A 133,823-nucleotide genomic window follows, 5' to 3' on the forward strand; every position below is an offset into this window, starting at 1 on the left:
GACACTGGTGTCAAACTGGTTTAACACTGAATTTACACTGGCGTCATAAACTGGTGAATTCACACAGGTGTTGTACGAGCCTGATGTCAAACTGGTTCAACACAGGTTCAAAACTGGTGTTATATTGGTTCAAACAAAGGTGTCATACTGGTGCCAAACTAGTTGAAAGATGCTGTTGCATTGGTTCAACACCAGTCCCACTTGTGCGCCACTTCATATTGGTTCAAAACTAGTGTCAATACTGGTACAGCAATGGATTCACACTGGTGTCAAACTGGTTCGAAACCTGTGTGATATTGGTTCAACGCGGGTGTCACACAGGTGTAAAACAGGTTCCATACTGGTGTCATTGTGGTTCATGTGAGTGATGTCAGAAAGTGGGCGGAGTATCGGCAGGCGCTCACCTCGTTGACGACAGAGGAGGCGGAGTCTTCTGTCCTGCCGCCATTTTGTGTGACGAGTGTTCCCTTTGGAGCTTTTCTCGTCAGTCTCTCCACAAAAGAACAACAACGCAATAAAACAGTTGCATTGAGAGACAGAAAAACGGATTAAGTCATAAAAAAAATCTTCTTCTTCAGACTTTTTTCTCTTTTTTTTTTGCCAGTAAAACAAAAACTTTGGTGTGAAGAAGGAGAAAGTTGTGCCTCAGTGACCCCCAAGCCCCTCACCCCTCACCCTGGTGTTTTACAAACAATATTCATGATGATGATGATGACTACAATAAATATATACACTTTTTAGTACTTTTGAGTTGTAATACTCTTTAGTATTTTGCAAATAAATGTCTGTATTTAAAACAACATCCTGCGAGAAATAAACCAGACACAAGCCCGACAAATCAGCCTCATCGCTGTGTGTGTGCGCGTGTGTGTGTGTGTGTGTGGCACCTGTCTGTCAGTGTGTTCGTGTTATTAAGTGATTTATACTTGATCAGTCTTGTTAAGGGACTTAAAGCGACTACGGCAGCAAAATTTACATTAGCACAATACACGTGCATTTTTTTTGGTATAACATGAAACGCAATATTTAGATTATAAATATCTTTTTTTAAACGTACACTGCACGTACGCTTATGTTTACTGATATGATACCACAGCGCCACCTTGTGGTTTCCTGACGCAGTCGCGTATCGGTTTGAACCAAAATAAAATGTCCAATCTATAGTGTATTACGCATCTCTTAATCAATTAATAATTGTTACATTGAACTTTGAGGGGAGTTAAAGATTGAAATTATGAAATGGATATGTGCTAATAATAATTATTCGAATACTTCACATTGGAACAAATTGAGTGCCAGTTGAGAGCTATGTGTATGGATTGTAATAAACAGTGGACGTCTATGTACAGTATAGATTTTTGTGGCTTTTAAAAGCAGCACATAGTTTGGCAGAAATGCAGACATGAATGAATGTGTTTGCATACAAACTCAAATACTGAAGCACTTTGAAAGGTTCGTGATGTGATTTTTGGGAGAAATCCAGATTATGTTCCGCCTCAGATGGCGTCAACTCCTCTCGTGCCACGTTTTTTTTGTTTAACTATCCAAACAGTGGGAAGTTATCCACGATCATGATTGGCTCAAATCTTTTCGAGCACGCCCTTACTTTCGCCCGTTAGGCTACTCCGTGTCACCGATTGGTTGAGCGCGTGGCCAATCAGAGTGACTCTTGTGCGTAGCGTCGCTGGTCTCCAAGCTAGCTCGCTAGCTAGCTAGCAGCAGCAGCTTCATCTTCATCTTCATCTTCATCCATCGTCGGTCGTCGCCACCAACGAACAAACAAAAATCAACCAAAGTCGCCGTTCGCCGCCGCTCCCTCGATTAAAGCCTTCTGGTGAATTGACGACGCAATGGCTCCGAAGAAAAGTCCTAAAACGCATTCCCCAAAAGGTTTGTGTTGTGTTTTACTCGCGAACGTCAGAAATGTCTTGAGCTCACTCCCGTTGCCATTCCGCCGATGATGTCTCGTCGTTTGAACGTGAAATAAGCCGACTTGAATTCGGCTCACATTTGAAAGTGCAGCCGACGCGTCGCGTCAACCAAGCGCATTAAATCAAGGCGCTCGCCGAATGCAGCGATCTATCGTAGGTGGGGGAGCGTTCGGATGACGCAAGCTCGGGTTCGGGTTCGGGTTCGGATTTGGGTCGGGCGATCTGTTGCTGCGCTCCAGAGCTCGGGGCCGCCCGAAGAGCCACAGCACGGAACGATTCAACGAGTCAACGATTCAACGATTCATCCCGAAAGTCCGAACGGGACGTGACGTCGCGATCGTGTGCTGCTGAAAGGCCACGAGGAAGCCTGCGAGCCGCAGCTAACAATGACGCACTTTTTACATGTGACTTTACATTTCTTGGCTATACCTTTCGTTCGTAGCCTGTCGTCTTACTCATTTCCACGTAACGGCTCACTTTCCCCAAATCTAGGATTACACACGCTTGATTGAAAAAGCCAAATGAATAGTTGAATTTACACCGAGGAAATTCCCCAGAATTGATGCTGAAGCTCTTGATGTCAACTGCAGGGGAGCGCTGGTCCTGCGAAACCTGGACAAATGCACGACTTTTAATGACCTTGAAACTGGGCCCTGATTGGCCGGCCTCTGTTTGTGGACAATGCGTGGTCGCCAGTAGCTTTGCCTTTTTTCACAGTTGTCAGTATGGCTTGAATAGGACGCAAGCAGGTTGACGCAACGCAATGCCGACGTCCGCAATTGCTTGCCCGGGAACAATTCAGGCCATTTTGCCGGTAATGGGGATAGGGGTGAATGAGTTTCTTTTTTTTTCCCCCGCGTAAGTCGGTAGATGGAACCGCGGGACCCGTTCATCGTTCGCGTTCTGACAGAAACCAGCTCAATTTCTCTGGAACCTTGCCATCCGATTTTCCAAAGTTTGAGCGTTTTGTCAGACTGTCATTGTTCGTATGGGTTGCTGCTCCGTCCGTGTCTGTTTAAGTAGCAGTAGTTTAAAGAATTTAGAATTACTCATAACATCTATGCTAATTTCCAGATGTTTCTTAGGCCGAATTGTATACTTTGGTTGAATATTTTAGTCTTCAAATGTACTGGTGATCGGATGAGTTTTTCTAGGGGGGGGGAGGAGGAGGGGGGTTGTGGGTCGCCGTCGCCGTCGTCATAGAATTTCGTACTCGTTGAGCGCTGGCGGCTACAAGCCCAATTCCAATGAAGTTGGGACGTTGTGTTAAACATCAATAGAAACGGAGTACAATGATTTGCATATCATGTTCAACCTATATTTCATTGAATACACTACAAACACAAGATATTGAATGTTCCAACTGATAAACTTAATTGTTTTTAGCCAATAATCATGAAGTTAGAATTTGATGGCTGCAACACGTTCCCAAAAAAGTGACTGCGAAAGTTGAGGAATGCTCATCAAACACGTGTTTGGAACATCCCACAGGTGAACAGGCTCATTGGGAACGGGTGGGTGCCAGGAGTGGGTAGAAAAGTAGACAATGTTCCTCAACGTACAATTGCAAGGAATGGAGGGATTTCATCATCTACGGTCCAGAATATCATCAAAAGGTTCCGAGAAATCACTGCATGTCAGCGGCAAGGCCGAAAAGCAACATTGAATGCCCGTGACCTTCGATCCCTCAGGCGGCATCAAAAACCGACAGCAACACTTCAGAAAACCAATGTCAGTAAATACAGTTTGGCGCTCCATCCGGAAGTGCAGCTTGAAACTCTACTATGCAAAGCAAAAGCCATTCATCAACAACACCCAGAAACGCCGCCGGCTTCTCTGGGCCCGAGCTCATCTAAGATGGACCGCCGCATAGCGGAAAAGTGTTCTGTGGGCCGACGAGTCCACATTTCAAATTGTTTTGGGAAATTGTGGCCGTCGTGTCCTCCGGGCCAAAGAGGAAAAGAACAATCCGGACTGTTATGGATGCAAAGTTCAAAAGCCAGCATCTGTGATGGTATGGGGCTGTGTTAGTGCCAATGCACATCTGTGAAGGCACCATTAATGCTGAAAAGTACATACAGGTTTTGGAGAATCATACGCTGCCATCCAAGCAACTTCTTTTTCATGGACGCCCCTGCTTATTTCAGCAAGACAATGCCAAACCACATTCTGCACGTGTTACAACAGCGTGGCTTCATAAAATTCTAAATTCATGATTATTTGCTAAAAACAATCACGTTTATCAGTTTGAACATGAAATATCTTGTCTTAATGTTAAATGTTTTAAGCGAAGGAGCGATGTTAGGGATTATGTCACAACTCAGAATGAACTAACTTCAAATTTAGCAATGGCCAATTAAAACTGAAAAATATTGTACTTAATATTTTCCTGGAGGATGCTTTTGGGATTAGCCTTGGAAGTTGGTAATAGTGAAAAATGAAGTGAAACGGACAACGATTTTCATCAAATCTTTGCCAGTATGAGCGTGCTTAAAGAGGAGGAGGATGCTATTCACGCGGCACAGCTTGAAGCTGGCATCGGGTGTCGGTGGAGATGGGCCTGGCTCAAGTTGGAGCCCAAAGCGAAATAAATGAGGCAAATTGAATTTCAATCCCAAATTTGGACATCCACATGGACTTGAGCGGTGCAAATAAATGTTTTTCTGCGTGAAGAAAATGTGTTTATTTTGCCTTATTGTCCTCTTCAGAGTCTCCCAGATTGCTTAATTTATGTTAAAATCCAAAACATTCTCTGCGGGAGACAGGAGGGGACCCCCCCCCCCCCCCCCCCCCCCAGACCCTTTCTACAATGTTTATTTTTTTTGTCACCTTTTTCATGCCTTAGTGTTTACATGTGTGTACTTTACACTTTAACTGGAATGACAAAAGCTTGAAGCAAGCATGCGAAGTCTCTCTTTTGGGGGACTGCGAGTGTGAACAGGCGCGACGAAATATTTTCAAAATTGTCTTTGAATAAGTTTCAATGCGTTTAAAAAAATTCAAAGAATGACGTCATCTTTTTTGTATTTCCTGTAATAAACGGGCGTTCACTGTATCCTGTGAACTAACTATGAATTGTTTTCATGATTTTATTGTGTTTCTTGAACATATACAGAAAACAAGACAATCGACACAAAAAGCGTAAAAGTAGAGCGCGTCTGTGCAAAAGGAGAAGGAAGAAGTCGAAACTTCTAACTCTGCGAACATAAACGACTCGTCATGATTTAGGAAGCTGATCGTACAGATTATATTCGAGGACTCTCTTCAACTCGAGTCGTTTATAATGACATCATAAAGTACTAAACCAATAAGTATATTGTAAGTATCCAAAATAAAAAGAATAATGGGTCTCTCTTAGTGTCATGGCGGCCTTGTCGTTCTATAAATGGGCCGCCAACGAACAGCGGCCGTCGAGGTCGTTCGCTTGACTTTTGTCCTCTGCGGCATCTCACGCACACGCAAACACGCAGCGCCGCGAGCTTCGCGGGCTCTAAGAATAGCGGGCATCGGGTTCCGGACCTCCCGATTGGTCCGGGACGGCGGGGAGGCGCGGAGCTCGTCGTCCGCTGCGCAACCGGCGAAGGTGCCGCTCGGGATCGGACGCGTTAGTTTGACCGCCGGCGCCGAACGTTTGCCCCATGCAGCGCCACCGCCACTACGGCGTCTCCGACGCCCCGGAGGAGCGGGCGGAGCCGATCGTAAGCGAGGAGGCCCGGGACGGCCTGCGGGAGACGGGTAGGATCTGCGTGACCTTTGAACTGGACTTTGGTTTTGCCGCTTCCAGTGCGGCTCAAGCGATTTTCTTCTTCTAGGAGGAGACGGCGCGGAGGAGGCCGCGGCTCCTGCGCTCTCCGGTGGGTGGCGACGCGGCTTTGCCAGGTCGGACTCGCGCGTCGGAAGCTCTCAGCTGCTCGCGACGAACAGCTGCGGCGGGACCCGCCCCCCGTCGGCCCGGTCGCTTCGACCTCTGCCGTTTGGGACGCTCGCAAAGGGCGCCGACGGCCTCCACCCGCGACCGCTGTGTGTGTGTGTATGCGTGTGCGACGTGTTATGTAATTAACTTGGGCCCGGACTTCAATTTGTCGATTGGGATGAATTGGTCGACATTTGTGGGCGGCACGTCGGCCAAGTGGTTCGCACTTGTGGGGTTCCAATCTGGGCTTCAGCGTTTGCATGTTCGTGTGAGGTTTTCTTTCCCACCTTCCCAAAACTTGCACGCTAGCTTATTCGAAGACTCCAAAATTGTTCAAGTCATCGGACGACTCGTTAGTCCAGCTGCGCCCGCGATCGGCTGGCGAGCGGTCCGGGGCGCGCCCCGCTTCTCGCCCAACGTCGGCCGCCGTACGTTCGAGCCGGCATTAGCGTCAACCGAACCAGCGCGCGCCAGGCGAGGAGCCGGAATTTCTCATCTGGCACGCCGGAAGCCAAGGCGGCGCCGGATTTGCCAGGGAAAAGCGGCTCGGACTCATTTCACTAACTTGTCATCCCGTCCGACCGACTTGTTTTGAAGTCAAATTGAGTTCTGCTTCGGACTGAATCTCAGATTTTGTGTTATTTTGCAAAAATAGGATTTCTGATTTGAATTGTTATTGTTCTCCTTCACATATAGTAAAGCAAGTGACAATGATACCATTCTAAATAAGTTTACGATTTGTCTTTGTTTGTTTGTTTTTTTTAACCCCTTGTTGAGTAATTTCTCTTGATACCGAACAAGCTTTGAAACTGTTTTTCCCCTCACATGACCTTGCATCAACTTCCGCAGGAAAAAAAAGTTCTTGACAGGTAACGGAAGAAAAATAAGTGACACAAATTCCCTTTTTTCATTTAACATCATAAAATGACCCCGCAAACTGCAAGGACACGCGACCTCGGCCCAAATGAAATCAAAATTCCAAATTCTGTTTTGCGCATGGAAAGTTTGCAACGCGGATAAACGCTTGCTTTTGCGCGAGCTCGGATTTTGCTCGCTTTGCGCCGCGGTGGCGCCTTCATCGTCCTCTGCAAAACAAAAGGGAAACGATTCCGCCGTCGTCCGGAATCAAATTGCTGACTGTCAACTCGTTCCTCTGCGTTGTTCGTGTAAGCAGCGCAGGTCAGCCATTTTGCGCTTTGTAGCACGGATTGCGGAAGAAGAATTGAATTTGTTTGAAGCCCACTCCTCAATGTGACCTGATTGTTCAGGATGAGTTTTGTGTTGAGGCCCAAGCGTAGCGTGTTTCACCTTTTTGCGTGTTTGTCGCGTTTGCATCTTCAGAGGCAAAGCCGCCGCCGTCGTCGGGAAGCAAGAAGGCGGCCGGAGGCGACGCTGGCGCGGGCACGGGCGGCAAGTATTCTGCGTTCACCTGGTTGGCCGTGCTGGCGCTGTTGGGCGTCTGGAGCTCGGTGGCCGTCGTCTACTTCGACATCGTCGACTACGACAGCGTCATCGGTAAGCGGGACGAGACAATCGTTGCTATTTCATAAGACGCGCAACAATACTTGATGATCAAATGAAAGTATTTGAACGGAACATTTCCCAATCGTCTGATTTCGGCCCGTCAACGGTTTGCGTCGTCCTCCGTGAAAGCAGACTGCTTATCTTTGCGTTGTTTTTCCAAAGAATACATTTGCAAACATCTGCTCTGACTTTGGAAAACAGCGATCAATATTTTCAGACGCACGTTAGCGACCGAACCAGGAACTCCATCGTCATCGGTTTCTTGGTGCGTTTTTGAATGAAGACATTGAAAAATGCTTTTTATCCAATTCATGAAACAAGCGACAGATACATCGATTATTGAAATAATCGTTCGTTGCAGCTCTGTAAATAGAGAATATATCCAAATGTACAAAAAGATGAAGGATAATCCTAATGCAGGTTTATCTCAAAAGTTTGAACATTGTTGGAAAGTTTATTTCAGGAGTTGAATGCAAAAGTGAAAGTCGTGTATGGCACACAGAGTGAAATATCTTTCACAGTTTTGCTTCAATTTCACCCAAAACAACTTCATTAGCACAAGAAAAGAAAATACTACATGAAAAACAATCCAAGTTTCTGAATGTAGAAATCATTTTTCTTTTTCTTTCCAACGTGTGTAATGAATGTGTGATGGATGGATGGATGATGGATGGATGATGGATGGATGATGGATGGATGCATGCATGCGCGGGTGGCTTGCTGGATGGAAATCAACTGAACAGGAATGTTGTGACTGAAATGAACTTTGTCAAGTTGTTGAGATGCGCCCGGCCGGTGGCTCGTCATTGAAGTCAGGACCACATTCAACTTTGTTTCCTTCCTTCTTCTTCTTCTTCTTCTTCTTCTTCTTGTATTTTGTGTGTTGTCTGCACGCAGCCAGAGCTCAGGAGTTTCGTAGCAACTTTTCCCAAGTTTTACAAGGTACACGTTCGACATGTCAAAAGACAAAGCGTGCCGTCTACTTCCTTGCATGACTTTTTCTCCTTCCTGTCCCCTCGGTTACTTGCCAGCTCGAAGGCTGCGTGGACGTCGCCGTCTTTTTTCTTTTCTTTTTTCCTTTCCCCCCGCCCCCCCCCCTTCACTTCATCCAACATTCGCTCGTGTGTCTCGGAGCGAGGTCGTCGCGGCACTTGTTCCCACACGTCGCGTGTAAGACGCTCGCTATAGGCCGCCCAGCTGGCGCGAACGCGAGTCCCATACGCCGCATTTTGTGGTGTTCGTCGGTGGCCGTTCGCGTTCTCCTGGTCGCACAGTTCTCCAAATAAGAAACTGAAAACGTCGTATGTTTCGACACCAACATATTCTACCGAAGCGCGTAATTTCGTCTAGTGAAAGTCCTCTAGCTTAATGCCAACTTGTAGTGCGAAATGCCATAGACAGGCTAACAGAAATGAGCATGTTTTGTGAACGTAATTGAAAGGACTGCGGCGAACGAACCGTGATCACGAGTTCAAATGTCACATATTGTCTTTGGGGGTTGGAGTTTCCGGCGTATTTCAGCGAATAACGTAAGCCATTCTAAACATCTTTAGTAGGCATGTTTAGTAGGCATTTATGATTATTATTATTATGATTATGATTGGAAAGCACGTGAAACCGCCGCCACGGCTCATTTCTCTTTTTCTTCCTGTCGTCCTCGCGCTGCAGGGAAGCTGAGGGCCTACGACGCAGACGGCGACGGCGACTTTGACGCGGAGGATGCCAAAGTCCTGCTCGGCAAGTCCCCGCCAACGTTTTGGTCTTTCTGTCGACTGAGGCGCTTTACAGTAACGCGCTAACGCTTTCCGAGGCGTTGGGCCCCCAAAAAATGACAAAAGGAGCGCTCGTCCATCGCACCCGCGCTGTGTCGCTCATTTTTAAAAGCACTCACGATCATTTCAGACAAACTCCCGCCTTAGGTGAAAGATTGTTTTGAGCACTTGCGTGAGTCCGAATTGACAGTAGTAGTTGTCCGTCTGTACGAGGGCGATGTTTGTGTTTTGGAGGTTTACAAGTGCTGAAGTGAGAAGAAAGCGCAGTTCAACAAAAGTCTCTCCGGTTTCTCGACCGCGACGACAGGCGCTCAGGATACTTTGAATCAGTCTAGCTGGCTTTTAATGAGTGGGAATATGTGGAAAGCATGTAGGAGGAGTTCCCATTTAGCGGGGGAGGGACGCTCCCGCAAAGTCCAAAGGGGTTAGGGTCATTCTTGGGTCCGTCCATTTTCTCCTCGCTGGCGTGGCGCGTCCCAGCTGAAATTTGGGAACCGAGAACTGCGAGGCAGATGAGCTGACCGCTCCTCCCGCGCGCCGCCTCGGAAATGTTCGGCGGGAAGCCGGACGACAACAGGAAGTCCAGCTCGTCGGCTGCCGGCCGTGTGAACGCCGACTTTAATGCCCCTTCCTTCTCTCCTCTCCGTCATCCTCCTCCTTTATTTGATGCCACGCTTCATCCCTCACGCCTTCCTTGTTTCATGTCTTCTTCTTCTTTTTAAGTTGCGTTCCATCCCGCCCTCGCCATCGCCCCCTATCTGCTTTTCTCTTCTCTTTTCTCGTCAGGCCTGACCAAAGATGGCGACGGTAGTGCGCCGGGCGAGTCTCTTGAGGAGGTTGTAAATATTTTGGCAGAGGAGGGCTCTGATTGGATGTACGGCTTCTTCGCCTTCCTCTACGACGTGGTCAGCGCGCCAGTAGAGCGGAGCGAGGAGGAGGAGGAGGAGGAGGAGGAGGAAGATGGCGAGGAAGAGGCAGAGGCGAAGGCGGCCGGGATGCGCCGGCGGGGCGGCTCTTCTTACCTTGATGACGTGGAAGTCAAAGGGGTCATACTGGACCTTCAGAACCAATAGGAGAACAGGAAGCAGAACTGAGAACCTGATGGAGGGCGCGGCGCGCTTGTCGAGCTGGATGGACAGAAAAAGAAAAAGAAAAAGAACATTTGCGGGGAAATACAAGCCCAATTCCAATGAAGTTGGGACGTTGTGTTAAACGTCAATCAAAACAGAATAGAAGGATTTGCAAATCATGTTCCACCTAGATTTCATTGAATACACGACAAAGACAAAGAAGATATGCCATGTTCCAACTGATCAACTTGATTGTTTTGAGCAAATAATCATGAACTTGGAATTTGATGGCTGCAACACGTTCCCAAAAAGCTGCGACAGGTGGGCAAAAATGTTGAGGAATGCTCATGAAACACATCCCACAGGTGAACAGGCGGGGGCCGTGATTGGCTCGAAAAGGAGCTTCCCTGAATTCACAAGTCATTCACAAGCAAAGATGGGGCGAGCTTCGCTTCTTTGTGAGAAAATAGTCCAACACTTTAGGGACAATGTTCCTCAACGTACAAATGCAAGGAATTGAGGGATTTCATCATCTACGGTCCAGAATTTCATCCAAAGGTTCCAAGAATTTGGAGAAAACACTGCACATGCAAGGCCGAAAACCAACATTGAATGCCCGTGACCTTCGATCCCTCAGGCGGCGCTGCAATAAAAACCGACATCAATGTGTGAAGGATTTCACCGCATGGGCTCAAGAACACTTCAGAAAACCAATGTCGGTAAATACAGTTCGGCGCTGCATCCGGAAGTGCAACTTGAAACTCTACTATGCAAAGCAAAAGCCATTCATCAACAACACCCAGAAACGCCGCCGGCTTCTCCGGGCCCGAGCTCATCTAAGATGGACCGCTGCATAGTGGAAAAGTGATCTGTGGTCCGACAAGTCCACATTTCAAATTGTTTTTGGAAATTGTGGACGTCGTGTCCTCCGGGCCAAAGAGGAAAAGAACCATCCGGACTGTTATGGAGGCAAAGTTCAAAAGCCAGCATCTGGGATGGTACGGGGCTGTGTTAGTGCCAATGGCATGGGTCACTTGCACATCTGTGAAGTCACCATTAATGCTGAAAGGTACATACAGGTTTTGGAGAAACATACGCTGCCATCCAAGCAATGTCTTTTTCACGGACACCCCTGCTTATTTCAGCAAGACAATGCCAATCCACATTCTGCACGTGTTACAACAGCGTGGCTTCGTAGTAAAAGAGGGCGGTTTTTCAATGAGTGTCCTCAGTTGATGGAATGTTGTTCAAAGAAAAGGTAAACATGAGCCTGTCCCGGCTTTTTGGGAACGTGTTGCAGCCATCAAATTCTAAATGAAGGATTATTTGCTCAAAACAATCAAGTTGATCAGTTGGAACATGAAATATCTTCTTTGTCTTTGTCGTGTATTCAATGAAATCTAGGTGGAACATGATTTGCAAGTCATTCTATTCTGTTTTGATTTGTGTTTAACACAACGTCCCAACTTCAGTGGAATTGCGCTTGTAACACAGCAGGGATCCAAATGAATCGTTTCATGAACAAAGTATCTCAGTCTTTTTTTCTTCTCGGGCCAGATGAATTGGCGCCATCTTTGAGTTTTTGTAAGTGAACCCGTGCGTGTTTTAAATTTCTACCTTGAAAGAACTCGACGAGCCGCCTCATTCGCTGACGTATTAACTGCCGGCGGCTCGCTCGAGGGCGCTTTGACGTGCTCGCACAGGCTTAGGATTGAACCCACGACCTTCGGGTTTGGGAGACGAGCGCTCTACCGCCCCCAAATGTGTGTGTGTGAATTACACTAGCCACAAAAAGGTTTCGCTTGCCCCTAAAACGCACACTCGCTTTGCTCTTCGCTTAACTTTTGAGCGCACACGCCCAAACTGTTGAATGTTCCAGTTGAGAGAGAGAACAGCACATCGTCCAAAAAAGCCAGCGAAACATTGAAGAGTTGGAAAATGTCAAGTTTAGAGAAGGTCACCTGAAGTGAAGTCCACCTGCAAAGGTGGAAGTGTGTTGTAGGGTTCATCTTGGAATTTCCCCGCAGAGCCTCACGTTTCGTTTTTGAACCCCGAGAAAGGGCGGCGGTGTGCCGGCGATTCCCGATGGGAAGGCGCCTTGCCGGCTTTGGCGTCGCTGATGAACGCTCTCTGCTGTTTGTGGCTTCAGATGACAGGAAGTTCAAAGGTTCCCGCAGGAAGCAGGCGCCCAGGAGAGGTACGCGCGTCGGTGCGTGTCGGCCGCTCGGCTCGCGTCCGGACCCGACGGGCCGACGCGGGCCTCCGTTGTGCCGCTCGCACTTTTGCTTGCGCTGTCCGATCCAGAAGTGCTAACGCAAAAGCGAAGCATGTTTGTTGCCATGGTAACCTGGCCGCCAGAAGCGGGGACTCGCATGTCTCGACTGCGCTTGACTTTGACTTTGGCTCGAGAAGTGTCGCATGCTCCTATTTGAACTTTTTGGATGCAATCATGAAAAAGACAACAACGACACGCAGAAATTCGCAGCTACGACATCTAACTTCCTCCATCACTGTAAAACCCACAATGACGGACGGCTAAGCTATGTTAACTTCGCTAGTTGTCAAACTTGAACTCATCTTAATAATAATAAAGTAACAAAGAATAGAATTAGCTGTAGACTTGAAGATTAAGACTTCATTCTGGCTCGTGACTTAGCTTGACGTCCGCTGATCTCTGACATCCGCTCAGTTTCTAAACACGTGTGCGTGTGTGCGTGCGTGCGTGCGTGCGAAGCGCTCCGAGACGCGGACGAGGATCCCGACGAGACGGAAGTGAACGAAGGTAGTGTTGGGATGCACGCGTGACGTGTGATGTTGGCATCTTAGCGGCAGCTCCGCGTCTTTTTTCTTTCCCGTTCGCCGTCTCAGACGAGATCCCCGAAGAAAGAACTTTGAGGAAGAACGGGAGCCGAGGTACAAAACCTGCGCCTGCATCCTGTGTGGGAACTTTGCTGTTGGTGAACGCTAACCCGTTTAGCATCCATTTGCACCCCGAACCCAACCCCCCCCCCCAGCCCCCCACTCACTGACCGTACGTTTGGCCGCTCGTCTAACTCTTCCCCGGTTGCCGTGTCCCTAACCAGTCGCGATACGTCACCTCGTTGCCGACTATGTTCCGACTTTAGAACTTCCGGGGCGAGACGACGCGTTGCGCGCCGCCCTACGAGAAGAAGTGAACGCCGTCAACGAGAAGACGGAGGCCAGAAGGGTCGCTCGCGTCGCCCTCTCCGAGATCAAAACGCTCCTCGCCGAGGACGACCCGGGCGAGGAGACGGCCTGGCGGCTGAAGATGAAGACGCTGGAGGTCACCCGGGAAACGCTCAAGCTGGAGAAGGAGAGGATCGGGCTGGAAAGGGAGAGGATGGAGGTGGAGACCAGGAGGATGGAAGTGGAGAGGGAAAAGATGGAGTGGGAAAAAGAAAGGAGGGCGCGGGAAAAAGCAGAAAAGGAAAGCGTGGAGCGGGAAGAGGCTGAGCGACAGAAGGCGGACGAAGGGAGACTCGCTTTGGACGAAGCCACGGAAGAGCGGGAACGGCTCGAAAAGCTCGAGGGGGAGCGCTCGGCCGGAGAGGAAGGAAAAGAAAGGGAGAGGCTCGCCGGAGACGGGGAGCACGCGGCCGAAGGGCGAGAAAAAGAGGCGGCCGAGAAAGAGCGCCTCGTTCCAGAGAGCGATCGACCGGCTCAGGGCGAGGAGAAGGAGCGAGCGCCGCGTCTCTCCCGCGACGAGGCCGCTCGGAACCGGACGCAAGCGGAGCGTCCCGACGCCAGGAAGGCGAACGCCACTCAGGCTCCGGAGGAGAAAAGTCGGCGCGCCGGCGGCGTGACGGCCGGCAGGAGGGAGAAGGTCGCGGTCGCCGACAAGATGGCTGCCGGCGGCAAGAAGAAGTAAATGCTTCCTGTGCTCCTGTTTGGTTTTTTTGGTTTTTTTTCTGTCTCCAGGGAGACGGTGGCCATGTTTGGAATCATTCCCGACTCCCACGTTACTCTGTGGGAATTTGAAAATAGTCGACAAAATACACTCGGTGACCGCAAATGCTTTGGTCTCGGACAGCCGCACGCGCGTCAACGATGTTCCTTTTCAACGTGCAACTCGCCGCAGGACGCTCGGAATGTTCATTTGCAAAAGTATATTTCGCAAATTGCTCCGCAGCGGCTCGAGAGTGATTCCCAACACAGCCAATGAGAAACTATTGATTGATTTGTGTTGTTGTTGTTGTTGTTGTTGTAAGCTCCGCACATATTCAAACTCCGCCTCCATCCACGTTAATGCAACGTTTCCCTCCAATGTGACAAGTGTCAAATAAAACATCAAATGGCGCCATCTTCTTCTTCTTCCTTTTGTGCTGTCGTCTTACGTTTGTTTTGTTTCGAGGTGCATCAATTCATCAATCACTCATTCATGATCAATTGAACTGGTTTGATCATCGCTAAATCCTTCAGAGACCAAATGCTCAGAATTTGAAATCTTTTGTGAAGGCAGACTGATTAGCTTTGTGTTTTCTTTTCCAAAATGACATTTGCAAAGAGAGCTTTTATTTTGGAAAACTGATCAACATCTTTGCATACCAAACCAGTAACTCATTCATAATCTTAATAACCTTAAGACATTTGTTCGTCGTTTTAGTTTTTTTGTCTGATTCATCGAAAAAGTCTACCGACTCTCCGTTAGTTGCAGCTCTAATTTAGTTTCTTTTTTTTTAGGAGAATGAATGGATGTTATGTTACTGTAACCTATTACAGTTTAATATTTAATATTACAGTTTCATTATGACTGCACTAGTAGACAACGTAAAAGGGAAAAAGTTTGGCGTTCTGGTTTAAAAAAAAAAAAAGAAAGAAAATGAGTGGAATGATTGTCGTTCGCGTGGGCGCCCACAGTTACTGTCAACCGCCTCAGGTGGGCGTCGCCTCGCACGCTCCTTCAGATCGAAGTTAGACGACACGAGTCCCGTTGCCGCGCGTGTGACTTTTGCGATGGCGACCGCGTGAAGATGATGTGAGCGTTTTGTGTTTGTCACGTTGTCGCCTCCAAACAGGCCTGAAAGAAAGGACGAGCCGGGGGCGGGGCCGGGGGCGGGGCCAGCCGCCTGAAGACGGACCGGCTGAGTTGGCACGCTCACAAGGTGACGAGTCGCAAAAAAGTCAAACTGCAGCGCCTTGAGATGCGAGCGGCCCGACCGCCGAGATTTTGACATGAGCGCTCGTTTGACAGATGTTTGGACTTTTCCCTTTTCAAATCAGCTGATTTTTGTAAAAAAAAAAATTTGCCATTTTATTTATACATGAACACGTTACAACATGAGAGAAAGATAATCACATTTATACAAACCCCCCAAAAATCCACCGATTTTTCTCTCTGTTGTAAAGTTAGCGAAGCCAAAGAAATAGTAAAGGACAAAGTATCGTAAAACAGTCAAATGTTCGGCCTGTAAGTTCTTCCTTCGTTGTTGTGAGCATGACGAGAACATTTGAAAATGGCCTAAAAACAAGTTCCATTATCATCTGATTTGTTTGGACGAGAAGAGAAATATTCTTAAGATTTTGAGCTCGCTCGCTCGCCCGCCCGCCGTCGACGCTCTCGTGTTTCGCACATACGCGAGGACACACGACGGCAAAGAAGGCCGCCCGTCCGCGGCGTCGTGTACTTTACCGACGTACGAGTATCAAACGCCATCCAGTATATTTCCAGATGGATTTTCCGTTTTTCACGAGCTAGAACCCGCCGAAGAGGAGTCGGCCTATCGACGAGCTGCACAGCCGCCGGAGGAGGAGTCGGCGGAGGAGCGTCCGGCGGCGAGCGCGGCGGAGAACTCGCCGGCAAGTGTGTGTTCCGACAGTTTGTTTGCCAACTTGTTGAAGTGCGTGCGTGCGCGCGCGTCGTGACACGCTTGCTGTGCGTTTGTGCGTGTGCGTCAGCGTCCGAAGCCGACGACGTGGACTCTGAAATCCAAGGTGTGTCCCGCGCTCTTCGACCCTCCGACCTCTCGGCCCTCGAAGCATTTGGCGCGGTGCGACTCGCTCGCTCGCTCGTGCGTGTGTGTGTGTGTGTCCTCCAGCTGCCGTGCCGCTGCCTGCGTTCGTAGAAGACGACTTTGTAGCAGGTGAGTCCCGCACAAACGCTCGGGATATTCTTCGACGTGAAAAGCGACGACCCGTGTTCTTGCGCTGATTACAAAAGAAGGGCAAAACCTTTGTTCCTGCTCTCGCGCTCGACAATATTCTCCAAACGGGCAACTCGGTCGTCAAATTTCCCAAACGTCTCGACGGATGTTGACGTGAGACGTCTTGAAATCATTCTGTAGAGAATTTGAACCATTTGAATCCGATTTTCACTTTCTGCCGCGAAGACAAAGGCTCCGGGGCGCGCTTTGTCCTACGACAGACGTGATCTTCCCTCAGCGCGTCCCTGGTTTGTGTTGCAGATGATCCTGGCGGCGACACGGAGCATCTCGGCGGTGTGTAAAACGTTTTCTGTTGTGTCGTCTTTGCCATCCTCCATCGTGAAGTCTCAGCTCGCTGTCTCTCAGGGGAGGACGCGGACGCCATCGACACGAGCGGAGGTGAGGACGGCGGCGGCGGGCCGCGCGCTAAAGGCCGCGTTGTCGTGCTTTCGACTGTTGACGTTTTGTGCTTGTAGTCTTAGTGGTGGAGGCTTCGTCTCAGGAGACCGTCGGTGAGCCGCCGCCGCCGCCGCCACCTCGAGCGCGCGCCGCTTTCGCCCTTGGCGCAGGATGGATGCCTTGCGTCGGCGCTGAAGGGAATCCCACTGGACCGATCGAACCGTTCCAACGGCCGCATTTTTACAACTTTTTAACTTCTCTATTGTTCTTTGTCCATATGAATCGATTCCCCGCATTTCAGCCCGCCGTCGTTTCTCCAGCATTCGCACGCGATTTCTCCATAAATTGCGTTGTCTAATTATTCGTATCATTAATGAGGCTTTCTGAACCGCTCCTCGATGGATGTTTGACAACTTCAAAGCTAATTTAGGAAAAAAACAAAAAACAATTAATTGTACAGCTGGGCGAAAGTTGATTGCTGGCGAATTTGAAACTGTTGCGTTTGTTTGCGGTGAAGTGGAATCTGCAAAAGACTTGACGAGCTCCAAGCTCACACAAGAAGAAGGTCATTTATTTTAATTTTAATTATTATTTTTTTACTGATCCAGATTGGCGACGTTTGTGTTTTTACGACAGCACTTTTTTGTGCGCCAGAGCCGTCGGCGGAGCCGTCGGCGGAGGCGGAGCCGCAGTCCGGGCCGGTCGAAGCGCAGAGCGACACCGCCGGCCCCCCCGCGGGTGAGCGCGCCCGCACCACAACCGCCGCCAACACCGTTCCATGACTAATTCATTCATCAGTTGATCTTTTGATCACTTAAAGGCTCGTTTCAGCGAAGCTGGAGCGATGTTGATTCCTTGTTGAACTTTTTTGTTTGTGTGTGGCGAAGTGGACTCTGCCAAAGATGATGTGACCCACTCCAAGTCGACACGAGAACAAGGTATCTTCCTTTATGAACTGATGTCGATTCAACTTTTTTTTTTACCGCGAGGGGTTACCTCGCAAAGCCACCGGCGATAGTTGAGCTTGACAGTTTGGTCGTCTTTGTCGCAGAAGCGGCGAAGCGCACGGCCGCCGACAAGACCAAAGACAAAGGTACAGAAGGTGGATGAGACGCAGCTCTGCCGAGTCGCTGCGAATGTTTCTCTCGCGCTCCCCTTTGTCCTCCAGCCAAGAAGAAGAAAGCCAAACTGCTCAACAAGTCGGACAAAAGCATCAAAGCGGAACTGGACGCTGCCGAGAAGCTCCGCAAGAAAGTTCGTGACGGGAAGGGTTAGGGTTCGCGCTGCCTTCGAACGCATTGAACGTGTGTTTGTTGTGCGGCAGGGGAAAGCGGAGGCGGCGCTGCGAGCCTTCGAGGCCTTGGTCCGGCGGCACCCGGAGAGCCCCCGCGCTCACTACGGGAAGGCGCAGGTGCGCGGTTCAAGGACGTACGCGCTCGCCATCCGGATCGACTTGATTGTCGCCGCACCGAAATTTGTCGAAAACATCACGATCGGTAGCGACGTCCCATCCAAATGGACTCGTACAGAGGCTACGTTGGGAAATTCAATCTGACGCTCTGCGGCGGTCAGAGAGCCGGCGCGCGCGCGGCCTACGTCGCTGCGTCCGCCATATCGAATGCGTCCCTTCTGCCCGCGAACATCTCGTCCCGCTTGACGCTCGGAATAACCCGACGGCGCTCGCAGTGATTTATGAACGTAGCGTCCTTGCTCCAAGCGCTTTATGGCAAAGATTTGTCATTTACGTGGTGGACGTGAAGGCCAAAAACAAATATTACAAAAAGGGAGCGAAGGCACATGGAAGAATCAAAGTCCTCAATCAAGTATGAAGCCACACAAACCGAAAGAAAACGGGGGACAAAGTCCAAATACTGTCGCGTAACTGTAAAACCGAGGGTTCATTGTAAAGTTCAACACCAAAATGTCCGACCAAACAAACGTCAGCTAGCCATAGATGAGCTAGCTGAAATTAGCATAGACGCTTGGGTTATGGCAAACCTTCAATCGCCTGCTACTTGAATACACACGGAGCAGGAATATATTCTCTCGGCTCTGTGGGAGTATACGTCGGCTTTGGTTGCGGACCTTCTCTGCCTCTTCTCGATCTCAATCGCGGAGCGCAGTGCTTCCTGGGACGTTGCGCCGCAACGTGATGTACCGAAGACGCGGAACTCTGAATGCAAACTTGCTTGTATACTGTCAAAAAAAAAAAAAAAAACGCGTCAAAACAATATAGTGAGCTGGTGAATGACGGATGTGTGTGTGCGCGTGTGTGCGCGCGCGCAGGCAGAGGACGACCTGGCCGAGAAGCAGCGCAGCAACGACATGCTGCAGAAGGCCATCGGCAGCTACGGAGACGCGGCGGAGCTTCCGGACGCCACGCCCGACCTGGTCAGGGCGGCCCTCAAGAGACGAGCCGAGCGCCAACAGTTCCTGGGTAACCGCGCGAGTTTCCACGGCAACACTGCCGCATGCTCATTTACACGGGGATGATGTCGCCACCATATTGGATGTGGCTTAGCCCCATCCAATATGGCGGACTGGCTGATGCGTCACGGCAGCGGCGCGACCCGCTCGAGGAGGCGTCTGTCTTGATATGTCGCCTGTAAACGTAAACGTGTGTCAGGCCGCATGCGGGGCGCCGTGGCCACGCTGGAGAGGCTGGCGCAGGTCTTTCCCGAAGACGTCGGCCTGAAGAACGACCTGGGCGTGGCCTACCTGTTGCTCGGCGACAACAAAGGTGCCAAGAAGGTCTACGAGGAGGTGAGCGACGTCGCCCGCGTCGTCTTCTGTTCTTCTTCTTCGGTCTCACTGGCGCCGTCTCTAGGTTCTGGCGGTCGCCCCCGGCGACGGCTTTGCCAAAGTTCACTACGGCTTCATCTTGAAGTCGGAGAACAAGATCGCCGAGAGCATTCCGTTCCTGAAGGTAAGCGAACGCATTTGGTTTCCGTGACAACCTCCACCCTTCGAACGCACCTGGGTCCACCAGGAGGGCCTGGAGTCCGGAGAGCCCGGCACCGATGACGGACGTTTCTACTTCCACCTGGGCGACGCGCTGCAGAGAGTCGGAGACCAGAGCGTGAGTGCGACGTGGCCGGCCGGGCCCCGGTCTCCCGACCGAACGCGACACGACGGCTTGAAACAATCAAGAAAACAAAATTGCAAGCATCAAATTTTGCAGTTTTGGGGTTGCGAGCTTCAAATGCGCCGTCGCAAGCGTGACGTGACGAAAAAGGAGAGCCCGAAGCGCTCTCTGCCGTTTATTCCAACAAAATGAAAACACGGAGAAGACGCTAACACTGAGTGACCCCAAGCTCTTGATGTCACTCACGAGGCCACACCCCTTAAAGAGTAATGTACTCAAATAACAAATTCAACTCGTTAGTCAAGGTACTAATGTATAAGGACAAATAAGCTATTTGTGGTTCATTATTGAAATGAAGTACAATATGTAAACATACAAATGTGTTTTCTTCAACCTGCCACAAGCTTTTCCGCTAGCTTGTTAGCATTTTAACGCTTGACTGCAAAGTGTCACGTGACGTTTGGCTTAGCGGTATGGCGTCCCCCTGCCCCTCAGGCGTACCACTGGTACCAGGTGGGCCACGAGCGAGGGCACTTTGCGTCCGTGTGGCAGAGGTCGCTCTACAACGTGGACGGGCTCAAGGCGCAGCCCTGGTGGACTCCGAACGAGACGGGATACACCGAACTGGTCAAGGTAGGACAGCGGGCCAGATTTACAAGGATGCGGTTCCGGTCCGGGACCGAACGGCAGCGTTTGCGTTCAGGCGCTGGAGAAGAACTGGAAGACGATCCGGGACGAGGCCCTGGCCGTGATGGACCGAAACACGGGCCAGTTTGTGCCCGAGGAGGAGAACCTGAGGGAGAAAGGAGAGTGGGGCCAGTACACGCTCTGGCAGCAAGGTTCTTGACTTCTTGAAGCTTCTCTTCCGCATTCGCTCACAGCTGACAGACTCGTTTGTGTTCAGGGAAGAAGTCCGCCGCTTCCTGTCAGGCTGCCCCGAAGACCTGCTCGCTGCTGGAGAGATTTCCTGAAGCCACCGGCTGCAAGCGAGGACAGGTACGCACTTTGGACACGCGTCGTGAATACGTATCTCGTTCTCGTTCCGGACTCGCGTGACAGGTCGGCGACGTTGCCTTAACGAGGCTCGTTTGCGCGCGCGCAGATTAAGTTGTCGGCGATGCAGCCGGGCACGCACGTGTGGCCGCACACGGGCCCCACCAACTGCCGACTGAGGATGCACCTCGGCCTCGTCGTTCCCAAACGCGGATGCCGCATCAGGTGCACGGACCGGACCAGGTACCCTTCACTCCCCTCCTCATCCTCTTTGTCCGCCGTGGAAGTCCACGCGTTCGCTTTAGCAGATGTTGCCGGCTAAAATCGGGGGCTCCTCGTTTCTCTAAACCGAGCGATATTGACTCCGGATTCGCCCGTCTCCATTTGTTTAACGAACATAAGAAAAGAAATCATATAATTAAGGTACGGCAAAGGTTCAAAAGTGACGGCGTCTGCAGTTTGTTGTTACGCGATGACGCCTACGTTCAGTGTAATTGGATTAGTTACGGAGTTTGTGCAGCGTAAGACCCGGGTCAATCTTCCCAGCGCAGCGAGACGTTCGTTGATCGATAATACCGCGGCTGCCCAAATCTTCAAATCAAATCTTCGTGAGCAAATGCAGTACGTTGATGGCAAAATCCAGTTGAGAGGCCGAAAAGACCGCGCGTGTGTGTGTGTCCTTGGTGTCGGTGGTCCCGCCAGGGAGTGGGAGGAGGGCAAAGTGTTGATCTTCGACGACTCTTTCGAGCACGAAGTTTGGCAGGACGCCGCCACGTTGCGCCTCATCTTCATCGTGGACGTGTGGCACCCGCAGCTGACGGCGTACCAGAGGCAGACGCTCAGCGCCATCTAGAGCGCGACCTCCCGAGCGCCTGCCGACCTCTACTACTGACTTGACCCCGCGCGCGTTGGACTGACTGTGCTGTTCAATGTTTGCGGAGTTTGTTTGAGCAAAACCTCAAGTTGGACGCGACTTTTTCCTCCGCTGTTTTCCCACTAGCTGACTTTTTTTTCCTCTTCTCTTTTGTACAATTGCTGCCAACGTCAGATGTTGTAAGAGATTCTATTTTTATTAAAAATAACCCCAGAAAATAGTGGTGCATGTTTGTTGTTGTTGCTTTATTTTGTCGTAACTGTTTTATCTTTGCGGTTGACGCTCCAGCCAAGGGGTGGGCAAAGTCTGGCCCGGGGGGCCCCAGGGGCCCATTCCCTTCTTTATATTCGGCCCACCGAGCATTTACATTCTCAAGAGTCCTATCATATTTTTTGTGTCCATTGAGCAGTTTTTTTTTTTTTATCTGAAATTTGTCCATTAAAATGTAAAAAAATACATTTTAATTAACGAATTTTTTTATTTTTTTTTATTTATGGATGTCTTTTAAGTCATTGTTAAATGTATTTATTTTAAATATGAAATGGAAAAATGTCATGTTTGAGACTACAGAAGAATGGCACATGACCAGAGAGAGCCAATCACATGCATCAGCTTGAGAAGGAGGAAGTGAGATGGGGAGAAGAAAAAAAAAACAAAACCTGAGCTTTTGCAGCAGCTATTTTTCAAATGTAACTAAAATTGTCATCATGGAAATGTCCCAAAGCAACACAATTCAATGACACATTTTCTCCCAGTCATGTCGTGGATTCCGAGGACAAAACATTCGGTTCATAAATTGTCATCTCGTTGCATGTAATTGTAAATTGATGACCCCCCCCCCCCCCCCCCCCCAGTTGAAAGCGGCACACGTGGAGGTGTAAATGTTTACTAGTTTACATTCTGCAGTAAATACATGACAAGAGATGGGTGTAGCCCCGATGTCCCCCGAGCGCCCTGCGGGAGGCCACGACAACATTTTTTCCGTCTTCACATCTGCGACAAAAAAAGTCGTCCGCCGTTTTTGCAGCGCACGATGACATCCACTGTACAATCTTGTAGCAAGTTCAATCAAAAGAGTTTTTCTCTTCAGTGACACTTTGGCATTTGGTGTGTGTTGACAGCACAATACTGACGCCCGTCTGCAGGTGGACCTTTCGTCATAAATATTGAACAAATAAGTCCGTGGCGATAAGCTTGGATCATTTTGGGCTTCTTGCGAACGTGTCAGCTTTGTGTTGAACTAAAAAGATTTCAGAGATCAAGAAAAGACCGAAAGAAATGATCCCAATTTTACGTAATTGCGCCGAAAACTATGATTTTTTTTTTTACAGTTGGACCCCATGAGTCAAATAGCAAAAAAATCCACAATTGACGCCCTGCTAAAAAGGTTGCTAATCGCTGACCAATAATTCCACAAGATTGCAGCATTGCACTACTTTTGTCTCAATGAAGCTCCTTAACACACTTCAATATAGTCAAGATGGCTATTCGTGGGGGAAAAAAAGCAAATAGGCAGGGGATTGCATTTCAAAAATAATAACAGTAATAACGCATGAATAACAGGGGAGAGGTTCCAAAAAAATACAAAAGAATAATCTGTTGAATGGCTGAATTGATGAAGTACTACAAATAATGCATCTCTGTTCTTCTATCGATGCCAGCGACATTTGCCAACAGGCCGAGCAATGAAACGCCTGTCCACTAGATGGCAGAAGGTCGCCGATGCGAAAAGAGGAGAAAATTCAAGAGGCCGAAGAACAACATTGGAACGCCTTTGCCGGGGAAATCAAAGTCAGATTTGGGCCTCGGTTGCGAAACGCTCAACGAGAATCGCCCCAAAATAAACGAAGAAAGAAAGGGATGAAGATGATGGTGGTGATGGTGAGCAAACATTCACTAAAGTCGTGAGAACCTTTTCTACATTCCTGCGCAGGGACACACAAACACGGTCGAGGGTCACGTGTGTGTGTGTGCGCGCGCGCGCGCTGCTGAGGCTGCACACACACACACAAACACACGCACACTCGGGCTCAGAAACAGGAAGTACGAGTCAAAGTTCAGCGGGACGGGACGAAACAGCACGAGTGAAAATCCAGCAAGTGTGTGTGTTGTGTGTGTTGCGTGTGTGTGTGTTCAGTCCAGGGTCAGGAGCGGGGCGCTGCTCTCGCGGTCCGTCTGTCGCAGCGTGGCAGGGTTGGCGACCGACTGAGACCTGAAAGCCAAAAACCAAAACAAGAATGGCCGATGATTTCGGGCGGAACCCGTCCTGACAAACACACACACACACTTGTTTGCTGTCTGGGTGCTCCGGCCACAGCCGTGTCGAAAAGTGTCGCTTTGGCACCATCTTGTGGTGTCTCCGTGCCAAGCGGCCGTCAGAGCTGCCGCCCCGTAGAAATTCACTTCCGGAACAACGTGTCCAAATTTGTCCCAATTTCCATATTTGCAACGTTTTGTCAAGAACAGTTATTGAAGTATATTATGTCATCGGAATATGTAAAGGAATTCTGCATGCTGTTTAATTGCACAACATAATTATGACTCGAATGGTAATCGTTTTCGATATTTGAAGCCATATTTGAATATTTCCGGTCATGTCGGACGCTGGATTTTTTTCTCAACCGATTTCCAGAACAATCGGTGTTACGGCCGTAATGAGTCGGCGTAACAAAATACGGACGTTCCGTAACATTGGGCGGCTCTGGACTACGTGGAAGTGAGGGGAGGAGGTTTTTCTCTTCAACTTCAACATAGTTCCTTCACTACTTTTGTCTGAATGAAGCTCCTCAACTCACTTCAACATAGTCCGTTGACAAGATGGCAGCCAAGTGATACTTTTCTCGCTTTGGCCTGAGCACAAGTTGATGGAATCCTGGAGGTCGGGTTCCCGAAACAAAGCGCCAGTTTGCAAATATGCGAGTGTTCACTGTACCGATGTTTTTTGGGGGGGGGCGTTAATTGCTCGCACATTTGCGCTCTTCACCGCAAAGTCAATCAACTCCAATATCATTTCGAGATTCAGCTAAAAAAAAAAAAGCAATAAGGCTTCATTGCTTTTTATGGATGAATTTGGGTTTGTTTGTCAGGAGGAGGGATTTTGAACGCGCACGACAAGCCAAAACTTGTTTGGCAAAAAGTCGTTCTCGTTTCTTTCTTCTCTTGGATTCAAATCGGAAATGAAAAATCAGAGTTTGAGTTGAAGGCCCGACCTTTTCATGAGCTCCTGGCCGCCGCCGCCGCCGCCGTTCTGTTGGACGCGCAGCGCGTCGTAAGTGAGGGTGTACTCGGTCTCGTCCGTGTAGTCGGGGCCCAGCAGGGTGCGCGCCCACGTGCCCGTGTCGTACGGCGGCAGCGTGCCGCCGAACTCGGACGGCAGACAGTCGGGCCGGATGAGCTGGTGGAGCGAGTTCAGGTTGTTGCCGTGCAGAAAGATCTGCGGCCGACGGACCGATGCGTTACGATAGGCACGTCGATCAAATATCATATTGACGCGATCGATACGACGGGTACGAACAAAAACACAACTGCGGCATGCGGGGGGAACTGATCCAGACAAGATGAAGATGTTGCATGTTGCTATGTTTCAAGTCTTAATTCTCCAAGCCTAACGACGCTACAAGAATATTTGGACATTGAGTGCAAAGTGGAAAGAGAATGTCGTTGACATTAATGACGGATGAGAGGTGTGATGTCTGCGGGCGGGCGGGCGGGGAGGAGGAGGAGCTCGCGCACTCACCCGCTTCCTGGTCTTGTCCTTGAGGAAGGGCTTGATGATGGTGAACATGGCGCGGATGTACCACGGCTGGTTGACGAAGTGGATGCCGCCGAAGCGCGCTGGGAAGCTGTCCTGAGGGGGAAACAAAAACAAACGCTCGGTCCACTCACTTCAACTTAGTTCTTGGGCAGCGAGATGACTCATTACTAAGACTTCATTTTGTCGAAATGAAGCGCCTCAACTCACTTCCTCAGCATCAAGATGGGGGCTAAGGACGACTGTTGTCTAAGCCGGCGATTTCCCCCGCCAGTGCGCCGTGGGTAATGTTTGATTTTGTGTCTTTCTTCACAGGCATAGCGACAGACACACCAAAAGAAATGCTCTTCTACTAGAAGGCAGGGACTAGCAAGAAAGTCCTGACCGTATCCGCCGTGAGATTTTCCATTTGTCAAATATGGGCCTTGGCTCCGTAAAGGTTGGAAATCACCGGTCTAACCAAAGCTCCTCAACTCACTTCCACATAGTTGACCGGCACCAAAATGCCATAACGTGACGACGAAAGACTACTTTTGTCCGAGGGAAGCTCCTCAAATCGATCGCTCGGCACCGCGGGACTACTTTTGTCTCACTAAAGTTCCTCAGTTCAGTTGGCACCGAGATGCCACAAGGTGGTGGCCGAGGACCACCTTTACTTTTATCTGAAGTTCCTCGACTCGTTTCATCCTATTTTCTCGGCTCCGAGATGTCCCGCGGTGGCACCGAAGCACTACTTTTGTCCGAACGAAGCTCGTCTCCTCACTTCGACCTAGTTCACCGGCACCGAGACGGAGTCAAAGTCACGCGCGTGACGCTTTGAACGGGGCGTGCGACCTGCAGGCCCTCGATGGCCAGCTTGAGGACGTTGGGCGTGAGCTTGGAGGCCTGCTTGAAGGAGAAGTCGCTCCAGTCGACGATGAGCACGAAGCCGTTGATCTGCAGCTCGGGCTTCTCGATCAGAACCTCCAGCGACAGCAAGATGGCCCGCAGGATGTCCGTGAACGAGTTCCTGCACGCACGCCGAGTCCACATGCGTCAGCGACCGTCCGTGCGCTAGTACCGCACTAGTACAGTCAAAGCATTCAGTGTACAACGCGTTGCTGGGTCTTATGATTCATAATCCATTTCATGGGAAATGGACTGCGCTGTGAATGTCAAATATGTACGTTTGTATATTTTAAGATTATTCATGATCAAATAATCATTCATTCTCAGTTCAAATCGATGAGAATGATCTTGTTTTGAAAGGTTAAAACTCTTTCTTTTAATAATAAATCAGTCTTTTATTCACAAATTATTGACCATTTTGATTTGATTTCACACATAATTACACAGTAACTTGATCGAGTGGATTACCGAAGATTTTTATGGAACCTAGTAATACATTTGTATTTCGAATGTCATTGTTTTTACTTCATTCAAATGGTTAAACTCATTATTTGATGAAATCCATTTCGAAAGGTTTGAAAACAATCCAAATGGGGACATCAAATATTTAAATTCATAACATTTTGAAACTAAAAATAAGATTACGTTACATTGTTTTTGATTTCCAGGAAATATTTCCGAGGTGTGCAAGTGTGCGGGTCGCCGTGACGACGGCGCGCGGACCTGTTCTGATCCCAGTTGGAGGCGAACAGGATGAGGATCTTGCGACCGTGTTGGTCCGGAGTCTCCAGAACGCCCGGGAAGCCGTCCGTCAACGCCCGCTTGATGCCCGGCTCGTCCACCTGGCGCACACGCGTCCTGTTAACGAGCGCCCGCGCGATCGGCGTGCGTGTCCGCACCTTAAAGCTGTGGAACATGTGCAGGTTCTGCTGGCGAAAGTGGAAGTACTGCGCCAGCAGGCGGAAGGTTTCCACCGGGTCGAACTTGCGCGCCCGCAGGAAGCGCAGGACGAAGTCGTCGTCCGTTCGCAGGAAGCCCACGTCCGGTCGCGTCACGATCATGTCTCGCACCTGCCGGACAGACGCGGCGCCGTCAACCTCGCGCGGACGAACGCGCGGCGGGTCGCCGTACCCGCTGGATGTCGCGGTGCAGCGTGTCGGGGTTTTCGTTGAGCTCCGCCCGGGCCTTCTCGGCGGCCGCCGGCTGCGACATCCCGTTAGCGATTTGAAGTCGGCGACAGCGCCACCGCTCACGTCATGGCGCCGAGCGTTTGGGCGCCGGGTGATGGGAAGGTCAAAGGTCAGCAAAGGTCAAGGCGGTTTCGCTGGAAAAGAGAGCAACGGACAAACGGGTTTGGGGCGCATATGGGCAAACAATGGAATGGTCGCCATCTGGTCTCAGCGCACGTGGACAAACGCTTGACTGGTCGCCGATCCATATCGGGGCTTGGCATTACGCGGGCCCGTTTCCACAATGGCCGCTCCCGCCTTTCATTTTGCCCGCTTCGCTTAAAGCCGCAAACGTTAGATTGCATCAACTACTGTAGAGATTTGCCTCACTAGTAACCTGGTTGTTCTACTAGTGCGCCCTTGTCATTCTTCTAGTGCACCTTCATCTACTTTGTCCTAGTTGCCCTTCTAATGCGCAGAGATGGTGGATTAAACAGTCATTTGGCTAGTGCACTGAATGATCTCACAAGTGAGGACAAAGAGCATACTAGTATGGACAATTCAGTGCACTAGTAGGATATGGAATAAATGCTCCAAGTGTTTTCCACAGCTCGGAGTCAACTGTGCTCCAGATAAGCGTTAGAGAAAATGGATGGATGGATGGATGGGAAATATGTGTGCAATAAACGTCAATGATGTCCTGCAATCATGCTAATCATTTTCCTAATAATAACGAAGGCAAATATTACTGATGCGGTTAGGTGTGCGGCTGGAGTGTCGCTCGTCCGAGCGGTTCCGGCCCTCCCGAGCTGGTCCTGATGCTGAGGACGCCGTCGGCCATCACACAAAACAACAACAAGGACAAAAGAGCAAATATGAAAAGCTATATATATATATATATATAAATAAATACACCCCAAAAAATTCAAGAAGACAAAAACGAAAACTAGAAAAATCAAACGTCGTCTTTTTGCGTCCCCGCTGACATTTGAACGCTCGATGAGGGGAAAATGTGCGGCGAAGATGTTCAGCGTCGGGATTCTCCCATTTGGCCTCCTCTTTTTTCTGCTTTCGCTACATAACACTTCCGGCCAACACTTTCACAATAAAGGTCTATGCCGCCAACGGGAAATGCTAATGTTCACTCAAATCTCACACCAATAAGGACCCCGATGCTTTTATACTTCATTAACTATACATCATTATATATTATTAGATATCACTAGGTCTATCTTTTGTCTTTGGTTTGGCCCTCTAAATGGTTTAAATATATTTAGAAAGTCCTGTTTAACGGGGGGCTCATATACAGCTGTACGCGAATTTATGATAATTGATACTTTTACACACGCGGTGATATACTCTATTGTTTTTTATTTTATTTTATAAAAGTAAATCAAACTGGGCTATGACGTCATCGTACTGCATTTTATTGTGTAGGTGTGTGAGCGGACGGTGATGCACTTCCGGTTGGTCCGAGCTTCTTGTCTTACGCCGAACACGTTCGCCTCACTTGCCCATTTGCGACACATTTCGTCCGTGTAAGCTCGTCTAAATCGTCTTTTAAGTGTCGCCGGCGCAGTTCCAACATTTGACTTTGCTTGTCACGTGCCGCTCCAGTCGTTTGTCGTCTTTTTAGTTCCACTTTTCGTCGGCCCACTTAGCTTGGCGATTAGCCACTTCGCTTCGTTAGCCGCCTTCCGGTCCAATCTCGCATCAAATCCAAAAATGGATCCAAGTGGAGTCACTGCTCACACGCCCAAGGTAAGACTGCCCCACTTTGGAATTTGTAGTTTTAAACTTACATTTTTGTCTAACAAGACGTTTGAAGCCTGGAAGCTTAAAAGAAAACAATTTGAACAGTTTATAAAACGAGAGCCAATATGGCCTCCGTCGTTGACGTCACCGCTCCACTTTAAATAAGTTAATGTTTGTGTTGAAGAGAGTATGTCTAGCTTAAAGTGTGGCAATGGACGTGTTCGTCATTGTTTATACAATATTGTTTTTCACGACGTTAGCATACGTCACTGAAGGGCGGGGCTAAGGCCGAACCCCCCGAACTTGTTTGTGACTGGAGATGAACGCACAACCCTGTCAATTATTGATTTGTATGACAAAAGCTGTTAGCACGGTGTCCTAGTGGTTAGCACGCCGGGCTCACAATTCTCAACGTCGGCCTTCCTGTGTGGAGTTTAAACAGTCTTGCCACATTCTAAAAGCATCCATGTTAGCGCCATTTCAATGTAATGAAGTTGAGTGCGATTGTTCCAAGAGTTGTCCTTTCAAAGTCAAAGTATGACTGCGCGGTGGCGTGTTCCCTTCAGAGCCCGTGGGGCGTGACGGCGGCGGCGGCGGTGTCGGCGTGCTCGCTGGCGGACGTGATGAGCGAGCAGCTGGCCAGGCAGCTGCACGAAGACGATCGCGGCTGCGGCGGCCTCGCGCAGTGAGTCGGCCGCCGTGCACGAAACGCTAAACAGTCAGCATAACACAAATGGCATCATCGAGATCAAAACCCGGCTTGTCCGCGTTATTCGTAGTAATAAGAATATTATTAAATGGGGCCAAAATCATATTTTGCCAGGAACGTCATTCATAATGTTGCTTATGTCCTGCAGACATTTATGGCCTCCATCTAAAGATACAACCAGCCGTCAAATCTCATATTTGCGTGTTTAAAGTTAGCGGAACAAACAGTAAAGGCCAAAGTAAATCTTTGTTGTTGCGAGCGTTAAGGGACCAAAATGATTGATGGCAAATCCAATTTTCGATGAACCTGCCGATTAATTGGTTTTCAGAAAGCTTTTCTGCCAAATATCAGAATCGGCCTCAAAGAATTCCATGGAGTTAAGCCCGAGTTTGAACTCGGTTGGCTAATAAGGTGATCGCGATGTCATACACGTCAAACGTGGCGAGGAGCGTCCTACGCTGTCAGCCGCCACCGCTGCCTTCTTCCAATGTCCTGTTTTCATCCTGACGTCGGATGCCGCTAATAACAATAATGTCATCGTTCAGCCCGTCGTCCGTGTCGTCGAGCGGCGACGCGGCGGACACGACCAGCGACTTGATGCTGGCGCAGATGCTTCAGATGCAGTTTGACCGAGAGTTCGATGATCAGCTGCGGCGAGAGGAGAAGAAGTTCAACGGAGACAGCAAAGGTAGCGGCAGCGGCCGCCGCGAGCGACGAACAAACGCGCTTCGTATTCATAGTCGCGTTCGGATTAAGGCGACTTTATTGCTCGCCGTGCGCGCCAATTCAGTTGCGAGTCCATATTCGGCCTCATCGAACACAAATCATAAAAGCGGACCAAAGTGTGTGTTGGACTGTTTGTGTAGTGTCCATCTCCTTCGAGAACTACCGCAAGGTTCACCCTTACGAGGACAGCGACGGCTCCGAGGACGAGGTGGACTGGCAGGACACCAGGCACGACCCCTACAGGGCGGGTAACGCCACCGCAACGGCGCGAGTACCTCTGCGGCGTACTGCGCGCTCGCAATCTGCACTTTTTTTGTTTTGTTCCCCTCCAGCCAAGGCTCAGACCGCGCCCAGAAGAGGTTTTGCTGGGAAAGGCAAAAACATCACAACCAAGCATGACGCCGTCACATGTGGCAGGAAGAACACGGCGCGCATGGACAACGTATGGCACTTTTCATCGTGGGGGGGCGGGCGGGCGGGCGGGCAACAGTTTACAGACATAAGCAGCTGACGGACAAACGGACAAAACAAAACTCTACACACTGCGCGCGCACAGAAAGTTGTTGCCGTTTGTATTTGTTCAAAGAGCGCTTACATGCTGCTCTCTGGCTGAGTGTGTGTGTGTGTGTGTTTATTGTTATTGTCGTGTGTGTTGAGTTTGCTCCTGAGGTGCACGTGGGCGACGGTCTGGGCATGGACCTGAAGCTGTCCAATCAGGTCTTCAACTCTCTCAAGCAGCACTGCGCCAGCGAGCAGCGGCGAAGCGCCCGGCTGCACGAAAAGAAGGAACACTCCACCGCCGTGAGTTACACAAGTGCCTCCCAATTCCTTTCGAAATAAACACAAAGAAGAGACTTTAGTCTGCCGTTGATGTCTCCACTCGTCAACCGGATTCCGACGTATTGAGCCGACGGGAGCTTGTCCGGGCCATTTCGGCTTCTGCTTCGCCGCGATGACAAACACATCCCCGTAGATGGCGGCATTGCGTCGCTTTGAGAGGAGAAGAGAAAGATTAGGCGAGGAATCGCTGCTTCTCACGCCGATGATGAAGGGAGAGACGAGACGGATGAGAGCGTGTGCGATAAAGATGCTGAGAAAGATGACGCAATTCGCAAAGTCAACGGTGATCGCCGCGATTATGTATCGGAATGTAAACGATGGTTTTGCCATCAGGAGCCCTTTCTCACTATTGCTTTTGTTGGCCCCTCCCACATACCCAAAATGCACTTTGTCCGGATGTGCGCCTGACTGGCCGCTCCTCTTCCTCGGTCTGTTTTTTCCCCGTCAGGAGCAAGCGGTGGACCCCCGCACTCGTCTTCTGATGTACAAGATGGTCAACGCCGGCGTGCTGGACAGCATCAACGGATGCATCAGCACCGGAAAAGAGTCGGTGGTCTTCCACGCCAACGGAGGAAGGTCGGACACCTTCGCTCGCTCGCTCGCTCGCGCGTGTCGTGTCATGTATGTGCTCAACGCGTGCGTGCGTGTGTTCGCGCGCAGCCTGGACGAGCGGCCCGTCCCGGACGAGGTGGTCCTGAAGGTGTTCAAGACCACCCTGAACGAGTTCAGGAACCGAGACCGCTACATCAAGGACGACTACCGCTTCATCGACCGCTTCGCCAAACTCAACCCGCGCAAGATCATCCGCTTGTGGGCCGAGAAGGAGATGCACAACCTCAGCAGGTCGCTCGCCGGCGCGCGGCATCGGCATCGTGTCAAATAGCCAACCGTTATATTGCACGTTATTTATTACAATAACCGACGAATTGCGTACAAAAATCCTTCAAAAACAGAACATTGTTTCAAATGTCATTATTTAACACAAATTGATTCGGTTGCTGCTTTGGTTTGGGACATCCGTCAGAAAATCTGCCAAAGTAAAAGCGGAGGATGATCAAAGATAAGCGGTCAGGCGGAAATGGAACAATATTGACTGTGGCGAGCCTGAAATGTCGAGTATTTGGACAATTGGATGTCGAACGATCAATTATCAAAATAGTTGATTTATCGGATAATCGATTCGTTGGGCCTCTCAAAATAATGTCATTTCTAATTGTAATAGATTTATAATTCAGAAATGTTGCCCAACGTTTGAATTTTGTTGCCATCAAAATATTCCTTTTTTTTCCAAAACTGGACATGTAAAAAAATCCAACATGTCAAAAATGAGTTGAATTGAAACGCGGAGGGCAGAAAACTTCCATAGGAGGTCACGACCTCCGCATCACCTTTTTGAATCAATGTGACGTCCGGCCAATGGAGTGCCGCTCCACTGGTCATGTGACACGGACACAGGAAGAGACATTGTTTTGTCTTTAAAATAAAATCGCCATTAGAAATTGAAATTCCAACTCAGGTGGTGCAAATATACTTGCTTGTTTTGCGTGCGCGACCTTTTGACTCCGGCGGGCTCCTTTGTTGTTTTTCTAAGATACTTTAAGCGCTTACAAAAAACAAAACGATACAAAAATGGAGCCGCTGGCGTCGTCTGTTGCTACTTTGTTGAAAAATACTCACTAGCGGGGTCGGAAAGTCCCTAAATTTGGTAAACTGCAAATTGCAGACTTGGCAACGGTGACTTTCACGGCCATGTTGTTAGTGCAAGCAGTGCACATCAGCACGCGACAAATAAAAAGTTGTGTGTAAAATGGACGTAATATGTCGTGCGCGTGTGCGTGCGCTTTTAGGATGAAGGCGGCGGCGATCGCGTGCCCGGACGTGGTCCTGCTGCGGAAGCACATCCTGGTCATGTCGTTCATCGGGCGAGACCACGTCCCCGCGCCCAAACTCAAGGACGTCGTGCTGAGCTGCGACGACATGAAGAACGCCTTCTACCAGGTCTTGCACGTACGTACGCACGCACGCACGCGCCCGCGCGGGCACACGCTCACGCGAGGACGCGCGCTGATGTCGATGTGCGCGTGTAGTTGATGCAGACGCTGTACGCCGAGTGTCATTTGGTCCACGCTGACCTCAGCGAGTACAACATGTTGTGGCATCAAGGAAAGGTAACGACACACACACGCTACGTTTTTTTGTTTTTTTTTTACTTTTCCTACTTGTCTACTTTATGTCCTTTTCTCCTGTCTTTCTGTCGTCTTCTTTTTCTATTTTTTCTTTCACTTTTTCTCCTTGTTTTTCATTTTTTAATTAATTTTTTCATTCTTTTGCTCCCTTTGCTCTTTGTCTTCTTTTTTCTTTTTCCTGTTTCCCTTTCCTCATGTGTCTGTCTTTTCTTTTTCTTCTTTGTACTATTTTCCTGTCAGTCCATGTTTTTCTATTTGTCTTTCCTGGCTATTTTTTTTAGCAATGTCTCTCTTTTTGGGATTTTTTATTTTAGTTTTTCTAAAAGTTGAAAGTCTTTCTCTTTCCCTCCCTTTTTTCCTTTCTTGTTCTCTTTCATCGCACGATTGCATGATTACAGATCATCTCGCTGCTTCCTGTGTGTGTGCGTCGCAGGTGTGGTTGATCGACGTCAGTCAGTCGGTGGAGCCGACTCACCCCCACGGCCTGGAGTTCCTCTTCCGAGACTGCAGGAACGTTTCCACGGTAACAAGCACGCACGCACGCACGCAAACACTATTATCTTTGTGTGACGCGCACACAAGTTTGTGTGTGTGTAGTTCTTCCAGAAGCGAGGAGTGAGCGAGGCGTTGGGCATCTTCGAGCTTTTCAACGCCGTGTCGGGACTCAACATTCCCATTGGTGCAGAAAACGAGGCGGAGTTTTTTGCCGAGGTAACGCACGCACGCACGCGAGCGAGCGAGGGCTGGCCAATATGGCCTCCAACTAAAATGGCCAATGTCATGTGAAAAAGCACATCCAAAAGTCAGGTGTCATTGTTCCGTTATTTATTGATTATTATGAGTGCATTTTTTTGTTCGTCAGTTGTCGTAATTGGAAAAGCTGCGGTAAGACGCTAGTTTGATAGCTTCAAAGCAAACGCCAGCTTGCTCTTCAACAACAGCGAGCGACTTCCTTTTCTTCCTGGAAGGGTTAGGAAGAAAAGGAACAACTTGCAGAAAAGTACAGAAATGTTTTTTTGTTTTTAATTACGATTTGCCAACAGACACGATTGAGGGACCGAACCCTGCGATTTATTTATTTGTATTTTTTTTGGGGGGGGGGGGGGGGGGTCAAAACAGTGTGAAGGTTTCAAATTGAGGTTTCCCAACCCTGTGTTGCAGCTCACCTCCAATGAGTTTGATGAGTACTTTTGTGTTTTTCAGATCGTGGCGTTGGAGAAGCGCAACGAGGACCACGTACAGCGGCGAGGAAAGAAAACGTTCGCCGTGGTGTCGGAGGAGGAAGAGGAAGATGAGGAGGGGGCGGACCCTCCGTTAGAGGCGGACGCCGACGACTAGCCCGCCGTCGGCCCGTTCGCTCGCCCTCGCTTTGTCTCTCCGGCTCGTTCGACGCCGCGGCCTCCGAACGGCCCCGCCCGCCCCTCGCTCCCACGGCGGCCACATTTGACGCTCGTCTTGTTTTCGTCACGCTTGGAGGTGGGGGGGCGGTGTGTACCTTGTGTGTACTTTGTGATGATGATGATGATGAAGAAGACTGACAGACGTGACGACTTCGTTTGTCCTTTTAAATGAAAATAAAAGATGAACACACAACTGAAACATGCGTCCTTTGATTTGTTTTCAACCCAAATTTGAACGTCGGCGTTTACGTCGCTTGCGTTACGTGATGATCGGAGGTCCAACAATTCATCGATGAACCAGCCGCTCATCTTTTCCTTTCCGCACGTCAAATCAATTATTGTTTTGAGACCTTGTTTAAAGTTGTCTATAGCAACACATCATCATCATGTATGGACAAAAAAAAAAAACATTTTGTAAAAATAAACTTTGTTCACATTGTCAGTTGGGGGAGGGGGGAAGTGTAGAATTTTGAGACAAAATATGAACTGAAGCCATTTTGGAAAAAGTGAAGTGCTATACTTTACTTACGCATGTTACTGTGTTCTTACAGAAAACCTTTTTGGACTTTTCAAAAAACATTTAACACTCAAACAAATGTTTTCAAACTCAACAAGAAACACTTAAAAACAAGCTGAAGACTAAAATGCTGTTAGCCAGCTAGCCTCAATATTAGCACACGAATAATATTAACCGACGAGCTGTGGCCGAAGCTGTTTGTGTGTGTGTGCACCCGAACCCTTGGGTGTCGGACAGCTGATGTTTGCTGCCATCGCGACAGTTCTTTTCCTTCTAGTTGTCGAAGGCGGGACTGTTCGGCATATCGGCGCAGCCTTCATCCTCCTCCTCCTCCTCCTCCACTCTGGTACCCGAAATGTCCGCCGTCGTCCTCGCTCGGCCCCGCGTCGTACGCGTCGTTCTGGTAGCGGAAGTCGCTTTCCGGGGGGGCCGGCGGCCGGTAGAGTCGGTCGTCCCGCTCTCGGGGGTCGTCGTAGGGGTCGTCGAAGCGTCGGTAGGAGCTGGCGTGGGCTTCCTCCTGGCGAGCGTTCACCTCCAGGGAGCTGTGCCACACGCCGTAGAAGACGTAGATCAGCAGGCCTGATGACAGGAAAACAAAAAAACACGTTTGGTGGAGAAAAACAGAAGCCGAGAACCGTCCAACTCGTCGAGGTTCGCGCGTTCGTGTTTGCGGACTGACCGACGGCGCACCAGACGGAGAAGCGCGCCCACGTGAGCGCCGACAACTTGAGCATCAGGTAGCTGTTGACCAAGATGGCCGCCGCGGGAACAAAGGGCACGCAGGGCGCCGCGTAGTCCAGGCGCCGCCCGCTCTGCGGCTGCCGCGCCACGGCGAGCAAGAGCGCGGCCATGGCGGCGGCCGTCAGCGCCGCCGTCAGGCCCCAGACGGCGGCGGCGCCCGTCCCGGCGCCCCGCTCGGCGCCGAAGATGACGGCGGTCCACAGCAGGAAGGACAGCGCGAAGAAGGCCAGCGTGCAGCGTGTCACCGTGCGCCCGCTCGACGCCGTGGGCCGCGCCGCCGCCGCCGGAACGTCCGGAAGCCTTTGCGGCCGTGACTCGCAGGATTCGCCGTCGTGGTCGCTGGAGGAAACTGAACACAAATGGAGTTCAAGCGTGCGGCGATTCAAGACAATTTCTGTTGAGTCGGATAAAAAGCAAAATCACTTCCAGATGAGCCGCTCGCGTCCGACTCGAGTTTTCGAAATTCCCACATTTTCAGCTCTTCCCAAAAACAACATTTGACGGTTTGTACCTTGCGACGTGACGCTATGTTGCCCACTTTGGGCCGACTGAAACGCAAAAGGAAGATGGATGGCTCAAATTTTGCTAATACACCGAAATTCTTTGAACCCTGCTTTAAAACCCTAAGCCTGTTAAAACCCTACCTTGAAACCCTAATTTCAAACGCTAACTCCGTTTTGCAACCCTAACCTTACATCGAATCCCTAACCCTGTTAACCACTGAATCCCGTCGTCTATGTAACGCGGCTTCACAACTGCGTACATGCTGGAGGCGTGGCCTTGACGCTATACGAGCCTCTCCGTTTCAAGTGCTTTTGCGCCACCCTGTGGCATATATACGCAATTACAAATCGTTTTTTCGGGAATTTGTTTGCTATTTGTAGCGGGGTTGCCTAACGCCCGCGAATGGCGAGGTTTACTATCCGAACTGTGAAAAAACAAAAGGAGCACGTGAAGTGTTTGTTTGTGTGACGACGAGCGCCAAGCTACGGTGTCTCGCCATGAGAAGGTACCGTCAAGCTCCGGGCCGTCTTCCGGCTCGCCGTCGGGCTGGTAGCGCAGCAGCAGCACGCACACGCTAACCAGCGTGTACGCCAGCAGCGTGCCGATGGACATCATCTCGATCAGGTCGCGCAGACTCACCAGCAGCGCCACGAGCGACGCCAAAGTCCCCGAAAGCACGCACGCCGCCGCCGGCGTGCGCGTCCGCGGCGACACGTGAGACAGCGACCTGCGCGAGAGCATTGCTGTGTTGTGTTCGTCGTCGCGTGTCGCGTGTGCCATTTGTGCGGCGGCGACCTGAAGAGCAGCCCGTCGGCAGCCATGGCGTAGATGATGCGCGGCATGGGGAACAGCGAGCCCAGCAGCGAGGCGCCGAGGCCGGCGACGGATCCCGCCGCCGCGACGTACTTCCCCCACAGGAAGCCGCGCGCCGCGAACATTTCCACGAGCGGCGCCGAGCCATCGATGCGGTCGTACGGGACCATCAGGGTCAGGATCACGCTCACCTGCGACACGAAGGGGGAGCGCGGTCAGGTCCGCTTTCCGGGTTTCTGTCCTTTACTCGAGTATTTCTTTTTCTCGTACTCGCTACATTTGAAAACAGAAACTCGTTTGCGTTCTTCTCGGGTTTTGCTTTCGGCGGCCGCGTTACTGACCGACACGTAAGCGCAGAGACACGTGAGCAGCGAGGCGGTGATGGCGCGGGGAATGGCGCCGTTGGGGTCGTGGGCCTCTTCTCCCGCGGTGGCGATGATGTCAAAGCCGATGAAGGCGTAGAAGCAGGTGGCCGCGCCCCGCATCACCTGAACGCACACCCGCAAGCGGCTCGTGGCTACAAGGGGATTTTGACACCGAGAGCGTCCCGAAAATCGCTTTGCGGCGACGAGGGAGTCGGGAACGGCGAACGATTGCCGAGCGTTCGCCGTTCCCGACTCCCCGGACCCGGCGGCCGACGACTCACCCCCGACCAGCCGTAGGGCAGAAACTCTCCGCCCTCCCAGTTCTCGGCAGACAGGAAGAACAGTCCGGCCGTGACGACGAAGACCCAGACCAGCGCGTTGATCCCGTTCAGGACGTTGTTGAGACCCACCGAGTTGCGCGCGCCCAGCGCCACGATCAGCGTGACCAGCAGCGCGATGAACATGGCCAGCGGGTCGGGAAACGTCTCCTCGCCTTTGCCTGCCGCCGACACACACACACACACGTCACTCACGCGCAGGGAACGTCCCGTATGTGCGAAGGAGTAGCGCGCGCTGACCGAGTCCTCTGAGCGCGCCCAGGTGCGCCATCGCGTAGCGGGAGACGCCGCGGTCGGCCAGCGAGTCGAACGCGGCGCCGAGGGCCGACGCCCCCGCGGCCGTGCCGATCAGGTACTCCAGGATCAGGTTCCAGCCGATCAGGAAGGCCACCGACTCTCCGACCGTCACGTAGCTGTACGTGTACGCCGAGCCCGTCGTCTTGGGCACGCGCACGCCGAGCTCCGCGTAGCACACGCCTGCCGATCAGAGGCCGAGCAAAGTCACAACGGTTGAATTGCACTCCAAAAAAAGTTTTCCATCCACTGTATTCGTGTAACTCCAACTCAAACTTAGCAGTGACATCGCCGAGTGGGCCGAACCCGTTTTCACCAAAGTCAAAGAAGTGCACCAAGTGGCCTCCGCTAGGCGGTGGCACAACGCGGTACTACACCTCGACTCACCGGACAAAACGGACGCGGCGGCGGCGACGACGAAGGACAGGACGACGCCCGGCCCGGCCACGGACTTGGCGACCAGCCCGGCGACCACGTACATGCCGGTGCCCGCGCAGCTGCCCACTCCCAGCGACACCAGGTCCAGGGCGGTCAGCACCTTGGCCAGCTCCGACGGGTCCCCGCCCCCGTGCGCCATGGCCCCCACGGGCTTGGTGCGCAGAAGCCGCCAGCGCGTGCGGCGCCAGGCGTCCGCCCAGGACGACATGGCCAGCTGTGCTCGCGGGGCAAGTGGGGGCAAGGGGGGGCAAGGGGGCTCACTTCCTCGACGACGCCATCCTTGGGACAAAAAAAGTACACAATAATTCATTCGGTGAAAGCGCAGGTACTCCGTCAACTCCTGGACTTCACGTTCAAAAGCGGTATAATAATAATAATAATAATAATAATAATAACCAGAATCGTGACTTGTATTTTGGGCAAAAAGGGCCGATCAAGACAAAAGAAGAAAAACACAAATAAGAACATAAAGAAATTGAACTTTGTATTTTATGCTTTGTCATTTACTCAAAAATCAACAGTTCTATAAAAATACAAGAAAATTAAGACAAATAAAAAGAAGAGAAGAAGAAGCCTCAAATGGTGAAAAAAAATGTGTATTTACAAGTCTGATGCAGCTATCTAAAGTCTACACACCCCTGTTCAAATGCCTGGTTTTTGAAAAATGAGTCCAAGATAAATCATTACAAATCTTTTACCACCATTGATGTGACCTGTACAATTGAATTGAAAATAATGTGGTTGCACAAGTGTACACACCCTCTTGTAACCAGGGACGTGACTGTGTTCAGAATTAACCAATCACATTCAAGCACGTTAAATGGGAGCCAGCAAACACTTCTCACCGTTTAAAGTAACTCCGGTTAACCCCAAGCAATGTTCCAGTGTTCTAGTAGGCTTTTCCTGTCATTTTACTGAGTGCTTTTTGGAACTGTTTGTAATTCCCTCCACCTTGATGAAGGGCCCCAGTTCCAGCTGAAGAAAAGCAGACCCAAAGCAAGATGTAGTGGGAAAAGTTTGGAAGCCATTTATCTTTATCTCGGTTTTTTTCCTCTCCGTCACAAAAACCCACATTTGGACACGGGTGTGTGGACTTTTGATATGCACTCTGTCTGTCTATTCATCCGTCAAGCTACACAGCAGCACAAACAGTCACAAATTGCAGCAATAAAATAAAAGTCCCGGCTAATAATTGGAAAAAAGGCAGACAGGGCGAGCGTAGCGGTTTTTACCTGTTGATGCGTGGTGGAAGGATGGCAGGATGAATGGATGAGTGGAAAGAGGTCAAGAAGCATCGTGTGTTCGCCTCAGCCGGCCGAGCGAGACGCCTCCCTGAAATATTGATGGAGCGCGCCGATCAACTTGCACGTCACAAAAGGAGGAAAACAACAACAGCGAGTCACACCATCTCAAATGTGACCCGTGAAAAACTTCGGAAGATAAAATGCCTCACCTGATGTTGTCATGACGACAACACCCGAAAGCTGGTGATCGCACACAAAGAGTCCGACGAGCGGCATCGCCACGCGACAGCACATATTTCTTCTCACTCCGACCGACAACTTTGAATGCTTCAAATCAACACCGCTGCCCCAAGTTGGGGCGATGACGTCATCAGCAAGCCCAAGTGTATCTTGGAACACTTTTAAAGGCACAATTGAAAACGCATCCCCCCATCTTTGGAAGTTTCCTGTGGAGCTGCTGAAACATTCCCGCAGCAGAAAACAGCAGGCCGTCAAGACGACACACACGCTTTTCTCTTTTTCGCGCTGTAAATAATCATCATCCAAAATAACGACCGTCTGTTCAAAGATGTCAAAATGTCTTTTCTTAGAAACACAAAAACTGCGAGTGAGATGATTCACTATTTCTCCTCTGTACTTCCTTGGGACTGCTTATGAGTTACTCGCTGTTGGGAAGCAACATGTCATTTGAAGTTGACCTTTGCCATGTTCCATAAATAGCTCTTATCCTCATGAGGGTCGCGCGTGAGGCCGGATTCCAACCCACAACCCACAACCTCACGTCTTCCGAGCACTCCTCCGATGTGCTGCCCTGTTTCAAAGAATTCAACTTAAACGCTCACACTGACTGTGGTGGTCAAAACAGGGGACCACCGCCGAGCTTGGTGATTGTCTCCATCTAGTGGCGGTTGAGTGCACTGCCGGAAAACAATCACTTAGGGTTAAGGAAATTCAAGTCGCAGCAGCAACATTCACACACAAACACTCGAGAACAACAAAGTACGAACAAATACGAAAACAAGCATTACATTTGGCGCTTGTGTAAGCGGATAATTCACTAGTACGAGATGAGTACAGATTGATACTTTTGCATTCATTGGTGCCGTTTTTTGTGTTTTTTCTACCTGTCGCCGAAAACCCCCAGGGCTGAATGTACTTCAAACGGTTTCATTTTTATTCATTTGATTGTCATACAAATAAAAACTAAATAGTACATATTAATATGCTTAAAATTGATTGTATCGACAGGATGCGTTTATTATTGCAGTGTTTACCGGACACACAACGGAGGGTTGTTATTCAAATGAGTGCAAGGGACGGAAGATGATCCAAAACGTTTCTGGCACCAAAGGCCAATAAGAAAAAAATATTGCACAAAATGAATAAAAACACTGACGACAAATGTGTTGCGTTTATTTCCGAATTTATTGGCATACGAAAAAGTAAGCGTCGTGGCGGTCTAGTCTTCCGCCTCGGACTGGTCGTCATCCTGGCTAATCTGGAAGTAGCGCAACTGGTACGTTTCCTTGTCGGAGGCCACCACTCGCAACCAATCGCGCAGGTTGTTCTTCTTCAAGTACTTCTTGGTCAGGTACTTCAAATACCTGCGGGGGCGACACACGCAGCTTTCAGCACGAGAATACTCGCGACGGCGTTTTCTCCCTTGCCACCTTTTGGAGAACCGCTTCTCAGACGTGACGTCGATTTTGTTCTTCACGCGGCCGACGGACACCACGTTGCCCGGATTCCCGGTCTTGCCGTTCACCTTGATCCTCTCCTTCAGGAAGCTTTCCTATTGGACACAGTGCAGTGACACGCTAGGGAAGAGAACCCTAGCGCAAGGGGAGCTAGGGAAGGGCGCCCTAGTCCGCCAACCCCGTTAGCAGCCCGCTAACCAAACGGGCCCCGACCCTTTCCGACAACCATATTTGTCTTCTTTTTCCCTTTGAAGCTGCTTACAAAGTTGGCAGAGTCCAGGATGCCATCCTCGACGGGGTGGGTGAGGTCCAGGCTGAACTTCCAGCCGGGCCCCATCTTGCTCTTCTTGCCGCCGATCCGCTGCTTCTGCCGAATCTGTCGCAACCACCGCACACGTCAAGACATCCGCCCGCTCCAAACGCAATCACCGCATGCTAACTAACGTTAGCACGATGTTGTGTGCCTTTACATAAACCTTCATGAGCCGTGCCTCACAAATATCATGAATAAAAGTAGAACAAAACATCACATCACGGATGGACATAGTGTTAAATGCTTATTTGGATTCATTTGGAAAAACACAGTACCCTCTGCCCAGATTCACAGACTTAAAAAATGTTTTTTTTTTTGTACGACTGCACAGAACTGATCTGACTTGAAGCGTTTTTCAATGCCACGAGTCTGCTTTGACTCTGTAATACCAATATGCAATATGAACGTAAAGCAAAGGTAACTTAGTCTAGCAACTTGTACTTTATTTAAAGAAGCAAATGATGCGTTTTCAATGTTTGTAGTCTGTATAAGGAACACGTGTCGGCACACGCTGTTAGCTAGCGCCTTGGGAAGATTCAAATGAGCTCGAGTTCGCACAAAAATAAACCTGGAGCTTTTTATTGAGTTAATAGCGCAGGGAGTTGGTTGCTTTACGTATGAAACAAAGTGCAAAGATGAAAATCAACTACAATGCAGCGGCGCAGTCGATACTTACCGGCGCCATGTTGGAAGGAAGAATCGGAAAGAAAGAACCCGGAAATGACGCAATGAAATGACGCCTTCAATCGTCTTACCAAATATGGGCAACGCAACAAAAACAATCCTTAAACAATAATTAGCAACTTATTTTATTGTTCCGTCATATTGGTTTTGTTTCCTGTTTTTGTCAGGAAAAAATATCATTTGAGAGCAAAGTGATGTTTGTGTCATCCAACGACACACACGCGACAGCGAGCATGTCAATCATTAACCGCCCCGCCCCGTGTGACGCACATGCAAGACTTGATCTAACATTTATTATTCATGTGTGACTCAAAAGAGCCAACGCTCGCTTTGGGAAGTGAAATGATTCATGAAAAGATTCCATTGCAGACTGCTTGCGTCATATTTATTCTTTCGGAATGTTCTCGCGTTGATTGGAAGGGTTCGTAAAATCCCCTCTTCAAAGTCATGGAGGGGAATTAGTAAAATGACAGAAAATGGATGGATGGACAATGTAACCATGCAGGAACTCAGCCACTGGAAATACCCCCCCCCCCCCCAAAAAAAACCCAATAAAACTCATTTGAGCTAGCTAACGGACACAGCACATTGACTAGTCGTTAGCACATCGATAGTTGTTTTGCCTCACTAGTAACGTCCTACTAGTACATAACCTCCTACTAGTATGACAATGAGCAGATAACATGACCATTATTAGTCCCAAAATGAGGACATTTGAATCGTTTCTGCAGCAATAGTGGGTAAAAAAAAAAAAAAAGGCCTTATGATGCATATTCAATAAATGCTAAGACATTTCACAGAAAGCTGCATTTATGCCATTATCCTTCATAAGGCTACTAGTGTGTGAAACACGCCTATGTATTATTATTTTAATTATCATGCTTTATGTAAAGCAAAAAAAGTGCTATATAAAATATATAAGTTGAGTATCAATTGTGATTAAGTATTATTAGTGCAGCAGTGTTTGACTTGCAAGGTTTGATTGTGTACTAGTCAAAAATCATGACTAGTAAGTAGAGATGTGCAAGAATGATCAAATTGACAACTACTTTGATCAGTGATGAATCCTTTACAGACATGAACTTAAAAGTGTCCAACTGAACTGTCCGCTCAGCAGTAAATCTTGTCCAACTTTTGTCACCGTCCATGAAAGCCGACCAATGATCTTTGTGTTCAATCAAACCGAGACATTTGCAAACATCAACATTCTTGCTAATTTTCTGACTGATGTTACGGAGCAAACCAGGAACTGAACCGTCAGCAATTTATGCACCGTCAATTTGAACTACTGTCCTGTTTTGAACTAGAGGGATGGAAAGTGATCAATGCTATTTGAATCAGATGAAGGAAAAATAACCGGCAGACTAATCAACGACAATAATTGTTAGTCGGTTGTTGTGAACGTGCTTTATAGAGTAGCAGCTGGGACTACAAAATAGCTTAAGGTTTAATTGTGCACTAGTTAAACAAAAATAAAACTACTACTACTCGTAAGACAGCACCAGAGTTCCGAATTGTACTAGTAAGGACAGACTGTACTAGTAGATGGACCTTAAGCTAGATAGGAAAAGGCAAAGCCACTGGCGGTGTAGTGGCGCATTGGTTCCCACTCAGTGACGATGGGAACGCGAGCGCGAGCGCTTGTCCGTGTCTATAGGCGAGTGACCGGCGACCAGTTGAGGGTGTAGTCCGCCGATCGCTGCGTTCTGGCCTTTGTTGAGGGCTCAAGTGGGCTCACCAGTCATTCCAACAACAAGACAGAAAAGCAGAGCTTGTCCATTTGTTTCAACGATTTATTTTCAGCCATCTCCAGTCAGGTGACAAAGGCCTCGAGTGAACAAAAAGTTTGCGGCCGCCACCCTCCTCAAACCCGATTTGAGTTCCTCAAACAGAAAGCTCACTGCAAAGCGCCTCCCACATGTCTGAAGCTCACACTGCATTCCACTTGCGCCTCTTGGGCAATTAAAAAAAAACAACAACAAAACAAAAAACACTCGTTTAGTATAGGGAGGATGGCCGAGGGCGACTGACAGACGGATTGGTTTGAAGGCGCGAGTGCACGTCTGCCTCACAGCAGCCGGAGGGAACAAAATCACTCACGTGTCTTAAGAAGAATTTTTTTTTTTTGGGGGGGGGGGGGGGGGGACTTCCTGGTTTTGGAATTTGGGGTGAAGCTTAAGCGCCCGCAAGCACTCGCTGCCGTCGCCGACATCCCGTCAACGGACAAGCTTGCCGCAAGAGGGGCGCCCCCAAGCGGATCTACTATCTATAGAGGCCCCTCGCCTCGCTCTAAAAGATGTCAATCGATAGAATATTAACAAAAAAAGATACAAAAGCTGAATCCCATTGTTGTTATTTCAACAGTCAGGAATGTGAGCAACACTGTGAAGGCCAAAAGAAGCGGAAGCGATGAGCAGCTCTTTTTTTTTTCAGTCGTTTTCTAGAAAGTCGGCGCGTTACCGTAAAATGTGAGCCATCAGGCAGCGAGCTGCACCCGAATATTCCCCACGGCGATGACAGAAAGCAAAATGGGAGGAAGAAAGGAAAAGAAAAAATAATCGAGAAATGACAAAAAGGATGATTTGAGGTTGTCAGTGAAGGCCGACGCTTTGGTGACAGAAGAACCAATGAGAATGCAAGACTGGTTGTGGGCGGTGCTTGTTGCCGGGGCTGCAAAGTCCGTCCGCTTATTTGTTGGTCAGGACCTTGGTCGCCACGGCGCACTCCTCCCCCATGGCGGACATCACGGTGACCTGCGAAGCCAGCGACACGTGAGGGGTCGTGTGACGACGCGGGCGGGCGGACGGACGGACGTACGACGGCGCGCGCGACTCACCAGAAACTCGTCACCGGCCTCAAACTTCGTCTCGATTTCCTTGCCGACTTCGTTATCGGGAACGCGCAGGTCCTCGCGGATGTCGCCGTTGTCGGCCATCAAGCACATGAAGTTCTCGGTGATGTTGAGCAGCTGCCAAGGGAAGGTTTTGAGTCACGATCACGGCAACGGAAACTTTACTTGACAACTTCATTGGGAGCTAAAACAACAATGGTGCCAAGGGGCCATCTTGAGCTTCATTTCATTCATTTGCTACCCTCTTCCTCTTGTGGATCGTTTTGGCTCATCAATTACTCGCAGATTTCCACTACCTGCAGTCGAGGCTGACCTTTTCTTCGGGATTCCCGCTCGGTCCTGCGGCTCCCGCAGTGAACAGGGACAAGCCCATTATTTTCTGCGTCATGTTTTACTGAAATATTGTGCTATTTTTTAAATGCTTTACAGTTTAATTTGAATTCCAATCAAAATAAAATTGATGTTTTCTTTCTAAAACGGTACACATCTTAAATTCTGTCAAAGTGTTAAAACTTATTTGCGCGACTGTAAATATAATGACCCCGTGTATATTCATTCATTGTTTTATATATTTTGAAAAATTGATTTTGAAATTAGAAGTCAAGGAAAATACATAAGTATATAACTTGTTCAATTTATGTTAAGGGAATTGGGTGGGGTGGTTCTAATGCACACACAAATTTTTGTCTTGAGTTCGTTGTCACATTTCTGTGGGGCCAATTCTATATTACTCGTGCACTCACTGTAGTCGTCTCGCCACGCTGCACTATTTGCATATCTGTTGTTGACCAATACTGGCCACTCATGCCAGAGGAGCATCTGCCCCACTTGCACACTGACCGAGGAGTCTCTGCAACATTTGCACAATCGACATTGTCCCAGATTATCGCACTACTAGTCACTTTAAACTGCATACACTCAAAGTTTTGCACAACGGTCATTGCACCGGACTATTGCAATGTTAGTCATTCGAACTGCTCTAAGTGCGAGAGGACTCTGCATCTTTTTGCACAATTGTCCCAAAAAATAATTGTACCGGCATTACCAGATAACTAGCAACCCTTTATTGCTCAGTGACTGTTTTTTGGCAATGTCTTGATGTCGCAAAAGTATTCTCTGTCTATTGTCGTACTCGAGCGGCTCCAACTACCGGAGACAAATTCCTTGTGTGTTTTTTGGACATACTTGGCAAATAAAGAGGATTCTGATTCTGATTCTGAACCCCGCATATTTGGTTCGGAATTTGGTCATTTTTCTCTTAGCGGATTTCAGGGGGAACCTATTCTCCATTGTTTGATGAAAATCAGCAATAAAAGTATTACTTTGGTGTCATCTTGGCATCAGGGAACAATATTTAAGTAGGAACTATGTTCAAGTGAGTTGGTAAGTTTCATTAAGACAAAAACTGCTTTGTCGGCATCTATAGGGCAATGACAAATCTGTTTATGGGGGTCAGTTGTGGGTTTTTGCTATTCGCAGCCAAGAACTGGGGAACACTGCTAGAAAAATCGGAATTTTGCTCCACCGAAATGAAAAATGATCCATTTCACAGTAAACATGAAAACGCATCATTTGCTCAGTCTGACAACCCGTGTTCTACGAATATTGTGGCAGAGTTCCCAGCTCAGGCGGTACGATACTTTTTTTTTTTTTTTTAAGGTTTTTAAAATAAAAAAAAAATAAAAAATAAAAAAAGTGGTAACATACCTGATAGTCTAGCCTCTTGATGGAGGGCACATCCATGTTGTGGGTGGAGGGGCACATGTCTTCATACTTCTTCTGGGTAAAGATGTCGATGCCAGTCAGGTTAACCTGCGCCAAACCGGAAACAAAAGAATCGTTAGTCAACAAATGAGATCGCGGACGCACACATCGGAAAGGAAAGGCCGCGGGCGTCACCTTGGCGTGGCCGTGCTTGCCGGTCTTGGAGGTGGACATCTCCACGATCTTGCAGGGGCGCCCCCTGAGCACCACGAAGCCGTTCTTGCGCAGGGCCGAGCACTGCATCGGGTACGTGGCCGAGGCGCCGGACTCCACTTTGGCGAATTCCAGATCGGGTTCTGACATGGTGCGATGCTTCTGGGCTGCTGAAACGCAAACACCAACTGGCCTGTGAGCCACGGCGCTAAAATTCTAAAACTTTAACCAGTAACAACACACGACTTTTATTTTAGGGCTGAAAGTGCGAAATATTTGAATAATCGATTCATCGGTCGATTATTTTTTGATTAATCGGATGATTTTTTTACTTCACTATCGTCCCTTATTTGGTCCGTAACATCCATCAGAAAATCGTCAAAAATATGGATCGTTTTGTTTTCCGAACGGACGGCTACAGAAATGGGAGACGATTTACTGTTGACAGGCTGAAATTCCGACTAACTTCAACAAGGTCTCGCTACCCGGCTCGTGAGGGAAATTAGCCTCATCTATAAACTTGTATCAATACAAACAAATACACAGCATTGAGGAGGAATTTCAATCTTACCAAAAATAAACAACGTTTTTAATCAAAGCATTTGCTCAGCATTTCATGGTGTCACATTCATTTAACTTCAATGCAAAATTTCAGATGAGACGTGCGCAATATTTCCTTCTCTCGATAAATTTAGGAAGCTTATGATTTTTACAATTTCTTGGGAAAATGTCCCACAAAGTAATGCAGCTCGTTACCCGGACTGCATACAAGATTTGCGCGAACATTAGCCAACTATTAAGAAGAATTCACCTGTTTATAATGTTTTCTTTCTTCAAGTTTTCACAAGACAATTGAGCACAATAGCTGATCGAAGCTACACCGGTTGTGACTAAAACGTCCACGGCATGACGCTGACGTTAATGACAAGCATCGACTAAAGCGCCGGAGAGAAGTAAAAAAGTGAAAAAAAGACTTTTGGCGACAGTGAAACGTGGACGCGATGACGACGAGAACGCGTCAACACGAGGCTGCACTTCGTTTTTTGAAACATTTTTAATTTAGCACCAAACGCGAACGAAGTCCAATATTAGATTCACTCACCTAAAATCAATAATTAAAAAAAAAAGCCCCAAGATAAGTTTCAGCTGGATTAAGTTAGCATATGCTAACTAGTGCTAGCCGGCCCGTGTTTTTCTCCGTCTTTTCAACGCCCAACTCGATCGTGGCCACATTCGAGCGGGCCCATTTTGGGCCGTCAAGCCTCGCCGGTGTATCCGGGCGGCGCCGCGGAACCGAGCCAAGTGCGGAATCGGTGCGGTGGAAAAGCCAAACGTTGGCGTCCCGTTCTGCGCGCTCGCGCCGCCATGCTAACGGCGGCTAGCCGCCTTAGCCGTCCATTCAATGAAGTCGCCATTAAAAGCGCAACGGCGGCCGAGCTCAAGTGCTCCGCCGCCAGTCCGACACGTCGCGACGCCGAGCCGAGCCCAGCCGCTCCGGGCAGCTTTGAGTCGGCGAAGGCCGACGCGAGCGCCCCGCGAGACGGAAGGCTTGTCCGTTAGCCGAGAGGATGACAAGCGACTTCTTGTGGCCGAGCGACAAGGCCTCTTTGCCGCTCGGCTTCCACTGAGCCCCCCGCTGCCCTTCGACCCGAACGCCCGCCAAAGCGACGGCTCAGCCCGCCCGGGTCCGTTCGGTCGCTCCCCGCCCGCCGGCACCTGCGCCGCGGACCGTTATTCGCCTTCTTTTCGCCCCCGAGGCACAAACACGCGCCATGCCGCACTTACCTTCCGAGGAAAAGGGGAGCGAGAGTGCGCATGCGCGTCCAACTTACTGCACCACTCGTACACGGACGCTAGGGGGAGGGGCCCTTTATGTGCCCACAAGCATCGACGGCGTCAAGCTCACTTTGGCCGCGGGCCGCGTCGTTGGCAGTTGGCGCCGCTTGCCTCCAATCTGGGCGAGAGGCGGGCACACCCCGGACTGGTCGCCAGCCGACACACGAACAAGCCTTCGCAGCTACGGACGATTTACACGATCTTCAATTTGAAATCGAAAAATGTTCTTTCTTTTGGTATTTTGAATTTTGGATTTGTTTCCCTGGGTACTCCCACATTCCCAAAACAGGTTGTGTAGGTTAATTTCAGATTGCAAATTGTCCGGACTTGTGAATGTTTGCTTCTCTGTATGTGCCCTGCGATCGGCTGGCGCACCGGTTGAGGGTGTGCCCCGCCTCTCGCTCCAACTTAGCTGGGATCGACGCCAGCACGCCCGCGACCCGCGTGAGGAGACGCCCCACACACAATGGATGGATCTGCATTCATCCATTTTCCGAACCGCTTCTCCTCACGCGGGTCGCGGGCGTGCTGGAGCCTATCCCGGCTATCTTCGGGCGAGCGGGAGGCGGGGTACACCCTCAACCGGTGGCCAGCCAATCGCAGTGGCAATAATAATAATATTATTATTATTATCTCTGCGCTTGCTAAGATATTCAGGTTACAATTGGGAAATTTGCATATTGAATATATTGTATTGTCATTATTATTCATAGTATAATATCGACAAGTTGACAATCTTCCCCTCTCAAAGACTTGGAGGGCAATTTCAAGCGTTCACGAGTCCCAGCAGGTGTACACGGGCTCCCCCTAGTGGCCTGTCAAACAATCACTGCCTGCGTGCAGTTGTTGCGTTTTCCAACATGCTAACATAATTGCAATAGGAAATCCGGTGTATAAAACAAATCCAAACGATCCTGCATCATGTAGGTCACCCTCTCTTACTTTGGTGACACGAATTATTATTATTTACCGAATTGTTGATTATTGTCGAGCATTTCTGGGTCCTTTTGACGAGTGTGAGGACAAAGAAAGAGAGGCTGTTGGTGTGCAACAAGAGGACGTTTATTGTCGAATTCCAACATTACAGATGCGTGTCCTCAGATTGAGGTCGTCGTTGGATTGCCGTGAACCAGATGAGGTGAAAACACGCTCACGTGCACGTCGCTCATCTGCGCACGCGCAATGGGACAGCGTACAAAAATGGAAATACAAAGATCACAATAAAAACTGTCGATTTGTTGTTGTTGTTGTTAAGAAAGTGTTATAGCTATGTTTTCTCATCTGTAGAAAGACACCTAAGCTTTAATCCACATTATTTTCTGTCTTTCTCTACAACCCAAGAGTAAGATGTACACTGTCAATAAAGGTCGTAAAAACGCATCCGGTTGGAGCTCGGGCAAGAGAGCGCTCCACCTCCTCGCAAGCGAAATACACAAATTCGGCGGAACAACAAAGAAGTCAGGAGATGTGCATGACTAATTCCATTGTTTCAATGTTCACAGCTACATTTTGTCTGGAAAGTCCTGATCCTTGAGTTCCAGCTTACTAGTACCGTCCTCGTCCTCACTAGTGAGACGATTCACTTCTTCCAGTCTTACAAGTCATGTTTTCGGTTTCCGCTTGGCGCGATATGTGCGGCCTCACATGGCGTCATGACATCGGCGAGAAATCGTTGGCGTTTGGATGCTGAATATGCGCCCCCCCCTGTGGGGATGTCAAGTATCTTGCGAAGAAATGGCGACGCCGCGAGGAAGTGGGACATCTTCCGTCCTCAAATGTCTGTTTTGACAGGGAGTTATGAGGTCTCGTTATTTCTTGACGATCGACGATTGCACGTCGCGATCGTGTCTACGTGTTCGCTGGAATTGAATTGACATTCCATTCTTAGAAAAATATTGGCGGTAGTCCGTAGGTCTGGAAGGGTCCAAGTACTCAAGGTGCAACGCAAAAGTGCCTCACGGTGGACATCTAGTCAACTGTTAGTTTTACCTTGTCACTAATAGTACTCTTGTAAACTGGTGCAGTTCTGCCTCACTAGTAACGTGTAGTTGTTCTACTAGTATGCCAAAGTTGTCTTCTGGTAGTGCGGACAGAGTGTACTAGTACATGGACCTTTGGAATAAATGCCCAAACCGTGGACGCATTCCTACGCCGTTTGTGACCTCGGAATGTCATGTCGCTCCTGCCCTTAGCTGAGAAGAAGGCGTCGTTTCCGACCGCGATGGCTCCGTGACCCGCTTTTGGGTCCCGACCCGGCCGTCGAGAACCACGGAAAAGTGGCTCCGGAGCGACTCCCGACACAGCTCGCCAGATGGAAAATGTCGAGCAAAAGTGCGGCGTGAGCGGGCTAGCGCGGGCGTCCGAAACGGCGGGAGGATTGACACAGGCGCGGCAACTCCTCCCTTTTCTTCGTGACAAAGGAGGGCAAAGAAAACAAACAAACGTTCAACGTTCAACAAGCCATCCGCGTCGGCCGCACGACGCCATCTTAAGCGCCCGCTACAAGAATTGCTGCCGAGCGGGAAACATTTGCGGCAGGTTTCGTGGGAAGAAGCTCGGAGGAGAAGTCTGCTACGCTCGGAAGGAAAAAGAGAGGAAACAAGTTGGGAGTGGTCGCAAGCGAAAAGTCAAACGGGGATTTGACTGCGGGAACAAAAGTCGGAGACGACTCACGGCGAGCGTTGCGACATTCCGGGAAGTTTTAAAATGAGACATTTTCCGTGGAATTAACGCGGATTTATTGCAATTGAGCAAACTCAAAGTTGGATTTGTGGAAAATACGTGTGAGCATAAGCCCGACTGAAACAAGAAGATCTAAAGCGAGTGCAGGAAGTCCTCCAGTTACGACGCAGTCGACCTACGACGTTTCGACTTGATGCCTCGGCCGCCATTTTGTCTCTGCTTAGCTAGCGCATAGCGCTTGTCTGTGTTTGCGCGCCGGGAGTATCTTTGCCCTTTTTTTCACACTCTCAGCAGTAATGGGAAGTACGGCATCTTATTTTTGGGATTTGAATGTATTTGAGTTTCTTCATACGAAGTGTTAACCTTTCCCGCTACGGTCACCTGACCTGGCTTAAATCCCTCCTCTGGTTGCACGGGCGAGCCGGGCGGCGGCAACAAGAAAGGCACGAAGCGCCCATTTGCTGCTTTAAGGGCTTTATTAGCGCCTCTGCAACAGAAGTATTTCGCCGTCAATTTCGACTTGAACGGTGAAATCCGACTTACGCGGAAAATCGTGTGACGAACGGAACTCGTTGGTAAATGGAGGACTTCCTGTACAGTTAAAGTGGCGGGTGCCCCAATTTACGAGTTTTTTGTCACTGACCAATTTTTTGTCTTGACATAAGGGAACAAGCCTACCGCTAGATGGCGCCGGCGCACTAAACATCCGGCCGCCATCGATTGACATTGATTTCCGTGCAGTGGAAGGACAATTCCAGTTGGTGGCGCCAACGTGCCACCGAGCCGGTTTTGCATTTCCATTCATGGTAATGGAACAAATTCAACTTGTATCTCAAGGCAGCACTTGAATTAAAAGACTGGCAAGATTTATTTTGCATTTTTGCATGGATGTCTGCTTATGACACAAAAAAAAGTGTTTATCATTTCCTGTCAATTCACCAGAATCTGTAAATCTGTAAATTGACTGCAACTTTTCCTCCCCTTTGCAAGCCGACTCCTAACGAATACTCGCTCATTGAACCAGTCCAGTTGTTTTTCCTCTTTTCCCCTTCTACAACAGTTTTTTTTTTTTTTTTTTTTTTAAAAACACAGTGCTCACGTTTATGAGCCATTATTGGAAAGAAAAAAAAAAAGTCTTTTGAAAACCAACAGGCGAGCGACGCGCCCGTTTGGGAGGAAAAATGTTCAGTCCGCTTCCTGGCGGCATTAAAAGACGTCGCCGGATTGGAGCGGATCCAGGAAGTGTCCCGCAAAGAAGAAGTCATGCGCTACAAGTCGTCCGTACGAGCGGCCGCCGGCCGGGCCGCGCGGCGAGATCCCGGGCGACCCGGCGTCACGCGGGCGACCTCGCGGAGATGCGAGCGTCGGCGACAAAGGCGCCGCGGAGCTCGTCCGTCCTCGACCCCCCCCCCGCCCGGGGCGCGGCGGTCGGGTTGCTAGCGCGGCCGGGTTACCAGTTCATCATGGAGCTTCTGTTGAGGGTCATGAAGAACACTTGGCTGCTGCCTCCCGAGCGCACCGACGCAAAGAAAACCTGCACGGGACAAAGTGCACGAGAGGGCGCCGTCAATTCGGAAGCCAAACATTGAATTTTTGCATTTGTAAAACAAAGAGAATTACAGGTTGTCGATTTAACTTTGCCTGACGTAAGTCGGCCAGCTTAATGCTAACGTACGCGGGCGTTTGGAAAGCGGAGTAGCCGGAGAAAAGCCACGCAGGCACGGGGAGAACATGCAAACTCCGCACAGGCGGGGCCGGATTTGAACCCGCGACCTCGCAATTGTGAGGCAGATGCGCTAACCAGTATTTTCTGTCTGCTGCAAATTAAACGTGAATGAGACATTCAACAAAATCCCAAAATGTTCAAATTGAAATTGTTGAGCTCATTCAGAAGATTTTTCACATTGCAATAATTCCCGCTTTGCCCAAATTCCCAAATTTAAGAGAGAATTTACAAAATTCCAATTCAAATTCAAACCATCCCGACTTCAAGTCTCTCGTTCTCCACTTCAGCAGCTCACATGCGATTTCTTCACAAATTGCATGCTCTCGTGACCTTCGACCTTGCACCCACGACACCACGCAGCGGGCGTCGAGAGGAACGCGGCAGTTTCCGGATGACGAGCGAGTCGAGGCGCTCACCTTGTCGTTCCTCTCCGATAAGAACTTCAAGCGCTGAGCTCGCTTGTGCATGAAGACGCCGTCCAGGTGGCCCGTCTCCACCGAGCGGATCTCGATGGCCTTCTCGCCCCAGCCCATGATCTGGTTGGAGTGGATGTAGGCTGGCGCACGCACACACACACATTTCGCATTTAGGTAGTCCAACGCCCTGGCAGTCGCCGTTCATCGAACGGGACAAAACGGTCAAACACGCAAATGCGCTCAAGGAGCTGCCGTAGCCCACGACTCACAGCCAGACGCTCACGCGCGCGCTAACCGGCCAACCTGACTCCAGCTCAGCTCAAGAAGAAGAAAAAGAGGGAGCAGCAGACGGGGCGTTGCGTGGCACGTACCGACGGAGGTGGGCATCTCGCCCCACTGCAGCACGACGTCTTTGGTGATGCGTCCGTACGTGTTGACGTAGACGCCCTCGTCCTCGTAGCACAGCAGCATCTCCATGCCGTCCGTCTTGGGCAGCACCACGATGGCGTGCGGCGTCACCTGACCTTGGATCTGCCGGGGACGCGCAAAAAAAAACGCTCATCGCCACGGAAAGGCCACGCCGTCGCCCGGGAGTTTGCATTTGTTTCGTGTTGAATACATACATTTGTATTCAAAATGAAGATTTGGGCAATGTTTTCAGTTTTCCTACCTAATATCGTGATCATTCTGGTCTTGATAATCGTGAAATGAAATGTTGACATTGTTCCATTTTCCCTTACATGCGAGGGTATGTAGATGTCGTAGGGGTTTCCGGAGTCCACATCCACGACGTGGAAGCCGGCGTTGGAGCCGTAGATGACCTTTAGCCTCTGGCCCTCCTCCACGGTCAGGTCGACCAGCAGGGGGCGGTGCTGCAGCTCCGCGAAAGACTGAAAGCGCACGCGCACCAGCGAGAAATACGCACACGGTGCAATTTGTGTTCTGGATGGGTCACACGAACACGGACGCACCTTGAAGGCCATGAACTTGTGGTAAGGTTTGGGAGCCCAGGCGTAGATCTCCACGGCATTCTTCAAGGCGATCACCAAGAACTTGATCCTCTCGTACTTCACTGCGGAAGGGTCGAGAGGTCCGAGTTCAGAAACGTTGGAAAGATCGGCCGAGTCTCCGCCCGCGGCCGAACCGGACCTCCGTACCGACTTTGTAGTGCACGCATCCCTCCAGGTCGCCCACGGTGATCCAGCCCTGCTTCTTCTCCACCTCGGGGTCGTTGTGGAGTATTCGATTCCTCAACCAGGACAGGTAGTAAACGCGCAGCTTGTTCTTCTTGCCTGGAAACAGGTGACACGACATCACACCGGCAGGAAATCCCAGCCGTCTAAATTTGTTGGGTGAGTTGAACTTCTGACTGTCAAAGTGATTTTTGGCAGTTATGCTTCCGCTCGGAGGGCCGTTCTGGCTGCACACCCCGATGATTGCCTCATATTTACTCCATATACACAAATTCATGGACCATTACTTTTGAAATCGGAAGCCAGTAAAAACTGTTTGCTCAACGACAGTATGAATCCATTGCATTTTAAAAGGGAAGCCAATTTGCAATTTGGGCATTTTGGCAAGAAACAGACATTTGCACCCAAAAGCCGGAGAGTCCACCTGAGATGGTGACCAGGACGTTGAGACCTTCCAGGACGTCCATCTGCTGGAAGCGTCTGCGGTTGATCAGGTTGTAAACTTTGCCCTGCCCGCTGCGGTCCAGAAGCATCAGCCCGTTCTCCGTTCCCACCAGCAGGTTCACCCCTGCAAACGCACGCACGCGCGGCGTCAGCTTCGTCGCGTGGGAGTACGGATTTGCCGGAATACAATTCTGATAACCTGATAATCGACCGATTCGCAATACAAAAACAAGAACACAAAATACAAACTGCTTTTTTTTTTTTTGCTCCCTTAACACGGGCACAAGTAAAGATGTCAATTACGGGCACAACATGTGATTGTTTTACAATACTTTTGATTCACTTTCCAACAAAGAGAGAAATCAAGCAAAAATGTGTTTCATTGTCGTTATCTTTGCGTTATGTTCTAATGTGCGATTTGGAAAGGGCTAACGGCGGCTGATGATCGTTGTTGCGCTCACCCCAGAGAGCGGCGCACAGGATCTCGGAGTTGAAGCGCTTCTTGTACTTGCGGATCTCGGGCGTGTCGCTGTGCGGTCGGATGTTGGTGGGGTTGACGTTGACCACCGAGATCTTGCGCGCCTCGTTGAGCCGCGCCTGCTCCTGCTTCAGCAGCTCGTCGGTGAACGGCGCTGCGGCACAACACGCACGTGCGGATTCACGTTGAGAAAACCTGAGCTTCGATGCGCCGCCACGGCCGTTCGTTCGACGCGCGGCTGAGGCGCAGGTGAAACAGTGGAACGAGACTCCGACAAACGCATTCAGCGGCGTCACGTGACACGGTGGACAAAAATAACACCGGCACCACATGTGCATATTTCCTATTGGGGAAACCAGTTCATACAATGACATGAATAATCGATAGGACGAATGGGAGAGAAATGGATTCTAAAGCTATTCAATAGCCCCGGCGCTAGTATCCTTTTTTGGTCGCCAGCCAATCGCAGGGCACATACAAACAACCAACCATTCGCACTCACATTCACACCTACGGGCAATTTAGAGTCGTCAATGAACCTGGCATGCATGTTTTTGGGATGTGGGAGGAAAGCGGAGAACCCGGAGAAAAGCCACGCAGGCACGCAAACTCCACACGGGCGGGGATTGAACCCCGGTCCTCAGAACTGTGAGGCAGACGCTCTAACCGGTCGTCCACCGTGCCGCCTAACTCAGTTGGAATACTTAAAATGGTTTATTTTGTTTTTTAAATCTATCAGTCAAAATGTTACAGTTGAAGGGTTTCTATGCCTCACAATTCTGAAGACTCCGAGTTTTCAATTGAAAAGACGAAAAACTCGCAAGTTGGGGCACTCGCAAGTCAAGGTACGACTGCTCAGAGTTTGAATCCGACGCACCCGAAGCAGAGACGTCGTCGTCGTCGTCGTCGTCGTCGTCGTCCGTCGGGGAAGTCCCGTACACCCTGGGGTCCACAAACGGAGTGAAGGAGGCCTTGGAGCCGCCGCCCCCTCCTCCTCCCATCCCGTACTGCGGGGATACAAAAAACAAAAACCAAAAACACAGCACTGAAGCGTTTCCAGGCAAAACCGTCAACTAAAAGCGCAGATGGGTTGCTATGGCAACAACAGAGCTACAGGACGTCTGGGAGCAACTTTGCGGGTCACACGCGGGTTCAGGTGTGGGGTCACGTGTTCGCGTCTGGATTCATCGTGTGCGGATTTACGTCAAACCGATACATATAGCAATATAGTAACACTCCGTTACGAAAAGTGGTGCTATCAACGTAGCAGCCGTGGCTAACGTCGGCTTGTTTACAGTCCGTGTTGGGAAGATAACTTTGGAAATGTAATGAGGATATCATTTACTTCCATTTTAGGGTTCAATTACGTGATCTTGTGACATCTAATTAGCTACTCGCACATGTCGAGGGGCGTGGCTTTGGTCAGAGACTCGGGAGGCGGCGGGGGATTCGCGAAGCGAGGCTACTTTGAAATCTCGCCTGCCGTTTTCATACTGCAAACTTCCCTTTAAAAGTGAGGATTGACGGGTGCAGAGTCATGATCCTAACAATCGCGCATTACACTTAAATCGTGCTTTTCCCGAGCACTCAAAAGACGCTTTACAATTTTAGGCGTTTTTCATCGACTCCACAGTCACACCCGGTGCTGCTAAGGTACTCGTGTAGCCGCAGCTGCCCTGCAGGGGGCAGTCTGCCATTCCGCGCCTACGGCACCAAACATCCGACCGCATGTAACCCGGAGGCAACGTGGGTTAAGCGTCTTGCCCAGGGACACGACGCCGACGTGGATAGGAAGCGGCGACCCTCCGGTTGGCCTGTGCCGCGCCGCGCCACCCACACAGAACACAGTGCCAACACGAGAGGGCGCTCACCTCGCGCATCATCAGTGTGCCGCCTTGAGTTCCGTAGGCGTCGCCGTGCGAGTTGTGGCGGCCACCCGTCATGCCCGGGGACTCGTCGGCACCTTGGCCGGCGGCAGGCCTGAAACACATTTTGGGTACGACTCAGTTCTTTCTTTGCAACCTCCTCGGCCTTCGGAAGAGAAAATGTTTCTCTCCGCCGTGTGGAGGTCGTGCCACGAATAAGCGAATCATTTCCGTGTCTGAATGTTCACAATTCGCAACACGTCCGTTTCAAGTGGAATTCAATTCAACTCAAACTTTTACGTTATATATTGTGTGCATGTGCGATGCTGCCGTGGAACATTACTTATTGTCTTATAATTAATTACATGACATCGATGCTAATTTCCGTAAGCCTGTCTATGGCATTTCACATTGTATGTTAGCATTAAGCTAGCTGAGGTTTTTTTGTTCTCATTTGTATATCAACCTATCCTTCCGATGGCACGCACACGGCGACGTGAAATGCTCACATGATTCGCGGGATGTCGCTGACGGCGACGGTTCCGTCGTTGGCTCCGCCCTCTCCGTCTCCTTCCTCATCCTCGCTGCTGTGCGACTCCTCGCTGGACGAAGAGTAGTCGGTGACCTTGACGGGCGGCCGGCTGGTTTCTTCGCCCTGGCGCAGCTCTCGCAACTCTTTGGCCAACGCCGTCAGGTCCTGGCGGATGCATAAAGCGCTTTGTTAATTGACAACCGCGTGTTGTCGTCCGACGGTACAGCGAACCCCTCCACGTGTGTCGTTCTGCATTTGTAAATTCAAATGTTGCAGTTGTTTTTTTTCAGGACCCATTTTCTGTTATTTGCTGGGGGGGGTGTAACAAGAAAACAATAATAACAAAAATATCCCATTTGCTGTTTTGACGCCAAAGCAATAAAGCATTATTTTGGTGCCAAGGAAATATGTCGAAGTCAATTGAGTAGCTTCATTTAGACAAAAGTGGTGCTCGGGCACAATCGTGTGAGATTTCTAGGCAACCATTTTTTTGGGGAGGTGGGAATTGCTCAGCAGGGTTTGATCCCGAGCGGCCGCGAATAATGGGGGAACACCCAATCGAGGTAGAACTGAGTCATAAAATGGCTACCGGGAAAGTAGTAATTGGTACTTGTGACGCGTAGCCAAGTGGTGAACAGAACGCCAGCGTCCTTACACTTCCATTGCATTTTTTCTCAATCGAATCATCTGTAAGGTATTTCTTTTCATGGTTAACGCTGCAAGATGAGTTTCAAATGTTGTGACAGGGTTTTGGAATCACGGTTAGGAATCTTTGTGGTTTCGACCTTGATGAATATCTCCAACGTGAGGTTGCAACACTGTTCATTGGGATTGGGCTTGTAGTAAGTTTACAACACAGTTGTCTTCCTTTTATGGTCATTGTCATGCCTCCATTGTGTTTTGTTTATCATTTCATGTGTTTTACAGCTTTATGTTGGCATCCATGAGGACGGCAAAGAACATTTTCCCCCCCGACTGTTCGTATGATAATGAACACTTCCAATTATGACTTATTATTATTATTATTTTTATTTTTTTGGGGGGGGGGTCGTCAATCAGTCACAGGTTTTTCACTGTTAAAGCAAAGGCTGTGCAGTTGAAAAGCCAAAGAAGAAGCGCACAGAGCGCGGTAGCCTTGCTGATTGGACGCTTGTGAGGGGGCGTGGCCGTGCTGCATGCTGGGGAAAGGTCAAAGGTCAGGGAATTTGCGCATCCCCAAAACGTTAACTACCAAACTGGGAGGGGCGGCGAACATAGACATACATGCATAGACGCCCCATCGCGGGGGTTGAGCGGTTGCTGTGATACGTCGGCGTGTCCGCCATATTGGATGTGACAGATCTGCCGGTAAATTAACGCAAGTGGTTTTAGTGCCCATCGGACACACCGGGATTGGATGAATTGTTTTTACATTCGGTGAGTTCGACCATTTTAGCTTCTAATGATGGCAAACTTTGGAGACCGCTAGCACTGCAGCCTTCCCCTTTTTCTGTGTGAAACCCGCATAATATGAGAAAAGCTAGCAAAGCAACGAACATCAATCACACAAGGATGTTGGGGGAAATTTTGTTCACTAGGAAAGGCTTCTCTCGTTGTTATGAGGCTGATTTTGCTCCGGGAATTAGCAGGATTATGCGCATACGGGACTTCAGTATATTAGCCACAAAGTTGGCTAATTCTGTTTTCAAAATGATAGAAGAATGGCCGAATCCAATCAAAAGTCGTTGTTCAGTCTTCATGTCAGGAGCTCTGGCTGTCTTTGAGTGCACACGAAGGTGTCTACAAATAAAGTGAATGATGATGATGATTATTAACAGTTGCTACTTGTGCAAGCAGCCAATGAACGAGGCATCGTCTCATTTTCTCCCATTGCCACATCCAATATGGCGTGAACGTCGACGTACGGTTCAGCGTCCACGGTGGCGTCTGCGCCGGGCTGTCGTCGGAAGCGCAGGCTCACGTCGGACACACCGGGAAATGATTTCCTCCTCTCAAAAACGGACTCAAACGTAAAGGTCACATTTCCCCGTGCCGGAGTGGGGACTCCGACCTGGACCCCGCTGGTTAAGAAAGCATGCTAACGTGCTAGCGAGGGGGAGGAGCCACGTACACTGACCTCGTCGAGAGCTTTCTTATAGCTCTGATGGATGGAGGAGAGCAGAAGAAGAGGAGCGACAGTGAGCAGGAAAATGTGGACAGCGTGTGCGCGCGCGCGCACGCGCATTCTCACCGCAGGCCGAGCGGGTCTGGACGCGTCCCTGCTGTCGTCTTTTGCCTCGTCAGACGCCATCGCGGAGCCTTCGGGCTTGGTGGCCGCGTTTGCTGAGCACGACAACGAACGACACTTGACGCACAATCTGATCCACGGTGGAACAGTCACGAAAAGAACCGTATGCTGCACCTCGCTCGCTGGACCCCGCCTGCGAGCTGGGGGTGCTGGAGCTGGACGAGCTTCCGCTGCTCATCCTCTTCATGGGCGTATCCATGGAAATGTCAGCCCGCCGCAGATCAGGGTTGCTATGACGACACAGACGCTCGTTCGTAAAAGAGAACAGTGTGTTGCGTGCACGTGCGTGCGTGTACCTGGCGCGTATGAGGTGAGCCCCGGCGCGCGGCCCCAGGCCCGGCCCGTTTCCCGGGGAGTTCTTCCTCACCAAGGCCGGGGAGATGGACGTGGTCCTCTGAGGAACCTGAAGGTCACACGTCGACAAGGTCACACGTGCGCCTCAATGCACAACTACAGTGAACCCGCGCCTAAGATGGAAAATTCTAACGATATTGCAAGTTTTGGGTTTGCAGATTGAGTTAAGTTTAGCGTATCCAGCAAAACACGGCCCAGGGGCCAAATACGGACTCGCTCCGTTCTTTAATCTAATAGTTCTTAATCCCATTGAGCATTTACATTATCAAGAATCCTTTAATCTTTAGTGCACTCAGATTGTTTCCCCCTAAAACGAGTTATTCTTTTATGTTCTAATCTTTTTTATTTTTTGTGAATAATAAAATAGAAAATGCATCAAGTAAACAATTTGACACGTAGTGCCAATGTATTTTTATTGAATTCAATACAGCGGCGCCTTGACTCACGAGCCGTCACTTGACCTCATTTTACAGAGCCCCGCCGCTAGATGGCGCCAGCGAAGTTCACAACATCCGGCCACTGTCAAGTCACATTGGTTTCCTTGCAGTGGAAGGTCAATTCCAGTTGGCGGCGCTAATGCTACATTAAACTGCTTTGCCAGCCATCAATGAAGAACAAGGAAGGACAATAGATTAGGGACAGTCGTGTTTTGTGTTGACATTTCCCGCGTTTCCATGTCGTGTGGCGATCAGATGTCATGAGCGCCACACAGTCCAATACTGTCGAGGGCAATGTTGCTTCAAGAAAAACTCTTTTTGAATTGCATTGGCATTCATTTGAACGGGGAACGATGACTTGACATCTGAGCGTGGTCACGGAACAAATGCAACTCGTATCTCAAGGCACCGCTGTGATGACTTCATTAAATGACTGATAAATCATAGAAATCAAACCCGCCGACAAATGGGTTCACTGTACACGAGACGACAGACACAAAGGAGGAGGAGGAGGGGGTGGGCATGCTGACACCTTGGGGGGCACGTCGTCGTCCTGCCGCAGCCACGAGCTGCGCTCCAGCTTGTCCAGAGGGGGCGCCAGACGTGCCAGAGGCAGGGGGGGAGGGGTGTCGGAGGTGGGGTCCGAGTTCTGCCGGGGCACGGGGGGGCGCGAGGGGGAGGGCGACGGGGCGCACGACGACGACGACGACGCCCCGTGCGGCTCGTACAGAGACTGAGAGCCCGACAGGCCCGGCGGACTCTTCACCTGCACCGGGTGTGCCATCTGCGCCCGCGCCGGCGGGGGGCGAGGGGAGGGCGAAGAGGAGGAGGGGGATGAAGGAGAAAAAGAGAGGTCGTCATGCACGACGCACTTTTGTCTTTTTTTTTCTTCTTTCACACTTCCGGACGGACAAATAAATTGCAGTTTATTTGTCAGGACACGTTTGGACCAGTGACTTGAATTTGTACGAACAAACGCACAATGAGAAAAAAATCCTTTCACGCAAAATCTCAATCGAACTTTGACCTCATTTGTACAAGTCGATGAGAGACACGAAGAGTTCGTGAACTTTTCCGTCCGAGCGCTTTGACGGCTCATTTGAAAATTGTTCCTCACTTTCATGTTCCTTTATTAAAGATCATGTTTACATATGTGACAACAAGAGGAAGCACATATGTTGTGATTTTTTTTCCCATGAGTTTTGTGAGTTTAACTTCCCAGAAAAAAAAAAAAAAAAGAAAAGCAAATCTTATTTTGAACGTCAAGTGAAAATTGGCTAAAATTGGAAATGGGATTTTTGTTCAAGCGAAACCAAAGGCAACATGTTTATGTTATATGTGCCCCCATTAGTCTAAACTCCATATTCTGATTCGACTTTACACCGATTTTATCGGCCTTATCGGTATCGGCCCATAATTAGCATTTTATGCCGATCGGCTTTTATGTCATAAATTCGCCGAGCCGATCAATGCCAATGACGTCATTGATCGGCTGCGCAAAAGACATTTACTCGGCGTCGCCGTCGTGCACGGTACATTTGAATCCAAAAGCTAGTTTATTTTTAGCCTTGTCGCGAAGACTTGTCAATATCTGACGGCCAATAAAGTTATTTAAAAAACAAAAAAAAACATGTCAGCAGTGTGGAACAGACAACAAGTCGGAGACAGGCAACACTTGATGCCCGGATCAGACGACAAGACAAATTTGCTCTTTTCACGATTGCACTCTGTCAGACGACTGCAATCAAATCTTGTATTCCGATACCACCGCATCCTGTTTTTTTACGATCATTGGGCTTTATCTCGTCCACTCAAATGCGACCGGATACACTCGTTACCGTGCCGACGACAACAACAGTGGCGTGCGTCGACTTTGTATTCTAAGGACAAAATGGGGGAAAACGTGTGCTGGTGGCCACCGGTGCTCAGGACAGCGGAGGGCGTTCGTTTAAGGCTCGCTTGACGTACGTTTCACGTACTTTGAATACGATACGGCTCGCAAGCGGGCAACAAAACGTTATGTAGCCTAGCAAGCTAGTGCTAGCGCTAACGGTTGTACGTAAACATGCCGCCGTTCTGTCGAATCCTGCTCTAAACTTTCGGTGTGGGTGAAGTCATTTAGTTAAAAATCAAGTCGTTTAATTCCAGGAAGTTAGCAGCCGTGATTTCTGTCACGTTGTCACGACCGATTAGAATCCACGATGTGACTCCAGCGGTGATTTCCGACCTTTCTGGAGCCAAGGAAGTTATTTTACATTTGAAAAATCTCACGGCACACCAACAAACAAAAAAGTGGATCCATTCATGACTGCGTTGACTTCCTGCCATCTAATCGAAGACCATTCATTGGTTCTGTCTGTCACTTTGTCTCACGGGCATAAATTGAGGAACAAAGATACATTATTTCTTGTAAATGTCATTTTTGGAGCAATGTACAGTAAATGAACACGTCACTACATCGTTTTTTTTTAAACTCGGTGATCGGCCCCAAAAATCCCGCTCGTGTAAAGCCTACTTTTGATTCATATTAATATTGGCGCCTCCTTTCAAGCATCTTGCTTTTTTTTTTTTTCAGGATCACATTCAAACGTTCCGCAAATCCCGTTCGATCGACGGCGGCTATCGAGGCGTAGAGGCAGCGATTGTGCGCGCACCCACCTGCGGCTCGACGGCGCGGTGCGTGGGCGGCGTCCGCGCCTGCTGGATGGCGCAGCTGCCGAAGGACTCGGATCGGGGGGGCAGCGACGGGTCCGAGATCCGGTTGGACGCTTTGTGCTGCAACGCAGGAGAAGTCTGGCGGTTGGCGGCAAAACGCTCGTCCACCTGAGGCGCACACACACACACACACACACGTGCGCAACTCAGTCACTCCCGACAAGCAGCGAGGCCCCTGACGGCCGTATGAACTTTGACCCTGGTGACCTTAGACGTGTCTTTTTCCAAAGCTGAACTTGAAGTTCGTTCACTAAAATGCGCGTACAAAAAGTCAACACGCTGAAATCCAGATCGACAGTCGCCTGCCAATCAAAATCTGCGCGTGTGAGAGCGTGCGGAAGTCGGTCGGCTTCTGTCTGCCGTCGCCCGACACGCGCCGCCGCCAGGGGGCCGGCGTGAGTGTCGGGGCAACTTCGGCGGCTTGAGACGTTTTCGTAGCGCATACAGAGCTGCGCTGCTCATGTACAAGTCTCACGCAAATAAAAACAAAAAACAAAGAACAACAACAAGCCTGCAGGAGAACAAGTGCTGGTTAGTTACAAGTAGTTAGTTGGTTGAGTTAGTTACAATTGGACCCCGTGAGCCTTTTTTTTTTGGCCGACGTGAATCAAAACAGCAGCTGTCAATCTTCCGTCTTGGAGCCGCGAAGTGAACCGACGGAACGCCGGGAGAATCTTTGCGCCGACGGTGACGACCGGCAGCCGCTGTCGCAAACGAGAGGACGACCGCTTCGACTTTGCGCTGATTTCAGGGTTAAAGGTTGCCTTGGTTTAGAACCAAACCCCAAAAATGAGGAATGCCGAAACAATGATGAAACGATCTCGTCTCAAACGTGCGAAATGTGCGCCCGTTTAATCGAAGAGAACGTGCGTCTTCTGTTGCGCTATCAATAGAATCAATTATTTGAGCAATTATACCGCGGATTATTTGAGCATTGACACGAAAAGGATTTTTTTTCACGATTGAACAAAATGTGCATGTGAGCTGGAGGTCCACACTGTAGTATGTGTGACTTTGAATGTGTGTGGACTTTTTTGTAATCAAATTACAATTCAATTCTCTTCGGCTGGAAGAAAATTGTTGCTGAATTGTTGTCTTTATTTCCTGAATGTATATTGCGTAACTGTGTTTATTTTAGTAAGCCACTCGCGTTTTAACACACTTGGCCAGGACAGACGATTCTGAATCTGAAATTGGATCGTTGGTTGGGAATCACTCGTTCGGAAGAAGCAGCTGAAAAAAAGGAAGAACGTGATGAAGAAATGACGACGACGACGACGACGACGACACTTTGCAAAAGTTTGGGAGAGCGAGAGGAAGCGAAGCCACCTGCTTAAGACGGAGAAGCGTTAGCGGGCTTGGAAAAAAGAAGCGGTTAGTAACGCCCGCCCGTGCTCCGACTGACCCGGCGGCTGGGACTCCGGCCTCGAGGGTCGCGCCCGGGCTCGGGGACGCAGGTGATCCGGTCGCGCGGCAGGCGGTCCCGGGAGGGGCTGACGTGGGCGGGGTAGGAGGGGGGGCGGCGCCGCCGGGGCTTGTAGCCAGGAAGTAGGAGCAGCGGGTCCAGGTGGGCGTCGCGCACGTGCCTAAAGGAGTGGTACTTCTTGGGGGGGATGCGAGGGGAGTTGCTCTGAGCTCGACGCATCACCTGCAGGGGGCGACGCCAGCGTTTACCGGACCACCAGAAACCTACGTACACACGCACGCAAATACAGCGTTCCCGCGCCGCTTCGCGTTTTGCGGCTTCAGTGCTTCGCGGGTTTTTTCCAAAATATACAAAAATACAAAAATGCCATATCGGCAGCCATATTGCGGAAAGTCGCGTTGTCTCATGTTGATGCTTTAAAGCCCTGAGTTGACTCCGAGGCTTTGTACACGGCCGTCCCGTACGCGCACTCACGCATTGGTTCCCGGCGCGACATCGACCAATGAGAGCACGAGTGGATTTATCCCGTGAGCCGATTGGCCGCGCGCCATCGCAGCCTCGCCCGGCCGGCATCCTACTTTGCGGTTTTTCACCTGTCGCGGGGGTTCTGGTCCCCGTTAACCGCAAAAAAACGAGGGAACACCGTACTCGCACATTCAGCGGAAACTCGGTTTACCAACAATTTGCTTTACGATGAAGAATATTTGAAAAGAAAAATGACTTCGGGTAGCGCATTATTTTTCAGTCTCGGCCGCCGCATCCCACAATGCAAAGCAAATGCCGACTCCAACCTGTTAAAGCGGAAGGTTATTCTCCCCCGGTCGTTTTGTCAATTGTTGAAAAGGCGGACAATCACGCAGACGGGACGGACACGGCGCACGTGTTGAAGCAGGACGGCGTGTCCTCCCGTTTAGAGATTTTCACCTCAAAACCGACGTTTGACAGCAGAAAAGGCGCAGAACCTGCGCGGAACCTCCGAAACTACGGAATAAAAGGGAACAGCAGCAAAATATGCGGTTACTCCCATTCACAGTATCATTACATTGGATTATTATTCAGTATGCCACATTTCCCCAAATTTGACATAGTGACGTCTCTTTACTCATTCAAACCATTCCAGCTCATTCGGGACATATGGGGAACTCTTACTATCCCAATCGGAAAGTTCGGACGTGTTCCCAATAAAATTCCCCAATTAAGAGACATTTTGAACATTTTGAACATTTTGAACATGCAACTCCTCCTTCCACATTTCTTGAGCAACTTTGGACGTTTTCCTGGCGTCAACGTTTTCCTTGTCAACATTTGGAAGCATCGCAGTTCAGCTTCAGAAGTTAAGTGATTTTGCGTGAAGCCCCGAGTGTGGCTTTCGGGCGCTCTCCTACCTCCTTGGCCCAGGCGGGCTTGTCGCTGGCGGCGCCGGGCGCCTGGTCCTTGTAGTGGTACAGCTGCTTCTTGTCCTGCGGGGGGCGCTGCTGCTGCTGCTGCTGCTGCGGGTCCTGCTGCTGCTGCTGCTGCTGCTGCAGAGACACCAGGTACGCTCGCTCCTGCTGCAGCTGCCTCTGCAGACGCTCCGCCTGCCGCTGCTCCTCGATCTGCTTCCGCTTGTACTCCTAAAGCACCAAAGAAGACGACGGCCCGTCGTCGGCTGAAGTTGCGTCGCACACTTGACAACATTTCAGACACACAAAAATGTCCTTTTTTTGAAATGAAGATTTTTTTTGCAATACGTCAAGTCTGAATTTACACTTGTGCGCCTTCTGTGTTTGTGCCACAACACGGCGGGTGGCAGCACTGCGCTCTACTGGAAGACACGCAAGCGAGACTTCAAGCAAGAAGAAGAGGCAGAACAGGTCCCAAACAAGTCAGAGTTTTTGTTCCCACAGACCAGAGAGAAGATTTGCCTGAGTATTGTAGCACTTGTGCCAAGGTTTACGCTTCTTTGCAATATGTATTCTTCATTTACTCATCGAAAGTAGCTGTTGTGTGTACTTGTACCAAATGTACGTGCGCTTTCGTTTTCTGAGCACCGTTTAGATTATTCGCATGCATTTATTTCCGTTGACATGTTACACATCACGCAACAGTTCTTCCAACTGTACTAAATGACCACAACAGCTTATTGTAAATATTCCTATCAAATATTTGTTTATGATTTAGCGGTGACCGACCGGTTAGCACATCTGCCTCGCAGTTCTGAGGACCGGGGTTCAAATCCCGCCCCCGCCCGTGTGGAGTTGGCGTGTCCTTCGCGCGCCTGCGTGGCTTTTCTCCGGGAACTCCGCTTTCCTCCCACATCCCAAAAACATGCGCGTTGACATCGCTTGATTGAAGACTCGAAATTGCCCGTAGGTGTGAACGTGAGTGCCGACGGTTGTTTGTTTATGTGTGCCCTGCGATTGGCTGGCGACCGGTTCAGGGCGTCCCCCCGCCTTTCGCCCCAAGATAGCCGTCCGGGAGAGGCGCCGGCACGCCCGCGACCCTCGTGAGGAGAAGCGCTGCACAAACGGGATGGATTTAGCATCAGCCGCGAAATTCCTATTGAGTGTGTAATGTGCGCATCTCTTCTGGCGCTGCCACATGGGGTCCACCCGCACGGGCGTGCCAATGCCCACACAAACGCCAACGCTGAACACACGATGCAATAGAAAAGGCCCCGCAGCTCTGCCGACCCGTGCGGCCCGACGTCTCGCACGTGCCAGAATTCGCCGCTGACCGCAAGCGACAAACAAACTTTCTTGCTTGTTTTTGCGTCGTACGGAATTTTTTGGACTGTACGTGTTTGATGTATTTTGCGTCCAATTTGCCGTTGCGTCATCGTCGGATGTAACGCTCCCTGTTGCAGCTGCGGTTGTTTTTTAAAGTGCTAAATAAATCAAATGGAGTTGAGCTTATTTGGAGAATGACGCGGTCTTCTTTTCGTCACCCCAAACGTCTTGAAAACAAGAGAAACGAAGGAATACTTGAAAAAGGGGCTTTTAACAAGTTGAAGTGCATTTCATTAAAATCCATTTTTCAAAAAGAATATATTTTCTACGCGCGCTCCACGTCGCTGACTTTGCCCGATCGCGGCCACGACGTTACTGTACCAGCAGCAAGGCCTGTTCCTGGAGGAGCTGCTGCTGCAGGATCTCCAGCTGCCGCTGTTCCTCCTCCAGCTGCCTACGGATGAACTCCTGACGCAGGCGCCGAGACAGACGGCGGCGGGAGCCCGTCGCAGGAGGAGGGGGAAAGGAAGAGGAGGAGGAAGAGGAGGAAGAGGGCAAAGGGGTTAGAAAGCCAAAAGCTGAAGCGCGCGTCGTCGGCTCTTCAAAGGCCGGAAGACGGCAGAAAACGTCCAGGGAACAGAAAAGTGGCGCCGCCCCCTTTCATGGCAACTTGGGAACTATTGTGCTTCGAATCGATTTGAATGTCTTTCGACTTGTTTGTACTTTTGTAACGTTCTTGGTGGCGCAGGTGCGAATATCGGCGCTGCGAGCGGGCGCAGTACGGGCGGCGTCCGTGCCGTACCTGCTCCCTCTCGGCGTGGCGCCTCTCCTCGTCGCGGCGAATCTGCTCCATCTCCTCGAACCTCCTCCTCTGCTCGCGCTCCTGCTGCTTGCGCATCTCGCGCTCGTGACGTTGTTGCTGCGGGCGGCAAAACGCAAGCGGCAAGGTGAGAGAAATTTGGAGGCAGCCTCATTTCGGGCCCGTTTGGATTATTTGGGGATTTCTAACGGCGATTGCGCAATGGCACAGAAGAAGAAGAAGAGCGGGAAATGGCCAACATTTTCCCGACGGGTTCCCTTCTCCACTGCAATTGAAGGACAGCGTCATTGTTGTGTATTTTTAAAACATGCAAAGTGAGAACTACTCTCACTTCGAAATGTGTTTCAACTCAGTTGTGACTTGAAACGATGAATTGCTCCCAAGAGGTTTAGAAAGGCCTTCCAAAGAGAAATCATTTTTCTTTTGTATGGTATTTTCTTTCTTTTTGTTGTTGTTTTTGTCTTTTTCACATCGAAAAATAAGCCTGTGCTTATTTTCGGGCAATAATTGATCCACTTTTGTATGTTCACGCAAGTGCTTCGGTTGTGTTTTATTGTAAGAATGAGCGAAAATCAACCATCCATTCCAAATTTTCAAGGAGGTGAATATTATTGGATGGATGTCGAGCGAGTGCATTTAATTCGTTAGATGACGGCTCACTTTTTTTTTTTGAATCATCTTCCCAGATTTTGTCGGGAACATCCATTTTTGAACCTAGCGCTCATCCCGTTTGGCTCACGGCTGATTTTGGGCGAGAGGCCGGGTACGCCCCGGACCGGTCGCCGGGCAACGGCGGGGCGCATATCGACACGTCCGATGGCACATTGGGACGATTTCCAATCTTCAATGGCGCAAAACATGCTAACGCTCGTCGTCGTCTGGAAACGGCGGCGGAACGACTCTGAAAGCGGGAGAAAGTCGTGCAACGATTTCATTGACTTTCACATAAAATGTGTTCAAAAGTGGAGCTGAGCGGAAGCTTTTCAAAATCTCGGAGAAACTACGAGGTGGCGCTTGGAGGTCGTTTGGGGGAAAACGGGAGCAGAATGGCACACGACCGGAGAGAGCCAATCGCAAGCGTCGGCTTCACAAGGAGAAAGCGAGATGAAAAGGGGCGGCGACCTCCTCCAGGCGTCGCCTCTGCTCCTTCTGCTCCTCGATGCGCTTCTGCCTCTCGGCCAGCAGTTGGCGCTTGTGCTCCTCGTTCTGCTGCTGCTCCAGCTGCTGGCGGCGAATCAGCTCCGAGCGCTCCTTATTGGCCAGCTGCAGGCGCAGGAAGTCCCGCCTCAGAGTCGACTCGCCGGGAATGTTGATGATGGAGCTGCGGGAAGAGGAAGAGGAGGAGTCGAAGGCGTCGAAGGAGGCGGGCGGGCGCCGCTCGTACCTGGGCTCGCCGATGTCCCGCTCTTCATCCTCTTCCTCGCTGCCGCTGTACTCGTACTCCGTCTCGTCTGCGGTCGTGGGAAAAATGTCACGTGTCACACGTATGACTTCTTTCAAGGTCACACGACCGATGAACGTTTGGCGTTTGCGTTAGATTACGATGAATAGCCGCTACATCGCGGTTTGGTGCCGCACGCCCGCCTTCTTCGCTGTTTTGATGGGTTTTGAAAGGAGACAGGCACAAACAAACAAAAAAATGTCAAATAAAAATCGGCTAACTCAGCTAAGTCGGTCGACGCAAACATTTCTGCCAAGGATTTGAACCCACTCGATGTGTAATGTCCGCTTAACGTGACGTCACGTATGAGTGAGCTGAACGGGGATTAGCGTCGGCAATGGTCCTCGTTAGCACGCTAATGCTAACGTGAATGCTTTCTCAAATTCTTTCCAGTTTATACCGTACACTCAGGAGCAACATGAGCGGTTTAAGGGCTTCTACAGTCCAGCCCTCACAAATGGCAAGAAATCAAATGCACTACTAAATCAATACAAAAGAATGATATTGATATATATGTATCTATTTTTGTCGAGAAATATCTAAAGGATAATGGATTGTAAAAAGATTGGATCGCGACAGCCGGAGTCCAAATTGAGAGCGGCGCGGCTGTCGCGCGGTACCACGCCGCGCGGCTACATGGCGGGCGGCGCTCAGGCCTCCCGGAAGACATGCGCGTCGGAGGCTGGATCGAGGTTTAAAATGACACCGACATTGATGCTCATTTCTATTCGCCCATCTATGGCGTTTCGCATTCCAGCATATGTAGTTTTGTTGTTGGCGCTGCTGTTGGGATATAAAGATGAACTTCCATTTTCCCATGTCCTAAATCACGTGCTTCAATACATTCGGAACGGGAATGTGGCTTTTATCGGCGACCGTGCCTTGAACGCCTCGAGTCGTGACTTTTTGTGCCCCGCCCGCGTGTAGTCTCTCTCTACGTATATTGTGGATTTTCCTCCTCGCTCACTGGAAACGTGCGCAGACTTTTCCCGCCTTCCCCTTACTTCTCGAATGAAGCCAACGAAGTGAAATAAGTCCCCCGTGATGACAGACATCTGCATTTGCATTGTTTCAGGAGTTGAAAGAAGGTTTTTTTGGGGGGGGGGGGGGAACTCACCCCTCTCCCCGCGCCTCTTCTTGGTGCGGTCGATGTGGTCCTTGAGCTGGATGCGCACCTGCCGCTCGTTGGCGAGCTCGCGGATGAAGGGATGCTTGAGCAGCTGCTCCGTGCTCGGCCGCTGGCCGTGACTCTTCGCCAGGCAGCTCTCGATGAACGACTGGAACTTCTTGGACCTTCGCCGCAACGACGAGGACGACGACGACAATGAAGCCTCCCGAGCGCCTCGGCCGGAAGCCGTCGTCGACCGCACGTGAGTGTTTCCCAACGAGGCGCGAAGTCATAGCCGCACGAAGATGTCGGAAAAAGTACATACGGTAGATTGGAATAATGGTGATTTCTTGCGCCGCGGCTAGGAGATTCGACTCGCAGATTCACCTGTTCGCTGATTTTTCTTTTTGATCACCTCGCATGAAATGTGTTTACTTGTAGTAGTCGTCAACGCGGTTGGGAAACACTGACCCAAGTTGTTCTCCCGTGCGCGCTGCGTCACGTGACTCACCACTTCTTGGACTTGAGTCGGGGGGCGGGATTTCTGGGGATGAGGAAGAGCGCTCTCATGGGATGCATGTCGCACAGCGCTGAGGACGACGCCAGAGAAAGGACGAGAAAAGGAGAAAAAGCAGAATCGAAAAAAAAAAAAGAGGGGAAATGGACGGGAAGAACAAAGAAGAAGAATTAAAGGACGTTGACGGGAGCGCTCGGTGCTGAACTTTGTTGAAGTTGGCAACTTACGCGGCGCTCCCTCGGCCATCTCGATGGCCGTGATGCCCAGCGACCACAGATCGCTCTGCACAGAAAAAACAAACAACTTCACTTCCTGCTCACGTGCTAGCGTAGCGCGCTAGCTGCTCCGTGTGTACGTGTTAAGTCGTAAAAACATCGCCATCTGTCCTCGCACACGAACACACTTTCGCCTCTCACTTGGCTTGTTCCGGACCGTTCCGCAGGGAGACAAGCAAACAACACGTCGCCGCCTCAAAAAAACACTTTCAAGGTCGTCTTGAGTTTGCTCGTATGAAAGCGCATCAGCTCCACAGCGAGCACACGCCAAAGCGTTTCTTCCAAGTTTATTTAGGAGGGAAAAAAAACTAAACATTTTTGGGGCCTAAAAACATTTTTTTTTTCTTTTGAAAAAGTCACAGTAGTATTTTTTGATAATAATAAAGCACATTTAAAAAAAAAAAAAATCTGAAATTTTTTTTTTGGAACAAAATTTTGGGAAGAATAAAGTCATTTGTTGAAGAATGTAGCATTTTTCGAAGACTAAAGTATATTCGAAACATTCTGGAAAAAAAAAATCTCATTCTTTTTAGAAGAAAGTTTTTTTTGTTGAACATAGTATTGTTTATAAAAGGATATATTAAAAAAAAAAAGACAATTCAGAAAAAAAGAACAAAACTGTTGTTTTAGAGGAGTAATTTGTTTTGGAGGATAATAAAGTCATTTGTTGGCCAACACAGGATTGCTTGTTTTATATTTTAAGTTACAAAAAACATTTTTTTGGAATAATCTCAAATTGAGTGTTTTCGGGGATGGGGGGAGAAATCAAATTTGCGTTTTTTGTAATTGTATCAAACTGTACAGAAGGCTTTGGCTTCACGACGGTTCGAATTAGTTTGCCGAGCGGCGGAAGAATACGTGGTCACGCGGCATTAGCTTGCACGCACACTTAGCATTCGCCCGATTAGCATCATACTTCCTGTTTTTCATTGGACTGTTTCGTATTCACGGCCTAAAAGTGTTTTTGGCATAACTACTTTCGCGACCGTAAGTTAGTGGTGGACTACGGCGCGTTTCTGACTTACAGTTGGCACAAATTTACGTTACGTCAGCGCCAAATGAATGCAGCTCCGTCTTGATTTTCACGACGAGTGTTTAGCGTTGGCGCGACTAGCGTCGGGCGGCGCACCTTGAAGTCGTACGTGGCGTCCGGGTTCTCGTCGCAGGCGATCACCTCCGGCGCCATCCAGTATGGCGTCCCGATGAAGGTGTTCCGGCGGCCCACCGTGCGGTCCAGCTGGGCGCTCACACCAAAGTCCACTATACACACACACACACACACAGACACGTTAATCCCGATCTCGAAGCCCGACCGTCCGGCCTGACGCGTCATTATATTTTTTTCTTTTCTTTTTCTTTTTTTCCAGTAACGTGATGGGCCTGGTGGGAGGGTTAAACAGTAAAACCCGTTTAAGGGTTGGTTACCAGGGCAACAGGGTTTGCATTTCACGAGGGCCGACTGCACGTCGAACGAGAGCCAATAGGAAAACGTCGACGCGCCCTCAACCGGATGTTGCGTCATAAAAGCAGGCAAACAATTTCACTCGTTATTGTGTCCTATTTATCCTACTTGTATAAAAACAGATAGGATAGACATATTTCGATGGTAATATTTTCACTTTCCTTATTTCACCGTTGCACTTTTCAAGGTGCGTCGGCGGCGGCGCCCGCGCGCCCTCGACCGACCGGCCGCCATTGAATACTTTGATGAGGCGATGAAACGTTAAAATGGTTTCACAGTCATAACCGTCGCAACAAAAATGAGTGAAAAACCGCCGCTACGTACGCTACGATGCGTCGTTCGCATGCGTTGCCGCGCCGTGCGGGCCTGACTCGTTTGTGCCTCCGACATTTGCGTTTTTTTCAACGAGTTGATACGTTGAAGTGTGTTCAGAGGGGTTGAAAGCGCGCGGGAGGGCTCAAACGACGTGCAAAAATCTTTCCATACACCTTTTCGCCGATTACGCCGCACACGGAGGCGAGGCCGACTGCGCTCACCTAGCTTGACTTCGGCGTTCTCCGTCAGAAGCACGTTTTGACCTTTGATGTCGCGGTGGATGACCTTGTGCTGGTGGAGGTGAGTGAGACCCTGCGGGAGGACAGCGGCGCCGTTTCACGGGCGGATTCGACTTCTCGTCGCGTTGCTCACGCGCTGCTCACCCTGAGGATCTCCCGGCACACGTAAGCGATCCACTCCTCCTTCAGAGAGTTGCCTTTGGTGTTCTTGATGAGATCCGTCACCGAGCCGGCGCCGCAGAACTCCATCACCAGCTGTGACAAGAAATGTATGTATAGTATTTTCATATTCACTGTCAACCAAAACAACGTTTTTCAATGATTTCTCTGGAAGTTGAATGAAGTATGTATGAAACGAAGTATGTTTTTGTTATCAGGAGAAATCAAACAAATCCCAGAAGGGGGAAAAAAAGTGCAAAGAGCTTCTCTCGCCAAATGAACTTCAAAAGGAAAAAACCTTCCGACCAAACACGAAGTGACCAAGCCCCACATACGACCTCACCGCTACGTTTTACTTCTTTTACTAGATCTTATTTTAGTTTATTTATTTTTGTACTCTATCTTACCTCTGCTTTTAATGTGCGCGATGAGGTTTGATGTATGACAATCATTTTATTTCAGTGCCGTCTGTCTCCTGTGCTGGTGAGACAAAGACAATTTTCTATCTTGGTGACCAATAAACAATTATTCTTTTCTATTTTATTCTATACATTTTTTTTTATTTTTTAAAAAGCCTGAATTTGAATGTCATTGTCTAAGACAATGAAAACGGGCTTTTTGTGGCAAGCAACGCGGGCTGCGATGTTCACGTGGCGACGGAACCGGGAAGCCGCGCGCCGCTGTCTTTTGTTTTTGCGTACGGCGCGCGCGTGTTCCACGTACGCACCCACAGCTGGTCGTCCACGCCCGGAGGATTCTTCTTGATGAAGGCGCCGTAGTAGGTGGCGATGTTCCGGTGGTGGCTGTACTTCTTCAGCATGTTGATCTCCGCTTTAATCTCCTCCTCCTCATCCTAATTTTGTCAATAGTGCGCATTATACATAGGTACAGGGGAAAATGAAAAAGCTTCCACATTTTATAAATGTATGCCGCCATCTGGAGGTTATGAAAAAGATTCCATTCCAATGTAGCAGGGGTACGTATGACTGCATATACTGTATGTACAGTTGTCCTCGTAAGTTTACATAACCTGGCAGAATTTGTGAAATATTATTATTAATATATATATATATATTTTTTTTTTTTTATTTTTTTTTTTAAATATGACTGAACAACAACCGTCATTCATTTGTTCATGGTTTTGTTTTGTTTAATGATAATGTTTTTCTGAAATGCTTCATTTGAATCCCATTAAAATCAAATGAAATGTGTTTTCTTGAAAGAATTGTACCCATCTTACAAATTCTGCCTGGGTCATTAAACATATGAGCACAAGTGTGTGTTTTCTCATTTACTAAATAAAGGTAAGGCTGTGAATTTCAAATTAAGAGCAAGTAAATACAAAAGTATCACATGTTCAAATAAAGTGCTTAACTTCAGAATAATTCTTTGAAAAAATACTTCATGTTTTGATCATATGGGTAGAAGCAAAAGCATGTATTGTAAAAATGCCTTATACATAGGTAGAAGGCTTTTCCAGAATTATGGGGTCAACTTTGGGGGTGCGCATTATACACGAGAAATTACAGTAGTGGTGCATTTCATCGCAGTGCCAATTTGTGCCACAACATGCTGGGCAGCACTGAGCTCTCCTGGAAGACATGCAGCGTAATAAACAGCAAGAAGAAGAGACAGAGAAGGTCTCCTACTCGAATTATTCCTTTTCCCCACAGAGCAGAGAGAATATACGCCTGTGACTATTGTTGTGTGCTCTGTTTGTAAGTTAGTGTGTCCTCAAGTAGCAGTTGTTTGGAGGTTGAATTGCTAATTTGGGTTAGCCCCTCTGTGGTGCAAACTTCAACTGTGAGTGACACGCAAACCGACTTTGGAAAAGTTTCCTTTCCTCAAAGTGATCTTCTATGATCATCTTCCATTTGTTGCCAGTGAGAGCGTGAGAACAGGTTCTAAGGGAAACTTCCAAAGCATATATTGCGCAAGTTGCAGGAGTAAAACTTCAGAAAAGAGAGGCCACATTGTCATCTATCGCCAATGCGGCTGGAACTTGTGAGAAGTGTGTGCGTGCGTGCGTGCGTGCGTGCGTTACGTACTCCCGTGACATCCATGACCTTGATCGCCGCCAGCTGGCCAGTCTTGACATGACGACCCTGGTTCACGGAGACAAGTTTGAATCATAGCAAAAGTCAAACTCCTGCGCACACACACACACACACACACGCAAATTTTCAAATTTGTCCTTGCCCGCTTTGCGGATATCGGAAGGGCAATTGTAGTCGTGGATATTCCGACTCTGGTTTCGACCGGCTACGTGGATGTGACGGGTTCCTCGGAACTATTCAAAATGCCGTGATTGACATCGACGTTAATTCCGGATCATCGAATTGATCTTTGCAACGCTGAATCCGCTCGCCATGTTTCCCAAAATGTATTCAGCCGAGGCATCTTTCGGATCTCGGAAAAAAAGTCGCAAAAAGTCGACATCCTGCAATAGTGACGATCTGGTCAGCACGTATTTCTTAAGCGTGACATTTGTGCGCTTCCAGCGGAAGAACATTTCATCGTTCTGCTGGCCACTATACAGCGCTGGCATCGATGGGCGAACGGGGAAATCGGGGGCTCCGCAGAGGTCGGGAATCACCGGCCCAGTTCTACCATCGCGCGTGTGAGCGCTGAAGCTGGATGGAGAACAAAACGAAACCCGGTGACACGCGGCAGCGGCGGCGGCGGAGCCGCTCGACCCGCCGCCGCCGCCGCCGCCGGGCAATAAAAGTCAAGCGAGAGGAAGAGATCGCGTCTCAGTTTTCTTATCTCGCTTCCTGCAACAAAGACGGCCGCCGCACCGGCGCTCCCGATAGCCGCTGCGCACACGCGCAGCCCCGCAGGGGGGGAGGAGGCGGCCGTCTTGGGCCGCCGCAACGACGTGTTGGGGCCGGCCTCGCATTCCTCACGCCGTTGCCGTGGAAGCGACTTCAGTCCCTTCGAGGGCTCGTGGAAATAAGCGTCGACATTCTCACAAGAAGGAACAAGAAGCATTCGGCCAAAGCAACTCGCTGCCTCGGACGAGACTTCTTCTTCTTCTTCTTCTTCTTCTTCTTCTCCTCGTGTGCATATTTGGGATCTCTACTAGAGTACAAATGAAAACATTTCTGGATTTAAAAAAAGAATTATTATTTCACACACCGCGGCGGCACCGTGGACGACCGGTTAGCACATCCGCCTCACTGTTGTGCGGTCGCGGGTTCAAATCCGGCCTCGCCTGTGTGGAGTTTGCGTGTTCTCCCCGTGCCCGCGTGGCTTTTCTCCGGGCGCTGCGCTTTCCTCCCACATCCCAAAACACGCGTGCTCGCCTCACCGAAAGCTCTCACTTGCCCGTAAGTGGGAACCTGAGTGCCAACGGTTGTTTGTTTATGTGTGCCCTGCGATTGGCTGGCGACCGCTTCGAGGCGTACCCCGCCCGCCTCTCGTCCGAAGACAGCCGGGTTAGGCGCCAGCATCAACATCAAGTCTCCTCACGAAAGCGCTCGCCGTTTTCTCTTATCCGAGAAGGATGTTCTGGAAAAGTGTTTGACGCGTCAAATAATTGCTCGGAGATGGGCGCTGTAGCGCCGCCGTTCGGTCTCGTGTTGGCGTTGCCCCTGAAAAGGTTCTGAGCGAGGTTCTCGGTCGCCGCTCGGTTCTCCAAGAGCTTCTGGGACGAGAAGTTGATTGGACATCGGGTGCTTCTGAGTCACATTCTCCTGACTTAACCGAAGCAGGAACTATTAAGCCAACCACAAGCGTCGGCGACAGTCTCGAGCGAGTCACATCGTGTCTGCGAGAATTACGCAAGAACGGACAGAAATCGCGTCGACATTCTCCGTCACAAACGCTCGCAACGATGCCAGGTTTCCACGGTAACGTGCGCGCCTCGCTTGGCGGGCGACTTCCGAACATTTTCCAGCTCCAGACGAGTTGCTAGTGGTTAGCGCCCGCGTGTTAGCGACTTCCAACCGCGTTTATCGGCGCCGACGGAAGCTTCGCTTCTGTCGAGTTGCGCGTCTGTGTTGCGTTTCAGTAGCTTCGATGTCATCCGCATGCGTCGACCCGATGAGAAATTCAGCTTGAAACCCAAAATCGGAACACGTGAGCCACACTCGGGAACGCGCCGGAATCGGAAACCATCAGGCGCGCAAAATCCGAAGGCTGAGCGCGCAGCGACGGGCCTTACCTTGTAAACTTGGCCGTAGGTGCCGTTGCCGACCAGTTCGACCAGTTCAAAGATGCCCGCCGGGTCCTGGGAGAGACACGCGCAACCAGTTAGTCAGCGGGAAATACAAAGTACAGCGCCACCTAGTGTGCGAGCGTTCGTCCGGCTACGAGCTGTCACTTGCTCTTGTTTTGCTTTGCCGGGAAAATTTGGAGACAAACGCCGCCGCTGTGCCGGAGATTCGGAAAACCCTTCGGGCCTAAATTAGAGGCACGCCCCGCCCCCACGTTTGCAAAGCCAAAGTCGTTCAGGTGGGCCGGGTCTCATTGTCAGTCGTTCCGGGCCAAACGAGCGCATCTCCGCGTCACGCGAGGGAGTGCGGCGGCGGCGACCCCGACGACCTCTCGCGCTTTCCGACTCCCCCGACCGCAATTTTGTCACCGCGCGAGCTAACCCGAGCTAAGACGCACACGCGTGGAACGAGGGGAGCGAGGAAGGTGACCAAAATGAGGACGCCAATGTGTGCGCGTCATCGCGGTCCTGTGTGACGTCATTTCTGCTCACTGATGAAGACGCTTGAGGCCTCCAAATGCGACTCGTGCGCGCGCGCGTCGCACCCTCCGTCACGTCCAGACTCGTTTGTGCGCGCGCGAGAAGGTGCGAGTTGGCGCGTGAATTCTCTCACCGGGCACAAGCACGCGCTTGCTCGCCCACACATTCCTCAGCTGTGGCGTACGGGAGTGCGCGTGCGTGCGTGCGTGCGCGCGCGTGCCCGCCCGCCGAGCGAGCGCGTCCACGCTCCCGCAACATCGCGAAATGGCGGCACAGGCTGGTGCGTGCACGCGCGCGTTGGGATTTACGCCGAGCGCGTGCACCCGTCCCCCGCACACATGTGCACTCGCCCAGGTACGAGGACGCGCGCGGCCTCGATTCTCAAAAAAACACATTTTCGCACGCGCACGACATATGCAGCACGCGCATCACCGGTAGCATGAGAGGGGGGGGGTGGGGGGGGCAGAACCAGCAGGTGGTGAAGGATGACGAGGATATTGGGGGGGGGGAGGGGGTTCTGTCAGGACAGGACGGGACAGGTAGGTGCCGGCCGTGCGCGCGCGCGCGTGTGCACGCTTACCCTGAGAGCAGACAGGTCGATCTCGTCCAGACTCCTCGCGGGGGAGTCGCTCGCCATGGCGGCGGATGCTCAAGATGGAAGGCAGCGTCCTCCTCCTCTTCCTCTTCCTCTTCCTCTTCTTCCTCCGTCAGGAGGACGACGACGACGACGACGACGACGCGACGTACGACGTGCACGCAAGCTTCCTTCAGGTGCTGCTACATGCCTCCAGCTGCGCGGACGCGCGCACGAGAGTGCACGGCGGCGGCGAGCGAGCGAGCGCGCGCGCGCTTCCCGGGCGTGGCCAACAAGTCACGCGGACACGCCCACCGTGACGCGCACGCCGGCGTCCTCCAGCCCGCCGGTGCACAATGGAAGCTTGCGCTCGTTTTTGCCGCTTTTAACTTTGTATTCTATAAAATGGCGAGTTGTCATTGATTGACTTTGGATTATTTTGAGTGTTTCGGTTGTTTGTTCGTGACGAGGTCAGGTGCGAGATTCGAAAAGGTCACCGTACACCGTTGTGGGGGGACACTCAACAAAGATGCCGTTTAGAAAACGGTGAAAAACGATATCAATCAAACAACGGAACTCAATAATAAACAAATACATTGAGACAAATGTTCAGTTAGGACAGCAGAACAAGCATCCGCAGAGCCAAAACATTTGAAATCAATTGATGACTGAGGAAGGACAGTTTGTTTGAAAAGTTTGGGGAACAAACAGTGATCTTTTGCAACCCTCGTTTGGCTCTGGCGCCACCCAGTGGCCGGAGCGTTTCTGAGGCCCCCACGACGAATTCCGAAGGTCGTTCGCGCGTGCAGTTGTCGTCGCTCCAAGCTGAGAAGAAAGCGGACGGAATCCTGCTGCTCTCGGCTCGGGCCGCCTTCCTTTTTCTCCCCCTGTGAACGCGAGCAGTTTCTTCCCTTTTTCTTGTCACTTTGGTGGAAAACCGCTTTTACGGTGTTCTTTGGCATGACGAACACGGAATGAACGGCCTTCTGTTCCCATTTTGAAGCGACGTTTGTCCTTTCGTTTTATTAGCTGTCGTGATGTTTTGTGACGTGAAGAAAACCAAAAAGAAAACTTCCGCCTACCCTACTTTTTGCGGGTTCATTCTTTCCCTAATATTCCCCCGCTTACGTACATAAACGGGGTTAACCGGGCCCCGCTTCTCGGAACGCGCGAAGACGTACGACGGCGCTCTTACGGCGTCCTCGACCTCCGAGCGCCGCGCCAACGCCACCTCGGTCCTTCTCCGCTTCCCGGGGTGACCTTAGTTAAGCGTGTGACAACCCGTTTACTTCACGGTTGCTTTATTTGTTGGAGGACAAACAGAAAACATGGAGAACAACAACGCGCACTTCCTTTCCACATTTCGAGGCAGCCTGAAGATGGCGAAGAAGGACACCGCGAATGAGGAGGAGGAGGAGGAGGAGAAAGGACGGCGAGGAAAAAAGAGGGAGGAGGAGGAGGACAAGGAAGAGGACAAGAGAAGATTCGTTGCGTGGGTAACGTGAGCATGCCGCGTGCAAACAAGATGGAGGACGGCGAGGCAGACACACGCTCCCGCGGGAAGGCGACTTTGTCGCGCTCCGACGACGTCCCACGCGCGCCGATGACGTCCGAGGAGCTGCGAGCGTCTTCTCGGCGTTCCGACGACGTCGCGTCGGTCACGGACGGAGGAGCGCGCGAGCTCGCTACGAGAACAACGTCCGCCCGGGAGACGTTTCGTTCGCCACGTGAGCCGTTGCCGTCGGTCTTTCGCTTTACGATGAGGTTTGGTAGGAGAAAGAAAAAAGAGTTTCTGGGTGAAGTTCCGCAGAACCTGCGCGGCGCCGACGAGCCGTTAGCTTCCCGCGAGTCCTGCCGAGAGGCCTCAGGTCCAAACCTCCATGGGCACCATGGCCTCCTTGGAGCCGATGGGCGGGAGAAGGTTCTGCTCGGCGAGGAACTGCAGCGGAAACTGCACCGCGAATCCGCGGATCTTGCGGAGCTCCTCGTGAGCCCGGGCCGGGTCGTCCCGGTCCAGGCCCGGCTTGCCCAGGTAGCCGTCCAGCTCCAGGATGTTGCGCACGTCGCTGGACGGGAGGCAGCGGAAAACCTGGAGGGAGCGAGAAGACTTTTGGCAGCGCCGCAAAGAGGTGCACCGTTCCCCAAGCGTTAGCGGGCCGCTACGGCGCGTCGCCGTATCGCATCGGTGCTCGCGCTTCGCTCCTCGGGCGAGACTCGTCGACTGACGCTCGAGCCAATTGTTACAGGGAAGGCGTGCTAACGACGTTCGCTAAACGATGCTAAGTTAGCACAAGCGGTGCGGAGGAGACGTCAACCTTTGTTACCTTCTGGTAGATGGTGGCGTTGCGAGCGCACGTGCTCATCCAGACCTCCTTGTAGAACTGATCGCTGATCGGGTCCGACACGTCGATGCTCGGGTCGCCGTGAGCGCCCAAAATGGTCCTGAAAGAAACATGGGTGCCGACGGTGACATCGCAACTACACGGCAAATGGTCAGAAGTTTTGGGACACGTCCGTCCATCCGCTCTGTAGAGTGCGGCTCGTCGTCGGGGGCCTATCGCGGCTGACTTTGAGCGTGGGAAGCGGGTTGCGCCCGGGACCGGTCACACCGGACGTGCCCCGCGGTCGGCCGGGGGCCGGTCCCGGGCGTACCCCGCCTCTCGCCCGAAGTCATCTGGGATAGACTCCGTGTCCCAATACTTGTGAGCAGCTGCGCGATTCGGCGCCGTCCGGCGTACTTGAAGCACTCGACGCGAAGCCGCAGGGCGAAACGTCCCGCCCGGTACGCCCGCCCGTCCATGACCGACGCCACCGTCTCCGAGTCCTCCACGAGCACGGCCACCTCGCTGTCGCGCTTTCCCAGCATGCTGCGGTCGTTGATGTTGGCCGAGCCTGCGGGCGGGGGAGGGCGCGCCGCGGTTACTCGGGCCGGCCCGCGGGGGGCGCCGCCGCGCGTCGGGGAATTCACCGATGATGACGGCGTTGTCGTCGGCGATGAGCATCTTGCTGTGCACGTAGATGAGCTCGGTCACCAGCTTCCCCTCCAGCTCGGCGTGCGTCCGCAGGCCGGCGATGGAGATGTAGTTGATCCACTGGTCGTCCACTAGACGGCGCAATTTCACCGGCGGTCAATTGTGAATTTGGTGACGGTTGTTTGGTCGTCACGTGACTCACTTTCTCTCTTCAGCTGCGAGATGATGGAGTGGTCGCCTCTGTTCATGGTCCTGCACAGGAGAAACATTTTGGACGGACGGAGGGACTATCACGCAGGCGGTCACGTGCGCGCCCACCTGTAGTTAAAGTGCATGATGGCCTGGATGGCGCTGCCCCCCCCGGTGCTGATGTCGCCTTCGAAGCCCGGCAGCAGCGGCGTCACCACGTACACGCGGTACTTTTCGCCCTCCCTGGAACGACACGAACAACCCTCCTGACGAATCCAAGAAACCCGCGAAATCCCCGCAGCTGCAAAACCTCAAGACGCCTCTGCGCCATTTGCACAATGGTCCGTGTGCCAGACTATTTCAAACTGCTCGAAATGGCGAGCGTCCCCCCAAAAAGAAAGAGCGCCGGCATGAGCACATGGGCAGCCGTGGCCCAATGGTTAAGATCATCGCCTGCCACCGTGGGGGACCTAGGTTCAAAACCCCGACTGGACCATCCGCCAACATCCCCCGGACTCACGGCTGTGGTGTCCTTGAGCAAGACACCGATACCCCGAAATGCTCCCCGGGCGCTTCAGCTGCCCCCTGCTCCAGTGTGTTCCGCTAACGTGTGTATGTGTTGACTGTGATGGGTTCAATGCAGAGAACACATTTTGTGTGCATGCATGCATGTTCATGACAATAAAAGAGGATTCTTCTTCTTCTTCTTCTTCTTCTTCTTCTTCTTCCTGGCAACCTCTTTTTTGCTCGGTGACTGCGCTTTGATGTTTTTTTTACGCCTCAAAAGTATTCGCGGTCAAGCGGAGACAAATTTCCGGAGACAAATTCCTCGTCGTGTTTTTCACGTACTCGGCAAATGAAGATGATTCTGGTCCAGCGCTAACTTTATGATGTTGCGGCGCTTTTCCTCGATTCGTTCAGTGATTTCTTTTCCCCAACATCCTCCGTCCGTAAACGTGAAGCACTGGAAACCTTCCCCGGACGCACTCCAACATTCACGGCGCTCCCCCTTTTCCCGCATTTGACGTTTGCTCTGACATCTGTCGTTCAGAAGATGAAGGAAATCGCGTCACCTGTGCGCTTTGATGATGCGCTCGGCGATGGCGTCGCCGATCTTGTTGAAGACGTGCCTGTTGTCCGCGCAGCTGATGAAGAACTGATTCTGGAAGCAAACGTCCGCATGTCAGCAAGCACAAAGCGACTTGCCGATTCCTCGCCCCGCGGCGCCGCTCTCGGAGCAAACTGAGCTGATGCGCGAAATGCGCAAAACGACGGCGACATCCGCGGCTTTTGTCAATTTTTGAAAATCTCTTTCTGTTGTTCCCTTTCGCCCGTAAGCGCTTATTGGCAGTTCATCCTGGCTTATTCGATCATTTTCAATTTTAACGGCCGTCAATCATCCGCAGATTGGCAACAAAAGTGAGTACATCCCTCAGTGAAACTGTTGACATCGGCAAGGATGGACGTTAGCGAGGTTACGCTTCCGCGCACGCACCTCAATGTAGATGAAATGGCGGCTGTTCTCGATGACGTGCACGTAGGCGTTGTGGATGGACTCTTCGTGGTACTTGATGCCGGCCGACCAGTCGGACGCCGAGCGGAGGATCTGCGCGGGCGGCGAGCGTCACGTCAGTCAAACGTTTCACAATGTTTAGCGACAGACGTCCGGGCGGCCGAACTCGAGGAAACCTCGACCGAAACGCCGCCGCCAGAGCTCCTCCGAAAGGAACTACGGCGGGAGAGACGTATCTCGTCGGCGCCTCCGCGTCGTTTACCGACGGTGCCATCCGAGGAGGCGTCGGCCACCCGGAAGAAGGCGCCACGTCGCGGCGCGGCGCGGCGCCCTATTAAGGAGGGAAGGTCAAATGTCGGCCGACCTGAACGTTGGCGTTGACGCATCCCGGGACTCGGTAGCGCTGATGCCCGGCGGTGGTGTGCGACTTGGGCAGAAGGTACGGGAAGGACAGCAGACGATATTTCGGCTTCACGATCTGACCAGAAAAAAAAAACAAATCCCCGTCAGTCAGTTTTGCGGGCACTTTAGCGGCAAGCGCGTCGCGCCGAGACGGCCGACCTTGGTGAAGTTCCAGCGCTGGATGAAGTGTCTGGCCACGTCGCGCGCCGCTTTGCCGTGAACCACCGACGAGATGTCGTGCCAGGGCATCCTGGGCGTCACGTGGCGGTCGATGAAATCTGAGCGGGAAAAGATCGCGAGGGCGCGGCGGATGAGCGGATCCGTCCAACGGCGACGGCGTCGCCGGGCTTACCGTCGAAAGGTTTGTCCAGTTCGATCCAGTCTTTGTGCACAAAGTTGCAGTAATCTTTGCCGTGCCAGAAGCGCGTGTCGCCGCACAGGTCGCCGTCGTCACCGCCCGACCGCGCCAGCCGCTCCGCGTCGCTTTCTGAAACGTGCCGCCGAACATAGTAGGGAAGCGATGACAAGAGGTACTTCCGTGTTTTACAGGCGCCTTTGAAAATATCAAATCGTGTCCGGACGGGATGTTTTTGGAGCGACGAACACAAATCATCGTTCTTAACTTCTGAAAATGGGTCGCGACCTCGCAACAATAGAAAAACACGGTTGAGAACCGGCGACCTATACGGCGCCTCGCCTGCGCAGTCGGGGTCGGGGTCGAGGTCGTCGTCGCTGTCGGCGTGGGCGAGTCCGTGTTTCCGCAGGTGCCGCTTGATGCTCATCTTGGCCCGCCTCATCCTGCCCTGACCTTTGATCTTGGGCTGCACCGCCGCATCGTCGGCCGAGAAGGCGGGGTTGCCGTAGCCGCCGCCGCCGTCGGCCGGGGCCGCCGCGCCGCCCGAGGACGCCTCGGCCTGGCGTAGCGACGGCCGCACATGTAATAACCACGTCGTAACAATGTAATGACAATGTCAGACAACTGTTTAATAATGGAATCGATGTTAATAAAAATGGAACAAAAATGAACAAAACTACTAAAAACACAGTCTAACTAGTAAGACAATAATTAACATAATATAATGTAGGAATTATAACAATGTAATACAAATGTATTACAAATGTGAATATGCAACGTTACTTGCAATACAATACAAATAAGAAATGTAAAAAAAAGAAAGCTGTAATATAATCATTGACACGTTCTGATTTCCCGCGCGCGTCGGGCACGCACCTGCTGGCTTGGCGAGAAGGTCACGCTGCCCACGTCGGCGAGCCTGTGCTCGCGGTCGTCCCAGCGACCGTACGCCAGGTCGATCCCGCCCACGAAGGCCACCGATTGGTCGATGACCACGATCTTCTCGTGATGCGCCCACAAGTACACGGCCGACGACACGTGGTCCGGGTGGCGCATCACCTGGCGGGCGGACGGACGGACGCGACGACGGGCGTCAGCGGAGACGCATCTGGCGCACGCGCTCGCGCGCGGGCGCTCACTCGCACGCTCACCTTGATGTTGGGGTGCAGGTGGCGCAGCGTGAGTTTGCTGTAGCCCGAGTTGATGCCCAGCGCCAGCTCCACTTCCTTGTAGAGCATCACGTAGACGTGGACGCCTTGTTGCTGTCGACGAACCGTAGACCGGGTCACGGCCGGAGTTGGCGCCCGCGCCCGCGCGAATTCCGGCCACACTCACCGCTTTGCGCCGCAGCACGTGGTCCAAACGCCAGCGGTTGCCCTCCACGATGGGCCTCTTCAGGAAGATCTCGGGACTCAACCTGACAACGAACGAACGAACGAACGAACGCGCAGTGAGGCGTGCGTCGCAGCCTCAGCGGCTAACTGAGCCGCTCAAGCGCAAAATGTTGTGCCGCCCGCACTTGAACTCACCACCAGTCTGTGATGAAGATTTCTTCTTTGGCCTCCTCCAGAGCGTCGGCCACATCTTCCATGTAAGTCTTCCCGTTCACGTACCTGCGCGCGCGCACGCGCACAAAGCTAAGTATGACTTCATTTTTCAAAATGTCTGCGACACGTCATGTTGGACTATATGCACGCACGCACGCACGCTAAGGCTGGATTGAATTTTGCAGATGGAAGCCGCGGCTGGCTTCGACGCTTTGCCGCTGAGAGTAAAAAGTGAGCGAGGCGAAGGGCGGGCGGTCGGCGCGGTTACCATTTGGCCGGGACGTCCTCCTCTCGCCTGGCGAAGGATCCGAAGCGATGGTCGGTCAGGAAGGCGGCGCCGCGCTCCTGCACGAAGCCCTCGATGGCCTGCCCCCACCAGCGCGCGTGCCGGTAGCTGCTGCACTTCAGCACTAGGCACCTGAACCACACGGGCGCACGTACTAGTACCCTCTTCGGCCCCAGCGGTACGACAACTACGGCGCAAACCTGGACAGGCTGTCGACGCGCACGCCGTGCTGCGTCTCCGTGTCCTTGGAGTCCATCTTGACGGCGAACTCTTTGTCGAACAGCATGACGAAGGAGATGGCGCCCGAGTCGGGTTTCACGTACAGCAGGAACGAGTCCTTCACCACCAGCCACCTGCGCGCAACAACACACACACACACACACTTTTGGAAAATGATTTCCTCTCTGTTCGCAGTCGTGTAAGAAGTGCACATCAGCGGGATGCGCTTTTGAAATCTCGTCTGAAACAAAAGTGATCCAATTGATCGACGAACTCGATGAAACCTCGGCGGATGCGCAGATTTGATTTGCTTTGCACCGCTTGAGAGATTTCGTCTTTCGCGACGAGGATTTCAGTGCAGTGCAGTCGTGGAGTATTTGTGCGTACTGACCGTTTGGACCAGCGGTAACACATCTTGCTCTGACCGCAGCAGTTGAGTCCGGGGATCCGATGGCCGCCGGAGCGCTTCAGAACCATCCCTTCTCTAGCGGCGCACACGCGCCAAACGTTGATTTAGCGCGTTTTAAAGACACACGGAGTCATCGACGAGGCGCGGGCCGGCAAACGTGGGAAGCGACTTACAAGCCTTTCGGACCCAGATCGTGGATGAACGACAGCTGGCTGACGTCGATGAACTCCATCTGACGGGAACGCCGAGTCCGATAATTCCACGTCGACGTCAAAGCAAAGCAAAAGAGAGAGAGAGAGAGAGACGGAGCTTTACACGGGCTTCACGCCGCCCCCCCCGCTGGTAAGACGTCAGAGTTCATTGGCCAAGTCGAGAGCGAGTGTCCCGCACGAGCTTCTACTTCGACCTGAGCACAACGCGAGGTTCTCCACTCGCACAAAGGTCTGCTTAAGCCCTGCCCGTGTTGGACGAAGCTTGCTTACCATGCCGTGGTAGTTGCGGTACGTGGGCATCTCCAGGAGCTTGTTGAGGTAATCTTCTAGTTGTTTCTGGGGAAACGCAGCAGACGATCGGCCGCATCGGTGAGTTTGCCACGAGTTCACAAACCGACCGACGACGTAAGAAAAGCCCACGAGGCTCGTCGTACGAGTGGGAAATTTGCGGAGGAAGGACTTAGTAGGACAAGTCCAGTTGCCGTGGAAAGCGTGCCTGACGAGTAGGAAAAGAAGAGTCCGCAAGGTTGAGGGCTCGCGACAGCTTTTAGAGCCGTCGTTTGGAATCTGAAAACGCTACGAGACTTCAAATCCGAATTGCTCTCGGCGTCTACGAAAGCGAGCGGAGATGTGCAACAATAGCGTTTGGGAGCGTTTGTCCCCGGCGGCGGACGGACGGACCTTGCGGCTGGACACTTGCTCCTCGCGGACCAGCTCGTCTCCGCCTCCTCTGGGCAGGTTGGGGATGTCCCTGCCCCCCCCGCCGGCCGTCTGCCTCCTGATGGTGTGACTGCGCACGGACAGCAGACGCAAACACACGCGGCGTCGCTTTTACTCTCCGCAAAGTCGCCGGCGGTTTGAAGAGCGCGAACTCGCCAGACCTGCGGGTGGGCAGCGACAGGTGGAGGACGGCCTTGTACGTCTTCAGGTCTCTGTGGAGATCGTGGAAGTGTTTCTCCTTCTTCTTCACCAACCACGTGAACTCGCCGTGCTTCATCTCGATCTTGTACACCGCCCCCGTGGACTGAAAGAACACACGGAGACTCAGACGCCAGCCGGCCCGGTCGGGCTCCGCTCGGACTCGGCCGGACCTTGCTGACGCTCCTCTCCCGGCCGACGTTGAAGCGGTCCTGGGACGGCGTGAAGCGCTCCACCTCCAGGATCTTGGCGGTGACGGGACGCGACAGGAAGGCCGACTTGCTGTCCTTGAAGCCCGCCGTCTTGTACACCGCCAGGAAGGGCAGCCCGTCCCCTGCGGGGGGGGAAAAGTCATTTCAAACCCTCACCCTCCAAAAATGTTGGTGTTGAATCAAAATCAGCTTTATTTTGCCAAGTATTCCAATTCCAATTCCAATTCAATTCAATTCCAAAACTAATTTGAACGCCATTCAAATTCAAATTTCAATCATTTCCATCCGGCGACACTTGGAATCGGTCTAAAGGAAGCGGGACCCACCCACCTGGCGGTCCGCCGCCGGCGCTCGCGTCGCCCGCGTCGCCCGTGTCGAGCTCGCGGGCGTCCAGGGTCTCCATGATGCCGCTCACGTCGCTGGCGACCAGTTGCAGCGTGCTGGAAGCGGGCTGGCTTTGAGCCAACATGGCCGCCGGCGATCAGCCGAGAGGCCCGGGCTCACCTGGGGGGGGGGAGTTGGAGTTTATACCCCGGATCGGTCGCCGGCCAAGTGCAGGACAGACGGACGCAAGTCGGAAAGGACAAAATCGCTCGCAAAGAAGGCAAAGTTTTCAGCAGCAGTTTTGCGCAGCGCTGAGAAAAGCGAGAAAAGAATGCCGACGTCGCGAAAGAATCGTCTTCGTCGAAGGCCTGAAACCAAACGCAAGATGGAATGCGTCATTGTTTCACTTCGAGTGACATCGTTGGGCAAAATCGGGATTTGCACTTTCCCATTTGATATTTTGGACATTCATGCTTGGACTGACAAAAATTGACTCAGCGGCCACTCGCTACTTTTTATTGGAATACTTTCTTTGGAGGGCTTCTTCGACTCGAGTCGTTTTGTTCGAAAGTAACAGTACTCCTACTCGAGTACAATTTGTGGCCACTCGTGCCAATTCGGTTTGAGGCATTCCATTAGATTTGGACATTGCCAACATTTGCATCAAAGCGGCAAAGACGCTGGAAAACGAGGCAGGGGGACACGGACGCTCGGTGACCTTTGCCCTCGAAAATCCGATATGGGCCACGCACACGCACACGCACACGCAAGCACAAAAAAGGTGGCGCGTGTTGCTCGTACAAATAGTCGTCAACTCTTACCGCGCATAACGCGAAACTATTTCTCGCATAGACGACGTGCTCGCTGTCACAAACGTGCACGTGTGCGCACACGCGCACAAAATGCCCGTCGGCACGGATTGTTCCAAAAAAAGGAAATTCAATCCCCAACAATGAAGGCATTCGCGGACAAACGTGTTTGCTTTGGGCCAGGAAATATTCAAAACAGGAGCAACGCGCCTGCGTCAAAGCGCGGCAGAGGCGACAGCCAGCACGTCGGCTCGTCGGCGTGAGATAACGACACGCGTCGTGAACAAAAGAAGACACACAATTAGTTTCGGGTGACGCGCACGCGCGCAAACGGGAAGAACGAGAAGTGGCCTCGGTCGACCGGCCGCGGGCTCGTCGTCGACGAGCGGCTCGTGCGTGCACACGTGACGATGAGGACGGAGTCCACCTTCATCCACCCGATTTTTTTTTTTTTTTTTTAGCTTGCTTCATTTTTTTAGTCATCAGAGAAGCGTTGACCCCTGACCTCTTCTCAAGGTCCAAAAAGTTGGCGGATCAGCCGGGTACGGGGGAGGGGTCGCGGTCGTCCCGACAAAGCGACGCTCGACTTCTCGAGATGAAGTCAATCAATCAATCAATCAATCAATCAAGACCACAGACAGCATTTATTCCACCTCCTTCATGTACAGCATAAGGTCTATGTAGGCTACTAGTATGTTCTTGTCCTGACTAGTAAGATGATTCGGCACACTAGTAGAATGAATGTCTTACTGTGTGACATTTCTGGACACTAGTAGGAATGTTTTGGCATACTAGTAGCACAACTAGCTGTTACTAGAGAGGCAAAACTACTTGACATCTGCATGCTACAATGCAGCACAATTTTAAAATGTCACTCGTAGTATTTGTAGCACACGGTTTTCACCTAGTGCACAGGTTGGCCACACTAGTAACAGGTAGAGAGGGAAAAAAAAGTGTACTAGTACATGGAAGCTCAAGCTCGATGTCAACTGATAAGGAGACTGCGAGTGTGGGGAATTTGGGCCTCGTAGCGTGACGGATGACGGGGAACGAGTTGAAACTTCTTCCGACTGTTGAGACGATTGCAAGCTGCACAATGAGGCCACTTTGCAACACACTTCCTGCGCGCGTGCGCGGCGCCGTCTATTAGCGAGGTGAAGGGTGCGCTTGTTGTCCGAGGAGGTCGTCTCGTCTTCCTCGCCGACGGCTGATGCCGATCTGGCGCCGCGCGAAGCGGTCGCACAAGCGCAACATTGACGAACGTCAGGAATTCCGCGGCCGCAAAACAAAAACATCTCCCGTGACTGTTTAACGATTACAATAGGGCCGCAACTACGATTACTTTGACAATCGATGAATCTGTTGATTATTTTTCGACGAATCAAATGAAAAAATAAGCACATTTCCATCTATTTGTTTGAAAACGGGATATTTTTACCCAATCGAGCGTGCAGAAAATGCACAAAGGTCAAGTGACGACGATTCACTTCCCGGTTTGGGCCGTCGCCATCGGTCAGAAAATCGGCAAACGCGTCGATCTCAGTTTTGCGAAGTCAAAGCGGATACTTCCAAATGTCTCGTTTTTTTTGAAAAAAGCCAAAAGGTGATCGGGCTGCTTTGATGGCCGACGACAGAAACGCGAGGATATTGCCGCTGCGCTTTCTTCGTATTTTATTGAGAATCGGAGCAACAGAGCGAAGTTTCTCCAAGGGGGGGGGGAGAAGACAACAAAAGACAAAACAGGCGCCGTCAGCAAGATGAGGAAAGTCAATCCTGCTGTCTCGAGAACGACGGCGAGCGGGAGACACGAGCGTTGGAAGGGGCGGGACAAGGAGCGCGCGGGGCAAGGGTCGCGAACCCGGCCGTGCAACTGAACTTGCTAGAAAAGTCGACCGGACGACAGCGTGAGTGAGGGGACCCGCTCGGGGAGTTATTTGTCGCGGGAAGCGAGCGGGCCGCCATTTCTCCTTCAACACGAACGTAAAGACCTTCTTTGTTCTTCAGCGAGTAGAAAGTCGCTTCCGCTTCTGCTTCGACGCCGTTCGACACCTCGGCGACATTTGCGGCCTCCGCTCGCGCCCGTCTTCGCCTTCGGACGAGGAGCAACTTAACACGCGACGAAAATGTGGAGAAGATGGAGGCGCAAATGGACGCCATTAATGATTCAAACGCTGACGTTGGCGACTTCCTGTCCATTACAATAGCAGCTGATAATGATTATTGATCAAAGGAGGCAAAACACACACACACACACACACACACACCTTGAGCACAGAGTCCATATTGGCCACTTTCAAATGCACACATACACACCCACAAAGCCAATCAAGTGCTTACACACACACAGTGACATACATGCACACGCGCACACTTTCCTCACACTTCCTGCGGGCTTCCTTTCAACACAAACCGAGCGGGAGGAAGCCGTCAGACGCCGAGCGAGACGATGTCGTCATTTGGAAGACGCGAGTCACGAACGAAAAGTCCAAAATAAAACCCGACCCAGAAACGTTTTGAGGAAAGAAAGAAAGAAACTGCTTTCATAAAGCGGAATGTTCACCTACGCGCCAGCCAGTCCGCTGTCGTCACGGGCTCATTTTTTAGCCCCGCCCCAAAAACTGAGATGGCGAAAAAAAAAACAAGAGCGAGATTTTTAAGCGAGATCGCAACAATTCAGTCCTCGAATGTTCTCGGCCTTTCCGCACATTTTCAGCACTCGGAACATATCTCGTGTTCGGAAACGGAACACCCCCGAGTGGCGAAATATATGAAGCGAGCTCGTAAGTCAAAGCCCGCCGCTGGAGAAACTCCTAAGTCGAGGCACCGCAATTCGGCGCCTCGCCTCGCTTTGTTCCCCGCTGATGCGGCGGGGTTACCGCGGTAACCATGGTCGGTCTCCGTGGCGACGGCATCCGTCAAATGCGGTCGCCCTGACCTTGATTTAAAACCCTCGGTCTGAAACTAGAACTCTGGTTTCAAAACCCAAACTTTGTCCAGACCGATGAATCGGCTGATATTCGTCCTTTTCAAACGGGCACAAATCGGACGATTATCTATTTATTTTTACACATCAACACGTGACAATGTAAGACAAACGTAATGCTAGTCAGAAACATTCCCCCAAAATTAAAGCGGATTTTGACCGATTTTTGTTTTCTCTCTGTTCTAAAGTTAAAAAAAAAACTCCTGACGGAAAAAGTCAAATGTTTGCCTGTAATTCCTATCTTTCTTGTTGTGAGCATTAAGGGATAAAAAAAAAGTGATATTCTTAGACTCAATCGGCCGATGACTGAATTTTACTCTGCCAAACATCGGAACCTCCAAAACGTCTCCCGGTCGGGCCCGACTTGGAAGCTTCCTTTCAAACCCCGAGCCAGGTTCCAAACCGCAACTGAAACCCTAAACCCGGTTTAAAACCCTCATTTGAAAGCCGAACTTGGTTTAAAAGCCTGAGCCAACACTCCCTACACGGCGGGTGTCAAAGTCACGGCCCGGGGGCCGGATATGGCCCCCCGCATCATTTTAAGTGGCCCACGGAAGCAAAGGGCATGCGCCTTTTTTGTTCCTTGCTAAAAACATTCACCGAAATTGCAAACTGCCTTCACTGTTAATAATGTTGAGATATTGCAAGCTTTTTGCAATGAGTTGAGCAATAATATTTGACGTGATTTCGGATTTGATAACCACTTACCCAACAATTTGTTACGGACGTGCGACGATACACGGGTATGATTTCAAAAATGCCCGAAGTGCAATGTGGCCCGAGAGAAAAATGGGTTTGACAGCCTCCGCGCGAAATCTGCCCCAACGACAACAAAATGCGGGTTTCCATTTCCAGTCAAGTGCGGCGCGGAAAAACAAGGCAAGAGGATGTCTCCTCACCCAAACGATGCCCCCGCACCGGAAGAGCAGGTTCACGTCGGTCTGATCACGTGACCACCGCGCTGATGCTCGTGCACGTTGATTGATTGACGCACGAGCACAAAAGCAAACTTGGGCAAAATCAGACACACACAAATACTTACGCGCGCACACACGTTGGAGCACCTGAAAACGTACCGGAAAGAAGGAAGCAGGAGCTTTCGGTGCGGCTTCTTCCCTCCTCCAGATGACAAGAAAGTGCCGGAGACCGAGAGTGAGACGCGAGGGCAAGACCACGCCTACTCGCCAGATTCAACGCGCCAGCACTTCCTGTCGCTTCAAAATAAAAGCCAGAAAGATGCACCATCACGCCATTGCACACTGCGGCTTTTATTTTGAAAGCACCGGAGGTTATCATGAATCATCACTTGCAATCAGGACAGCTTTTTCGACATTTCCTATATATATATATATATATATATATATATATATATATCTCTATGGGCAAGTTCATTAGTAGATGGCAAAATGTATGTAAAACGTCATAAAGTAATTCATTTTTATTTTTGATGTTGATAATTTAATAGTTAGGTGACTATTTTATAAGAAATGAATAAAATCTTACATTTATATTTAAGTGATTTATTTTATGAATGTTATCCATCCGTTTTCTGTCGCGCTTCTCCTCACGCGGGTCGCGGGCGTGCCGGAGCCCATCCCAGCCGTCATCGGGGACATTCACACCTACGGGCAATTTAGAGTTGTCAATGAACCTAGCAGGCATGTTTTTGGCATGTGGGAGGAAAGCGGAGCGCCCGGAGAAAACCCATGCAAACTCCACACAGGCGGGGCCGGGGATTGAACCCCGGTCCTCGGAACTGTGAGAGGGCCGTATGGGACCCGCAGGCCATACTTTGCCCACTGCCGAACAATACAAATGAGCATGATGCGAATTTCTGCTTTCATTTGAGGCACAAACTTTTAGTTTTAGTACAGGAAGGAAGTTATTGAGTTGAGGAATCATTCCCAATCCAACCAATTGTCACGTTATGTGCCTGAAACAAGGCCGCCTGGAACTCATCTTCCATATGCTCCTTATCGCGACACTGTATCTTCTAACAGCGAGTTTCACCAGTAAACGTGCATCGGTGATAAACCAGATTGTCAAATGGAAATGTCGAAATACCTCGAAGAAGTCATCGGCGGCGCGGCGCGGCGTGCGCTGAAGCTTTCGGAATCCGTCGAGCTGCTTTGCGTCGCACCTCCCGGAAAGCAAACAGGTGTCGCGGACGTGGCGTGTGCGCGCGTGTGTGTGTGTTCCGCAACGCGACACGCATAAAAGTGCACACAGGCGGGAGAACCGGAACCGTCCGCATTCCAAAGCAGCTCGACATTCCGGATTCCGACGGACAGGAAATGAGAAGGCCGCGACGTCGCGTTACGCTTTCGTCGGCTGAAAAGAATTTCAGATGCCATAAGCATACCCGCGACATCGTGGTTGACCTTTCGCGACCCCGATACAGTATGCAGGGAAGCCCCACTTTTGAGCTGTGAGCCTTCCGTCCGTGCCAGGCAAGACTTTGGCGTCTTGGTATCCCTCCATCCATTTTCCGCACCGCTTCTCCTCACACGAGAGGCGGGGTACACCCTGAACCGGTCGCCAGCCAATCGCAGGGCACATAGAAACAAACCACTCGCACTCGCATTCAAACCTACGGGCAATTTAGCGTCTTCAATGAAGCATGTTGAAGCAATGCATGTTTTGGGGATGTGGGAGGAAACCAGAGTACCCGGAGGAAAGCCACACAGGCACGGGGAGAACGCAGGTGAGGTCAGATTTGAACCCGGGTCCTCGGAACTGTGAGGCAGATGTGCTAACCGGTCACCCACCGTGTTTAGATATACAATGTTTAATTGTCTTTTTTGCTTTACTTGTCAGTTGCACTGTCAACGTCAAGTGGGAGTGACCAATAAACAGCTTGAAGCAAGCACGCACGACCTCTTATTTGGAAACCTGTGTGAGTCTTCTATTTCCTCAAAGTGATGTTATACGATTCCTTAACGACAAACGAGTGAGAGCTGGTGCTAAGGAACACAAAACGTGTCTTTTAATAACTTCCAATGTGTTTAAAGTCTGCAGGAAAGCTCAAACTATTTTAAAAATGCTTTTTTTTAAAATGATATCGCAGGAACATAAGCTAACCCCCAAACGAATGGAGGTTCACTCGACGTATTTTCATGTGTGGAAAGATGCGAAAAAAAAAAGCACACTTGAACAAAAGTCCATTGAAATAAAAATGTATTTATTGCGTCAAAAGGCCAAGGGAGAAAAAAACAGCAGTGACGCTCATAACTGAGTAAAGTAAAAGGAGTAACGAGATTCGATATACTGTAGTATCGTACAAGATGCGCGAAATCACTCGGGATATGATAAGATGTTGCAACGGACCCCGATGTGACAGACTCCGGATTTCGGTGGGCACTCGCCATCGCGCCTTTCTTTCATTCAGCAGTCAGATAAGTTGGGAGCAACTTTCAAACTTTCCAAACGTTTTTCAACATTCATTTTGTTGTGTACTGTTTTTTTTGGGGACACTTCGACTTAACGGCCAATCGGATTGAACACATGACCCCTCCCCTCCTATTCGTCTGTTGGATTTCGCTTCCGCTGTACTTCATTTCCGTGACGGGATGATGAATAAAAGTAACAACGATCTTTATTGGCGTGTATGAGGTGTGTGACATCCTCACACAGGACACAGTAACACAACTTGGATGTCGAACATGTTTCCGTTGAGACACACTCGTGAACATCACACACACACACATGACCTTGTGCGTGTCTTGGATCATACACACACAAAGACGTTTTGGTGCGGTCGCCGTCAGTACTCCACCGTGTGGTTAAAGTGGCGTTTCCCATCCAGATACAACATGGACTCTGTGACACACACACACACACACACACACACACACAGTGAGGGGGCGGGCAGGGGGGGAATGTGTGCATGTCGGTAAATTTCAATATGGTAGAAAAATGGCAACAAAAAAAAAATGGCAGAAATGTCTATGACACAGATTCATGAAACACTGTCAGACCGAATTTCGCAACCCAAAATTAATTGTAATGCATTGACAAAAGTTCAAAGTACTTTATATGTAAAATTGTTTTCACTAATAATCTGTTATGTGGATTTAATGAGATAAATAAAACAAATGAAAATGAATACGTACATTGTTATGAACCAATTTTAGGGAAAATGGGTTTATTACGTTTACTACAATTCAGAACAAAATGAATAAAATATAGCTAAAAATGAATACATACGTAGAGAATTTTAGGAAAAGGGTTAAATTACTATTCAAGGACTCAACAACAAATCTCATTGTGTTTAGTGAAGTTTTAAAATATGACTTTCACTTCTGAATCGGAACTAGCGACATAAAGGAACGTTTGCACGATGTCGTCACGTCTTCGGTTTGCGCGCGCGCACGCACTCACCTCCGTACGTCCGCGGGACGACGTTGGGGACGTGGCGGTCGGACGCGAAGGTGAAGTGGAAGACGTTGGTGGTGTTGTGCTGGCGGGTCAGCGGGTCAAAGACCTCGCTGTGAACTCTGACCTGGATGTGCTTGCCCTCCGTGTAACACACCTGGAAGGACAAAGACGCACGCCGTGGGTCGCCGCGGCACGCGCTCGCGGATTGGAATCATTTACCATGTTTAGTGGACTTTTTAGGCAACTCCAAAAAAAGTGTGTGACGGTTTCTCAAACCTTTTCACACCTGAAAAAAAAATATGGAAGGGTCTCCAAGTACCACCGAGATGGCCGACATTCAAATACACCGGCATGGTGGGTCTTCACCCAAAAGGAGTTTTTTTTTGTCGTAAACCGCTGTAACATTGCGCACGCTTTCAACATCAACACTGCGCTTCAAAAGAGGCCAAGAAAATAGGATATTATGATTATTACATATATATAGATTCCATTCTAAAGATATTGCAGTTAGATCAAAAGTGCACTTCAGTCAAATTTGAAAAGGAAATGCAGATGTATTGTATTTAAAAGTGATATGTTGTTAAAAACACTTGACGACAAATGTATTATTATTATTACTGTATTTCAAATGTTCGTGTGTTTTGTGTTGCGTCGCTTCTCGCTGACCTGCGACGAGAGCAGCAACAAGGATCCGATCTCCACGGGTTTCTGGAAGAGAATGTCGTCCACGGCCACCAGGCCGGGCCGACCGCCCCTGCGACGCAGCGGCGAGCGCGCTCGTTAGTCAGCTCGTGTGTGTGCGTGCGCGTGCGCGTTCTTGATAGCGTTTTGACGTCACACTGACCCGAAAGCGCAGGCGTTGGCCCAGCCCAGCTCGTACGCCTTCCTCATCAGGAAGCCTCCAAAGATCCTGTTGAAGATGTTCCTCTCCTGGAACACACACACACACACACACACAGTGTCGACGTGCTGGGGTCGAAGGGTTCCATCCCAACGGCTCCCCTGATGTGTTGACCTGCGGGTGGCAGATCTCCAACCCTTTCAGTTTGGCGTCTTCCATCCAAACGGAGTCGGGAGGCAACAGTCGACCGCGGAAGCTCACCGTCCTGCACCGCACACACAAACCACGACGACAGCGTAGACAACGCGCAGAGCGAGCGAGTCGCGTGGCGGAGGTCCACGCGAGCGAGCGACCTCTTACTTGGCGTCGAGCGTGTTGAGGAAGAGGCCGTGGACGATGTTCCTCTCCTCGGCCGTGGGCGCCACCTTCAGGAGGGACGCGGTGCTGAGCTCCACCCGACGGGACTTGTTCACTGCACAGCGCGCACACGCACGATAGAGGTGACGGGTCGCGACCCGCGTCTCGTGCGACGCGTCCTCGCCTACCTTCTCCCTGCCTGAAGAGTTCCTCCTCCTCTGGACCTTCCGGACTCAGGGGATTCACAAAAGCCGCTCTGGAAACGAGACCGCAACAACAAAGACCACAAAGTCACCGCGGTCGTCCTGTCGAAAAAGTCACCCAAGAGCCAAACGTGCGACAGCGTGCCACCTCTTGTTTTCCGGATCACGAGCCACCATGACAAACGTGGCGTCCAGAACCGGAGAATAAGCTCCATTGCGATACTAAAACCACAACAACAAACGAGTCAGAATTTGGGCGACGGCTTTCACCCTCCAATCGCAACAGCGGGAAGGAGGAAAAACATCTTGCTTGAATGCTGGGTTTTTTTTTTTAAAACAGGACTTTTGTCCTTAATGTGCAAACAAAAACACACAACACAGTACGACAGCAACGACGGCGAAAGGACACTGATAACTTTGTATTTCTCACAACTCTGGCTGACTATATTAACGAAATAAGGAAGAAGGAAGAGACCGCATGGCCAAAATGGCCAAAATGGCCAAAATGGCAGAAGCACTGCTGACCAAATAGAACGTAAAGGCCGGTCCGACTTGTGGAGAAACACAAAACATCTGAATGATTCCCAAGACTTTTGGGAGAATATTCTACGGACTGACGAGATGAAGGTTGATCTTTTTGGAAGGCGTGCGTCTCGTTACATCCGGCGTAAACATGGTAGTGGTCGTGTGATGGTCTTGGGCTGCTTTGCTCCTTCAGGACCTGGACAACTTGCTGTACTTGCGGGTACCTTGCAATAGTTTGTTTTCCTTCCTTCCTTCCTTCCTTACTGCATTTTAAGTTCACTTGGGTTATATTTGTCTGATATTTACATTTGGTTGATGATCTTGAACAAAGTGGGGAAACTAGGCGAAAATATAAGAATTGGAGAAGGTGGCCAATACTTGTGCTATTATGACACTGATGTCCCACCCGTCAATCAAAGCATCCCACCTGCGTCATGTGCATCTTGGCTTCGATGGAGGTCTTGCCCACCCAGGTCACGTGACCCGTGAACTTGATGTCGCAGCCGGGATAGATCGCCTGCTGCCTCATGTCTGCGGACATCAGCGATGGACCGTCGCCGCGACAACCAGTCAGCCCGAACGTGCGACGCAAGGACGGATTATTTAACATCGTGCGTGTGCGTGTGTGTGTGTCACCTATTTTGTCCACCAGGGCGGTGACAATAGACAACGGCGACCTCTTCAGGGCGGGATTGTAAGTGTGTGCGTATGAGATGAGCACTGAGGAAGAAGAGGACACGTCATGATCATCTTCGTCATCGTCACCAATGCTTTATGGAGCACCTTTCACAGAATTGATCATGACAAGGGGAACATGGATTCTAAATGTCAATCAACCAGATACGACTTTTAACAGCAAATGCATCGAGTTTTTCTTCCTAGTAGTAGACCGACATCAGTTATCGAAAAGTGCAGTACTACTGGAACAGCACTAGTGGTACACAGCTGGCACTAGTGGCATGCAAAAGAAGCACCACCTCAGTACAGTTCAATTGGATTTGACTTTTTAGTGCAATACATTTGCATTGGATCTTTAGGAACTGATTGTTTTCGAACTTATTTTGGAAACATTTTCATTTGACTTTTATGTGCTATACATTTTCTTTTTTTACTTAGGTATTTTTGTTTTTCTATCTTTAAGTGCAACGTTAATGTTGATACGGCGCATCATTTTACAGTGCATTACAATTACAATGACATTAAAAATAGGAATAAGTCTCCCGCGATTGGCCGACGACCAGTCCGGGGCGCGGCCCGCCTCTTGCCCGAAGTCCGCCGGGACGGGCGCCAGCACGCCCGCGACCCGCGTGAGGAAAATGGACGGACGGCTGGAGGAAGAAGTCGCTTTTTGACGACGCTGCTGTTTTTTAATGTCGGTCGGAGCGGTGGCACGTGGAGAGCAAAGTGTTTTTGCAACGTCAAAATTACTGACAGAAATCGAGGACCCCAAGATCGAGTTTTTGGAGACCGGGTGCCGATACCTGCTAAACTGTCCAAGTCCTCCAGGATGCGCCCAAACCTGATGAGGACAAAAGCCAGCGGTGCGTCAGCGGTGCGTCAGCGGGGCGTGCGCGGGGCGTGCGCGGGGCGTGCGCGGGGCGTGCGCGGGGCTACCTGACGGTGTTGTGGAAGGTGAGGTACTTCTCTCGCAGCTGCGGCTGGGAGCCCAGAGGGAGGTGGACCTCCACGAGGCTGTCCTTCATGCTCCTGGCCGGGAGCTCGCTCTGCGACCGGGCCAACGTGGACGATAGCGACACGCGTTCCGACATGGCCTGCCGGTGGTCGCTGGGCAGAAAGGAAAAACGATTCCTTCATTCATTCGATGACCGGTCAACCCGTGCCTGCGTGTTTGCTGTTCACTATTTACAAAATCAGCGATTGTTTGTTTGTTTGTTTGTTTTCCCCCTTGTGGAAACTCTCCTCTGCTTTTTGCTGAAAATCTCACATACGTGTGTTTTTTGGGTGTGCTACCTCTCTGCACTGAAAAACAAGCTTTTTTTATGTCAGGGAAGAGCCAAGTTTAGCCTGGGTTGCTAGTGGAAGTTGCAGAGAGTCTTTGTAACACGTGCATGCACGCGCGAATGCCCCCATGCTGCATTATTTGGGTGTAATTCGTGTATTTTTGGGCGAGTAATGTTGTAAAATACCCAACTGTTTTGGGATGATCCTTTTGCGCTACATCTCGATATTTATTCGGGAGGGCGTCAAGTCGTTGCATTTTTCCCGATCGGTGGCAGGCGGGTCTCGGTTTCTGCCCTCCGTGAATTGGGAAGCAATTCAGGTTTGACACCGACAGTGAGCGCCGTCGTCCAATCGAAAGACTCCAACTTAAAGGAATCCAATATCAATATTAAAGAGTCAAGTGGAAAAAAACACTAAGTGCGGCGTGAAGTGAGCATGCCTTCTGCTCTTCTTACGCCACCCAGAAAAAATACTTTGAGTTCCCTGGACGTCGTTCATCACCTCCAAAACTCATACGTCGGGACCGTTGTTATTGTACGACATTTTCTGGATACATTACAACTATCAACTCGTTTTCTTTTTTTTTTTTTCTAAAAAAAGAAAATACATCTGTTGAGTTTTGGAAACATTTCCTCAACGACAACAAAAAGGTTTTCTGGGAATTAACAAAAAGCAAAACAAAAGCAAAAAACTACTCCAAGTGACTTGGAAAAAAAAGTACTTTTTTTCCCCCCCTGACCTTTTCTAAAAAAAATATTTGATCTTCTCAAAACTACATTTAAAGAAAACTTTTCAAAAATATATTTCCTAATATATTAAAACGATGTTTAAAAGGACTACAGGCCGTAAATCTAAAAACAAACAAATGAAAATCAACGAATACGTGAATACGCGAGCGCGCGCCGTCCCGAGCCGCGTACTCGGCAAACGAGTTCATTGCAACAAACGTCACGTGTCGGGACTGCTGCAAACAGGGGAGCAAATATACGGGCAAAATGCACGTAAACACAAAGTAGGAGCTGTTATTTCGTGCGTACGCACGAAAGCGGACTCTTCAATATTCCTTTTCTTTGGATTGTGCTGATGTTTGCGTACCTCCAGTTGGTGGAAGCGCCCACAATCTCTCTCAGCCTCTTTCGCACTGGAACACACACACAATCACAAACCATCAGCATGTCACAAAAGTCAGCACACCCCTCACATTTTTGTGAACGTTTGATTGCATCTTTTCATGGGACAACACAGAAGAATTAACACTTTGCTACAATGTGCAGTGTTCCGCGTAATAAAAACATGCGCAAGTTCACGGTCCTGTCAATTTAACTCACCACTCTGCCGTGAATGCTGGCAACAAAAGCGAGTACACCCCTGAGTGAAAATGTCCAAATTGGGCACACCTGTCACGTGACTCGTTAATGTCACAAAGTCTCGGGCGTGGATGGGTGGCAGGTGTGTGAAATGCGGTGTTAACGCTCTCGTCCGTCACACTGCTCACTGGAAGATCAAGATGGCACCTCGTGGGGAAAAAATGCTGCGAGTTGCTCGTGGAGGAGTGGACTAGGATTTAGTAGCAACCTGGGAACATCTGGTCTACTTTGTGCCCAAGAGGGGAGAATTACGCTGGCCGCAAAAAATAGTCACACTTTTGGACATTTTCACTTCGGGGTGTACTCACTTTTGTTGCCAGCGGTTTCGATACTAACGGCTGCGTTGAGTTATTTTGAGGGACTAGTACGTGTACGCTGGTACACACGCAGGACACTGACTCCGTTGTTGCAAAGCTTCATTTCTTCACTGTTGTCCCACGAAAAAGGTATCATTATATATTTACTCAAATGAGTGCGTAATACTGAGTACAGTAAGAGCTAGCACGTCGCTCAGGGAACCAACCAACAAAACGAGCATGTTCCTACGGCAAACTTCTCAGAGAAGAGTCCGCGGCCAGAGAAAAGACAATCCGGAAGCCGAAACCAAGTTAACAGGCCACACCGATCCCAATGGGAAAGGAAGTGCCCAGGAAGTGGCGTCGGTGTGAGACGCGGGCGGAACAGGAAGTGGCGTCAGTTTGGAACAGGAAGTGGTGCTGGTGTGAGAAGCGGGCAGAGGCAGGCATGGAAGCAGCCAGGCGGGCAGGCGACATGCCGCAGAGAAGAAACGTGCGACACAATTAGCGCTCGTTAGGGCTGGGCGATACGGCCTTCAAATCAAATAGATTCTTTCACAAAAATCACATTCCATTTTCTTATAGAAAACAAATGACAATTCTATCGTTCAAACAAGTTTTGCTTTGCTTTGCTTTGCTTTCTTTTCTTTCCGGATTGGTGTGACATTATTTCTCCTGACACGCCAAAATCTTCTTCTTGTTTGTTTTTTTTCAACTCCTTGCGTTAACTTCCACATCAATTTCCACAGAAACTTCCAAACTTCTGCTTGGGGAAAGAAATTAGTCAAATTATGTTTAAAAACACAATCCTCAATATTAAAAACATCTTCAATGCTCCACAATTGAACATCGTTAAAGTCCCTGTGTGAAAAGTGAAAAGAAGTGTATTGTACATTTTGCAAACCACAGAGAATAATTTTAACTACCTTGCCAAATTTGAATGAACGATGACAAAAAAAAAATGTAAAATGAAAATAAAAAGAAATCAGTTGTCTCTGCTCAGGAACGCCGCGTGGGCGTGTGCAGTGAGTGCGCCACGTTAAACTGTCACGCAAAAAAACTACGGCGACCTGGAAAATGGTTGCTACTTTGTCCGGCATCATTCTTATGCTACACAAAAAAATCGACATATTGGAGCTGCGAAGATATAGCCGCCTAAAGCTTGCATTCGTGGATGAATAGAATGTATGGATCGCCCAACCCTGGCAATGCTAATGATCTTATGATTGTTTTTATTATCGTTATTGTGCTTCGGATGACCAACACACCGTTTGACACGTGCAACAGAGGATTTCCTGTGGAAAAACAAAACACTTCAGACAAATGATTTTTTTTTTCTCGGAGCGACAGGAGACCAAATCGTTGACAGCAATTCCTCAAGCAAATGATTTCAATCACGCATTTTGAGCCACTTGTGGTGACGATGAAGACGACGACGACGATGACGGAGAGGCTCGAGTCTAACCTTCCGCCATGTCTGGCGCGGTTCCCTTTGCCTCCGCGCACAGAAGTCTTCTGCTCGTCAAGGACGCGCACGGTCGCAGACACGTCATCAACCTGCGTACGCACACACGTGCACACACAAATGAGCGACACACGTCCACCAACCTTTGAGGGCCCGACTTTCGAATTTTACGATCTTGTGGGCAGCAGATCATCTTTCAGTGATCACACAAAACAACAACGTAGCAATTAACATTCACTGCCATTGACGGCTATAAACGTCAGCACACGCAGAGTATTTACTTCTTGAGAGACTGAAATTCTGAGGATTTCGACAATGAGAAGTTTAACAAGGTCTCTTAACGATGAATGGATTATCAAAATAATAGGCCATTAATTGTTGAATCGATTAGTCATCAATTAAATGATTAATTGTTGCACCTCTAACGTGTATTAATTGACACTCTTCATAAACTGAAAAGGTTACATGTCAGGGGACTGAATTGGAACCATTCACAGCACCTCTTGAGTTATTTGTTTGTTTTGAAAGGGGGAGTGACTCCCTTAAAAGGTACCCTTGGTTCTCGGTTTGATGGCTCTCCCTTCCTACAGCGCCGACCTCAACCCAATTTGCACCTAGTCTGTCACTGTCATAATTACAGTGAGCATTTGTATGAAAAACACTTCTCGAAGCTATAAATATGAAAACACTGTCATAAACGTTGGATCATCTGCACGGTGTACCAAAATGCCGACAAATAAAAGTGCGGAGATTTTGTCAACATGATGTCCCACATCGAGGAGACGACATTTGGATTCATTAGCCGACGTAATGAGTCATCCCAGTCGTTTTCCTCAGTGTGTGCGTTCCAGACACACCCTGCCTGCTCGGCTGGCGGGCCGGCCAACCCTCCACCCTGCACCGTGGAGCCAAACTCCAACTCGCTCCCAAGCAACTCGTTTCTCCTTTCACTCGCGGTGGCGCCCAGCCAACAAGCAAACAAGACAAACCTCTTGGAGAACATCGCGCCCAGAAGAAAAAACGTACACGAGCTGCCACGAAGACAAAAAGAAGAAGGTGTTTTTGTTTCCGCACTCCGACAGTACAATGAGGAGTACGGATCGAGAAAAGAGAGGCACTTCCGCGTTGGCGGTTAGCCACGCCTACTAAGCGATGACGCCTGAGACTATTCCCAACCCTCAATTTCGACTGCTACCGACGTTCTCCAGCAGAGGGAGCCAAAGTAGGATGCAACTCATGTGCAAACCCTCCAAATTCAGTCCAGCGCGTAAGTGCAGGACATCGTGCTCACGGAAATATTTTCAGAAATAGTCAACTCACTCAAACTTGACTTGGTTGTTTAATTTCTTTCTTAATGGCTCGATGGGCAGGCAGTCCAGAAACACAACTACAGTATTTGTACATAAACATTGAAAAGTCAGTGTCCATAATACGTCCAGTTTAAAGTCTATTCCTGGGGCTTGTTTTTTCCAATGGCACCTTGTCTGCATAAGTTAATAATGAAGTCAATGTTGTGTCGTGTTGTTTTCATATATGTTATGTGTTATTATGTATTATGTATTGCGCTGAATGCAAAAACGGTGTAGCGCCGACAGAACGTTCTGTTCTGTTATTTTCTTTATGTGTCCAAATGCATTTCACAAAATGACAGCCTAATTACTCCACAAAAATATGTGGTTGATGAGGCGTATAGTAACTACGAGCTAGTGTAATGAAGGCATTAAATACTGCAACAAATAGAACAGACACTCAGCCAAATATGTATATTCGAACTCAAATAATGGCTGAATGAGAAAAAGAAGATGAACTTTCTCCATTCACGATCCAGCTGGTGCTCGCCCATTTTCAAACGTCACCATCGAGGAGACACCGGACGTCCCTCGATTGGAGCTCGCTCGTCGAATGGCCTTCGAGACGCTTGAGGCGCCGCGACAACAACTTCCGACCCGCGTTTCATGTTTTGAGGAGCGAGCAACGTTCTCGTCACATACCGAAACATGGATGGATACCCCCCAAAATACGGAAAACACAAAATAGGACGCATTTAGACTGTTGAATCATTTCCTTAGAATTGTTTATTATTTGTTGATGGTTTAAATCTTCGTCCTAAACGGTCCACTTTGACGCGAGAAAAGAATTTGAGCCGATGATGGAAAAATACCCGTCACGTGAACATACGCTCGCTTCCGATTGAATGAAAACGACCAATGGACGCGGGCGGAAACGGAGCCGTCCTTGCGGCGACCAATCACGTGGCAGGACGAGGCCGCTATAAAAGGCGGAAGTCACCGCAGACGCTCAAGCAGTCGTCGGCAGCATCGAGACGCTCGGATGAACTTGTTCTTGCGGCCACGGCCAACTCGTCCGGACCAGCGGCTGACTGCGGGCGGAAAGCGTCTCTGAAGCGAATGAAGAAGCTCCTGATCTTTCACTTCACTTACAGAGGACTTCGTACGAAAGGGAAAAAGAGTAAACGGAGAAAATGGAGTATAACTTGCGAAAGGCCGAGGCGAAGGACGTGCCAGATATATTACGACTGGTGAAGGTACAGCAGCTGCACCCATTCAAGTCGTAGCTCGATAGCTCGCATCACTCGGAAGTGGGTCACACACACACACACACACGCGCGCGCGCGTTGAAGCCAAATGGCAACGTTTCGGGGGACTCTTCAAAAGGGGGCCAAAATGTTGCCATAAGGCGGAAACACAACAACAAAGAAACCCCGGATGTCCGAGGGTGACGTCACCGCCTGTCGCCATCCTTTGTTGGGGCCCGATGACTCACTTCCGCTTTCCTTGTGTAAAGCTTCAGTTACTAGTGTGTTTCCAGTAGTGCTTGAACAGCGTCATGTGACCTATTAAAGGCGTTTGTTGATTTGTCTTGTTAACTTGCGTGTGTGTTGACAGAAAGAAGCGGACTCGACAATTTAGGCAGTATTTGTGTGCCATTTTGAATGTGTCCGTTGTTTTGCGAAAGGCTTGTCACGTTTGGTGTGTTCGTTTTGGGGGACACTGAACAAAGGCATTCTTCTTGTTGTTTCAAGGAACTTGCAAAGTATGAAGACATGGAGAGCCAGGTGACGCTGACCGAACAAGGTAACCAACCACGACACCCACAAAAACAATACAACGTCAATACATCTGGAATAATTTAGAAGAAAAGGCTGGGAAAATTGTGCTAGATTTACACAGGAAGTCAAGATGGGCAAGGTTGGAAATAGTTTTCATGTGAATTATGGTAATTTATTTGAAATTGAGTGTGTGTGTATATATATTTTTAAGCTATCATATTCAAGCATAAGTACAAGTGTAATAAAAAAAAATAATAAAATGAAGTTGTGTTGATAAAATTCCGCTTTCAAGTGCTTGTTGTGGTTGCAGAGCTCCTGGAGGACGGTTTCGGCGACACGCCGTTCTACCATTGCATCCTCGCTGAAATGCCAGGAGGCGGCGACAGCCAAGGTCCGTGAGGCCGTCCGGTTCTGGAAAGAATCGACTCGTCACTTCCTCTCGCGTCTTCCTTAACGTGAAGTGTGACTGTTGCGTGTGGTCAGATTCCAAGGTGGTGGGCTTCGCCATGTACTACTTCACGTACGACCCCTGGGTGGGCAAGCAGCTCTACATGGAGGAGTTCTACGTGATGGGCGACTTTCGGGGTAAGGGAACGCCGCCGTCCTCGCCGTGGCGCTCGGTCCGCTCACGTTCTCGTCTCTGGGGTTTTCGCAGGCCTCGGCATCGGCTCGGAGATCCTGCGGCGGCTCAGCGACGTGAGTAGTCCCCTCGTGAGAGAGCACGTGTCCCCCGCTCGCCCCGGCCAGTCACGAGACGCGCTCGGTGGCCGATTTGAAGACTTGCTTGGCTAACCCTTCTGAAAGACTCCACTTGACCGACTTGTACTCGCCAAGTCTGGCCCGGTGATCAAATCGGGGTCGAGCTCTGCCTCCGGTACCATAATTGTCATGCGCCGCAAAAAGGCTAATTATCTATATATGGCGCCAAAGCACTAGGTTTCTTTCTAAATGAAGCTCCTCAGCTCACGTCAACTTAGTTCCATGGCACCAGGATGCCGCTGGATGGCACCAAAGCACTACTTGGGTCAAAATTAAGCTCCTCAACGCAGGTCGACAAAGTTCCTTGGCACCAAGATGCCACCACAGCAGTACGGTTACCGAACGCAAAAACTGCAAATAATAACATAGTCGTCATATAGGTTCCCTCCCCAAAATTTACCAACAGATGAATTTGCAAATGTACAGGTTAACACTGCAATGACTTGACTCGCTTGATTTTGGTCCCACTAACTTGAGACTTAAACAAATGTGGCCCCTCGCAGCTGGCGGTGAAGACGCGCTGCACGGGCATGATGTTCGTGGTGGCCGAGAACAACGAGCTGTCCATCCAGTACTACAAGCGTCGCGGCGCCGAGGACCTCTCGCAGGAGGAGGGCTGGCGCCTCTACCGCTTCGACAAGAGCAGCCTCGTCAAGATGGCCACGCCCACCGAGGAGTGATGCCGCCGGGAAACCGAGGCGGCTTCACTCGCGTGTTGAATTTATATTAAAAAAAAATAAATAAAAATCTTTCTTTCTTGTGATTGTAGATGGCACACGCTGAAGTCACTTCAGCAATAATAAACTCACTGATAAACGCATCCGGTCGTTGGTGTATTGGTTACTTTGTCCGAAGCGCTACATCATGTACTTGTGTGCACTATATACTAGTGGCTGCAGTTTCTAGTACGCATAGGAAGTTTATTCCTAAAACTAAGGCTTTCAGTTGTGATATTTTGATCACACCATTCATTGAGCAAAAGGATGGGATGTTCCATCCATCCATTTTCTGAGCCGCTTCTCCTCACGCGGGTCGCGGGCGTGCTGGAGCCTATCCCGGCTGTCATCGGGCAGGAGGCGGGGTACACCCTCAACTGGTTGCCAGCCAATCACAGTGCACATATAGACAAATAACCATTGGCACTCACATTCACAACTACGGGCAATTTAGAGTCTCCAATTAACCCAGCACGCATGTTTTGGGGATGTGGGAGGAAACCGGATTGCCCGGAGAAAACCCACGCAGGCACGGGGAGAACATGCAAACTCCACACAGGCGGGGCCGGGGATTGAACCCGGGTCCTCAGAACTGTGAAGCTGACGCTCTAACCAGTCGGCCGCCAAGTTGGGATGTTGTGTTAAAACAAAAATGGAATACAATGGTTTGCAAATAATGTTCAACCGATATTGAATTGAATACACTACAAAGACAAGATATTTAATGTACAAACTGTTGTTTTTAGCAAATAATCATGAACTTAGAATTTGATCCATCTTCGATGAGCCCAATCGGGCCCAGCGAAGCCGGCGGCGTTTCTGGGTGTTGTTGATAAATGGCTTTTGCTTTGCATCGTAGAGTTTCAAGTTGCACTTCCGGATGGGGCGCCCAACTGTATTTACTGACATTGGTTTTCTGAAGTGTTCCTGAGCCCACGCGGTGAAATCCTTTACACATTGATGTCGGTTTTGACGCAGTGCCCCCTGCGGGATCAAAGGTCACGGGCATTCGATGTTGGTTTTGGGCCTTGCCGCTTCCATGCTTGATGATATTCTGGACCGGAGATGATGAAATCCCTCAATTCCTTGCAATTGTTCGTTGAGGAACATTGTCTACTTTTCTACCCACTCCTGGCACCCACCCGTTCCCAATGAGCCTGTTCACCTGTGGGATGTTCCAAACACGTGTTTGATCAACTTTCTCACTCTTTTTGGGAACGTGTTGAAGCCATAAAGTTCATGATTTGCTCAAAAGAATCAAGTTAATCAGTTTGAACATGAAATATCTTGTCTTTGTGGTGTAGTCCATTAAATATAGGTTGAACATGGTTTGCAAATAATTGAATAGTTTTTATTTATGTTTAACACAACGTCCCAACTTCATTGGAATTGTACTTGCTCGCCCTCACTTTCACACACACAGTCAAGTCAGTATGATCGTGACGAGACGATACATGAATACCTTTCCAAGATGGCGGCCGATGTACGCACGCCTTTCGGACAACATAAAATTATTGGACCAATTACAGTGAAGATATATTTATTGTGACATTATATAAAACAATTTCTACAGCACAATTCATTCTCATGTTGACATGGGCCAATTAAAATGCATCATTTGATTGCTTGTGTGTCACAACTGCCGTCTGTCCTAGTGGGACTATTACTGTATATGATACCATAAGTGTGTCTTTGCATTTGAGACACGTTAACACGCAGTTAGTCTGAGTTGCGTGGTGAGAATCCAACATGTAGCTGTGCACAATGAATAGAAACAAAAACAAATGAATCATTTCAACTAACGGTTCTAGATGGTCAGAATTAGTGTGTGTGAGCGCGCGTGACTTTTCTGGCTTCAGCCGGACGTGCTGCCGCTCTCCCGCCGCTCCGTCTTGTCAGACTTAACAAACGCAAAAAAAAACAAAAAAAAAGTGTTTTAGTTTGGACCTCAGCAAGTCTGACGCACGCCCGCCAAAACTCACTTTCTTTTTGCCGAACGGCGGATCTTTCCAGAGCGTCTCCACGGCCACGCAGCCGCGCTGAACCCACGCACACGTCAAGTCTTGGCTCACCTGCAGGGAGAAAAAACAAAATAACTATTTCATCAATTTAAAAAGTGAAACTCATGTTCTAAAAATGTGCGCAAACACAAATCCATATATATATATATATATATATATATACACACATAAAATACATATATACATACAATTCTAAGTTAATGATTATTTCCTAAAAACAATCAGGTTTATCAGTTTGAACATGAAATATCTTGTCTTTGTCGTGTATTTAATGAAATATAGGTCAAACATGATGTGCAAATCATTGTATTCTGTTTTGATGGTTGTAATATAAATCTCATTTATTGAGATGTACATGTCGACAAAAACAGATTAGTCAGCAGTTAATATCAGGCCATAAAAAGTCAAGTAAGAGGAGACCTTGAAGAGCGAGGCGGCCCGCTGAGGGTAGAACACGGAGGCGCTGAGCGCCGCGAGGCCCATCGGAAACGCCACGCGCTTCACCTTCGACCCTGAAGACAAGACACACAGACCGCGTCAGGGCGGTGACCTCGTGCGACCTCTCGCCTTCACCCGAATCTCCTCCGGAGAAAATAAGAGCGGAAAGGCGGCGTGAGCAGGATCCCGTCGGAACCCTTTTTACAAGGCGGCGACAAGTTCACTCGGCACGTTCGTACAAGCCTCGTTTTCATATCATTCATTGTTTATTTCTAATTCAGCCGTTGTTTTATGTGTGTAAATGTCTCCTGTGCTGAAACAGCCATCCTTAAAGTTCTCGTTTCTTGAAGCTTTTTAGGCCACAATATTAAAGACAATCAGGAGATCAATTCACACATTTCATGGCATCTGAACAACAAGATTTCTTCAACTTGTATGTTCCACTGAGCTACATTCCACTTGCTCTTTTATCAGAATCATCTTTACTGGGCAACTATGTTAAAAGCAACACATTATTCGATGATGATTATGATTTTTATGAATTTTATATGATTTGGTCAGCGAAACCTCTGTCACGTCACGTGACTCAAGTTTCACCAATCCAACGGAAGTAATGACGACGTTGGACTCCATCTAACCAATCGAACGGAGCCGGACAGTCACATGACTATACAGTTCAAGTGATACAGTTCGGCAATATCTGAATTTGCACATTCCCATTTAATATTTTTGTCCAAGTGACGTTCATGCTTTGATTAAAAAAAAAATAATTATATATATACATCTCCAGTTATTCAGTACTTGAGTATTTTTTCCCCGTGACTACTTGAGTAATAGTTTACCGGAGCCATATTTGTCCAATTTGTGGCTACTCTTGTCATCGGCGGCTCTCTCACATTGCAGAAATGAATTTGATATCGAGATTTGGATGCCAGAGTGAAGCGCGCCTACGGCTCGTCTCCGTCCTCTGAAGAATCGAACCGCAGCTTTGTTTACCTCGACGCCACCGAACATCGGGACACGGAAGAGGCGCTCCAGCAGTGTTTCCATTTCACACACTGTTTTTAAAGTGGCATATTTTACTGCTAAAACACCTGAATATTCCCTCTGCAAACAAATAAAGGGTATGTTGTGTCTTGCTTCCAATTGCGTTTGTGTGCGCAGCCTGTCACCTTGGGCCAAGTAGAGTCCGAGCAAGCCCGAGAATCCCACCGCCGCCACGCTGGGGTACAGGTTGGGGGGCGGCGCGCTGAACAACTGGTACGCGTCTGAAGGGCAACACACGCAGCTTTAGGTCGACTTTGTGTCCAAGTCTTGAAAACAAACAAACAAACAAACCAGGACATGAAACCTTGCCACGTCAGCTAGTCACCTGCGACTGCGGCGGCGGAGGCGGAAATGGCGGGCTCCGCCTTTCTGTACACTTCCTGGGGACACGCACGCATTGTTAGTTTGTCATTGGTACTACTATGTGACAAATGAAGTTTGATTTTGTTTGTTTCCACTCGAGGAAAAAAAAAAATGATGGTATAGCGGCTTGAACAAAAGGAAGAAGTATCAATTAGCAGCACGGGTAACATAAAAACATGAGTGTTGTTTTTGAGGAGGCGGCGGCTTTGGACATGACGAGACGCGCAGCACGTTGATCGTCGCTGCCTCTTCTAATGACGGCCGTTTTGCAGGTTTACCAACCTCAACTTTGCCCGCCGCTGTCCTTCCTGCTTGCTGCAAAACACAACAGATGCTTCATGAAAAATGTTCCTCTGCTTTATGGAAAACTGTGTGAGCATTTGTTAATAAGGTCAGAGGCTACTAGTGCACGACACATGCATACTCGTTGGGCCTAGTAGTTACTAGTGCAGCACAGTACTTTACTAACAAGTTTTAAGTCAATACTAATAGGCCCAAAGTAGCACTAGTAGATGTCGAACGGCTTTCCATACGACGTCAGTGACATAGCAGCGGCGACGAGACACCTGACATTGGTCTACGTATGGCTCCGCCCATTTTCTCAATGATGCCACGCTGTGCTCCAACGCGCCCGCCGCCGCCGCCGTCGTCGGATCCACGCGACGGCGATCCTCCTCGGGTCTGCTGTACAGGGACGGCAGCTGAAAAAATAAGCAACACGTTTGTTTGTTTTTTTACTATCGATCTGGAAAGCGTTCCTGGCGCTTCACATTTTTCCGTTTTATATTAGGTTACAATATTTTCAACCATTTTTCAATAAATTTCTATTTTCATTCAATTTCATCAATGCTCAAAATTATACACACAATGACAACATGAACAATGCTTCATTTCATTACTAACTTTTTTTTTTTTTTTTTTTTGCTTAGGTGCCACTTCATCTATCTGCACGTTAGTTGAAGTAAATGTTATTTCTCATTTTACATGAAATATTGACATATTTGAAGGATGATTGGATTAAGACCACTTCTGGACTTTTAGTGGCAGCCAGAAAACTTGAGATCACTCCTGCAAATTGACAAAAAAAATGGAATTTGTTCAACATTTCTTAGTGGCTCAGTTGTTTTTAACGTGAATCATGTTGGGCTATTGCAAGAAAATATATTTTGTAAATAAATGAAACAGTAGTACCCTGCCTTCTGCCTTTAAATCTAGCTAGCCATCCTTTTTTGTTTCCAATTCAATGCAATAATATAAAGTCGATCCGGCAAAAATGAGCGTGTCAGCCGTGCCTGAGGAGAGTATTGGCACCTCGTCGATGCTCATGGCCGGCTGTGCGCTCCCTTTTGCGCCCTCGCAGGCGGCGGCAGTCGGCAGCAGCCCCGGAGCCGCGGCGCACAGCGCCACCTGCAGGAGCAAGGAGCACACGACAAATACACCGCATCAGAGTCGAGGAAAGTCACATCCATTTTCTGAGCCGCTTATCCTCACACAAAAGAAATGAAGAAAAAAAAAAAAAGACTCGTTTACACCATATGTCAAACACAACAGGAGTATACTCAGCCCCTTTAGACGCCTCACTTCTGATGCTAACATAATAGTTAGCGTTAATCCTCCTGTTGAACTAAGTCAAGGGTTAGCAACTAGCTAATGTTAGCAGTTAGCTTGTAAGCAGCATTTCCTCCAAACGCTCGGTTAACTAGTTTAACACTATTTCGGTCACATACAAGAGAGAGGGTATAATGCTAACTCCAACGAACCTTTACGCTTTAGGAACATGCAAAAGTAAAGGTTTAGTTACCAGTTTTACAAAAGACATTTTGCGTCGTGTACCGCTTCGTTTTCGAAGGCAAATCGGAGGTTACGCGCATGCGCAATCCTATTTGAAGGCTGAATCAACGTGAAGTGTTTGTTAACTCCTCAAAGAAAACGACTAAACTTCATTTGTTGTTTTGCTGTGCTTTGTACTCAATTATATATTATTTTTCTTAAAATCGGAACATCTAAAAAAAAAAAAATTAACAAAAAAAGCGACGTAGCACACAAAAAATAGCCGGAATTCATCCCATATGAACATTTATTTCTGGAAAGAAGTTACAAACGTTTCCAAAGAGTTATCCAGATTACAAGTCGACTTTACTCTGCCCTCTGTTTCAATTTCAGTGCTAGCAAGGTACTGTACTGTAGGTATGTGTATAAAGAGTATACATATAAACTGTATATGGATACACGATTTTAAAATCATCTACTCTGTTTAGCTACTGACAGACTAAAGGATGCTGCGACTCGGCAAGGTAACACTTGTCATCACATTTCTTCTTTGACAGCAACACCGGAGGAAGTACACACACACACACACACATGCGCGCGCAATTTAAAGAGATCCCCTTGGCAGACATTCCTCAAACTTTACAAAACAATGAGCATGTCAACAACAACAAAATAAGTGCAAAGTTAAAATAACAGCAGTGACAAGGTGACTCGTGTGAAACGAACGAAAAGATGAGCTTGCGTGGAATGTGTCGACTGGTAAATTCCCAAAGGGAGAAGTGCCGCTCGAGCACACGACGAGTCCTGAAGGTGACAAAGAAGCCTGTACACATGCATGTTACACACACGTTGCCATGGTTACCACACCAACACAGCTGCTACGAAAAGACAGTTTGGAAGCTGTGAATGAAAGTTAGTAGCATTACCAACATTCTTGCCTTTGTAAATCTCAGCACTGGACCACACTGTTATTTCCAAAAAAAAAACAAAAAAAAGAAAGAGGAGGCATCTCGGCAATGAACTACGTATTCAGTCTTGCTTAGTCCAGATAAAAAAAGGATGACACGTCTTAATAAATAGCAACACATGACTGCATAGCTCGCTAAATAAATAACATGAAAACACTGCATCAGTATGTGCTGAGCCCTTTGCACAACGAAATTCCACGAGTGCCGCAAACGGCGTTCCGACGGGAGGAGACGCGCGCCCACCCGACGCACCGGAAGCCCACACACATTTCCAATTCAACTTCGGCAACAAGAATCGTGCGCGCGAGGACAGGATAAAACGTAGCCGCACAAGTCGCAACCTCATTCGGCGAGTCACTCGGAGAATATCGTGGACGGCCACGTGACCGACGCCGCTCGTGGCGCTCGTGGAGATTCCGGAGCCGAACGAGTCCGAGTTGAGCTTCCGGTGCGTCGAACGCGAGAAGCCAGCGGAGCAGGCGTACAGGAAGCGGCGCAATCGGAGTCCACGTCCAAGTGTCCGCGGCACCGAGCGGGCATTGCGTATCCCACGAGTGTACTAGTACGCTCTTTGAACTGACCGGGAAGGCGACTGGCTTACAAATTAACAATTTGTTTTCCACACTAGTAGAACGACTAGTTGAACATGTTACTAGTGAGGCAAAACTGGACACTAGTTGACATATGCACTATTGGTACTACTTGTGAATGCTAGATGTTAACTAGTAGAATTTCATCACTCGTAGTACTAGCGGTCAACTCGTATAGTTTTGCCTCACTTGTAACATGGTAGTTGTCTTACGAGTGAGTACAAAGAGCGTACTAGTCCATGGACCTTAAACTGGATATCAGGGATTATCAATGAATGCTCAAATGGCTTGATGGAAACGTGTACTAGTATGTGCCTACTAGTGCAGCACAGTAGTTTACGAGGAAGGTTTAATTGCATGCTACGTGGCACCAGTAGCGCAAACAACATTATTAAGACACAGTCGTTCTACTAGTTCCCTGACTTGTCATAGGAGTGAGAGCACGGCGCATACGAGGGCACAGAAATGAGGGTGAACGTCAAGGGCATGGAACCAACGCTCTGCTGGGCTCGCCGTGCAACGGGTGCACTTTGGGTTGGAAAACGGATGTTTCCAACTCGAGTAGATTCTCAAATTGTGATACTAGTACCACTAGTAGTATGCGGGGTCCCTCTAGTGGTACCAGTGAACAGTGTTGTAAAGGTTACAGCAGCTTGAAGTGTTTTCGAATCCAGTACCGTGCAATTACGGAGCGCTGGTCAGTTGGTTTGAACTTTGATGTCAATTTGCGTTTAGCTTTTAGGACTCGTTTGTTTTTAAATATTGAGTATTTTTTGAGGCAGTACTTGGTGTAAAACGTTTGTGAACCACCGCACTAGTACACGGACCCCTCAGGGAATAAACGCCAGCCCGGCGTGTTAAAAACCCCCTCAAACCCAAAATGAGGCGTTTTGGGCGCAGAGCCGACCTCAGCTGCAGCGTCTGACGTGCTCCAGCACGTACTCGGGGAAGTGCAGCGTGCACACCTGCAGCCCGTCCAGCTTGCAAGGCATCCTGGGATACTCGTCCTCCTTCCACTTGTTGTCGTCGGGGTCGAAGGTGAGAATGGAGTCGCTGTAGTGTCCGTTGTAGCACAGGCCCCCCAGCACCATGATCTGGCGCTCCAGCACGGCCACGCCGTGCCCGCTGCGCCCGATGGGCATGGAGGCCAGGATGGTCCACTCGTCGGCGTCCGGGTCGTAGACCTCGGTGGACGGGCAGCCCTGCGACTCGAAGGAGGCGCGCAGGATGACGCACACGCCCCCGAACACGTACAGCTTCCCGTTGTGAGAGATCATCTTGTGGAAGCAGCGGGCGTAGTTCATTTTGGATTTGTTGTCCCAGCAGCCGGCGTGGGAGGCGGGCGGCGGCGGGCCACGGCCCCCGCGCGCCCGCAGGGAGTCCGACCCGCCCGAGGCCCCTCCCGCCGTCGCTTCCCGCGCGGGATCGAAGACGCACACCTGCTTGGAGGTGGACGAGGACGTGATGCCGCCCGTGATGTAGAGCTTGCCGCCCAGGACCGTGCCCTCGTGCCCGTACTTGTTGACGGGATACGGGTCCACGAACTCCCAGCGGTCTTCTGCGATGTCGTAGCGCTCCGTGGAGTAGAAGGTCTCGTCACGCGTGCGACCCGCCACCGCGTAGATGAACGTTCCGATGACGCCGACGGCGAACTCAGATCTGCAAACGGGCGAAGGGCGAGTGTGAGGATGAGAAAGATTCAAGACGTTCACGGTGTTCCTCAGCTGCAAAAATGCTCAATCGTGCCTGGTGACTAGCGACCTTCTTCCTAGTGAAAACTTCTTCTGGTACTCATTTTAACAACTTTTTTACTTTTCTTTCTTCTTTTTTTTTTTAATGTAGCGTTCAGCAAGACAAAAATACTTATTTTAAGATTCAAGATCTTATTTGAAGAATCTTATCAATCCGTCAATTCATAATACACTAGTTCCATCGGCAGATCAGTTTCCCTTATTTTGGGGACAAAATGTCTTGTTTTAAGTGGAAAAAAAAAAAATGATTCCAACTGTAGTATGAATTGACTTGAATTCATTTGACAAAAATTTGATGCTACAAATAATGTCTTTTGTCCATCTATCTATGCCAGCGACGTATAGTGACAGGCTGAACAGTTGAGCACCAGTCCACCAGATGGCAGAAGAGACATCGTCAACCTGTGTGACACTTTTTGGGACATTGTGAAACTAACTGTCACTCGACTTGATCCTGCATGCGTTTTGTTTGTTTCTTTCTTGCTTTTTTTGAGCGCGCACATGACGATAAACGTCACGGGTCGCGTCGCAAGCGAGACAACGAGCGCCGGCTCTGACCTGGGCACGGACATGTCGGCCATGCGCAGCCACGAGTTTTGCCGGGGGTCGTAGCGGTAAACCTTGGACGAGGCGTGGAACTCGCCATCGGGCCCCAGCTCCTCGCCTCCCAGCAGGAAGGCGAAGTCGTTGACGATGGCCAGGCAGTCGGGTCTCAGCGGCACCTGGGGGCCCTCCAGCTCCCACCACACCTGCGGGAGGGAGCGAGCGGGTCAGTGCGGCGGGCCGCCCGTCCGGGCCACGGGAGGGCGACGGCGACGGCACCTTGGGCCGCTGCAGCAGCAGGATCTTGCTGTTCACCATGCTGTGGCCGATCATGCCGCGGAAGACGGCCGTCTGCGGGCGCCGCGAGCGGATGCGGTTGGCGCGCGTCTCGGCCAGCGGTTGCCGGTTGACGTCGTGGAAGTAGGCCAGCGCCTGGTCCACCTCCTGACGCAGCTGCCGGGAGTAGCGGTAGAACTCCGACGTCTTCACCTGCGGGCGGGAAGGCGAGACTACGTTGACTTCCTTCAATTCAGACTTGAATTCAATTTACATTTTCCCCATTGACACGAATTGAAATGCCATTAATTCGGTCCAGCCCCGCAAAAGCAAAGGTTTTTGTCACTTGTTTTTAAAATAGGAAAATAGCACTATATTGTATGAAATCTAAATCATGACAAAAAAGAATGCAAAGAAATAAATGGCCTTCATAGCGTGTAATTACTACATGCTGGATCAAGCCGAAAGTCTTGTAGTGTGCCTTTAAGGGGCGTGTCCTAGTGTTTGTGCGAGTGTCTAGATGTGTGAGGTGCGAGGCATTCACCATTCATCCATTCCTAGTCATTACGTGTTGGTTCCTTTGATGCTGTTCACAATTTAGACAGGCAAGTGTTAGCGCTATTGTTCATTCTTGCACAAACTACACACATAGCCTTGACATCGCACGAAGGAGGGCTACTGTAAGTGAAATTAAGAGCATGAAGAAGAGGCAGAAAAGGTCCCCAACTAAGCTGCAGCATTAGTCGTTTCCACAGAGCTGACGAGAGAATATAGATACAAGTATTCTTCTATGTTCTGTTTGTGTGTTCATGAAGTAGAAATTGTTTGAAAGTTAGAGCACTGTAACATTGATGCTAATTTTTGTTAGCCCATTTATAGAGTTTCATGTAATACGTAGGAATAAAGCTAATACACTTGGGCTAGATGAAATGATAAGAGTTAGTTTGAACAATTTCATTTGGAGAATTGTGCCAGTGAGAGTCTTCTTTTTGTTTCCTCAAAGTGATGTTATCTGAAAGGAGTGAAAACAGAGGCTAAGGGATACTTGCAAATGTGTTCCTGAATAAGTTTCAATTAATAATTGAAACCTGCTTAAACTCATGGAAGGGGTCAAACTATTTACACCCATGGCAGGGGGGTCTACAATGCATCCCTGGTGTAAACGGGAATTCGCAGTACCCCTCCCGCCCCCCCCCCCCCCCCCAAAAAAAAAAAAAAAACAACTACAGTAACAACAACACGTAAAAGCCATAGCGGAAGATGAAGTGGACTCTGTCCGGCGGCCTCACTCACCTTCTCGAAGATGTTGGCAGATGTCATGAGGCAGAAGCGAACGGAGCGGACGACGGCGTCCGTGTGGCGCCAGCGCCGGCGGTCGTGCCGGAGCCACGCCTGGACCGCTTCGTACAGCTCGATCTCCGGGTAGCGGCTCAGCGCGTCGCTGTTCAGGTACGCCTGGCCCGCGCCGGAGCACAGGCAGGCGCAGGTTAGCTAGCGCTCAATACAACTAGCAAAAACTTTAGTAGTACTAGTAGCGCTCATATCTGAACTACTACCCTTTTTCCTGAGTCAGAACAAAAAAAACTTAAGTGGAAATGAGCTTGAAACAAGTGAAAATTGTCTAAAAATAATTTGACATGATGTCTTGTTTTAATTTGTTTTAACTAGAAATCAAGACAAATATTCTCTGTATCATTCTAAGTTTTTGCAGTGTAATCACAGCGTGCAAAAATCTCATGCAGTCGTAGGGGGGGGGGGAATAAAAATAAACTATCACATGAATATATAGCCGTTCTACTACTGCACTGAATTTTCTGACTAAAAAGGGACAAAGAGCCTACTAGTACAGGGACAATTGAGCGCACTGGTAGGATACGGAACGCAAACCTGCAGTCTCTCCAGGCTGAGGTAGGACAGGAAGTCGGCACGGCTCATGAGCGGCACGAAGTTGTCGAGGAGGAAGTTGTCCAGCTGCTCTTGGACACCCTCCACGCCCACGCTGAAGTCCTCCAGCAGCCGCATGACCTCGGCGCAGTTCTCCAGGCAGATCTTGGCCAGCAGGAAGGAGCAGCAGAACTCCACCGCCTCCGTCAGCTGCACGTACATCGCCGCCTGAGCCATATGCGCAATGTTCGAGGAAACGCTTCGGACGGCTCGTGATCACATAACTTGATCAATAACGACGTGAAGACGTGGCCCACTGAGTTTCCTTTCAAAAATCAATTAACTGCACCCATACAAGAACTTGAATTATTGACAGTTGTGATCCATCAAGCTTATTTGTTTCACCCTTCATCCCCAAATCTCAAAGGGCTTCACGGGGGGGTTGGGACAGACGCCACTTCCATCAAAAGGTCATCATTGTTTCTAAGAAAATAAATAAACTCCATTTATACATTATATATACAAACTTTTCATGCTAAAAGGTATCCCAAATCAAGTTTCATGTTTTCTTAAGATGCTGGGTATTTTCATTTTCCCCTCCTCCTCTACATGAAACCTAACACAAATGCATCTTAAAAGTGTCGAAAGAGTTCCTTTTTTTTTTTTTTGCTGCTTCTTTTACAAATGTCACTCATGCCGTCTTTAGCGTTAACGCCACTAGAGGGAGCCTCGTGATGTTGTTGCAATACCGCGGCTTATTGTGAAGTGACTTGAATCGGGTTGACCGCCACCATTAAGCGCTAGCAAAAATAAAATAAAATAAATCAATTAAAATCGGCCTACATCTCAAGAATAAAAAATAATTGGTTGGGTGATGCGGGTCACTTGTACCTCAAGGCGCCACTTATATAAATTCCCCCGGCTTAACCAACAACAGAAATTTAGCGGAAGGTTTCCGCCCTTGGCGTGACATCACCTGTAGGATCTCCTGCACGGTGGGCATGCTGAGCTCCAGCGAGCCGTAGTACATGAAGCGAAGGATGTGCCCGAAGCCCGCCGCCGTCAGCCCCTTCAAGTGGATCTTGTCCTGGTCCCGCTCACGCATGTCCGCCGTGAACATGACCCGGAAGTAGTCGCTCTGGGTGGCCAGGAGCGCCTTGTGGGCCTAAAAGACACGACTGCGACGTTCGTTAGTGGTCAAGTGGTCAAAAGCTGCGCTACGGCGCAACCATAGAAAAAAACATTTCTTTTACCCCTCCCACACACGGAAAACACATTTTAACACATTACAAAAATATACTTCTTAAAACACACTTTAAAACATATTTTCAATGTATTGGAACACAAAAAAATTGCAGGGATAAAACGTACAGACAATACTGTACGCATTGGAGAGTCTGTGTACATGCATGTGCCTTTAAGAGGCGGGGCCTGGGCGAGTCAGCATGTGAGTGTCTGGGTGTGAGCTGTGGCTGACAGCAGCTCCTGCGAGGGTGTGCATTGTTTGTGTGTTTTACTATTCTCCCTGGAAAGTGCAACGGTGACCGTGCCTCACCTTTCCCAAATCCGAGGAAATTACAGAAAGTAAATATACTGTAAGAACCCATAAAACAAGCTCAGAGCGACAAGCTCAACATTGACGTGACAAACCTGGAAGTGGTGCTCGTCGATCATCAACGTGACGTCCAGCAGCAGACGCTCCTCGTACAGCGCCCGGAAGCCCGACGACACACTTCCGTCGTGTACCTGGGAAAGATACACCTCCACATCCGCCCCCGACATAACACACCTGAGGGCGGCGGGACCAGAACAAGAGTCCCATTTTAATGATTCGCTCGACCGATCAATAGAGCACAATAACTCATACTCATATCGGTCAACTGGAATCCTACCGTTTACTGCCACCGACGTATATAGTCGTCAAATATGTTTCTCAACAGATAGACGTGATAGAGGGTCTGGCCCAGCTCTGCGAAATTCAGCTTTGTAAACTACTGTGACTACTAACAGAAGCCAGTAGATGGCGGTGTTGCATCGCTTTGCATGTTTTAAGTTCAGCACAGCTTTTGAGTAAAGGATAAAGATAAGGCGGTCATCTCGGGTTGAGTGAAATGCCATCATGTTGGAAGTCGGACAAGTTGAGGCACCTCACACGTCAACGGAGTACGTACATGTATGGAATAAACAGTACGTGTTGTGGTAGGTAGTAGAAAGTGTGTGACGGCTTTAAAATGGTTGCCAGTGTATGAATTAAGAAAGCAAATCATCAGTTTGAATCAATGCCAGCTCAAGCGTTTGGTGTGGACCATGTTTTTAGAGGAACAACTTCATATTTATCACACATTTTATTTTAGAGCTCAAATAAAGGAAGGTGCGGTGTTGAACCAGACATGGATGAGAAGAAGACACAAATAGCCACTATGGTCTTATTACCCATTTCACGTAATATTGCTACAAATTGTCCTGAGGTCTGACTGTGAGTGTGAACGGATGTTTGTCTATTTGTGCCCTGCGATTGGCTGGCGACCAATAAGGGTACGCCCCGCCTCTCGCCCAAAGTCAGCCGGGATCGACGCCAGCACGCCCGACCGTGACCCCGATGAGGAGAAGCAGGAGAGAAAATGGACGGATGGGTGAGTTTGCGTATAACTGACAGCCGTCAGAGATGCGCACACACACTTACCTCTGATTGGCCACAGGCATGTCAGAAGGGGTTGTCCCAGCCAATCAGAGGACAGCGCCCCAGTGTGCCCAGCGGATGCCAACCACAAAGACCCTCCGAGTCAGCGTTGGTCACCTGGACGACAAAACGACAGGGAGGAAGATGAAGCCGTTGACGCAGTTTGGAGAGACGGAAGACGAGAGCGGGCGTGCGGGCGAGCGAGCAGGCGGGCGGCGCACGCGTTGACACTCACACATGTCGGAGCTCCAACCAGCCGCTGGCATTTCCCGTCTTTGCGTTTCCAGCCTGCAAGAGATGAGAGTCGGGTGAACAGCACGTCTCCCACCATGCAACTTGTTTGCAACGCCGTCCGCTTCATTGGCATAATATGCTCGTGATTAGGGAGTCGGTAATGAATGAATGAATGATTGCGAACGTACAAAGGGATTTTTTTGTGGACATTTTCCAGAACTCTATCGAGTTCCACAAGGTGAAGAAGTGGCCAATCCAACTAGATTTTGCATTTTGACATTTGGGGGGAACCTTGTCACGTTGCCACTGTATAGTTAGATAACGTTCTGCAATCGCTTTCCCTTCCACGTTAAAGTTCCGCATATAATGTGAATCCATCTGACGTGAAATACCCGCCCCCCAAAAAAATAAAAAATAAAATAAAAATAAAAAAACACACCACTTGGAAAGCAATAACAGCGCTGGTGACTACAAAATGCAATTTGTCTAGGAATTGTTTGTGAAGAGCCGACGAGCTGAAGCTGAACTGAAACACTGTGGAAGTAATTGGAGAATGTGAGACTCAAACTTCAACTAGGGCTGCAACTAAAAATTGTTAGTAACCGATTAATCTGATTTTTATTTTTTTTTATTAATAGATAAACCGGATTGTAATTTGCATCACTTTCTTGTGATTTAGTTACTGGTCCATAAAATCCGTCAGAAAAATCGTCAAAAATGTTGATCATTGTTTCCCAAAGTAAAAGCAGATGTTTGAAAAAGAAAAAACTCTAAAAGAGGTCTAGAGAAATTGGAGAATATTGGTGTGAGGTTGAAATTCCGAGGACTTTGGACAATTTGAAGATAAACTCGGTCTAAATGATTCATCCATGATTAAAATAGCTGTCAATTCGTTTGGTAAGCCATTATTTGTCAATTGTTGCACCAATCGAGATTTGCAGATGGAGGTCAATAGGTCAAATGTCCCTTAATTTAGACATTTTTGAGGGGATATTTGGCGATTTTAGGAACGTAAGTTCCAAAGATGTGCTGAACGAGCTAAACATTTGATGCTGAAATGGTTTGAGTCGGTCAAAAAATGTCAAAGGAGGAGGGAAAAGTGTCAAATGCAGTCTTAAGCAATCACACAAGGAAGGCTGAGAAGTGCTGCATTGAAATCGAGATAGTAGAGCTACACATCTATAGAGCGATGGAACTTATTTAGCGTAGAGGCGGACGGACAGTAGAGTTGCAGTGTTTTCCTTTGGTACCCCACCAAAGCAGCGCTGCCGTGTCATTTCAAAGACAGCCCTCAACCGATGCTTACCGCGGCGTCTAACGGCCGTTACTGAACGTCGCCACCTGTCGTGACGATGTTCGCTGGTGTCAGGAGCGGCGGGGTTCCAAATGGGCTGGACCGACAACTTTACCTTAGCGGCTAAATGAGCGGTCTCACCTCGGCGGCGCTGAGAATCCACACGAGCCGTGTTTGCTTCGGCGGCGCCGTCAGTTCCGACTACAGCGAGCCGCCGCCATGGTGTCGCCGCCCCAGAGCTCCAGAGCCCCGGTTCGGGCTCAACAGCAGACGGCTAGCAGCAAACCTGAGCGATTCGTAGGCTTTGTGGACGCCATCTTCTAGGTTTGCGTCACTTCCTGTTTGAGCTCCACTGGGGGCGTGAGTGCAGGAAGAAAAGATGATACAATTGTTGACCTGAAATATCACGCGGCAGCTTTAGTCAAGTGTTTGCAATTTGAGGAAAAATAAAAGCATAGTTCAACAAAATGGTCAATTTGCATTCATGGGTGTTGGGAACGAGAAAAATAGTAAAATAAGTCACAGTTTAGCTTAGTTTGTTTTAGCTTTCATACTTTAACGTGTGTGCGTGTGTGTTTTCACTTTTCCGCCATGGAGTAAAAAACAACAACATTTTCCTGACCGAAACGGGCTCTGCCATTAGGAGTAAAGGAAAATAAATGAAATAATTGTTACTGGCGGGAATGGGATTCACAGGTACATCCAAATGCTAACACAAGCCGAGCTTTACGCATTGTCGAAAGGACTACAAATGACATAACAGAACTACAAGGGACTGGTTGATGACGTTATTAATCCACGACGGACCCGACACGCGAGGAACATACATTACTCTCCTCACTGGAGACAGGACAGCTTAGTTGATATTGTTGAACTGTTTGGAGTAACTCCGTTATTAAAAAGAAAGTCAAAAGCTTTAGCTCGACTTTAGTGGAGTCACCATTTTATTTGATTGAGGTTTTTAGACAGTAGCTGTAAGTTGCATCAGCCGCAGTGAAAGGGCCCCGTCGCGTGATTGTTCAGAAAGTCAATGTAAGTTGAATATTTTGTGGTACCATGTACGTTAATATTATATAATCGAATACAAGCTACTATCGTATAGATAACACCTCATAGGATAAGGGTATTTGAATGATTTAATTCAATTCAGGCGTTGTCCTCGGCTACCAATTTTATTTCTTCCTTTTGCATTCAAGATGGCGGGTGACGACTCGGGTACGACGCTGCGTCAGCCTCACTTGGCCAAACAAGACCTCACAACTCTGGTAAATGCTCTTCCAACGCCATTGACACGTTTTTTGATTTAGTGTCCAAGACTTCCGCAGCTTTTTTTCACCAGGCTACTGCTGCGCCTCTGGTGCCACCCGGCAAACGACGGCCGACTAATGCGGCTGCTAGATGCTGTTAGTAGCTCTTATCGTCGAACTAGACTTTAACTACGTTTGATCACATCTCAGTACAATATTTTCATGGATTAAATTTTTTTTTTTTACCGGCATTACGAGAAAACGAGCAACCCTTTATTGCCCAGTGATTGTTTTTTGTCAATGTCTTTATGTCTCCAAAGTATTCTCTGTTAATTGACTGTATGATGTCGTACTAGAGCGGCTCCAACTACCGCAGACAAATTCCTTGTGTTTTTTGGACATACTTGGCAAATAAAGAGGATTCTGATTCTGATAAATACTGTATTGTATTCACGCCCCTTAGTGACATTTCAAATGTCTAGTACCTTATGTACACAGACAAGAAATGAATGCCACAAGAGTCTTGGGCCATTCAATTAATTGATTAAAAAGTTAATTGACATGTATCTATATATCTTGACTACGCACAAATCTGTCGTGACTGATTTTTTTTCCGCTTTAAAAAACGAATGCCGAATCAGATTTTTCAGATTTGAATCAAACAATAACGCACTACTTTCTCTATTCCGACAAGAGTTGCAATGCTGCCACGCCACATTTACTTTAAAAATACTAAATATTTACCGATGTTTAGCATTTGTTTATGGTCGACACCATTTACACTTATTGCGCGTAGTTTCTGCAAATGTATGCATTGCATCTCCATCGAGCTCTTTGCATGAGGTTTATAAAACCAAAACGATATCTCCACGGAAGGAGGCGTCTGATAGCCTCTCCAGAGGAGCTGCACGAATATTCATGGCAGCGCCCCAACCGAAGCCGAAAAGGAGCATGCGACCGCGGCGGAATAAATGGGTGAAAGTTGACCCATCACAGCTTGGCACAGAAAGGAGGCAGCTGGTCCAAGGCATTGACCATTTGTGGCACCAACATAGCACAACAAACACAGGTTCTCCCTTTGGCCACCGTATGGCGAGGGATCCTGGGTAAAGTAAGCCATTTTGAAACTAAAAAGAAAAACGTCTCCAGAGGGAGATGCAGCAAATTGGATTTTTCCTTTGTTGGACTATTATTTTGGAATAGTACTTACTCGGAAGTCATTTGTTAATGTCAATAATATGAATAGCTAATGGGGAATTAGAGGGAGAGACTGAACCCTTCTATTTATCTGTCTGTCTCATAAATAAAAAATTAAAAAAAGTTGTGTGGCTTACTGCTAACACACACTGCGAAATGCTATAGATGGGGTAGCGGAAATTAGCATCAGTATTATGATAATTATAAATCTTCAAGAAACTGCTACTTGAACTCAAATGGAGCAGCGTCACATGCATGCAAAAGTGAATTACACAAAACGGTTCAACATTACTCACTTGCATGCTATATATTCTCTCTGCTCAGTAGGAATAAGGACTGTAGCTTAGTAGGAGACATCTCTGCCTCTTCTCTTAATTCTGTTGCATGTCTTCCAGTCCAGCTCAGTGCCGCCCGGCATGTTGTGGCACAAATTGGTACTACACTGAGACGTACAGTTCGAAATTCGGACTTACCTGTATACAATGGAACCTCTAAAAAACGGACCCCGATATAACAGATAGCGGATAAAACGGACCGCCGGGACTCAACAATGTGTCCAAAAATAGTTGCCATTTGTCACTTAAATCACCGTTGACAAAATCTGTTAGTTCCAGAATCGGCCACTGCTGTTTACTGGCGCTGTGGCGCAATTCAGGCTGAGAATGGGGCTGATGTATTGAGGGGTCACAGATATACAATAATCATAGATCCTCCCATACCTACGTGGCGGCCATGTTGAATGTGGAGCATTGACGTGGCGGCCATGTGACGATGGTATAGCTATTGTCTTTTTGTACACAGCAGAGAGAGAGAGGGGCATGGCGGCTCTGAGGAAAACAAAAGTCTTTGGAGTCTGCTATTTTTGGTACAGCAAAAAAATGTTGTCAAACATTTTCAGGCTTTTTTTAAGATTTATTTACAAATACTTTGTACTGTAGTGGGCGTTTTAGGCCACGAAAAAAAACCCACAAAATGAAAATTTTGTACTCAAAAAGAAGTGCTTCAATATAACAGACAATCGCCTATATCGAATGACCCCCGCCCCTGTTAGTCCGTTCCAATAAGGTTCCATTGTACTGTAAAAACCAGTACAAAATTTAGCGTAAAAAAACTATGCACGAAAGACGAACGGCAATATTCACTGCATTTTGTTCATACATTATTTTCAGCAATGTGCATTTGTGTCCGCAGGACGTGTCGAAACTGACGACTCTGTCCCCCGAGATCATCAGCAGACAGGCCACCATCAACATCGGTACGGCCGTCCGATCGGCGCCGTCGAACTCGGCGACGCGACCGATGACGTTCTCTTGTTTTGACCCGTAGGCACCATCGGCCACGTGGCGCACGGGAAGTCCACGGTGGTGAAGGCCATCTCGGGCGTTCACACCGTCCGCTTCAAAAACGAGCTGGAGAGAAACATCACCATCAAGCTCGGATACGCTAACGCCAAGGTACGCTCGAGCGGAAGACGCCGGCCCTTCCCCGGCCGCCGTGCACTGCTCAGACGCTAACCGCCGCCGTGCTGTCGCTGTGTCAGATCTACATGCTGGACGAGCCCAGCTGCCCTCGACCCGAATGCTACCGCTCGTGCGGGAGTAGCACCCCCGACGAGTTCCCCACAGATATCCCCGGCACCAAAGGCGACTTCAAACTTGTCAGGTGAGCACACCACCACGCACACACAAATACAGCATTTTTTTGGTGGGGGGGGGGGGGGGCACATTGTAACCAATTGGGATTTACTGGACTTAATCTTCTTAATACCGCCACTATCACATCATTAATGCAGTATGGCAGCATCTGGAATCTGATTGGACAAAAACATTGAACATCCACATCCATGTACTGGTAGCAGTGCAGCCAAGATAAACGCTACCAAATGAAGAGAACAGACTGGGGGGGAATAAATTGATACAATCGCGGGCCAAACATCTCGGCATTTAGGTTGTAAATAGTGCGTCTGATAGTGGTGACGGGTTTTTGAAAGCGTTGGCCTGTGCAACTGAAAATCCCGGTCTCTCCTAGACACGTGTCCTTCGTGGACTGTCCCGGTCACGACATTCTGATGGCCACCATGTTGAACGGAGCCGCCGTCATGGACGCCGCCCTCCTCCTCATCGGTGAGTCGGCCGGTTCCGGACCGCCCGGTGGCGGCGAGCACGCGACCGGCGAATAACGTTTGGCTCCTTCCAGCGGGCAACGAGTCATGTCCTCAGCCGCAAACGTCTGAGCATCTGGCCGCCATCGAGATCATGAAGCTCAAGCACATCCTCATCCTGCAGAACAAGATCGACCTGGTGAAGGAGAGCCAGGCCAAAGAACAGTATGAGCAGATCCTCACCTTCGTGCAGGGTGAGAGACCAAACTCCTTCTCAGCAGAGTGCCACGTTTTACCAGGCATTTTAGGGCGTTTGGACGGATCTTTCGAGAGCCACGATATTGTGTTCTGTGACGATGATGGCGCCGAACCTACCTGAGAAATGGGATGTGCTCAATTACAAAAGAAGCGATACTTAACCGCCGTGAAAATTGTCCGACGTATATGCGGTAGGAAAGAAAATCGCTCTTCTCTTCTCCTGCCGGATGCCGAATGGCGAATGCCGCGGTTGCAGTTAAAAATCACACCCAACTCGGATCGCACTTTTCACCATGTCCGAGCCGAACGTGGCCGCCTCAGAGTTTTAGAAGCAGGAAAGCTGAACGTTTTGTTTTGCGTCGAGAGCAATTCGGTCATCGGCCACACATCTCCTCTGATTGGCAGGCACGGTGGCCGAGGGCGCGCCCATCATTCCCATCTCGGCGCAACTCAAGTACAACATCGAGGTGGTGTGCGAGTACATCGTCAAGAAGATCCCCGTCCCCGTGCGAGACTTCGCCTCAGAGCCCAGGCTCATTGGTAAGAAATTGTGCATGAATTTATTAAGGATGCTGTGTTTAACCGTTGACACAAGGTCAAAGGTTAAAGTGCATTTTAGGTTCAAATTTCACCCAAAAGCCCCTTATGCCAAACCTTTGGCGCGCCCAACTTTAATGTCTGGTCGACGGTGGTCCCCACAGTCATCAGGTCGTTTGACGTCAACAAGCCCGGCTGTGAAGTAGACGACCTGAAGGGCGGCGTGGCGGGAGGGAGTATCCTCAAGGGCGTCCTCAAGGTCAGCCACGATCGACGCCGTGAAAAGGCGCCGGTGACGGGAGCGTAATCGGCTTTGTCGCGTCTTCAGGTGGGCCAGGAGATCGAGGTGCGGCCGGGCATCGTGTCCAAGGACCACGAGGGGAAGCTCATGTGCAAACCCATCTTCTCCAAGATCGTCTCCCTGTTTGCCGAACACAACGACCTTCAGTACGCCGCGCCCGGAGGCCTGATCGGTACGTCTGTCTGTATTTGCGCTCCGGCGTAGGCGAGTTTGCTCATTTGCCGAATTTTGGGGGACGACTTATCCGCTGTTTTTGTGCTCAGTTCAAAGTAATAAAAATGACTTGGGCGCCATCTCACGGAATGTTGGTGGTGGTGTGAGGTGTTAATGATCGCTACGTTGTTGTTTTTTTTGGACTGCATTTGAGACGTCCTGTTTTGTTGGCGGCCCTTGAATGTCCCTCATGCGTAGTGATGATTTTGCGTCTGCCGCAGCAGCTCCGACTGTAGGCAGTGTCGTCTACTTGGCCAACATTAATTTTGTGTAAATGCCAAAAGGTTTAATGACTTGATACGATTTATGTGAAGTGCTAATATGTAAGCTAAGACTATTGATGAGCCTCGTGTGAAGGTGGTTTGTTTGTTGAATACAGTCGGCTATGTAACATGGTTTGATGATTGCGTACATGCTAGATGCATGCTGTTGCCAATTACAAACTCCCTTTTGGAAGGCGGGGCGTCAATTATTCACGGTTTTTCGCTCTCTGCAACAGGGCACGGTCCCGCAGCCGATTATTTTGTTAGGGTTTTGTTTCCTAAAATGTTTTTTCAATGTGACTTTTGTTCTTTGGAAGTTTCGTATGAACTCTGCTAACCTCGGCGCAGGCGTGGGCACCAAGATCGACCCGACGCTGTGCCGAGCCGACCGCATGGTGGGTCAGGTGCTGGGCGCCGTCGGGGAGCTGCCCGAGATCTTCACCGAGCTGGAGATCTCCTACTTCCTGCTGCGCAGGCTCCTGGGCGTGCGCACGGAGGGAGACAAGAAGGCCGCCAAGGTGAGCGCGACGTCGCCCGCGCGCACGTGTCCGCGTTTGTTGCGTCCGTTGGCCTCCTCGGCACACTTTGGGCCATTTGCTTCGTCTATAAGAGAAGGGGAAATTAAATTAGTGTTCAAAGTTTGAGGGCAGGGTGTCAACTGATTTGAGTTCCTGGGCCACATTCGCCCCCACTGGATTTCAAGTGGACTGGAGCCATATATTCCTGCAGGCCTAATAAGCAATAAATAACGACTTTGCAAACTTTTCTCATTGTTTTGCTGTAAATGCATTCTGAAAATATTCACATGTATTGGTTATCTGGTGGTAGGTTGTTTGAAGACTCTAAATTGCCATTAGGTGTCAATTTGAGTGCGAATGGTTGTTTGTTTGTTTGTTTGTTTATATGTGCCCTGCGATTGGCTGGCGACCGGTTCGGGGCGTACCCCGCCTCTCGCCCGAAGTTAGCTGGGATAGGCTCCAGCACGCCCGCGACCCGCCTGAGGAGAAGCGGTACGGAAAATGGATGGATGGATGGATGGGTGGTCGTCTTGTTGCAAATCATTTGAGCGATGTGAAAAGGCAAAAAATGAATCTGTATGAATCTATTTTTAACTTCCACACGTGCAACTTGCAGCTCACAGTGAATCTATATTTGCACCGTTTATAAAGCAACTTGTTCATTCCGAGACGTCATCACACCACACAAACTCCAGTGGGAACTTTGGAAAGAAAGAGGCTGCAGTTGTGCACCTACCTTGTAAATGTTTACACAAAAAAACACATCAAAGTTGCGGCAGCGCATGAACAAACACAAAAGGCTTTGGACCTGAAACTCTTTCTATTCACGCTCTTCAAATATTTCTTCCCCGTGTTCATTTTCATAAAAATAAAAAGTACCGTTTTATTGAAAAACTGCAGGCAGTGTTCTCTAAATTTGACACTGCAAAAATCATCCCCACGGGCAAGAATGGAGCCGCCCCGCACTTAATTTCAAGACCATTTCGCCCGGCCCCGAGTCACAACAAAAAAGAAAAAAATGAAGCTGTCAAACGTTTCCTATGCTTTGGTTCCCCCCCGCCCCCCGCCCGGCAGGTCCAGAAGCTGTCCAAGAACGAAGTGTTGATGGTGAACATCGGCTCGCTGTCGACGGGGGGCCGCGTCAGCGCCGTCAAAGCCGATCTGGCCAAGATCGTGCTCACCAACCCCGTCTGCACCGAAGTCGGCGAGAAGATCGCGCTCAGTCGCCGAGTGGAGAAACATTGGCGGTGAGGACCGTCGCATACCGCTCGCCGTCTCGCCCTTTACTTCACGTCGGCGCCAGCTCCGATTATTATTAGAATGATGATAATCAGAAGGCGGCAATTCAGCGCACTTGTAAAACGACTGTCCTACTGCAGTGACATTTTTCCACTACTACTTCCACTTTTGGCCTCCTAGTACATGGACCTTAAGCTGCAAGTTAAGGATAATGCAATAAATATCCTTGACATTC

General features: G+C 49.7%; 15 protein-coding genes across 67 annotated transcripts in view; 6 read left to right on the forward strand and 9 right to left on the reverse strand.

The window, feature by feature from the left end:
• LOC133469889 (sodium channel protein type 4 subunit alpha B-like) overlaps positions 1-743 on the forward strand; it is an 82,449-nt gene extending 81,706 nt beyond the window's left edge. For all 4 annotated transcript variants that reach the window (XM_061757457.1, XM_061757455.1, XM_061757458.1 and 1 more), the window contains one exon: positions 1-743. This exon is cut by the window's left edge and continues 4,171 nt beyond it. The gene's annotated coding sequence lies outside the window, so the exon portion shown is untranslated.
• A 921-nt stretch (positions 744-1,664) lies between these two features.
• unm_hu7910 (un-named hu7910) lies at positions 1,665-23,520 on the forward strand. 9 transcript variants are annotated; one of them, XM_061757470.1, is made up of 27 exons: positions 5,432-5,666; positions 5,744-5,785; positions 7,186-7,359; positions 8,266-8,310; positions 9,037-9,105; positions 15,247-15,333; positions 15,927-16,031; positions 16,127-16,162; positions 16,267-16,311; positions 16,633-16,665; positions 16,738-16,770; positions 16,848-16,883; positions 17,288-17,335; positions 17,425-17,508; positions 17,658-17,708; positions 17,822-17,863; positions 17,939-18,024; positions 18,095-18,181; positions 19,057-19,207; positions 19,397-19,533; positions 19,598-19,696; positions 19,760-19,849; positions 20,351-20,488; positions 20,559-20,694; positions 20,760-20,851; positions 20,958-21,091; positions 23,384-23,520. In XM_061757470.1, exons 1-27 carry the CDS (start codon positions 5,570-5,572, stop codon positions 23,409-23,411), a joined length of 2,205 nt encoding a protein of 734 aa, XP_061613454.1. In that variant the 5' UTR covers positions 5,432-5,569; the 3' UTR covers positions 23,412-23,520. The 9 variants fall into 9 exon arrangements, with proteins under 9 accessions (XP_061613452.1, XP_061613454.1, XP_061613445.1 ...); XM_061757461.1 differs by lacking the exon at positions 23,384-23,520 and adding an exon at positions 21,551-21,942 and having other exon boundaries at positions 5,435-5,666; XM_061757468.1 differs by lacking the exons at positions 5,432-5,666; positions 5,744-5,785; positions 23,384-23,520 and adding exons at positions 1,665-1,890; positions 21,551-21,942.
• LOC133469894 (uncharacterized abhydrolase domain-containing protein DDB_G0269086-like) lies at positions 10,416-14,527 on the forward strand. 3 transcript variants are annotated; one of them, XM_061757483.1, is made up of 4 exons: positions 10,416-12,407; positions 12,945-12,992; positions 13,079-13,123; positions 13,336-14,527. In XM_061757483.1, exons 1-4 carry the CDS (start codon positions 12,296-12,298, stop codon positions 14,097-14,099), a joined length of 969 nt encoding a protein of 322 aa, XP_061613467.1. In that variant the 5' UTR covers positions 10,416-12,295; the 3' UTR covers positions 14,100-14,527. The 3 variants fall into 3 exon arrangements, with proteins under 3 accessions (XP_061613467.1, XP_061613468.1, XP_061613469.1); XM_061757484.1 differs by lacking the exon at positions 12,945-12,992 and having other exon boundaries at positions 10,417-12,407; XM_061757485.1 differs by lacking the exons at positions 12,945-12,992; positions 13,079-13,123 and having other exon boundaries at positions 10,418-12,407.
• LOC133469893 (clavesin-1-like) lies at positions 22,595-29,564 on the reverse strand. 5 transcript variants are annotated; one of them, XM_061757479.1, is made up of 8 exons: positions 29,333-29,564; positions 28,280-28,351; positions 27,493-27,685; positions 27,085-27,431; positions 26,308-26,482; positions 25,459-25,569; positions 24,932-25,155; positions 22,595-23,934 (listed from the first exon to the last, which is right to left on the reverse strand). In XM_061757479.1, the coding sequence occupies exons 3-8, from the start codon at positions 27,571-27,573 to the stop codon at positions 23,856-23,858; spliced, it is 1,017 nt and encodes a 338-aa protein (XP_061613463.1). In that variant the 5' UTR covers positions 27,574-27,685; positions 28,280-28,351; positions 29,333-29,564; the 3' UTR covers positions 22,595-23,855. The 5 variants fall into 5 exon arrangements, with proteins under 5 accessions (XP_061613463.1, XP_061613465.1, XP_061613464.1 ...); XM_061757481.1 differs by lacking the exon at positions 29,333-29,564 and having other exon boundaries at positions 27,085-27,203; positions 27,261-27,431; positions 28,280-28,968; XM_061757480.1 differs by lacking the exon at positions 29,333-29,564 and having other exon boundaries at positions 24,932-25,116; positions 28,280-28,968.
• On the forward strand, positions 28,999-35,345 carry riok3 (RIO kinase 3 (yeast)). Of its 6 annotated transcripts, XM_061757474.1 has the most exons (13): positions 29,004-29,291; positions 29,852-29,970; positions 30,540-30,682; positions 30,861-30,968; positions 31,053-31,162; positions 31,378-31,521; positions 32,009-32,136; positions 32,221-32,403; positions 33,408-33,567; positions 33,648-33,728; positions 34,180-34,269; positions 34,344-34,457; positions 34,950-35,345. In XM_061757474.1, exons 1-13 carry the CDS (start codon positions 29,256-29,258, stop codon positions 35,082-35,084), a joined length of 1,551 nt encoding a protein of 516 aa, XP_061613458.1. In that variant the 5' UTR covers positions 29,004-29,255; the 3' UTR covers positions 35,085-35,345. The 6 variants fall into 6 exon arrangements, 5 of the variants coding, with proteins under 5 accessions (XP_061613459.1, XP_061613457.1, XP_061613456.1 ...); XM_061757472.1 differs by having other exon boundaries at positions 29,003-29,291; positions 30,861-31,162; XR_009785809.1 differs by lacking the exon at positions 34,950-35,345 and having other exon boundaries at positions 28,999-29,291; positions 30,861-31,162; positions 34,145-34,269; positions 34,344-34,402.
• Positions 35,339-41,655, reverse strand: LOC133469891 (probable cationic amino acid transporter). Its single transcript, XM_061757471.1, has 10 exons — positions 40,610-41,655; positions 40,389-40,488; positions 39,106-39,435; positions 38,665-38,901; positions 38,368-38,585; positions 38,063-38,209; positions 37,704-37,912; positions 37,418-37,635; positions 36,343-36,753; positions 35,339-36,242 (listed from the first exon to the last, which is right to left on the reverse strand). The coding sequence occupies exons 3-10, from the start codon at positions 39,362-39,364 to the stop codon at positions 35,980-35,982; spliced, it is 1,962 nt and encodes a 653-aa protein (XP_061613455.1). The 5' UTR covers positions 39,365-39,435; positions 40,389-40,488; positions 40,610-41,655; the 3' UTR covers positions 35,339-35,979.
• Positions 41,656-41,806: 151 nt separating this feature from the next.
• Positions 41,807-43,236, reverse strand: rpl22l1 (ribosomal protein L22-like 1). Its single transcript, XM_061757487.1, has 4 exons — positions 43,087-43,236; positions 42,360-42,473; positions 42,071-42,192; positions 41,807-42,004 (listed from the first exon to the last, which is right to left on the reverse strand). The coding sequence occupies exons 1-4, from the start codon at positions 43,093-43,095 to the stop codon at positions 41,860-41,862; spliced, it is 390 nt and encodes a 129-aa protein (XP_061613471.1). The 5' UTR covers positions 43,096-43,236; the 3' UTR covers positions 41,807-41,859.
• A 1,637-nt stretch (positions 43,237-44,873) lies between these two features.
• Positions 44,874-49,780, reverse strand: LOC133469896 (eukaryotic translation initiation factor 5A-1-like). Its single transcript, XM_061757486.1, has 5 exons — positions 49,648-49,780; positions 47,845-48,032; positions 47,653-47,757; positions 45,931-46,062; positions 44,874-45,847 (listed from the first exon to the last, which is right to left on the reverse strand). The coding sequence occupies exons 2-5, from the start codon at positions 48,010-48,012 to the stop codon at positions 45,782-45,784; spliced, it is 471 nt and encodes a 156-aa protein (XP_061613470.1). The 5' UTR covers positions 48,013-48,032; positions 49,648-49,780; the 3' UTR covers positions 44,874-45,781.
• Positions 49,781-50,738: 958 nt separating this feature from the next.
• LOC133470470 (traf2 and NCK-interacting protein kinase-like) lies at positions 50,739-81,705 on the reverse strand. 17 transcript variants are annotated; one of them, XM_061758880.1, is made up of 33 exons: positions 80,574-80,865; positions 79,463-79,528; positions 77,346-77,402; positions 76,025-76,150; positions 75,283-75,393; positions 75,121-75,211; positions 74,252-74,382; positions 73,075-73,129; positions 72,842-72,920; positions 72,340-72,515; positions 71,166-71,232; positions 70,904-71,102; positions 69,764-69,880; positions 69,343-69,429; positions 67,639-67,866; positions 66,233-66,475; positions 64,771-64,935; positions 62,645-62,896; positions 61,618-61,724; positions 61,436-61,551; positions 61,265-61,356; positions 61,151-61,174; positions 59,012-59,199; positions 58,509-58,617; positions 57,515-57,644; positions 56,621-56,791; positions 56,140-56,283; positions 55,680-55,814; positions 55,494-55,594; positions 55,263-55,412; positions 54,894-55,053; positions 54,523-54,662; positions 50,739-53,914 (listed from the first exon to the last, which is right to left on the reverse strand). In XM_061758880.1, the coding sequence occupies exons 1-33, from the start codon at positions 80,628-80,630 to the stop codon at positions 53,831-53,833; spliced, it is 4,158 nt and encodes a 1,385-aa protein (XP_061614864.1). In that variant the 5' UTR covers positions 80,631-80,865; the 3' UTR covers positions 50,739-53,830. The 17 variants fall into 17 exon arrangements, 16 of the variants coding, with proteins under 16 accessions (XP_061614864.1, XP_061614862.1, XP_061614870.1 ...); XM_061758878.1 differs by having other exon boundaries at positions 70,904-71,232; positions 80,574-80,868; XM_061758886.1 differs by lacking the exon at positions 66,233-66,475 and having other exon boundaries at positions 80,574-80,864.
• Positions 81,706-81,851: 146 nt separating this feature from the next.
• Positions 81,852-96,139, reverse strand: LOC133470472 (phospholipase D1-like). 6 transcript variants are annotated; one of them, XM_061758898.1, is made up of 27 exons: positions 95,982-96,138; positions 94,994-95,131; positions 90,132-90,305; positions 89,763-89,923; positions 89,553-89,695; positions 89,353-89,461; positions 88,942-89,007; positions 88,633-88,691; positions 88,442-88,534; positions 88,032-88,184; positions 87,814-87,963; positions 87,528-87,611; positions 87,334-87,415; positions 87,150-87,260; positions 86,875-87,057; positions 86,341-86,557; positions 85,996-86,130; positions 85,803-85,921; positions 85,606-85,719; positions 85,224-85,334; positions 84,802-84,890; positions 83,858-83,971; positions 83,742-83,791; positions 83,536-83,670; positions 83,306-83,459; positions 82,892-83,009; positions 81,852-82,656 (listed from the first exon to the last, which is right to left on the reverse strand). In XM_061758898.1, the coding sequence occupies exons 3-27, from the start codon at positions 90,268-90,270 to the stop codon at positions 82,432-82,434; spliced, it is 3,114 nt and encodes a 1,037-aa protein (XP_061614882.1). In that variant the 5' UTR covers positions 90,271-90,305; positions 94,994-95,131; positions 95,982-96,138; the 3' UTR covers positions 81,852-82,431. The 6 variants fall into 6 exon arrangements, 5 of the variants coding, with proteins under 5 accessions (XP_061614882.1, XP_061614879.1, XP_061614880.1 ...); XM_061758895.1 differs by having other exon boundaries at positions 85,996-86,557; positions 95,982-96,139; XM_061758896.1 differs by lacking the exon at positions 94,994-95,131 and having other exon boundaries at positions 85,996-86,557; positions 95,982-96,131.
• Positions 96,140-97,077: 938 nt separating this feature from the next.
• On the reverse strand, positions 97,078-106,456 carry acot9.1 (acyl-CoA thioesterase 9, tandem duplicate 1). 6 transcript variants are annotated; one of them, XM_061758223.1, is made up of 16 exons: positions 106,300-106,456; positions 105,311-105,402; positions 105,114-105,140; positions 103,278-103,323; positions 101,835-102,005; positions 101,702-101,739; positions 100,857-100,940; positions 100,648-100,751; positions 99,844-99,917; positions 99,681-99,748; positions 99,496-99,607; positions 99,310-99,400; positions 99,139-99,224; positions 98,961-99,048; positions 98,298-98,448; positions 97,078-97,736 (listed from the first exon to the last, which is right to left on the reverse strand). In XM_061758223.1, the coding sequence occupies exons 1-16, from the start codon at positions 106,311-106,313 to the stop codon at positions 97,681-97,683; spliced, it is 1,302 nt and encodes a 433-aa protein (XP_061614207.1). In that variant the 5' UTR covers positions 106,314-106,456; the 3' UTR covers positions 97,078-97,680. The 6 variants fall into 6 exon arrangements, 5 of the variants coding, with proteins under 5 accessions (XP_061614207.1, XP_061614208.1, XP_061614205.1 ...); XM_061758224.1 differs by lacking the exon at positions 105,114-105,140; XM_061758221.1 differs by having other exon boundaries at positions 99,310-99,748.
• A 1,141-nt stretch (positions 106,457-107,597) lies between these two features.
• Positions 107,598-109,959, forward strand: LOC133470175 (diamine acetyltransferase 1-like). Of its 2 annotated transcripts, XM_061758228.1 has the most exons (6): positions 107,600-107,855; positions 108,354-108,405; positions 108,691-108,771; positions 108,864-108,965; positions 109,036-109,076; positions 109,643-109,959. In XM_061758228.1, exons 1-6 carry the CDS (start codon positions 107,793-107,795, stop codon positions 109,817-109,819), a joined length of 516 nt encoding a protein of 171 aa, XP_061614212.1. In that variant the 5' UTR covers positions 107,600-107,792; the 3' UTR covers positions 109,820-109,959. The 2 variants fall into 2 exon arrangements, with proteins under 2 accessions (XP_061614211.1, XP_061614212.1); XM_061758227.1 differs by lacking the exon at positions 109,036-109,076 and having other exon boundaries at positions 107,598-107,855.
• Positions 109,960-111,378: 1,419 nt separating this feature from the next.
• On the reverse strand, positions 111,379-113,858 carry LOC133470176 (MICOS complex subunit MIC26-like). The gene is made up of 5 exons (XM_061758230.1): positions 113,687-113,858; positions 113,487-113,582; positions 112,297-112,388; positions 111,838-111,927; positions 111,379-111,755 (listed from the first exon to the last, which is right to left on the reverse strand). The coding sequence occupies exons 1-5, from the start codon at positions 113,757-113,759 to the stop codon at positions 111,711-111,713; spliced, it is 396 nt and encodes a 131-aa protein (XP_061614214.1). The 5' UTR covers positions 113,760-113,858; the 3' UTR covers positions 111,379-111,710.
• A 526-nt stretch (positions 113,859-114,384) lies between these two features.
• klhl15 (kelch-like family member 15) lies at positions 114,385-126,090 on the reverse strand. 3 transcript variants are annotated; one of them, XR_009785894.1, is made up of 12 exons: positions 125,856-126,088; positions 124,422-124,474; positions 124,190-124,303; positions 123,157-123,295; positions 122,483-122,671; positions 121,510-121,734; positions 120,916-121,077; positions 119,626-119,835; positions 119,362-119,552; positions 117,960-118,711; positions 115,036-115,131; positions 114,385-114,425 (listed from the first exon to the last, which is right to left on the reverse strand). XR_009785894.1 is itself a non-coding variant. In XM_061758219.1 (11 exons), the coding sequence occupies exons 3-10, from the start codon at positions 124,207-124,209 to the stop codon at positions 117,961-117,963; spliced, it is 1,887 nt and encodes a 628-aa protein (XP_061614203.1). In that variant the 5' UTR covers positions 124,210-124,303; positions 124,422-124,474; positions 125,856-126,088; the 3' UTR covers positions 115,017-115,131; position 117,960. The 3 variants fall into 3 exon arrangements, 2 of the variants coding, with proteins under 2 accessions (XP_061614203.1, XP_061614204.1); XM_061758219.1 differs by lacking the exon at positions 114,385-114,425 and having other exon boundaries at positions 115,017-115,131; XM_061758220.1 differs by lacking the exon at positions 114,385-114,425 and having other exon boundaries at positions 115,021-115,131; positions 121,510-121,716; positions 125,856-126,090.
• A 410-nt stretch (positions 126,091-126,500) lies between these two features.
• The window catches only part of eif2s3 (eukaryotic translation initiation factor 2, subunit 3 gamma), a 9,628-nt gene continuing 2,305 nt past the window's right edge, over positions 126,501-133,823 (forward strand). For both annotated transcript variants that reach the window (XR_009785897.1, XM_061758226.1), the window contains exons 1-12: positions 126,501-126,746; positions 126,911-126,979; positions 129,350-129,413; positions 129,485-129,612; positions 129,699-129,820; positions 130,187-130,281; positions 130,355-130,513; positions 130,923-131,057; positions 131,219-131,313; positions 131,383-131,527; positions 132,180-132,349; positions 133,424-133,596. Coding sequence is in view for 1 of the 2 variants with exons in the window: in XM_061758226.1 (XP_061614210.1) it covers positions 126,911-126,979; positions 129,350-129,413; positions 129,485-129,612; positions 129,699-129,820; positions 130,187-130,281; positions 130,355-130,513; positions 130,923-131,057; positions 131,219-131,313; positions 131,383-131,527; positions 132,180-132,349; positions 133,424-133,596 (1,355 nt within the window). In the remaining variant the exon portion in view is untranslated. The remainder of the gene's footprint in view (positions 126,747-126,910; positions 126,980-129,349; positions 129,414-129,484; positions 129,613-129,698; positions 129,821-130,186; positions 130,282-130,354; positions 130,514-130,922; positions 131,058-131,218; positions 131,314-131,382; positions 131,528-132,179; positions 132,350-133,423; positions 133,597-133,823) is intronic.

This window comes from Phyllopteryx taeniolatus, chromosome 20 (genome assembly GCF_024500385.1).
Source record: "Phyllopteryx taeniolatus isolate TA_2022b chromosome 20, UOR_Ptae_1.2, whole genome shotgun sequence".
Lineage (NCBI taxonomy): Eukaryota > Metazoa > Chordata > Actinopteri > Syngnathiformes > Syngnathidae > Phyllopteryx > Phyllopteryx taeniolatus.

Coding starts and splice junctions, on each gene's coding strand:
- LOC133470470 (XM_061758878.1), bottom strand. CDS start 80,630: ATGGCGAGCGACTCCCCCGCGAGGAGTCTGGACGAGATCGACCTGTCT. Junction 72,921..73,074: donor GATGGCCGAGGGAGCGCCGC/GTAAGTTGCCAA, acceptor CGTCGTCCTCAG/CGCTGTGCGACATGCATCCC. Junction 56,284..56,620: donor CCTGTGCGCCGCTCTCTGGG/GTGAGCGCAACA, acceptor GTGCGTTTGCAG/GGGTGAACCTGCTGGTGGGA.
- klhl15 (XM_061758219.1), bottom strand. CDS start 124,209: ATGCCTGTGGCCAATCAGAG. Junction 121,735..122,482: donor CCGTGCAGGAGATCCTACAG/GTGATGTCACGC, acceptor CATATGGCTCAG/GCGGCGATGTACGTGCAGCT. Junction 118,712..119,361: donor GCCGACATGTCCGTGCCCAG/GTCAGAGCCGGC, acceptor GCCCGTTTGCAG/ATCTGAGTTCGCCGTCGGCG.
- acot9.1 (XM_061758221.1), bottom strand. Junction 101,740..101,834: donor ACCTTCCACAACACCGTCAG/GTAGCCCCGCGC, acceptor TGTCCTCATCAG/GTTTGGGCGCATCCTGGAGG. Junction 99,918..100,647: donor CCAAGATGCACATGACGCAG/GTGGGATGCTTT, acceptor TTGTGGTTTTAG/TATCGCAATGGAGCTTATTC.
- LOC133469894 (XM_061757483.1), top strand. CDS start 12,296: ATGGGAAGGCGCCTTGCCGGCTTTGGCGTCGCTGATGAACGCTCTCTG. Junction 12,408..12,944: donor GAAGCAGGCGCCCAGGAGAG/GTACGCGCGTCG, acceptor GTGCGTGCGAAG/CGCTCCGAGACGCGGACGAG. Junction 12,993..13,078: donor CGAGACGGAAGTGAACGAAG/GTAGTGTTGGGA, acceptor TCGCCGTCTCAG/ACGAGATCCCCGAAGAAAGA.
- LOC133470176 (XM_061758230.1), bottom strand. CDS start 113,759: ATGCGTGCGTGTCCCCAGGAAGTGTACAGAAAGGCGGAGCCCGCCATT. Junction 112,389..113,486: donor CGGACTCTACTTGGCCCAAG/GTGACAGGCTGC, acceptor TCTTGTCTTCAG/GGTCGAAGGTGAAGCGCGTG. Junction 111,928..112,296: donor GGGCCGCCTCGCTCTTCAAG/GTCTCCTCTTAC, acceptor TTCTCCCTGCAG/GTGAGCCAAGACTTGACGTG.
- LOC133470472 (XM_061758895.1), bottom strand. CDS start 90,270: ATGTTGGCTCAAAGCCAGCCCGCTTCCAGCACGCTGCAACTGGTCGCC. Junction 87,416..87,527: donor ATCTTCATCACAGACTGGTG/GTGAGTTCAAGT, acceptor GTTCGTTGTCAG/GTTGAGTCCCGAGATCTTCC. Junction 85,720..85,802: donor AGCGCTGGAACTTCACCAAG/GTCGGCCGTCTC, acceptor TTTTCTGGTCAG/ATCGTGAAGCCGAAATATCG.
- riok3 (XM_061757472.1), top strand. CDS start 29,256: ATGGATCCAAGTGGAGTCACTGCTCACACGCCCAAG. Junction 29,971..30,539: donor GGCTGCGGCGGCCTCGCGCA/GTGAGTCGGCCG, acceptor GTCATCGTTCAG/CCCGTCGTCCGTGTCGTCGA. Junction 30,683..30,860: donor GTTCAACGGAGACAGCAAAG/GTAGCGGCAGCG, acceptor CTGTTTGTGTAG/TGTCCATCTCCTTCGAGAAC.
- LOC133469896 (XM_061757486.1), bottom strand. CDS start 48,012: ATGTCAGAACCCGATCTGGAATTCGCCAAAGTGGAGTCCGGCGCCTCG. Junction 47,758..47,844: donor GCAAGCACGGCCACGCCAAG/GTGACGCCCGCG, acceptor GGTTTGGCGCAG/GTTAACCTGACTGGCATCGA. Junction 45,848..45,930: donor AGGCCGGTGACGAGTTTCTG/GTGAGTCGCGCG, acceptor CTGGCTTCGCAG/GTCACCGTGATGTCCGCCAT.
- LOC133469893 (XM_061757479.1), bottom strand. CDS start 27,573: ATGTCGCAGCCGGCGGCCGCCGAGAAGGCCCGGGCGGAGCTCAACGAA. Junction 27,432..27,492: donor TGCACCGCGACATCCAGCGG/GTACGGCGACCC, acceptor TCTGTCCGGCAG/GTGCGAGACATGATCGTGAC. Junction 25,156..25,458: donor AGGACAAGACCAGGAAGCGG/GTGAGTGCGCGA, acceptor CGTCGGCCGCAG/ATCTTTCTGCACGGCAACAA.
- LOC133469891 (XM_061757471.1), bottom strand. CDS start 39,364: ATGTCGTCCTGGGCGGACGCCTGGCGCCGCACGCGCTGGCGGCTTCTG. Junction 38,902..39,105: donor CGCCGCGTCCGTTTTGTCCG/GTGAGTCGAGGT, acceptor TCTGATCGGCAG/GCGTGTGCTACGCGGAGCTC. Junction 37,636..37,703: donor GCCGACGGGCTGCTCTTCAG/GTCGCCGCCGCA, acceptor GCTCTCGCGCAG/GTCGCTGTCTCACGTGTCGC.
- LOC133470175 (XM_061758227.1), top strand. CDS start 107,793: ATGGAGTATAACTTGCGAAAGGCCGAGGCGAAGGACGTGCCAGATATA. Junction 108,406..108,690: donor GGTGACGCTGACCGAACAAG/GTAACCAACCAC, acceptor TTGTGGTTGCAG/AGCTCCTGGAGGACGGTTTC. Junction 108,772..108,863: donor AGGAGGCGGCGACAGCCAAG/GTCCGTGAGGCC, acceptor GCGTGTGGTCAG/ATTCCAAGGTGGTGGGCTTC.
- unm_hu7910 (XM_061757461.1), top strand. CDS start 5,570: ATGCAGCGCCACCGCCACTACGGCGTCTCCGACGCCCCGGAGGAGCGG. Junction 9,106..15,246: donor GGATGCCAAAGTCCTGCTCG/GCAAGTCCCCGC, acceptor GCCTCCAAACAG/GCCTGAAAGAAAGGACGAGC. Junction 16,666..16,737: donor CGACACGGAGCATCTCGGCG/GTGTGTAAAACG, acceptor GCTGTCTCTCAG/GGGAGGACGCGGACGCCATC.
- rpl22l1 (XM_061757487.1), bottom strand. Junction 42,193..42,359: donor TCCTGGACTCTGCCAACTTT/GTAAGCAGCTTC, acceptor TGTGTCCAATAG/GAAAGCTTCCTGAAGGAGAG. Junction 42,005..42,070: donor GAGAAGCGGTTCTCCAAAAG/GTGGCAAGGGAG, acceptor TCGCCCCCGCAG/GTATTTGAAGTACCTGACCA.